Source organism: Cryptomeria japonica, chromosome 10 (genome assembly GCF_030272615.1).
Source record: "Cryptomeria japonica chromosome 10, Sugi_1.0, whole genome shotgun sequence".
In the NCBI taxonomy this organism is placed as follows: domain Eukaryota; kingdom Viridiplantae; phylum Streptophyta; class Pinopsida; order Cupressales; family Cupressaceae; genus Cryptomeria; species Cryptomeria japonica.
In genome coordinates, this window is record NC_081414.1 from 515598940 (window position 1) to 515743118 (window position 144179).

Sequence of the window (144179 nt, forward strand, 5' to 3'; positions counted from 1 at the left end):
CTTGGGCTGAAGTATAAACAGAAAACTACATACATCATAACAATGCACTAAATGAAATAAACCCTTGATTGATTTTATTTAAAAATTGATAGAATCATGCAATGGAGAGAAAAGAGTCGAAATTCTTTTTTATTTTAAACAAAGTGCTATCTGTCACAAGATGAAATTTACATAACTCCTTCAAGAACCTGAGAAAAACTTGACACTAAAACATTTCTTTATTTACTTTGTAAAAGACTTTATAGCTTGTTCGGTTCACCTAGACTCACTACTAGAAACAGACTAGGAAAAACCCAAGGAACAAGAAAAGTGAACCTACAAGACATTCCCAAAAAATTTGAACCCTTCTTCTAGCCATGATTTCCCTTTTTATAGAAGAAAGGGAGAAACAAACTTCTAGCCAGAAGACACATGTCAACAATAGACTCATTCTTGAAAATTAGGCCTAAAAGGCCATATGCAATTATATTACAAAAATATTTCCATATCCATATGTTGGCACTTGTGAATCATCGTTCTTAACTGAAAATTGGTAGGAGCAAAACTGTTTGAGTCATTCCATTATCACCCTGACACCTTCAGATGGAGTGTGAGATGTTGCGCTTCTTTCCTACAGAGAATTTCCCTTCTAGGAAAGGAAACGGGGTCCCGACAAGAAGAAAAGTTGCCTCTAAACTAGAGGAGGAGCTTCAACCTTCATGCCCAGGATTAGAGAAAGTGGGAGGAGGAGCTACAAAGGAAACATAATATGTTGGGGAGGGGTTGCAACTTCCATGCAGGGTTGCAACTTCCATGCAGCTACATGGATGAATTGATGCCACTCCCTACCCAAACATGTTCCTTTTTCATTCCTCTGTGGGCTCTCTCTCAGAACCTCCTGCCATCCAGTGACAGAGTAGAAGCAAAGATTGTGCCATGCGTGGCCTTTCTTCATAAGAAAAGGCTTTCACGCCCCCTTTGGCGATCCTCCCCACTTTCACATCCCCTCTGACAATAGAAATACTCACACATGAGAGAAAACATCCATCTAGTATCACAGAGCATATAGAAACTCCATTTACAACCTTTCTCAAACATCATTCTCCTTGTAGAAAAAAAAAATTGCACTTAGAAAATGAAAAGGCTTCATTTTCTCCTACTAGTTTAATCGTCACCTTGTTGTATTTATAGTTAAAAATACTTCATCTAGTAGTGCCTGTTTGTGAAAAATCATCACTCTGGTGCTCTTAATTCAACATGCCAGCTATAGACACTAGAAATCATGCATATCACATCCACTGTATTCTCTTGTCAAGGTTCATCTGATGCAAGTGATTTTATCCTTATTTTATTCTTCCATGGGTGTACATTCTTTTGCTTCAGGATTCCTTTCAACAGGCAAACCTCTGAACTCATCAGAGAACTCATGATCCATTACACCTGAACTGGAAGCTTATCCTAATCCTTTCACATCTCTGAGATATTGTCCTTGCCTTGTCGAATTAGTCCTTTGTTCAATTAAAAAATTGAAGATAATCCTCCTAGACTGAGCTGACATCTACATCTCCCAACTTGTCATTAATCATCTCGAGTCAACAAGTCTGTATCCTGTTCATCCTATCTCTCCCATGCAAGCTATGACCAATGTCTTCAAAGATCCCTCCTAATTTCACATTTGAAACTCAGTCGCATATCTTACCTAGCCTGGCAAATGAAATGATCATTATTTGTGGATGGGTCATTTGACCTTCCAATTGTATCCGCAGACCCACGAAGTCACGACTAATCAGCACCATATCAACATTCGACCAGACTCTGTCAGTGGCCCCACCATAAGTCTTTCACGGCCAGCTCAGGGCACGTGACATCATCTCGTGATGCCGCAGTCCGTAACTTCCTTGCAACGCCCATCGCGGGGATATGGGGGCTGTCAGATCTATTCACATTTTATTGCTCTGCACAGTGCCCATTAACTCTTTCAGAATTAAATATTGGGCACCTTTTACCTTAGGACATAACATCACCATTCATTTTGAACACATGCTAATTGATAGAACTGTTAGTAAATCGGCTTTTACCGCTTGAGAATCGATAACACAAGGCGTTGGCAAGCTACACCGCCAACTTGTCATTTTCCGCTGAAAACACGTGGCATCATCTTGTGATGCCGCGATCTTTATCATCCTTGCACTTTTCACCACGGGGAAGCGAGGACTGTCAGATCTGTTATGCTTTTATCAACCGGCCAAAATACTTGGAATTTTTGGACTTAGGAAAATTATGGGCGCGGGCACAAATATTAAATGGAGACCGACTATAGGAAGGAAATTTTATGCGCCTTAGGAAAATCACTTCAAAAACTAGTCTAACACAACTTATCACTTAAAGAATAAAATGGCCCTGCCCATGGTAAACAACCCTCGACTTTAAGTGGGAAAAAGTAATGATGAGATATATCATTGCTAGGGTTTTCTTCACAAGACAAGAGAAATTTTGATAAACCCTAAACCCTAGACCTTGGACCTTGATAGAGGATGCAAACAAAACCAAAAAAATCAATATTTAAGCTCAAAATTAAAAATTCTCATGTAATCAATTTTTAGAGCTATCAATGTGTTTGGGTTATGATTTTTGGAAAGAGTACCAAATATTGGTAAATAGAGAAGAATGATTTTAATTTTCATAAAAAAATTATTTTAAAGTGCTTTGGCCAAAGTCTTGTTCATTGAAATAGATGAATTATCCTAGAAAAATTTATTGATATGCTTCTCTACCATATCTTGATAATAGAGCATTGCATTATTAAGATTTAGATATCCATATAAATTTATCAAGTTGCACCAAAATTTCCATCATGTCATTGTTTCGAGGTAGCTAGGTGTTTCGAGCAAGATTGGGTGTTCTTCAAAGTAGGGAGAACTCTAGGGAAGCAAGGCTTCATGGTTTGGTGGAAAAGCACCCGATCCATGTTGTTGTCCTTCGTCTTACAAATGATCATGTGGATTGGAGGTGACCAAGGACTTTGCTTATGATCCTATATTTATCTTATTTTACTTATACTTCATAGTTATATTATTGATGTTTACATGGCTTGAGAGCCTATATTGTATCAATACAAATTAAATTTATATGTGCTATTACTTGGAATGAGCACTTGAACCATACCCTGAACTTATAACGAATCTAAACTGTAGACCTCTGCTTAGGGGATTGCTTATGCTCCACACTGTTGCTCCATGATCGCGCGTCAAGTACTTCCACTCAAAATTTCTAGCCTGCAAAATAAGTTTTTGTATTAGGTATTATGAACAACTGCATTTCCTTCATGAAAACAATCAGCTCTAATTCTTCAATCTATCTTACCTATGCGACACCCACATTAACAATATATGTCTGGCCTCCTTGATATAGAAATTCCACAGCCAGATAGTCGGGATAACGATTGCTCTCATCAACCTTTACAGACAAATTATGTCCATCATATTCGCAGAAGATCTTGTCCACCAAAACACCAAACAAAAAGGATTTTTCAAGTACCACTGAAATATAAATTCTTCAGGGTTGAAAGTAAACGGCCTACATTTGTCATTTAAAATCTCAAAGAATTTAAAGGGTTGTTCCTTTTTCAGAATTGCAAAATTCGTGAGATTCTGATTGGCGTTGCAAATACAACAAGTTTTTTCTCAAAATTTTTAAAATTTGTCAGCCCTAATAAAAACTTTACAGATGTAAGCATTAAAAATACCTTTTATATTCAATGTCGATAATCCCTTTTCTTTGGAGAGCGGGGTCCTTGTGTGGAAGTGCCATGGTTGCAAATGTTTGCATTGGAACCACAAAATCTGTTTGATTGTTTGTTGTGAGGTTTGTGACCACTATCTTTTGCCATGTCTTCCTACACGGATTAGGATCCAAACACCTTATCTTTTGCCATGTCTTCCTACACAGATGGGAAAATTATTACCCAAGCAGGAGATTCCCGCGGCAAATGGCATAGGTTTGTTGTGCATGGATTTGAAATTTGACGAGGCCACCCACAAAAAGGGGAGACGTTGATATTTTTTAATTTACAGTTAATCACTCGACAGATGTGGCATGCTAAATAAAAGGTGTGAAAATAGAAAATATAAAATGTGTCTTGTGGTGATGCATTCTTTTTATTGTAATATGTTAGATAGGCAACAATCTATTTTATTTGGACATTAGTTTGATTTGTTGGGATATTAAATGGTATTAAATGAGTAAATTAGGGATCAAGTTTTGGTATGTGCTCTCAAAATCATAAAGGATTAGGAAGAGATCATATTTTCGATGACTTTAGCAAAACAAAATAAATATCTCTTAGTCCTCCACTATTAGACAAAGAGGTTCTAGCCTAAAGCTCACAGTCTAGTAGCTAAAATGGCTTAAATCACACACACTAAGCTTACACTTCTAGGCTTAAAAGAGTTATATAGTCAAATTTGAGTGACATTTTTTAGGCTTAATATGTTGCTTAAGGTGTGTGGTAACACTAAGAATACACTTCTAGGCTTAAAAGTGTTAAACGCTTAGAGTTGACTAATATTCTCTAGGCTTAATATGTTGCTTATGTGTGTGTGGTTTAAGGTTGACCTAGCTAAACAATTATGTCAATTTCAAATAAAACCCTCTTAATAAAAAATATTTAATTTGCTTACATACAATGTTAAAATAATTATCAAAGTAACTAGGGGAGAGGGACTAGTAGTCGTGAGGGCTAACTTTCTCAACATGTAGTTGTCACATGGAATATCGTAAGATCTCCATTTTTTTAGAAATATAAACTGGAAACTTAACTATCTAAAACTAAGGTTTGAAGGCATGACTCATCATGCAACTCATCAAAATAACATGTCTAGTATGAAGTGTCCAAAAAATGACTTTTTAAAGATTCAACCAAAACTTAATTTAAAATTCCCTTGTAGTTGAATAAGAAAATATCATTTGTAATTAGTATAATATCATATTTTTATGTAAAATATAACTTATATGCAACTTAAATGGACCAAATTCCTATTAGTAATCATAAGGGTGTGTTATGTCTAACTTTTATATCCAACACCAAAGGAAAAATAGTTGAACACAAAAAGTTAGGTTGATATTGGCTCTCTTTGTTTGGTTGTTTGGGGCTAGGGTTTTGTTGTTGTTCTGTGATTTTGTTGTTTCATAGGTTTGGGGCCTTCTCCCTACTAACATAATAAAAAACATTTTATTATATACAATGCAACTTATATTGAACACAAAGGGACCAATTGTTGAACACTAAAACCTTTGGACAATCCCTCACGTTTCATGGGAAAAAACAAGATATTTATTGTGTTCACCTTTTATATTTGTGATAAGACAAATTATTAATATGAAATATACTCCAATGCATATACATTTCTACCCCAATAGTTGTACACATAAGAATAATCTTTTTTCACTAGATAAGAGTACTTGTTTAAGTGAGCATCTTTTATTTATAAATGACAAACTTATAGTGGATAGCCATGCTATTTTATTTGAAACAAAAAATTATTTATTTCACTTGTTAAGAATGTGTTTATGTTTTTTTTATATAACATTTATAGGTTCTATTGTGTTCAAGTACAAGTTCATTTTAAATAATATTTGGTAAAAAAATTATTTACATGTGGATTATTTACTTACAATATATAGTATAATATGTGGCAGGACTCGATAGACCTGTACAACTACTATCCCCTCTCCCCTATTAAAGTGAAAATTGTATTGAAACCCAAAAATCAATGCTTACTTTAAACATTGATATTACAAGATTATAAAATATTTTTATTGGCTTAGCTAGTTGGCAAAACAATAATTTGAGTTTATCTTATCTAGAAGTTGACAACATAGTGAAAATATTTCTTTGAACATCCATTGTTAGGAATGTATTGTAATTTGTGTATTTGAAAGAATAACATATTATGGTATAGTTAGCCTCATTATTAATATGTATGAACAAAAGATTAAGATATAATTAATCTTATTATTTAATTGGAAAAAATTGGCATAGGGACTTTTTTCTTACCACTCAAGGATTTGGCTGAGTTGAAGTGTTTCTTTGGTGAGATGTTTGAAAATCTTAGCAAATTGAAAATTGAAAATTTTAACCAAAAATATCTCCTCTCAATTCGAAGAATGGGGATCACTAGGCCCTCCATACAAAAACCATCACCTCATCTAAATAGAGTGCTATGAAAATATAGATTCTTTTTTTCTGTTAATTAATTTAACTTTTAATACAAAGAATCATTTTGAACTTTCAATATAAAAACCACTTTGAATGACTTCTACATAACTAGATGACCATTGGACTAAGAATAGAAAAAAATAACAAGATAATAACCACCAAAAGGAAAGATGCCATGCTTGTAAGCATACTAAAGCATTCCTATAAATAAAATTAGGAGCTTATTTTTAAGAATTTAGCATATGTTATGCAAGATGAAAATTCCTAGTGAAAAGAAAAATTAAATTTGTAGGAGTTGTCCTTTACCATGGAAGAAAGAAAACGTATCCTTATACTTCCATGACTTGGCCATAGTAAAATGAATATTGGTTTTGAATGAAAATGAAGGGTTGGATTTGTGAAAGTTTCCCACTGTATTACACACTTGAGAGATTATCAAATTTCAAAATTTCTAACATTCATAAATATTCATAAAGATTCACATGAGTGGTCTGTTGTGTGATTGGAGGAGCACAAGTGTTGTGTGGTTGACGTGATTGATTTCTATAGATGCAAGACAATGATTTGTTAGTAGGTGCACCTTCTACGGATATCGTAGGAAGACCTTACCTTAATTAATGTTGGGTGTGCACATTATCTAGTAACCAAGCCGCATCTTTCAAATCTTTGTGCTGACTATAACAATCTTTGCTTACTTTGCTGATAAATTACGTTCCGTGTGCACCATACAAGGAGAGATAGCCCTCTTTTTTTTGAACGAGTGTTATAAGCGTACATGCATAAATTAACTATACAAGGTACGGACTTGTGTTGGTTTATAAACAATATTTGTATTAAGCCAGTTTATCTAAATGGAGAAATTCGATACTGTTATTTAATTTGAAGGGTCTAATTTTCATATTTGGCAAATAAAAATATATTTGTTTTTAATTGAAAAACATTTATGCGATATTCTGAGTAGAATTTACAAAAATCTACAAAATGTAGGTGAAGCAACAACTAGATTGCCCAGGCGATTACAAGTACTACATGAAGAAATTATTTGAGAAATGAGAGAAGTCGGTGGTGGTGTAGAATGGGTATGGTCGCTCTATGATTCCTAAGCTCTTTCCTATTATGAGTTATTTTGTGTAAAATACTTTACCTAAGAAGGTCACTACACCTCTATGTATGTCTATCATTTCCCAATCTTGAACCACATTAGGCATGGCAATAGAATTTATCTGCCTTATTTTCTTTTCACTTGCTTTCTGCAAGTATTGCTAATGGTGCTAACTCACCTCTCCATCAAGGGCTTATCTATAACAAGTATAAGTATGCTTTTGATCATTCTCCCCATTGCAACCATTTTTTTACCCTCCTTGGGAATTCTAGGCATAGTAATGAGGCAGGATGCCCCTCTATCAAAATTGAGCTTATTGAGACCAAACCCCTACCTTCGAGTGAAAATACCCCTACTTCAAAATCTAAAGGCAAGAAGTCCTATGTCGAGTTAGAGTCAAAAACTCTAGAACTGGCTCTACTTAAATCCAACCCTGAAAAAAGAAAGTTGGAAACATAAAAAATAGCTCTATTAAGGCTAGAAAACTTGATAAAGACCCTAGTAAGAGGAACATCACCATTGACCTTGAATTACAAGATTATGAAAAAGAAGAGGCTAGCCCACATGATAAGGAGAAGAAGGAGGGTATCTCTGGGGAGAGAAGGTTGGCCCATCTCCTTGGTAAGGATAGGAAAGTCAAAATCAAACCCATTGATGCTTCCCCTAAAACAGTTGAGGAGTTCACCTCAGATGAAGATGATGAATCCTCTAATGAGGATACAAAGAATGAGGAATTTAAAGTGCAAGAGGAACAAGAGGAGAAATATAAGGAGTTGGATGAGGAGAGTGACTCTTTGAAGGTTAAGGAGGATTTTGAACTAATTTCCTTGCCTCAAAATTCTTTGGACAATATGGAAATGGTGGCTTTCTCGTAGGACTTCCCCACTGTTATGGAGAATCATAGTACCATAAAGTTGCATAACCAGATAATTGATATGTAGGTCAAGATAGTGAACCTTGAAGCCAAGGTTGAAGATTATAGGCACGGATACCAGCTAATGGGAAATTCATTAAGCTTTCTATGTGTTATTACCAATGGCTTAATGTGGAAAGCAGTAATGGAAGGGACAAATCAGGATGAAGAAGAAAACTAAAAAATTAGGGTAACTAGGAAAAGTGTAGGAGGAAGAGCAGAAAGAGGACACTTTGTACCTAGTTATATGGAATGAGCGGATGCAGTGACTGGAGTGGGACTAGAATCTTATCAAGGAGGACTAACTTGCTACTGTTTTGGTTTCCTTTTTGCTCTATGATGAGTTTAAATATAGTTAATCTTAGTTTTTTTAAAGACTCTCTTATGAATAGGCTTGTGTGCCATATGCCTGAGAATTCTATTAGAATTAAGTTCTCTGATAAGTTTATGGACTCTTTATACTTAACTGGTAGTTGTTACCTTATGGATAGGTTGTTGCAAGACAAGATTACTATATTTAGCTATTGATGATATGGTGGTTTTTTATTACTTCTGAGAGATTCTTGGGAACTTTCTGATTGTTTGGTTGTTTGATGCTAGAGACTATGTTGCTACTCTCTAATTTTGTTGTTTTGTGAGGGTTCAAGGGCCCCTCCCCGCAAATGTGATAAAAAACAATTGGATTACTAAAGCTCTAGTACTATGTGAGAACTAGGAATTACAAACAATTGAATAGAATTGAAATCTTGAAAAATATATTAGATTGATTAATTAGATTTAGGATGTACATGTATGTAGGAGTGTGCACTTCCACCTAGGATAGTAGTTGTTTTCTATAATTATGGTAGGAGATCATATGAATGACTGCACACCTAAGCAATCAATATCCTAACAAACTTATCTAGAGGATTATAATTATGGAAGAGATCACATGAATGATTGCACACCTATGCAATCAATATCCTCACAAACTTATCGAGAAGGATATGTTAGGAATAATATTCTACTCTAATCAGGTTCATCTTGTAGTGTATTAGTTAAGATGTGGCATTGTATATGGTTCCACCAAGGTTCAAAACTAGTTGGGCTACTATGAGCATAGGCTTGCGCCTTTGTTGTTCTACTAGGCTTGCAAATGTGAACCATTGTAGTGTTAATATATTAAAATGGATTTGTTGCAGGGATCTTAAACATGGTCGGTTGATGTTGATAATTTGGTTTCAACTTATGTCATTAAAGAGAACTTACTAATGGTGCAGATGAGTTTGACTTCCCATTTCACTTGTCGACTAAGAGTTCTCTACTCTCTCATTGACCAATTCAAATAGCCAATGGTTTTCTTCATAGTTGACGGTGTCGACTGCACACTCACCACTCCACGTGGTCCTTAAATCCAACCAATTTTCTTGGTTGCGAGCTAAGTTGGTTGCCATCTGGGTTAGTGCAGGATCAAGGGGGGCCAAAAAGTGGTGATGTGAAAAAAATAGCCTTCTTCACTCGCCTAAAAATGTGAAAACCCGTGTTGACTTTTTGCTTGGCCTGGGTGTTAGTACACCTTGGCCTAGTAATTACCTATGCAAATCGGATATCTGATTTTTATTTGTAATTTTAATTTAAAAAATATATTATATGTTACATATTATATAATATATAATCTATTATTATATTATATAATATATATTATATAATAATATATATAATATAATATAATATAATATAATATTATATTATATATAATACAATAATGTAATATTATATTATATATTATATAATATTATATTATATATAACATAATAATGTAATATTATATTATATTATATATATTATTATAATATTATACTATATTATAATATAATATAATATTATAATATTATACTATATTATAATATTATATAATATTATAATATAATATAATATTATAATATTATATTATATTATAATATAATATAATATTATAATATAATATAATATTATAATATTATATTATATTATAATATAATATAATATTATAATATAATATAATATAATATTATATTATATTATAATATTATATTATTATATTATAATATTATATAATATTATATTATATTATATATGTTATTTAAAAATAATTTAAGTATAAAAATTGGATATCCGATTTTCTGAGACTTTTATATTTTGATAGTGGCAGCCCGTGAGTCGTTTTTAACTCACAGGGCCGCTCGATTTCATCACAATCCGATATCCGCTCCATCCGATATCCGGTTTTTTGACCAAAAATTGCTAAAAGATAGATTCAGAGGTAAGAATTTTATCGTTTTGAATCATTTTCATTCAATTTTTGTATTTTTTTGTTAATGTTTATTTGATTTTTCATTGAAAATATGGTTTTTTTAATGGAAACTAGGTTTTTTTTAATCAAATACCTAATTGTTTAAGTTTGTTAACTAAATTTAATTGTTTACATTCAATTAGGTTAAAAATGGGGGATAACAATGAAAACACTGACGAACAACAATTGCAACAACCAAACCCTCATTTGCCAAACCCCCCCTCAATTCAAGATTTGATTGCACAAAATTTGAATGAATTGAGGGGGATTGCAGAAGTATATCGTAGTATCCCTCGTCTAAACCCAATGTTTGATCCTCTCACGTCGATCATAAAAAGTATGGAAACCATGACTGAGGAGCACGATGCCGCCCTTTTGTGGCGAGATTCTATGAGGGAAAAATATGCAGATGGCTTGTCGTATAAGGATATCAAGGATCTTGAGATATCCAAAGCTGAAATCACCTCATTGTTTGTCAATCCCTATACTGGTCAGCCCGTAGATCCCCAAAAAACAAAACTTTCTATTAAATGGTGCACAAATGATGGGATTGTGAAAAACTTTTGGGATTGTTGGTGGATGGTTTTCGACAAACCACCCAACAACAATCTTGATATCCCCTTCTATTTTATAAAAAAATTGTATGCTGAGTTTGTTTTACACAAACATGTGAACTACTTTGACATCCAACCTTTCCAGGGTGTAGGTTCAGGTATGCCCCAAAATAGACCTAGGGTAGTCAGAGTAGTCCAGGGCCCGTATGTCCCCCCTCCTCCTGTTGATCCCCCACCTATAGTGCAGCATCCTGATATCATTCATGAGGCGGCTTCACGGACCATATCGACTATTCACTCTTCAAGTAGCCTTTTGGTTTCTCAGGCCGCGTCAGTAGCTCAGCCTACTATTGATGCTAGCGGTACATCTGGTGGCATTGACATGTCATCCTCAGCTCCACACATATGTGTGCCCCATAGTTGTGTCATGCGTGGGCACGTATGCTTGGGTCCAGTAGGACAGCCCATCGATCATCTTGTGGACAATGCAGATTATGAGGTGCATGAGATGCATAATGCACCAGATGTTATTACATAGACTAGAGGATACCCTGGGGAGTCCTCACATGCTAGAGGCGAGGAGGCACCATCATCATACATTGATGATGTAGTGGTAAGATTTGTATTTTCACAGTTCATGTTATATTTTAATTAAATATTTATAAATTAGATAATATTAAGTACTAATTTTTATTTACATGGTCTATTTAATAGTTGATGACTGAGGATGAGTTGAGACAGATTTAGGAGGGCACCTTGTTGGCCATATCATTTGGCCTTGATAGCTTGATGGTACATATATTATTGCACCTAGTCGTTTGTATTTTATTGTACATACATGCTCATCATTTATATTGGTATTAATTAGATTATGTAGTAACTTGCATGTATATCTTATTTTACTCTTGTAGGGCACAAGCAGCATGAGTGCGGAGCAGTGTGATTTAAGATCTGGTAGTGCTGTTGGAGACAAGGGAAAGGTAATTGAATGCAAATATGATTGAATGAATAATTTAAATAACTTATAGTGATTATACATGTCTAGACATAGATTGATAGTTTCATATACTTGTTGTGTATATATATAGAGAATCCTTGGCTTCACATCCTTGATGACTACACCCAGTATACCTGAAGAAGAAGAAGAGATGCCTCGAGTAGATGTGTGTTTATTTTATTTTTTGATTAGTAGATATAATTTGTTATTATCAGTGATAATTATATGCTAACTTGTATCAATGTCATGTTTCTAAACATATGTAGGTTGTTTATGAAAATATTCAAAACATACCTCCTCTATTGAAGACATACATCAAGAGTCCTGCAAAGATGAAGAGAAAACGTGGAGATGAGGTAAACATGAATAGTTCAATTATAGTTCATTTTTATGTTAACTTTTCGAATGTGAATTATATAATATAACTAATATTAATCGTGGTTTATTTTTCTTGTGCAAGATCCTTCAGAGCTAAGAAGTGCGGCAAAAAGGATTGATTTTGATGATCCATCAGTAGCTTAGGATGTTATAGATAGTTTTGGGATGCTTACATGTCTAGTTGGCATGTATATTTTGTATATGGACATACATTCACGTATTTAGACATACATTTTGTTTCAGTTGGCATTTATGCCATATTTGTGTATGGACATACATTTGTAATCATTTGACATTTTTATATATACAGAAGTTGATATTCGATCATATAAATTGTTGCTCATCTGTGCGTGGTGTTATCATGGAAATCTTTAATCTTCATTCCAATAATTAACAATGGTTAATAATGGCTATTTAATGAACAATACAATTCATTTCATTTCATTTCATCGTAAGTGTTGTTTTTATAATGAACAATATAATTCATTTAATGAATAATATAATACAATTCATTTAATGAACAATACAATTTATGAACAATACAATTCATTTAATCAACAATACAATACAATTCATTCAATGAACAATACAGTTCATGAACAATACAATTCATTTAATGAACAATACAATACAATTCATTTAATGAACAATACAATACAATTCATTTAATGAACAATACTTGATACAATTTATTATTACCCTACGCATGGTCCTATTTTTCCCCCCACCTCGGTCGAATGCTTGGAGTTTTATTAGGGCAACAATTTTTTGGTTGGCGAAAAAATTGTCAGTCTCACTCAATGGAATGTTGTCGCGTGGCCAATTTCTCATTCTGCTTGTCACGATGATGAAACATCGGCTCCGACATGTCCAGTTAGGCATTATTACCCTACACATGCTCCTATTCCCCCCCCCCCCCACTCGATCGAATGCTCGGGGTCATACCCTACCGGCGTCGTCCCTTGAGCACCTTAAGTGCTCAAAATTGTCAAACTTTGACGGGCCCTAACTCAGAATTCATGGCACCTCAAATGATCCGTTTGAACCTACGGGGCCACGAGAGGGGTCCCTACGAAATCCTATCTCAGTTTTTCAAGTTGCCCTATAGTTTTATTAGGGCAGCAATTTTTTAGTTGGCGAAAAAATCGTCAGTCTCACTCAATGGAATGTTGTCGCGTGGCTGATTTCTCATTCTGCTCACCGCGATGACAAACCATCAGCTCTGACATGTCTAGTTAGGCATTATTACCCTACGCATGCTCCTATTTCCCCCCCCCACTTGATCAAACGCTCGGGGTCATACCCTACCGACGTCTTCCCTTGAGCGCCCTAAGTGCTCAAAATTGTCAAACTTTGACGGGCCCTAACTCGGAATCCGTGGCACCTGAAAATGATCCATTTGAACCTACAGGGCCATGAGAGGGGTCCCTATGAAAGCCTATCTCAGTTTTTCAAGTTTCCCTACGGTTTTATTAGGGCAGCAATTTTTTGCTTGGCGAAAAAATTGTTAGTCTCACTCAATGGAATGTTGTCGTGTGGCCGATTTCTCGTTCTGCTCATCGCGATGATGAACAGTCGGCTTCGACATGTCCATTTAGGCATTATTACCCTATGCATGCTCCTATTTTCCCCCCCCACTCGATCGAACACTCGGGGTCATACCCTACCGGCGTCGTCCCTTGAGCGCCCTAAGTGCTCAAAATTGTCAAACTTTGACGGGCCCTAGCTCAAAATCCATGGCACCTGCGAACATTTCATTTCAACCTACGGGGATATGAGAGGGGTCCCTACGAAATCCTATCTCAGTTTTTCAAGTTGCCCTACGGTTTTATTAGGGCAGCAATTTTTCGGTTGGCAAAAAAATCGTCAGTCTCACTTAATGGAATGTTGTCGTGTGGCCAATTTATCATTCTTCTTGTCGCGATGATGAACCGTCAGCTCCGACATGTCCAGTTAGGCATTATCACCCTACGCATGCTCCTGTTTTACCCCCCCACTCGATCGAATGCTCAGGGTCATACCCTACCGGCGTTGTCCCTTGAGCACCCTAAGTGCTCAAAATTGTCAAACTTTGACGGGCCCTAACTTGGAATCCGTGGCACCTGCGAACGATCTGTTTGAACCTATGGGGCCACGAGAGGGGTCCCTAAGAAAGCTTATCTCGGCTCTTCAAGTTTCCCTACGGTTTTATTAGGGCAGCAATTTTTCGGTTGGCAAAAAAATCGTCAGTCTCACTCAATGGAATGTTGTCGAGTGGCCGATTTCTCCTTCTGCTCATCATGATGATGAACCATCAGCTCCAACATGTCCAGTTAGGCATTATTACCCTACGCATGCTCCTATTTTTCCCGCCCACTCGATCGAACGCTCAGGGTCATACCCTACGCATGTGACATCCATGAAGGGATATGAAAGGATATTTTGTAAACAATCAGAAACCTTTAATGATAATCAAGTTGAAGCCTTGAGATTTATGCAATATGGTTCATTTCCAAAACTGTTCCCTGAAGCCACACACTCTTCCCTCTCCCAGCATACCGTAATGAGTCACAAGTTAACATAGAATTTGGAAGGATTTGATGAGAGCGTTTTGATTTTACTTACATCTTGTGTATTATAATATAGACCAATTTGCCAATGTGACATCTTTATATGAGAGAAAAGCTTCATTTTATCTCAATACAGTTGTACCTATTTCATTATTAGAAAAAATAAATAAGTTCTGCACTAAACTGCAATAAATAAATTAGTATCCTCTATATTATGGATTTGAATTGATGTTCTCAATTAGTTATTATTCCTACACCTCACACTCACAAGATTAATAATGAAATGACATTTATGATTCATCAAATGCTGACAAAGTCTAATCAAAGTTCAACTTCAAGATGTATACAACATATCATATTCAACTTCAAGATGCATACAACTTACCATATTCAAGCTCATGCCAACCATCACTTGGATATTGTTATATGTCGATTAAAGTATAATATATGTAATAAAACCATATAGTCTTACATAAAAGCCATCATAGACCATCTATGTTGATTAAAGTACAATTCATTTGTAACAGGGGCACACTCACAATGTGAAGTTGCAAAGCCCTGTGGGAAGCATCAAAATAGAAATTTACTAATCTAACTAATACAACTGTCAAAAGCATGAAAGATGCTACTGCTAGAGAACACCATGCTCCATTGTGGAGAGAATATTAGGTGCATCTGATGTCAGTGTCTGAAAATGAAAGAATGTTATTCAATTGCCAAAATCTAACTGACTTTATTTTATAAACCATTAATGAATAAAAATAGACAAGGTTACATGAGTGAAAGTTCGATGACCACCTTGACTAGTCAATGTCAAATGTTTGATTCAATAGATCATCTGTCATGACAATTTGATCCACTGTAGATGTGTCTTGGCCACATGCATTTGAATCATCTTCATGATAATAAACACAACAAGACCCACAATTTAATCTCATTAATACACAAAGGAATATGTACCATCACCAAGAGAGGGCCTTGTCAACGACGAATGAGCTAGCATGAACCTGTATTTTTAAGAATTGTTAGTCTACACATAAATTGCATGGATGAACATAAGTGGTGTTGCAAAAATACGTCCCTTCCAATTATATCGAGTGTACTCGCTATGTGCATGCAAAAACCATGTTTCCCAAAACAAACATTCATCAATAGACCTGCATTTTGAACACATCCTTAATATACACGTAACAAACTTGAACATTAAGGTTTAATGATCATTCTTTGAAATGAAATGCATGATAAAAAAATAAGGCACCATTAAAGACCTACTACTCAAGTGTGCCTGAAGGGTCATCTCTTTGTTTAAGAGTATCCAGTATTGCTTCATGATTAGCAGTAGTCACTGTCCATAGCTCTTTGGTCTTCGGTTTTGCTTGATGCTTCAACAACTTGACATTTGTAGCTATAATAAGGTGTGAATACATTATAATGGTTTTGTGTCTCTCATAGTCTTCAAATGCAGGTATGCCATTCTTTCTAATCATGTATGTTCGCAACCAAGTTACCACAACAACAACTGAACCTGTAGGATATGTGAACCCATCATCATCTATCACTGGTTGTGTTAGCTTTTGTTTTCCCTGTACACATTGTGCCAACCAATATTCTGATCTCTCTTCATTCCCTTGCGGTGCAACAATTACAGAAACATGCCCTGGTTGTACAAGATTTGATAAAGGAGTTAGATAGTGGGGAACCCACGTATCAACCCACTCACTTGACTCGCACTAATCCCAATCACACTGGAGAAAACTCTGACAAAAACAAGCCAATGCTTGTGTCCAAATGGTCCATGTACTTGCATCTGAGCTAAGAAATGAATGCATCTTTGAAGAATCTTTAATTGTTTGACAATCCAATCTATCTCCCATTGTTCCCTCCTCAACCAACCAAAAGAATCTGCTCACTGCTGAATCAAGAGTACCTCCATGTGACAATGCTGAACTACACCAATCAACAATAAAACATGCACCAGAGAAATTTGCACTTGAAATCCTCAATTGCTCCTTAACTAGAGCTCTCTTCAAACATGCACCTACTCCATCATGCTCTCCCTTCCCATGCCCTACCTCAAAAAAACACCAAATATGAGGTATATGCCTCTCCACATGCATTCTACTCAACCAATAAAACATACGGGCATTCTTGAATTGACCCATATAGTTATCTGACCATATTATATGTCGGTCAATTGCAATATCTTTCTCATACAAGAACTCAAAAAATTTCTTGAAAGAATGTTGCACATACTCGGAGGAGTGTGATCTATCATCACTCATATAAAAATGATACTCCCTGATTATCTTCCTGTCCTCTTCTGTACTATCAGGAGCATGTCTATATGTAATGTGAACAAAAATAGCAATCTGGACTGAATTGTAGTACTAAGATTGTACCTCATTCTGTGGTTGCAATGTATAGTTCTCTACAAAATCAACCACTGATACAATAGTGCCAATCGGGAAAGAGTTCTTACACATCCTGAACTATTGATCCAACCACTGAGACCTATGGGTGTGCCTTGCATACTTGTAGAAATTTTTTTCCTTAAAATCCAAAATAAAATCAGCAATACTCACTTCTCTTGAGACTAATTCGCACCTAGAACCTTCACCTCCACTCTTCAAATTATATTTCACTGTCTCGTATTTTTTTTTCTCAACATAATTATTTCCAAACTCGTGTTCGCTGACCTCATGAAAACATGAAATAAAATTTGACAACCCAATGCATTTTGAGCACTTCTCATTCAAACAATCATTTCTATAAAAATAGCAGCCATCATCTCTAGGGCATAAAAATAGATCTTGCAAGTCTCTTGATGATCTCGGAAATAGCATTGCACCACACTCCTGCAACATCTCATTAGTATGCATCGTAGAATGAATATGACATAAAAGTTCATGGTACATTGAAAACTCCACATGGTACTTGCAAAAATAGGTATTGTGAATCTTAAGAGGAACACAATAAAATGGTTTCAAAGATTCAAAGGCCCTTTGTGATATTTGCAAAGTTGGATGTAATTCACAAAAAAATTTGTACAACATTGTTTGGCTTGATTCCAAGAAATGTTTGGGATGCGGTGTGCGGTCTCGGTTGCCAATTCTTAATTTCAAAACGTCCTTTACATTGGGTGACACTCTAGAATCAGAGTGCCAAAATTGTTGAATCTCTCCCTTCACATTGTCAGTCATCTTTCTATCAACACGTGGAAGCCTCCCACCAAATGCCCATGTATCTTGTTGAAGTGGATCGTCAAGTCTTTGTCTTCGTGCAAATGCTCTATCCAAAGTTTTATGGTTTATGTTAAACCAACACAAGTTTGTCTCATTTGACGAGCCTTCCTCAATTTATATCTTACTAAGGAGGTTCTAATCACTCTTCAAGTGGCTCTCTTATCTCTTTCTTTGGTATTCTTTCCAATAGAATTGAGAGCGTCAAATAGATTTTTTGCAATAATAGAATTTCTCTCCATCTTCTTGTTCATACGAATCTTCAATTTGTTTAGCATTGGTCTCATCTTTATCATCTTTAGCAATTGAACAAAGAGTTGGCATTGCTCGGTCAATGTCTAATTGCTAAAATTTTGGTTGAAAATTTCTATAGCCCACAACCGAACGGTTCTTGTTGACCTCTTGCCTTCAAGATTCCCAATAATGTTCTCATCGATTTCAAATAACCATTTTGGGGTTCTTGAAGGTCTTGGATTTGGAATTTGTCTTTCATCCATGAGAGGGTCTTCATTTCTAAAGTAATTAGGTGTTACATATGGTTCACTTGGTGAGGCAATTCCACCTTCAATGTTAAAGTTCTCCACATTTTCACCTCCTATGTCAAAATTTTCCACATGTTGAGCATTTTCATTATCACTTTCAACATTTTCAAAATTTTCAATATTTTCACTGTCAAAATTTACAATATTTTCACTTTCAAAATTTACATTTTCATTTTCAATAACTTGTGGCACATTTTCAATTTCAATTTCCTCTTCAGTTGAAGTAACATTAGCAATATTTAACATACCTTGTCTTCTCCTCCTATGACATTCTCTATCTCTTTCTCTATACACTTCAACTTGGTCATTTGAAAGTTTTCTTTTGCGTTTAGAATTCTGACGACTACTACTCCCCATTTCCCTATGCTCCTTCATGATTGCCAATGTAAGTTTTCACTTTAAGAATCTCCCAAAAGCACAAATTTGTCTCTAGCTATCTAAAACCCCGTGATCCTCAACAGAAAACATAGGACCCAGACTGTCAGCCATTGGAATCTACAGAATGGCCCACAAACCCTTTTTTGTTGGTTTTTAGTACTAAAATCGAATATCGGATTTTATTCAATATTTGATTTTTGTACAAAAATATGTGGTCCCCCCAAAAAATTCCCATTGCCGCCATTTATGAACTAAACTGCCACATGGCAAAAATCCGATTTCTGATTAAATCAGATATCAGATTTTATTGGTCATATTTTAGAGAGAGAGAGGGATAGAAGGAGATGGAGAGAGAGAGAGAGAGAGAGAGAGATGAGGAGAGAGAGAGAGAGAGAGAGAAGGACACCATATGAGCCCTAATGACATGATTTGATGTCTTAAGGGGTTCGATGGTGTCGTTAGGGGTCATATGGTGTCCATAAGGGTCATATGGTGTCCCATGAACCCTTATGACCTCTTAGGACACCATATGACCCCTAATGACACCATATTGGGTCATTTTGGGTCATATTGTGTCCTAAGGGGTCATATTGTGTCTTAAGGGGTCCTATGGTGTCCCAAGACACCATATGACCCCTATGGACACCATATGACCCCTAACAACACCATAGGACCCCTTAAGACACCAAACCATAACATTAGGGGTCATATTGTGTCTTACGGGGTCGTAGGACACAATATGACCCCTAACAACATGATTTGGTGTCTTAAGGGGTCCTATGGTGTCGTTAGGGGTCATATGGTGTCCATAGGGGTCATATGGTGTCTCATGAACCCTTATGACCTCTTAGGACACCATATGACCCCTAATGACACCATATTGTTGTGTCTTAAGGGTTCATATTTTGTCTTAAGGGGTCCTATGGTGTAAATATGACCCCTAATGACATGATTTGGTGTCTTAAGGGGTCTTATGGTGTCACAAGACACCATACAACTCCTAACGACACCATAGGACCCCTTAAGACACCAAATCATGTCATTAGGGGTCATATTATGTCTTATGGGGTCGTAGGACAAAATATGACCCCTAACAACATGATTTGGTGTCTTAAGGGGTCCTATGGTGTCGTTAGGGGTCATATGGTGTCCATAGGGGTCATATGGTGTCCCATGAACCCTTATGACCTCTTAGGACACCATATGACCCCTAATGACACCATATTGCTATGTCCTAAGGGGTCATATTGTGTCTTAAGGGGTCCTATGGTGTAAATATGACCCCTAACGACATGATTTGGTGTCTTAAGGGGTCCTATGGTGTAAATATGACCCCTAATGACACCATAGGACCCCTTAAGACACCAAATCATGTCATTAGGGGTCATATTTACACCATAGGACCCCTTAAGACACAATATGACCCCTTAGGACACAATATGACCCAAAGCGACCCAAAATGGTGTCACTAGGGGCCATATGGTGTCCTAAGAGGTCATAAGGGTTCATTGGACACCATATGACACCATAGGACCCCTTAAGACACCAAGTCATGTCGGTAGGGGTCATATTGTGTCTTACGGGGTTGTAGGACACAATATGACCCATAACAACACATTTTGGTGTCTTAAGGGGTCTTATGGTGTCACAAGACACCATATGACCCCTAACGACACCAATCGACCCCTTAAGACACAAAACCCCTAACGACACCAATCAACCCCTTAAGACACAAAATCATAACATTAGGGGTCATATTGTGTCTTAAGGGGTTATAGGACACAATATGACCCCTAACGACATGATTTGGTGTCTTAAGGGGTCTGAATGGTGTCGTTAGGGGTCATATGGTGTCCATAGGGGTCATATGGTGCCCCATGAACCCTTATGACCTCTTAGGACACCATATGACCCCTAATGACACCATATTGGGTTGCTTTGGGTTATATGGTGTCCTAAGGGGTCATATTGTGTCCTAAGGGGTCCTATGGACACCATAGGACCCCTTAGGACACAATATGACCCCTACGGACACCATATGACCCCTAACGACACCATAGGACCCCTTAAGACACCAAATCATGTCGTTAGGGGTCATATGATGTCCTAAGGGGTCACAGACCACAATATTACCCCTTAGGACACAAGATGACCCAAAGCGACCCAATATGGTGTCATTAGGGGTCATATGGTGTCCTGAGAGGTCATAAGGGTTCTTGGGACACCATATCACATAACTATCATTAGGGGTCATTGTTATGGGTCGTAAGACACAATATGACTCCTAATGACATGATTTGGTGTCTTAAGGGGTCCTATGGTGTCTCAAGACACCATATGACCCCTAACGACACCATAGGACCCCTTAAGACACCAAATTGTGTCGTTACGGGTCATATGGTCTCTCTCTCTCTTTCTATCTCTCTCTCTCCTTCCTTCTCTCTCTCTCCCCCTCTCTCTCTCTCCTTCTCTCTCTCTCTCTCTCCCTCTCTCTCCCCCTCTCCTTCCTTCTCTCTCTCCCTCTCTCCCTCTCTCTCTCTCCCTCTCCTTCTCTCTCTCTCTCCCTCTCTCTCTCCCTCTCCTCCTCTCTCTCTCTCTCTTCTCTCTCTCTCTCTCTCTCTCTCTCCCTCTCTCTCTCTCCTCCTCCCTCTATCTGTCTGTCCGTCTATCTCTCTCTCTCTCTCTCTCTCTCTCTATCTCCCTCTCTCTCTCTCTTTCTCCCTCTCCTCCTCCTCTCTCTCTAAAATATGACCAATAAAATCCAATATCCGATTTAATCGGATATCGGATTTCTGCTATGTGGCAGTTTACTTCATAAATGGCGGCAAAGGGAAATTCTTTGGGGATCGCAAATTTTTGTACAAAAATCGGATATCGGATAAAATTTGATATCCGATTTTATCCGATATCTGATTTTTGTACTCAAATTTTCAAATTCAAATTTCGGCTCTGGAATGCTTTGGTATTAGACTTGGAAGTGACAAGCCTGGAAAGTCAACTAAAAAAACGTGTTTTTCAGTATTCCTTGATTTCCCAGACTTTACACTGGTGGTTGACGACTTTTTTTGTAGCCAAAATTGATAAAATGAAAAGGGTTTTTTAAGGACGTTCCCAGCTTTCCAACAATATAAGGCTTGTCTTATTTCAACTTTAGTAAATAATTATTATTTATTTTCTAATTGAATTCTGACAATAGTCCTGATTAATATACTGATTGAAAAACACTCATAACTTTCAAACGGTATAACATTTTTTGAAACCAAAACATGCATCACATCCTATGCTTCATCTACTATAGGGAAAAATTAAAAAAAATTAAATTTCATAAGGTTTTGACCAAGTTAAGGTGGTCAGACGTAGGAGTTTTTGAATTTCTGAAAAGCTGTAGTAAAAAATTCATAAATAATTATTTAATTCATAAAAAATTAAAAAAAAATATGTGTCACATCCGGACATGAGTCTAATACTTATATTATAAATATTATAAAAAAATAATAAGATTTGATTGTGATTAGGGTGGTCAAACATACGTCTACTTCTTATTTTTTTCTTGAAATTTTAGTACCACTGCATTGAAATTTGAAATTTTCATCAAATAGGATTTTTTTTTTCCCAAAAAATAACTAGTAGCTTAGAAACTACATTCAATTTTCTATATATTCTCTTCTTACATATTTTAAAAATAATGTTCACAACTTATTCAAATTTTCATGTCAAGTTGCATAACTCTGATTTTTCTAAAATTTCATTGCCACTTAAGGGCCTGTTTTGGCACACCATGATCCTGCACATACCCATCTATGATGTCAGTATATTCAAAGTACTTTGAATGGGTTCCTTATCCAAAAATTATTACGTGTCGTCTGTTCAATATTAAATATTGCATAGTTCACATGTGTCATTCTTTCATGTTTATCGGTGTTGGCAACTAGCTAAATGCGGTCCACATGTTCTTTTCATCTTTTCCAAGACTATTTTTATAGGTATGAAATAAGGTGACATTAATTTAAAAGGATTCTCGTACTACTCACATGCCACTTCACTGAAAATTTAGCTCAGATGACATGATTTTTGGGTGACATCAATCGCTCCGATCAACTCCTCCACATCTTCCATATCTGCTCATTATTGCCTTTAATGGATCCTATCCAAATTTTTTCTATAAATGAATTCATTCACTACAGTTTGTGTATTCATTATTGCCATCTCTGTCAACACTTCCAATTTAGGTGCAAATTCAAAATTGATACAAGTGTTCCTTTCTCAAGTTGTTCATTGGGTGCTTCGACTGCTCCGCTTCCTTTGGCATTTGGTCTGAGAAAGTGTTCTCCCAACACAGTATTCAAGCAATCTTTCATTTTCTGTGGCCGATACTTATTGACAGTTTGGGTTTATTTGAATTTTCTGTTTGAAAATGATTCTTTCTTTTTACTATTTCAAAATTATTTCTTAGTTGTTCTTGAAATGGAATACTATCAGATGAATTCGAGGGTTCCATTGCTCCTAGGATGAGATAACTACCGTTTGATGAACCTATGGATGATGGGGAATTAGGGAGGGTTTTTATAATCTCGTGCCAACAATGTCTTGATGCAATGAAAACAGTTATAGGGGAAGGGATTCCCAAGCCTCGAGCACCAAAACTTATTTTCCCTTCCCAATTGCTTTCAATTTTCATTTCCAATTGTCTTGATGGTCTGCAATCTTACAACCTTTTGAAAGTCATAGTGGATGACGTTGTTATTCTAGGGTTTCTTAAGCATGGTGAACTTTTTCAATGTGTGCAAAACTACAATTGGGGTAATGGTATTGCTTTTATTTTAGGGGTTTTTCCAAAAATGGATCTCATGCAGACAAAATCGGGTGTCATCTTTGATTCCTTCATCAATGTAGTCAAGTATGATAACCCTTGGAAACTCCTAGATTCTCTACGATCATGTCATCAATAAGTTCGTCCTGCAAGGGTATAGAGGTTGAAAGATATATTCTATGTAGTTTCTTTCTTGTTGAATAACCACACCCACCATGCTCCTCAGCCGGTCCAATTCCATGACAAGCAGTAGAATGTTGGAAACAAGAGGAAGACCAAAACCGAGTTCAATGTAGAAGCTTCTTCTTCTCGCAAGAAGAAGGTAATAGGTCCTTCTAATGATGCCTCCACTTCTTCCAATTGAGAGGCTCAGTATACATATCTGAAGATATTTTTGATATTTTGGAAACTTGCTGGTCGACTGTTATATGTCAATACTTTATTGCATACATGTTTTAATATATATATTTAAAATGTCATATAAACATGTTGTGTAAAAGAGCATTTTTGTAAAAAATCTCTTCTGTTAATGTTCTTCCAAATTCTAAATTACAGGTTGCAACAAATCTTAGTTGCATTTTGAGTGTATGCAACATAGTTTAGGTTCTGCCACTACTATAATTTCTGGCTTTTTGTCATACTCTTTATTATTTATATAACTATGCGGCTAATGCCTTTATATATATATATATATATATATATATATACATATACATATATATATATATACATATATATACATACATATATATATATATGTATATATATATATGTATATGTATATATATGTATATATATATATATATGTATATGTATATATATATGTATATGTATATATATATATATATGTATATATATATATATATACATATGTATGTATATGTATGTATGTATATGTATATGTATATATACATATATACATACATACATATACATACATATATATATATATATACATATATATGTATATATATATATATATATATATATGTATATACATATATATATGTATATGTATATATATGTATGTGTATATACATATACACATATACATATACACATATACATATATACATATACATATATATATATACACACACACAGACACATATATATGTGTGTGTGTACATATACATATATGTATATGTATATACACACATATATATATACACATATACATATACATATACACACACACATATGTATGTATATACATACATACATACATACATACATACATATATATATATATGTATGTATGTATGTATGTATGTATGTATACATACATATGTGTGTGTGTGTGTGTGTGTGTATACATATACATATATGTATATGTACACACACACACATATATATATATCAAAATGGATTAATAATTTTTCTTGCTAAAATGATCAAATTTTGACAAATTTGAAATAGATTCCAAGCTTAAATAGGTTCAATTTTTTTTTTTTGAGCTTTGTCATTCTTATGATATTATTATTAGAGCATTTGAAATAGTATTGTAATACATTAATTTTTAATGCTAGAATACCAAGATTTAACAAATTATGAATATTTTTTATGTATAGTTTGATTTTATGAATGCATGTAATTAAAATATACGAGTTAAACTATTGCAACAATTTTATTTTTTCACTAATATGCTTTAATGGTAACAAATTGATGACTTCATTTAAGATATTTTCCATAAATAATTTAATCAAGAAGAAATAATAAAGAAAGCAAATGAAAGTAATAAGTTAAAAATAATTGTACTTTCATTTTAACAAATAACTTGTAATTTTCCAAGTTCTTGTGCGTGACTTTCATTTTCTATTTTTATTGTTTTGACTTGATTGGCATATGAAGGGTGTGGACCCACTACATGCTATCTGTAATACCCTAAAATTGGTCATCTAAACCATGAACCCCTAATCTCGACAACATCACCAAGGTCCTAACCAAAGACAATTAAATCAACTTTGACCACACAATTAATCAATTCTTCAATCATTAAATGTCACATGGCAAGTGAATTATTCTATATTAATTAAATATTTATTTAATTAATTAAATCATTCCAAGAAAATCATTTTGATCTATTATCCTATTTAATTTATTAAATATCTTAGCATATTTAATTAATTAATAAATTTACCATTTAATCATAAAAAAGGAAGTAATTTATTACAAAAGAGGAATTAATCACAAAGCAAGAGTTAAATTGAAAATAAAATAAAAGAATTGATTTGAGAGAGAAATCAAACTTGAGATATTATTTCTTTCTTCTAAATTGAGAATTTGAAATCAGAAAAGCAATTAAAAGGAATTTAATCATTCTCTAAAATTGGAACTCAAAGCTTTTGAGAAAAGAAATTTAGTTGCATTGAAAAGACTCTTTTCTTGAATAAATCAAAGAATTACCTGTTTTTATCTCAAGTGCATGGAATTAATTGAACTATATCTCTAATGCAAGGTCAAACTTATAATCTAAATGCATTTCAATTCAACTATAATTAGAATTTATCTCAAGGTTAAGTGAATTTGATTTCTCAATTATTTCAATTATCCTAAATTGTGCTTTTTCTTGATCTCTCTTGTGATTCTCTATAAATTTAGCCTTCACCTCTCATTCAAAACACCCTGGAGATTTATTGTTATTATAGAGTTTTTGCTCTAGAGTCATTGAAGATATTGTGCTTGCTTTTTGAGATTATTGCATCTTACTTTAATTTTTTTTTGCATATTTAGTTCAATCATGATTGCTTGAATTCATATAGTTTACTATTCATCCATCTTGCATCCATTTAGCTTAATATCATGGTCATATATATTAAATCCTTCATCTTGGTGTAGTCTAGTCACTGGTATTGCTTATATAAATCTGAGAGCAATCTTATACTCACATCTTTTAGAAGGAAATTGGTCGATTTGTTATGGTTTTCATATTCATGCTTATATCTATCTAACCATACATGTAATGACTTAATTGAAGTGTTGTGTCTTGCAGCTTACAAACTTATTCCACTTTTTCACACACACATTTCTGGCGCCCACTGTGGGGCAAAAGACTACATCTTTCGACCTTAGAGACTAACTTTTTTCTTATTTTTCAGATTTTCGTTCGTACAGTTGCTGCGAATTATTGTATGAGTTTTCCCATAGAGTCGGATGACAAACTGCAAATATCATACAACTTGGTGAGAATTGTCGTACGGTACTCTGTATTTTTGGTTAAAAAGAAGACTTCATTCTTCAGCTTCTTTATTCAATTTTTATCATACTAACGCTGACACTGGCTTGTTGTTCATTTGTTTGAGAAATTTTCATAGCCTAATCAGTTTTTGCAGAGTGTTTGTTGAAGAATATGGTTGTCGCACAAAGATAATATGACTACTGATTCATTGTCTTTGCAGGTTGCCTGAGGAGATTGGAGTAAACATTGTGTATTCATTAAATTCATTTTGTTTAGGCACCTAACTTTCTATTTGGTTAAAGAAAAAATCTGTCTATCGTGTTTTAAGAAAATTCTGAGAGGTAGGAGAGTATGCTCTTGTCTGTATAGGCAATCAGAAATCTAGATCCTTGAGGCATTTTCCTAAGTTTGAGATTTGTATATCTTTAGTGGTCCTGCCCCCCCGAGGAGCTAATAACTCTAAGCCATTACGGCCGGTGAGAGGGGAACGATCCAAGTGGGAACAACTAAATGCCAAGTACTCCAACCCACTATAAAATAAACATGATTTGATGAAAATCAAGTCAACGACAGTGCTTGGGAATAGCTCTCCTCTATACCTTTGGGTATATTAAACCTTGGTTTTCAAGGCTAGGAGACCTCTTAATTGAGTTTATGCCTCGACGCACCGAACAGATCCCTTACTAGTTCCAATTAAAATTAGAAGCTACCTGATTCACCTCTGAAAGGGGGGATAATCTTTGTGCTAGAGATATAGTAACTCTCCCAAGATACTTGTCATTTCGTGCCCCCATTATCGTTTGGAGTTGACTAATATGACGTTGAGAATCCATTGCGTGAGACTCAGTGGCCGTATTCTAATTAGCTATTGGGTGTGTACCTAAGTCTACAAGCAAAGGTTTTCTTCTCTCACCAATTTCCATAGGGTTTGCATGCTGTGATTGAAGTCATTATACATATTGCATGTTTACTGTGTTTTCATCCTTGAACTAAAATTAAAATACCAAAATTGGAGAAAACAATAAAGAACTCAGTAGTTGAAACTTTGTCTGTGTCAAAACTAGTCTATCCTAGTTGAAACTATGTCCATGTCAAAGCTAGTCTATCTCAGTTTTCCAAAAAAAAAATTAGTCCATCTCAAAACTGGTCATCATCAGTCATTAAAAACTCGGTCTGTTAGAAATTTTGTCTCAGTCCAGTAAGTTGTCGTACGAGTCTTCTAATTTATCGTCCTATTACATATCTGTGTCGTACAAAATTTATTCCGGTCTAACATTTTGTCATCTGAGCCTCTATTTTGTGTCATACGAAACCTAATAATCTGTCGTCCTACTTAGGGAAGTGTCATTTGAACCTTGATTCTTTGTCATACGAAACATCATCACATTCATCAGTTTGTCATCTGAGGTATACCCATCTGTTGTGTGAACATAGGCAGCAACTCGTATGAAATTTTGTTTCTATCGTCCTGAAGCTATTAAACTATCGTCTGGTCCTATAAAACCTGTCGTAGGAATCTCTGATTTTGTCAGTCCAGAACAATCAAACTTTCCTAAAATAGTCTACGATAAGCATAAAAATGGTTATTATCATTCTGAGCATAAACAGATCAAAACAGTGTACCTCTGCCATTTGTGTTGCATGATTTTGTTGATCATCTTTTTAGCTAGTTCAATCAACCATTTATCAAATTTAAGTCACTTAGATAACATCTTACATAGGATAGATCATTTTTGAAACTAGACTGAGTCTTAGTCACTTCTCTTAAATCAAAGTAGCTAACTTAGATAAAAGTCTTACACAGGATAGATCTTTCCTGAAACCAGACTAAATCTTAGTTGCTTCTCTCAGTCAATACGTTAAATCAACAACTAGCTCCAAATTTGATCTTGACTTCTGCATCACAAACAACTTTAGGTCACATCAGTCAATAAAAATGCCTATTCAAACTAGAAGTTCTCGTAAGAAAGATGCCAAAGGCAAAGGACAATCCTTTTCATATCAAGATAATCCATTTTATATAGAGGATCCTCTCACTAATAAACCTTCATCATTAGATATGCCAGTTTATGATCAACCCTTGTCTCCCACCATATTTGGAACAAAACAAGAAAGATGAGCTTCTAAACATAAAACTTATGACAATTTCAGTATCCATGATACCGACAGTAATTCCTCATCAAGTGAATCTAAAGCCTCTGAACCTCCAGAAACTGACATTCATAAATGTCAAAAGGATAAAGATTTCCAAAAAATGATGAAGGTTATCATGGCTAGAGAAAAAGAAGACTATTTTCTAGAACTAGCAAAACAAGGCGCTAAACTTCCTATTGGTTATGATGTTGAGACTCTCGTCACTAAAGAGGAAGAGACACCATTAGCAATGGTAAACAAAAAATTACAAGCGTTACGAACTGAGATAACATAATTGAAAAACACGGATAAATCATCAAAACAATATTCTCTGGACACAATATGCCCATTTCCATTTGACAAAAACATTTACATGCCTCCACTTCCTTCATGAGTGGAGATCCCAAAATTTGACAAATATGATGGTAACTCAGATCCCCAAGATCATATCAGTTGTGCTTTATGTATGGAGTTCATGCACGACCAAACGTATCTCATGCGCCTTTTCTTGAGAAATTTAGGGGGGAAAGCTATGGAATGGTTCTCAAGCCTACCTATGGGAATAAAAACTTTTGAAGAATTAATCTAACTATTTCTACAACAATACTCCTATAACATTCATCACCCAGTCACTATGATAGAGCTTTACGATACCAAACAGAAAACAAGAGAGCCCTTTCTCACTTTTCTCCAACGATGGAGAAAGATGTTCTTTAGATATTCATGGCCTATTCCAGATTCTAAGAAGATGGATATCTTCATCAACAACTTACTCCCTGAATTGAAATATAGTATCCAAATGCAAGTGCACCCTTCATTCAACAAAATGATAGATAATTCCCTCAGGATGGAACATGTGCTTATAAAGAAGGGAGATATCTCACTTTGGAAAGAAACACAACTGGGATCTAGTTCCAAAGAAAAGAACAAATATTGGAAATATGACAAAGACAACAACAAAAACATTGTTAATGATGGAGTTGTAGACACTGTTAAAGCAAAATCAAATTCCATGATATTTAACTTGGCTAGTGGCACACAAGCACTCAAAGCAGCTAAAAACACAACAGAAAATCCTCTGAAGAAAGTAAAAGAGTAGTTTAAAGAGAAACCCCGGCTTTCGAAACCTAGATGCGAATTCATTCCTCTGGAAGAATCATACAAACCCATTTTCAAAAATTTATTGGCAAACGATCTGATAACCTTACCAGACAATTCTAGGCCATATGATCTGGAAGTTAAACCAAAATGGTGGAGAGAAAATGAATATTGCGACTACCATTGAAACAAAGGTCATAACACAAACAATTGCATGAAGCTCAAGCACAAGATTCAAGATCTCATTGATGCTGGCAAAATTATTGTTGGAAATCACACAACTAATGCTGATCACAAAGCTTTCAAAGATCCCTTACCTATTTATGAACAAGGTGATTCCTCAAAGTCAAAAGGAGGTGCCAAAGTTAATTACACCTATACCAGCAATGACAATGTGATCAACATGATTGAGTCTTCCCAACTTGAATATTGCAATGTGATTATAATAAAAGATAAACAAAATGAATCACAAAATGCAAATGTTGTGACCCACGCTCAAAAGAAAGTCACTCTCCAAGGAGCTAGTTCTTCAACTCTTGCTCAGACAATGTCAAACCTACCAACCTCGTCAAACAAATAAAAATATACAACATTTGATAAATTTAAATAGCTAACTTCATCATCATCCTCTGGCTATAGCATTGTCAAACAACTGAAAAGAATGAATGCTCAAATCTCCATCTTTGAATTTCTCAAAATCTCTTTTGCTCATAAAGAGATCCTGGATAAAGCATTGCTCACAAAGATTTATATATCGATCGATTTCAATCTATGGTGGGTCACCTGACTTCGCCTCATAGTCTTACTTTCTCTGAAGAAGATGACAACTCACTGAATCACCCACATAACCATCCATTGCACATTGAAGCTATGATCCATACACATCGATTTAAATGTGTTTTGATAGATGGAGGCTCTGAGTTGAATATTTGTACCTATAATCTGCTTACACAACTGGGATTTTCTAAAAATGTCATTGATCCGACCAAGAAAATAATAATTAAAGCTTATGATGAAGAAGAAAGAACCTCTAAAGGTCTGGTATTATTACCAATCAGAGTAGGACCTATAGAAAGGGATGTTATTTTCTAGGTGCTTGATCTTCCTCTATCATACAACATCTTACTGGGTAGACCATGGATTCATGAAATGAAGGTAGTTTCATCTACATATCATCAGTGCTTAAAATTTCCTTATAATGGGGTTGAAGTCAATATTCCTGTTGATACCAACTCCCCCTGTAATGCATTGACAAAGAGTGCTCATACCTTTGTGCCTCATAATAGAGAAGCTTCTACAGCTGAAAGTTCAAAAACCTTGATGAAGGACTTGGAAAATAAATTAAAAATCATAGATACTGGCATGGATGGTTACAAGATAGAACAAACACTTTCACTCATTTCTCTTCCTCCATCACCGAGACAGTCAGGAAAACCATTAGAGGTTATGAAACCTTAGACTTTCGCTCCAAATGTCATATATGACGGTCTCTTTGTACAATCCTCTACTTCCCTTGCAAATGAAATAGAAGAGGATGATGTTCTCAAATGGATTTTCAAAGAAGATAGTGAAAACAAAGAAGTAAGACATTGTGAGATTTCCCCGACACAATATGGTCCAGGATATAAAATTATCCAACGTATGGGATATTCAGGTACTAGTCCTCTGGACAAAAATCAAGAAGGTATTATTGAACCCATTTATCTACAAACAAACTTTGCAAATGACAAAGTTGGACTAGGATATAATCTAGGAAAGACATCAGACCAAAAATATGCTTCTAAGTCTAAGTGGAAGAAAAAGACACTGCCTTCACTATCACAAGAAGTAAACACTCAACAGACTCAAGAAGAGTATGAAAAAGAATAAAAATAATTATCAATCAAGAGAGAGGAAAAAGTTAGTACTCAAGTCCCAATGGTATCAGCTACAACATTACAAGGAGTAGAAATCCTAGAGGATATGAGAGAAGAGGTAGAAAGAATTAGGGAATTGTTTGCACCACTGAAAATTCTAGTTACATACACTGGTAGACAACAAGTGGATGATTCAAAAACTGACTCGAACGAGTATGAATAGGGTCCAGATCATCTCTTAGATACATCTAGTACAGAAACTCTAGAAAATTCCAATGATATCATAGATGAAACTCAAGAACTAATACGCTTAAAGATATAAACAGAGATAGAAGAAATTAGATTAAAAAGACAGGCAGACTATGAACGAAAGTTGAAAGAAGGAAGCACACAAGAAAATTCTTTACCTACTATGTCTCTCTCTAATAGGACAAAACAAATCAGGTATGGCACTACACAAGAAGAATTGGAAGCTATAGAAACAGAACCAGTCAGTAGTCTAGAAGAAGTTGAATGGAGTAGAAGACAAAAGTTCACAGAGACATCAAGGTTATGTCAACAGGTATGTCAGATACAAGTGATAAATGAACCAAATCATGAAGGAACTTGCAACATCAAAGATGTAGGTATTGACACTATACATACATTCACTCAATCACTTGAAGAAGAGTCAAAAACACCCTCTTATGACTCTGATGACTCCAACAATATTCCTATTGATGATAATACCTATTCAAAATCAAACTCTGACTCCTTTGTCATGGATGTCGAGAATCTGTCTAGTGATCTTGTTACTGCCAAACCATGCTATGTAGTCTAGTCTGACATAGAAAATGGTGCTACAAGTAGGTCTATTGGATTTGGTCAACTAAATATTAACGTACACTTCAATAATCATGTTGTAACTATTCCTGGTCTTGAGACATTTACGCAAGGTAGTCTTCCAGAACTCGACTTATCGATCCAAAGTTATTATGATAATACCATGAACTCTCTCGAACCTGTCCAAACTTTATCTTTGGTACATCCTGAACTAATTGACTGTACTCTCCAAAACCAACTTATGAATGTACCTATCTTTTCCAATGACTATAGGTTAGTCTACTACCTCAATGTAGTTGAACCAATGGACTCTTCCACCAACGAACAAAGTAAGAACATGACTGAAATAGATATCAAGTATTTTAGTCACAAAAAACAAAAAAAGAAAAATAAAAGATCTAATGGTGAAAACCACATTGTGGCGGTGTCAGAATCAAAAAGAGAAAAAATAAAGGACGTAACTAAGGGTGAAAACCTCTCTGAGGCACCTGAAGGTGAGATACTTGATATACTGTCAAGTCATTTCTAGGAAAGGTCTTCTCTATTGATTGAACCAACTCAGCCATTAAATATTGGGTGTCAAGAGACACCACATATCATCCACTTAGCTCAATCATTATCAATGGAAGAGTTAGAAGATTTCAACAATCTCTTCCTAGAAAAGAAAATCAACTTTGCATGGACATACTCTGATATGCCAGGTCTAGATATTGATCTCATCATGCACCATCTTTCTATTACACCAAGAGGTTAACCAGTCAAGCAAAAACTCTGTAAGATGCACCCTCACATGGCACTTCTAGCCAAGGCTGAGCTAGAAAAACTGCTAAAATTTGGATTTATCAGAGCTATAGACTATGCTGAATGGATTTCAAACATAGTACCCATATCAAAGGTAGACAAATCTATTAGGGTTTGCACAAACTTTAGGGATCTCAATAAAGCATGTCTAAAAGATGATTTTCCATTGCCTAACATTGATATGATAGTGGATATGACTGTAGGATATGAGATGCACTCACGAATTGATGGATTCTCCAATTATAATTAGATCAAAATAGCTCCTGGGGATCAAGAAAAGATAGCTTTCACCTATGCATGGGGAACCTTCTATTGGAACGTCATGCCATTTGGGTTAAAGAACGCAGGAGCAACTTCCAAAGAGCAGTAACTACTATCTTTCATGATATGATGCATAAGAATATGGAAGATTATGTTGATGACACTTTAGTGAAGACTATGAAGAGATCCACACATATTCAAGAGCTAGGCCTTCTACTAGATAGAATGGAAAAATTCAAGCTTCAGCTAAATCCTAAAAAGTGTACATTCGGAGTAACATCTAGTAAACTACTTGGTTACATCATTTCAAAGAAAGGAATTGAGGTTGATCCTGAGAAGGTCCAAGCTATAATGGAAATGCCACCTCCAAATAATATCAGTCAAATTTGAAGTCTACAAAGACGTCTCTAGTCAATCAGACGCTTTATTTCTCAACTGACAAACAAAGCTCAACCTTTCACAAAAGTATTAAGGAAAGGGGTTATCTACAACTGGGATCAAGAATGTGAAAAACACCTTCAACAAATCAAAGAATACCTATCCAATCCACCAATACTGATGCCACCAATTTAGGTTAAACCATTGATCTTATACATATCAGCTACTGTTTCATCATTGGGGGCACTTCTAGCGCAACAAGATGAAAATAAAAAAGAGAGAGCTATATATTACATCAGCAGAACATTGGTGTCTTGTGAAATGAACTATACTATAATATAAAAAGCATGCTTGGCATTAGTATTTGCATCACAAAAATTGAGACACTACATGTTAGTACATTCCATCAGGCTAGTAGCTAAGATTGATCTGCTCAAATATATTCTCAACAAAGCAACACTTACAGGAAGATTGGCTAAATGGGTCATGGTTCTTACAGAGTTTTATATTGAATATGTGGAACGCAAAGCCATCAAAGGATAGGTAATTGCAAATCAACTTGTTGATGCTCCACTTGAAGACACTCAACCTCTGCATATAGAATTTCCAAATGAATCAATAATGCACCTTACTCAATGATCATGGAAGATGTTCTTTGATGGGTCTTTCACACAACATGGTTTCGGTGCTCGAATAATTTTTATTACTCCTCAAAAGTATTCAATCTTGAAGGATTATAAGGATATTTTCCCTTGCACAAACAACATTGCAGAGTATGAAGCTTTGGTAAACGGGATCAAGCTGGCTATTGAATGTAAGGTTCTGGAATTACACATCTATGGAGATTCTCAGCTAATCATCAATCAAATCAATGATACATAATAGACTCAAGATGAGAAATTGATGCCTTATAAGAGAATGATGGATGATCTCAAGAAATATTTTACTTTTATATCATTCCAGCAGATTCTCAGAGCAGCAGATGCTATGGCCACCTTGGCATCCATACCAGAGTTATAAGAATCTAATTTTTGCTATGAATTCCTGGTGCAAGAGTTACATTACCCTACCTATGATTCTCCTGAGTCCCAAATAGTCTGTTCTATTATTGGACATGACTCATCTCGTTACAACCATATTTACTCTTATCTACAAGACCAAATTGTCCCTGAAAATCTTACCCGTAATGAGAAAAGGAACTTAATCCGAAATGCTTCACGGTACGTCATCATCGCTAATGACCTATTTAGCTGAGGTTTGGATAGTACTTTGCTTAGGTGTCTAGAAACTGAAGAGTCCCAACGTGAATTATCGAAATTCCATGAAGGTATTTGTGGATCTCATTTGAGTGGTCTTACTTTAGCTCAAAAACTACTAAAGGTTGGTGACTACTGACCAGACATGGAGAAAGATGGTATAAAGTTTTTTAAAACTTGTGAGAAGTGTCAACTACATGGGAATCTCATACATGCTCTAGCAAGGGATCTCATACCCTTCATTACACATTGGCCTTTTCAGCAATGGGCCTTTGATCTCATTGGTCAAATATATCTTGCATCATCCAATGGCCACAAGTTTATCATAATTGCCACTGAGTACTTCACCAAGTGGGTAGAAGTGGTTCCGCTCATCAAAGCAACTGGTAAACAAGTAGCTTTGTTCATCCTTAACTTTATCATCTATAGGTATGGGATACCTTTATCCATTGTGACTCACTAAGGAGGACAATTCAAGAATAAAGATCTAGATGAGCTCTGTGAGAAATTCAAAATCAAACAAGATTGGTCATCCATATATTACCCTCAAGGAAATGGATAATCTGAAGCATCTAATAAAAACTTGCTGACTATCTTACACAGAATAGTGAACAAATCTGGAAGGGATTGGCATCTGCAGCTCAATCATGCACTATGGGCTTATAGAACAAGTATTAGAACACCTGCTGGGGAAACACCTTTTTCTTTGGTGTATGGGTCTGAAGTAGTATTACTTATTGAAGTGGAAATACCATCTTTGAGAGTTTCTTTGCAAGGTCTTGTTACTTATGAAGACTACAGAATATCTAGATTGCAAGAACTCGAGTTGTTGGATGAACGTCGACAAGTGGTGTTTGATCATTTGAGAGTGTATCAAAAGAGAATGTCTAAAGGATATAACAATAAGGTTCGACAACAAGAATTTCAAGTTGGTGACCTTGTTCTGAGAGAAAATCCTAAAAATCAACAGTTTTGAGACAACAAAGGGAAGTTTGAACCCAACTGGCTAGGTCCCTACATTGTTACTGCAGTCTTTGGCTCTGGTGCCTATCATCTCTTAACATTAGAAGGAGAATAACTCAGTGAACCGATTAACACCATCCATTTGAAAAATTTCTTCACTTAGAATTCTCCGCTCCAGCAACCTGTAGAGCTAAAAAAGTGCTAAAAAAAAATCATAAAAATCATAAAAAGTCCTGAAAAAAATTCTAAAAATCATAAAAAGTTCTAAAAAAAAAAGGAAAAAAGAATCTTTGCGAAGCAGGTGAAAACTTGGCAAACGGGCGCCTCTTGTACTCAAGCGCTCCATCTATCAATGCAACATTGGCATTTCCCGCTTTCATGCATTTTTTATTTCGCTTGTACATATATTCTAGTCACTTTTGTGACATCGTGGTTCTTTTAGAACCCTCATGGCTTGAAACTGATCAATGTCCTAGTCTTAGGGTAATCGGCTGAGCATTTTATGTGTCCTAAGCAGTATCAACCATGTCATCATTCTGTCAGTGATACCGGGTCGTCCAATCTGAGTCAGTCACCTGTCTCCAAACTACTGAAGAGTTTTATCACTGAGTACAACAAGCAAAACAATATTACTGCAAACAATCACTTAACAGTTTGATATATGCATGAAATTTTCTTTGTGTGCTATCTTTTATATTGGTTTTTGATTATTCTATCTTGACTAAGAGGAGCAATGATTGGGGGAATAATATTTTCTTTTTTTTCTACTTGTAGGAATGATTCCAATGATTTGGGAACATCTAATCAGCTGGGTGTCTGTGATAAGAGCCTTCACATCAAGGTGAAATCACCACACATACCTCGACTCCGCTTATTTGTATGCTACAGGAAGGTTGGCATCATTTCTTTGTCTATTTTGAGGGAATTTCTTTAAATGTGTGATCCGAGTCCATGCATAATTTGTCTAACGGTATGAACGAAAAAGGGTCATTGCGGATAAGATAATTAATATTGCACATGAAAAGGAAGGAACTCTAATCTGCCTGCTATATTTGTAAATGCTCAGTGATGAATATTAAGCATTCCAAATCCTGTGACTAGTTTAAGTTGTACTCATTATGTATTTTCTGCATTCTGGGTGATTTCTACATGATAACAATGATCTCTTTATCTTTTGAATGAGAGTTTGAATTATTATCATTTCTAAGCTAAGTGGTTTCTTTTTCATCATTTCTCTGATCGATTACTTGTGTAGTGAGATGTTACCTGCATACATACGCATCTTATATAAATTCATACATTCATTGCATAGAAAAATTAAAAAAATTGCATTACTGGTTACTCATTTTCATCATTTATTAGCATATGAAAAGTAACAAAAATGAACATCCATATTCATTTGCTTTACATACATCCATAATGAACAAATATGCATACATATAGAATAAAGTATATAGAAAACATCTCATAAATCAATCGACACAAGTACAATGAAATCAATCAAGATCTCACATATATAATCATCAATATCTTGGAGTACAAGTGATATAACTATCATATACAATCTTCCATCGGAGAAAGAACTGTATGGGCTACAAAAAATGGGGTATCTAATAAAATCTAAGACCTACAAAATATCTAACTCTTGGCCTCTCCCTCATTGCTCAGTAGTGGAGGAGGTGGACCCTGCTGACCGACATCCTACCTTGGTGCCTGAGCTCCCTCAGATCAAGCCATATACTAGGAATAGGGAACAACCTATTGTGCTATAGGAATAGCTACGCTATAAGCCACAACCTAATAAGTCGCCCGACTAGTCTGGTGTAAGACCTCCTGCTAAAGAGCGTCTCGCTTTGCTCTCATCTTTGCTACTTAACGATCGCACTCTGCCCTGAGCTCCACTAACTAATGATCTCTCTCTGCTCTAAGGTCCGCTAGCTGTCGGTCTCGCTCTGCAATCTATTTCTAAGCCACTATCAACTATGACTACAGACCTACCAATCACGCTCTCATCGACCGCGCTGCATCAGCTACCCCCTGCTCCCTCACAAGCTCTCCGCCTCCATCTCCACCTCTAGCTCCACCCTACTCATCCCTCCTCTGCCGCACTTGTCTAGGAGCTACTCGCTCCTCCTCTCCTCCACCCTTCACTTTTCTAACACCACTCATCCTCACACCAACAGCCCCTAGGGATCTGCTCTCTCCTCTTTGATGTTGTCTCCCCCCAACTGGTACCCTGCTACTGCTAGCACTAGGATCACCACCTGCCCACCTTGGAGCCTCTACTCTCCATCCCTGCCTCTATCCCCATCCCTCTGCCTGCGCGGGGGCATGATCCTCAACTTCCTCTATTAGAGGTGTCTTCTCTGCTGGATCTGTGAATCTAGGGAATGGATGTTGCTGGAACCAATCCCTATACTGGGGCAATACCCCCACATTTGCAATATCCTCCAGATAATCCCACCTAAGCCATGACAACCCTGTTAACTTTTGTATACCCAAGGTGTATGATAACCTAGGCCCCCATCCTCACCTCTCCTCGTCTACATAATGAGCATATGCAGTAAACTCTTATGAGATCCACTGAGGCCTACCATACTGCCTTATCACCCAAGTAACAACAAAGCACTTGATGGCTATCACTAATCTGTTGATGAGAGGATGAGTCATGAATAGATCTCTGCACACAGCTCTCCAGTCGTCCCAATGCTCCAGACCCCTGTACGATCTCCATACAACAACTATCAAATCATCCAGCTGCTGTCTCCATTACTCTATTTTTCCTAGATGGGGTTGAGTAATGTATCCACAATATCTATAAAGAATCAGCTATTGTGGATCTCTAGCATCATCCACTATAGGTCTGCACACTACAATGTGCTCCGAGGCCCATACTTGCAAAATCAAAACCCCTACTACCATGCTCTTCCCCTCTTTATAGAAAATCTCATGCATCTCATGATACATGTGCACCAAAATACACGAACCCCATCCTAATCTCTCAGGGTGATTCACAAGCCTCTGCAATATCCTAGCCTAGCCGCATAAGAAACCCTGTTGTCCCTTGTCTGGCATAAGGAAACAACCGATAAATCCTTCTAAGACACAAGCTAGTGGAAAATTCTCACTGTACCTGGTCATCATGTCATCCTAGCTGATAGACTGTGTAAGGATGTCCTCATCATGAAAAATCTACCTCAGAGCTAGTAAGCCAGGACGATGTGCTGTATCATAATCCACCTTATCCCCAGTGAATGGAATCTTGAGAATCCTATATACATCCTCGGGAGTGATAGTCATCTCCCCAATTGGCAAATGGAATGTGTTATGCTCAGAATGGAATCTCTCAACCAGTGCAGTAAGCATCCCATGATTCACATGGATATCTGGCATCTGTAGATGGTGAGTAAATCCGCACAAATCAATATATGTTTTGTCTATATTGGATACCTCAAGAACTAGCCTCATAGTCGATAGATAGACACATCTAAAGAGAACATGTGGTAGTAAAACCTGCAAGAATCAAACAGTGAAGCATTAGAAAATCATCCAAATTATGCTATAAGACAACTTAAGCTTCACGCAAATCCAAATACATCAATTGCAAAATCAAAATTTCATGTTTGCACCTTTAAAAATGCTCACTATTTTTCAAAGTGTGGCTAGAAACTCATATGAGTCAAGAATAGGTATAGGATGACAAAAGACTCTGATACGATACAAAACAAGCACTCACACGACAAAATGGTCTCTTCATCAAACACTCGTACGATACAAGGGGAGGTATGAAATGAAAAATCTAATGGACTTAAACGATAAAACAATAAACAACAGCTTGTCATACGACACAAGATGTCGTATCGCATGACAAAACGACAACGACCGACTTCAACAAGACTAAAAATTCAAAAAATCAACAAAAAAATTCAAAATTAATGAAATAAAAAGGTATAAGATTAGTTACTCACCGCTGGCTTGTCATTCTGCGGTTGATTATGATGTCTCTGGTGCTCAAATTGGTGCTCCTGGATCGAAATGACCATTTTTCTTCGCAAAAGGCTTGTTGAATTTTTAAACTTGGAGAGGTTAAAATGAATTGAAAATGACACTTTGACCCCTTATATAGCCAAAACCCTAATTTTTCAACTTTCTCCGATGGACATGAAAATTGTACCCTTATCTAATATTCCTGTCCTGATTCTATTTTCGAGATCGAAATCGAAATCCGAGATCATTCTCCTAGTCAATTTTGCACAACCTAGACCACTTAGCACTTTCCTCACATTTTCATTGTTTTCTTCAATTTGCGCTCAATTTCTCATCAATCATCACTAATCATCAAATATTCTTTCGACTCAATTTTTGTGCTCAAGTTATTATCATCACCAACAATTGCCTAAAATCATGTACCCTCTCTATCTTTCGATTTCGCTCACGAGGGGGCATACTCATGACCTCATGACCTCACATCTTCAAACTCGAGAAAATTTTCAAATCTTCATCAAAAGTCGAGCAAAAATATTTTCAACTAAGGAAAATCAAACAAATTCTTATTGCTAAGGGGCATCTCAGCTTCATCGCTTCAGATCAAGTTGAGATTTCTCGATCATCTAAGTCAAATCAATCGCTAGGGGTATATCAGTTTTGTCACTTCAAATCAAGCTGATATTTGTCTTCATCTGAATTAGTCTCTTAACGTTAATTAGTTTCATCACTTTTCATCAAGATGATTATTCGTTTAAACTCAATCAAAAGTTTAAAAAGTATCTTTGATCACATGCTCAATCTAAGGAGGTGTTTAGTTTCATCGCTTCAAATCAAGCTAGAACGTTTATCTTTGCTCATCATGTCTTGATCCATCAAGTTCAAGATCGATTTTATCTTCGCTCACTGTGTCCAGTTCAATCAAGTTCTAGATCAGTAAGATCTGCTTCTTGATCAATCAAGTTCAAGTTCAGTATCTTTTCTCTTCATCGGTCCTAGTTCAATCAAGTTTGAGATCGGTTTCTCTTTAATCAAGTTTTCTCAAGTTCATCACTTCAAATCAAGCTAAACACCTTGCTCTTCATCTGGTTCATGATCAATCAAGTTCAGAACTGGTATTCCTACACATAAACTATTCATTGAACCAACGCACTGCTCGCACATTAATTCAAAGAGGGGAAAATGTAATACCCTAAAATTGCTCATCTAAACCATGGACCCCTAATCTCGACAACATCACCAAGGTCCTAACCAAAGACAATTAATTCAACTTTGACCACACAATTAATCAATTCTTCAATCATTAAATGTCACATGGCAAGTGAATTATTCTATATTAATTAAATATTTATTTAATTAATTAAATCATTCCAAGAAAATCATTTTGATCTATTATCCTATTTAATTTATTAAATATTTTAGCATATTTAATTAATTAATAAATTTACCATTTAATCATAAAAAGGAAGTAATTTATTACAAAAGAGGAATTAATCACAAAGCAAGAGTTAAATTGAAAATAAAATAAAAGAATTGATTTGAGAGAGAAATCAAACTTGAGATATTATTTCTTTCTTCTAAATTGAGAATTTGAAATCAGAAAAGCAATTAAAAGGAATTTAATCATTCTCTAAAATTGGAACTCAAAGCTTTTGAGAAAAGAAATTCAGTTGCATTGAAAAGACTCTTTTCTTGAATAAATCAAAGAATTACCTATTTTTATCTCAAGTGCATGGAATTAATTGAACTATATCTCTAATGCAAGGTCAAACTTATAATCTGAATGCATTTCAATTCAACTATAATTAGAATTTATCTCAAGGTTAAGTGAATCTGATTTCTCAATTATTTCAATTATCCTAAATTGTGCTTTTTCTTGATCTCTCTTGTGATTCTCTATAAATTCAGCCTTCACCTCTCATTCAAAACACCCTGGAGATTTATTGTTATTATAGAGTTTTTGCTCTAGAGTCATTGAAGATATTGTGCTTGCTTTTTGAGATTATTGGATCTTTAATTTCTTTTTGCATATTTAGTTCAATCATGATTGCTTGAATTCATATAGTTTACTATTCATCCATCTTGCATCCATTTAGCTTAATATCATGGTCATATATATTAAATCTTTCATCTTGGTGTAGTCTAGTCACTGGTATTGCTTATATCAATCTAAGAGCAATCTTATACTAGCATCTTTTAGAAGGCATTTGGTCTATTTGTTATGGTTTTCATATTCATGCTTATATCATTCTAACCATACATGTAATGACTTAATTGAAGTGTTGTGTCTTGCAGCTTATAGACTTAATCCACTTTTTCACACACACATTATCCATCGAATCAAAAAGTTTGAATCTCACAAGGAGTGAGAGTATGGAAAAAATAAAAAGTAGACACAGAGATTTCAAAGAAAAATAGAAAAGATTGGTAGAAGTCTAGCAAATAGATATATGTCATTGACGTACTTTAGGCCCTTAATGGCCTACAATTCTTTGGGTAGAAACTCAAAATATTCTTCAAAATGCACCTCCCTTTGATAAGTAGATGGACCAACCACATCATTGGGATGAGGGGGAGAACAAGGTTATCTACCAAGTCTTTGATCCTTTTGTTTCAATATCACAGAAACCCTCTATGAATAGCTCAACTTTCTTCTTTTGTCTTCCTTTTGTAGAACGTAGATGGTTGTAGTAGTGTTCTTGATAGAATCCCTTCAATAATCAATAAATTCTAGGATTTTCTTCATGAGGGTCCCGTAGTTCTCCTTCAGCTTAGAAACATCCTCTTCCAATTGTTTATTCCCCTTCAAACCAATGTCCTTCTTTAAATCTTGTGCCTTCTTCTCAACTATTCACTAGTTCTCAAAAATGTCTACCACATTTTTATAAGCTCTTATGTACCCTCTTGGATAGATTCTTCTAGATCTTCCACCTTCTTAAACACCAAGATCTCTAGGGCTTGAATTTTTTGTTTAATCACATGAATTTGGGCCAGCTAATATTTAAAATGCTTCATGTGTGTACAAAAGGATTTTGACAACTCCTAAGGATCATACATTGGGTTTGAGTAAGTTGAAATATTGGCACCACTTTTAGGTCGATGGAGGGACCTTTGAGAGGGGAATTGGGAGAGATATCCATGTGGGTGTAATAACCCACCATAATTAACTCAACAAAATTGACCATTCTTTTTTTTGTGTGTTTAATTTAATCAGTATGTTTGCTTCAATTACATACTCTGGGCATCCATCCATTTGGATTAGGCATTCATTCATCCGGGATGAGCATCTAACCATACGGGTTAGGCATTTGTCCATATGGGACATAAGATTTCATCTACCCAATATGGGATAGGCATCTACCCATGCGGGGTAGGCATCTACCCATACGGGGTAGGCATCGACCCATATGGGATAGGAGGTGCTCTGGCCAGAGACTTAGACTCATCGAGACCATTTGGGTCTCGAGCCACTCACTAAGTACTACACTCTTCTAATAGAAGTGCACTGAGGTCGTCGTCCTTAGGAGTAATTAAATAACATAATACAAGCTTGAATTCCACCTCAAAATTTGGATTAAAGCCTTAGGAAGTCAAGCAAATTCATACGGGATTCCTTCCGAGTATGCATTGAATTACTTTTTCCAATTTAATTATTTTTATCTTTCAAAATAGGATTCTTACTCAACCTTTCTATACCAAGCTTAGACCCCACCCACAAATGCTTGAGTATGAGGGACAACTCCGTCCCAAGACTACCTACATACCCGCTTCGACATGGGATCAAGGCATAAAGTATGTAGTTCTATTTTCTACTCTATGGTTTGATGTAAATTGATTAGTGGATACGCAACCCTTTCTAGGGTCAATGTCCGAGATAGTTTCTCTGCGGTTGCTACCCACGATGGTAGCACTTAAACAAGGGCTCAGGATGGCCTATTGTTTGTGGCCTAACAACTATATCCTAACACCTATCATGAGCGTCATCCTTGACCAAATTGTCAATCACCAATATCTCTTCAAGATAAAGAAATCAATTTCATAAAAGCATTTTACTTAACCAACCCTAAAGGGGTTTTACTATGGTTTATCTCAATGGATGTAAAATCATTTAAAAATTATCTTATTAGATTTTTGATCCATGAGGGATTACCCGCCCCTTGGATTTTAACTTCCAAGTGTCCCTTATTACTCCCTGATGATTTATAGGGACGATGTCACATATGTCATTGATGTAGCTTTATTAGGCGTTAAGTGCAGTAGTTTATTTAGTTTTCTAACTAAGAGCTATGAAAACATCATGCTTGAAAATAATCACAAAATGAAAGTGTAAAATTTAATTAATTGAAATAACTACTTGGAATATAACTTGCATAGTAATGACCATCATGAAACTTGCATAATAGTAATTACATGTGTACTTGCATGAAAACGTCATTAAATGTAATTAATCCATAAGTAATTTGCATGCTATGAAACGTCAATAAATGTAATTAATCTATGAGTAATTTGCATGCTATAAGAATAGTGCAACTTGCATGATTTAGCAAATCCAAAAATAGCGATTAAATTTAGGCGTTTGATTCAAATCATATTAATGTAAATTAATCGCTAAAGGCCAACTAAGTGCCCCAATGCATCTTAAATGGATTGAATAACTCAAATTAAGAGAATATTATCTACAATTATAAAATTTACTAAGGATAAATTAATTACAAACTTGCTACACAAGAATCCCCAAATTTTTCCTAAGTCGAAATTCAATATCTTAAAATTTATACTAAGGGAAGAATCAACATTTCCTAAATGCCATTATTAACAAAGCTTTAAATTTAAACTAAAATAATTAATAGCAATTAACTTAAATTTTTAACCCAAGTAATTACTAAAACTTCAAATTGCAAAATATATAAAAACTAACTATAAACTAAATAGGCGATTGTTTTTTTGAAATAGTTAATAGGGGTGCGGGGTGGGCACCATGGGTCCCATCACCACTGCGGTCCTACATGCGCAGGCCCACAGGGTTGAGGGGACACCGCGGGCCCCTCCATTCCCCCTGCGGCCACAGCTATGACAGTGACCACAGGGGTAGTGGAGGGTACCACTACCCCCCCGATGGTTACAATAACTGTCGTCCCTGCATGCCATCCGCTAACTGTTCAAAATATTTTTCGAATGCCGTGCCAGTTCACATTGCAATATTTAATAGATTTTAACGTTTGAAATAAATTATATATATATGTATATATATATATATATATATATATATATATATATATATATATATATATATATATATATATATATATATATATATATATATATATATATATATATATATATATATATATATATATATATATATATGTAAGAGGATTGCATTTCTAGATTATTAAATTACATAAAGAAGAGCAGATAATAGGTATGTGTATAAAAGAATATTAATGTAAGAGAGAATAACAAATTAAGTTCCAGGGACGAAAATATAATAGAGAAATAAAATAACTAGAGAAGGATTTATTTATTCATTCACAAAGAAATTTATTCCTTCACACAGAGAGATTTATTCATAGAGAAAGATTAATTTATTCATTCATAGAGAAATTTATTCCTTCACACAGAGAGATTCATTCATAGAGAAAGATTAATTTATTCATTCATAGACAAATTTATTCCTTCACACAGAGAGATTTATTCACAGAGAAAGATTAATTTATTCATTCATAGAGAGATTTAGTCCTTCACACAGAGAGATTTATTTATTTTTATATTCAATATCATCTAAGAGAAAACAGAAAAGCAAAAATCTGATTCTCTAACTTTTAAATAGATTAAATAACATATACAAGAGAATTATGCATTTGTATTTAAAAGAGAAGGGATTATAACACGATATTTGTTTAAAGGAAACAAAAATAGATTTTTCTTCTTATCTAGCCATTGAGAAATGATTTCTTCAGAAAACTATATGCAACCAAAGAATCTAGAAAATATATATTTTAATAAATACAAATTCCTCATAAGATAAAGGGAGAGAATCTGGTTTACTGAAGCTCGAAGTTGAATCCTCTAGCTATTCTTTGATCCTTTCTTGCAACTTTGAGAGAAACCCTTCAACAACAACTCAAAAATTCCTGCAACCAAAATGAGACTAACAAAGAGAATCCTATTTCTAAACTTGGGAAAATTTCTTCAAAACATAATCAACTCCCTTCTTTGAAACTTGCATATAATTTTATAAGAGAATTCCCTCTATTCCACTATTTGGAAAATTTAATTAAAAAGGAGATTCTTTCCCAATTTTGGACTTCATGCAAATTGATTAGACTTAGTGGGAGGAGTTACATGCAAGGTGGTGGAGAATCCTCTAGAAGCTTCTTATTCTTCCTACAACATGTGCCATAATTGGATGTGGGAAACTAAATAAATAAATAAGAAAAAAGTATATTTTCCATGTGTGTGTGTGTGTGTTTTATTTTTCATTCTTTTTATAACATTTATTCAATCATTTAAATAGCTTATCCAAAGATAAAAATAAAATTGTAATTTAAATCCAAAAGTGATAAAGGAGGGTTGTGACATCCTCCCCCCCTTAATTTGTGCATCATCCCGATCTACTTATTGAACGCATCCAAAAGAGTCTATAGTTAATGATTAAAACAAAAAAGGAAACAACTGCTGCATTTCCTTAGTATATTCCCACGTGGCATTCTTTTCATCATACTGGTCCCATTGCACTTTGCACTAATCAACCTCTCTGTTGCGCAACTGGCACTGGTGCCTCTCCAAGATTCTGAATGGCTCTATCATTATTCCTCCGATTTCCTGGACCTGTAAGGCATCCCAATTCAAAATGTGTTTCTCATCAGGTACATACTTCTTAAGAAGAGATACATGGAAGACATCATGGATTCGGCTCAATTGGGGAGGTAAGGCCAACCAGTATGCAACTGGATTAATCCTTCCCAATATTTCAAAGGGTCCAACATAACGAGGTGCAAGCTTAGTCCTTTTCCCAAATCTTATGGAACTCTTGTGTGGCCTAACCCTTAGGAAGACTTTCTCTCCCACCTCAAACTCCCTTGGTGTCCTGTTTTTGTCTGCATAACTTTTCTGCCTATCTGAGGCTTCCTTCAATCTTTGCCTAATTTCCTTAGTTTTCCTCTCCATCTCTTTCAACATATCCGGTCCAATAATCACTCTATCTTCAAGACTATCCCAACTCAAAGGTGTTCGACATGGTCTACCATATAAAGCTTCGAAAGGTGCCATTCCCAAAGATGTTTGATATGTATTATTGTAAGCAAATTCTACTAGAGGTAGGTATTCTTCCCATTTCCTCTATTGGTCCATGCAATACATGCGAAGTAGGTCTTCCATAATCTGATTTGTCCTTTCTGTCTGACTGTCGGTTTCAGGATGGTATGTGGTGCTAAAATTTAGTTGAGTTCCTAGAGCTGATTGAAGAGTGGTCCAAAACCTTGAAGTGAATCTAGCATCTCTATCTGATATGATTTTCTCTGGTATTCCATGCAACCTAAATATTTCCTTAACAAAGTGCCTAGCCAAGGTAGGTGCATCATCTGTTAGGTTCCCTGGTATAAAGTGTGCCAACCTTAGTGAGTTTGTCAATTACCACCATTATTGCATCATGCCTAGAAGGTGACATGGGTAACCCTTGTACAAAATCCATGCTAATAACTTGTCACTTGTGTTGAGGTACATCGTGCAATTGTAACAATCCAGTTGGATGTCTATGTTCTACCTTTACCCTTTGACACTCCAAATATTTAGCCACATACTTAACAACATCATTCTTTATCCCTTGCCAAAAGTATAACTTCTTTAGATCTACATAAAGTTTGTTAACTCCTGGGTGCCCTGAATAAGGGGCATTGTGAGTCTCCGACAAGACTACTTCCCTTAAGTTCCCTGAATTAGGAATATAGATTCTATTATTGTATCTGAGTAACTCATGTTCATCTACTTGCCTTTTGAAATAAGTTTTGAATGTTGTTATAGTCATCAAGTGTCTCCTCCTACTTAAGGCATCTGCCACCCTATTTTCCTTCCCTTTAATATATTCAATTTCAAAAGCATATTCACTTAGAAACTCTAACCACCTTCTTTGTCTGGCATTTAAGTGGGGTTGGGTAAAGATGTACTTTAGTCCTTGGTTATCTAACTTCAATTCAAAGGGCTTCCCTAGCAAGAAGTGTCTCCATTTTTGTAGGGCATGCACAATCGCTGCCAACTCTAAGTCACGGGGTGCATAATTGACTTCATGAGTCTTTAGCTTTCTAGATTCGTAAGCTACTACCCCTTCATCTTGGACAAGTACTCCTCCTAACCCTTCAATAGAAGCATTAGTTACAATTGTGAAGTGTCCATTCGGATCTAGTACCTTTAGAATGGGTACTGAAGTTAGTTTCCCTTTCAAAATTTGGAATGCCTTATCACTTTGTTCTGTCCACACAAACCTTTTACCCATCCTTTGTAATGAGGTGATGGGGTTTGCTATCTTAGAAAATCCTTCCACAAACCTCCTATAGTAACCTACTAGCGCCATAAAGCTTCTTACCTTTGAAACATTTTTAGGGATCGACCATTCTACTATTGCCTTTATTTTATCTGGATCAACTGCTATTCCTTCCTTTGATATTATATGCCCAAGGTAGTGAATCTTTTCCTCAAAGAAGGCACATTTTGACAATTTCCCATATAACTTATGTTCTCTCAACCTTTGCAAAACAATTTGTAGGTGTACTAAATGTTCCTCCTCATTCCTAGAGTAAATCAATATGTCATCCAGAAATACCAAAACAAATTTATCCAAGTAGTCATGGAGTACACTATTCATTAAGTTCATAAATGTAGTTGGGGCATTGGTTACACCAAAAGGAACTACTGTGAATTCATAATGCCCATATCTAGTCCTGAAAGCTATCTTCGGAATGTCTTCCTCCTTAATTCTGAGTTGATGGTACCCTAACCGGAGGTCTATCTTTGAGAAAATTGCTGCTCCTTTCATTTGGTCAAAAAGATCCTCTATGCGAGGTAAGGGATACCTATTCTTTATTGTGACCTTGTTCAACATCCTATAGTCGATGCATAGCCTTAAGGTTCCATCCTTCTTCTTAACAAACAAAACTGGTGCTCCCCATGGTGATACACTTGGCCATATTAATCCCTTAGCTAAGAGTTCCTCTAATTGCATTTTGAGCTCCTGTAATTCAGTCATGTTCATTCGGTAAGGTGCCCTTGATACTGGTTCAACTCTTGGTAGTACTTCAATAGAAAAGTCAAGCTTCCTTTTAGGGGGTAAACTGGGTAATCCTTCTGGAAAAACATCCTTGAATTCTTTTAAGAAAGGGGTATTTTCAAAGGTTGGTGTATTTTCCTCTTTTCCTTCATCACTTTCAACCATATAGATTTGGCCTCCTCTTCTTCTTTCCTTCTTTAATTGCATGGCTGAGATGGTTTCTATATTAATGGGTTTAAACTTCCCTTGGATTTTGACCTTCTTCCCCCCATCATCCAAACATTCAACAACTTTGTTATAGCAATCTACATTAACTTGATGGTCGGTTAACCAACTCATTCCAATAATTACATCATATAATCCTAGGGGTGCCACATAGAGATCTACCCTTTTGTTCAAACTCAGGAAATTGAACCCTTGCCCTCAGCAAACACTTAGTTACTTCCTTAGTTGCCTTATCCCCAAATTGAACCGTCCATGATGACTCCATTTGATTAAATTTTAATGCATATTTTCTTACTAATTCAGGGGAGATGAAACATTCAGATGATCCAGTATCAATTAGAATTGAAATTGGTTGTTCAAATAGTGTACCTATAGTTTCCACGGGGACATTTTGGTATCTTCCTCTTCAGTTCCTAACTGCTGCATGAATCCTTTGTTGGGGCCCTTGTTGGGGTTGGTTGGCCCTAATCTGTCCTTGCATCCTAGGACACTCTCTGGCAAAATGGTTTTCCCCACACATAAAGCATCCACCTGGAGGACCCCTCCTACCTTAATTCCTAGGGGGATCATTCCTTGTTTCATTGGCCCTGTGTGGATAAGTTAACCTGTTTGCTGGTCAATCCTATTATAGTTGCCTCTGTTATTATTGCCCCTATTATTATTATTATTTCCATTCCTCTAATATTGATTAGGAGGTGGCCTTCTCTCGGAAGAATTATTCCTTTGACCTTTGTTGAAATTAGTGTTCCCATTGAATTCCTGCTTCCTTTTATATGAGTGGTTCCCATTATAGTTCCGCCCTGCTAGTGTTTGAATCTTCCTCTCTTTCCTTAGGGATTTTTCAAGTACTTCATTCATGTTTTTGGGTCCATGCATGTCAACCTCTGCCCCTATGTTGTTATTTAGCCCCAAAATGAACTTCCTTGCTTGGCCCTCTTCATCTTTTTGGTACATAGGTACATATTTAAGCAACTTGGCAAACTTATCCCAATATTGTTGAACGGATAGGGGCCCTTGACATAGATTATGGAACTCCGTCACCTTCTCATCAAAGAAGAATTGAGGGAGCCACCTATCTTGGAAGTGGTGAACAAATTGATCCCATGTGACCGTATCCCTGCTATACCCATTTTGTTCCTTGGTGTTGGTCCACCAACTAGCTGCCTCCCCTGTGAGTTGATAGGAACCCCATAAAGCCTTGGTTGTTTCGCTAAAATCTCTTAGTTCAAAATAATTTTCCATTTCGTTTAACCAATTCTTGGCTCCTCCACCAATTTGCCTCCCATCAAACTTAGGAGGGGTGATTTTCTTTAAGTCCTTGGATAGTTCCAATATGTTATTTTCCTTTCTATTACCCATCATATTCCCTTGATTGCTACCAGGGTTTCCATTTTCGGTACCACTCCTATTTTCAAAGTCAATCTGCCTTTCCTTAAGGTCCTGCATCAATTGTTCCAGGAAGTTGATTTTATCTCTTTGTTCGGTTAGAAGGTCGATTATAGCTTGGACCCCATCTTCGTTATTTCCTGGGTTGTGTCGATCCTCTTCATGGTCTTCCTCATGGTTTTCTTCATGGTTTTCCTCTTGGTTTTCCTCATGGTTTTCTTCCCTTTGACTCCTAGTACATCTTCCATTACCTCTTCCTCTTCCTCTTCCTCTTCCTCTTCCTCTAGCCATTCTAGGTTTTTACCTAAAAGTTAAATTATGTAGTTAGTTCTTGGTTTAGGATTTTAAAATTTAATTTCTACCATTGCAAAACATTCTCTTAGTTGAATAAATTGAAGTGAGCCAAGGCCTAGATTTGAACCTTTTCTCTGATACCACATGTAATAACCCACCATAATTAACTCAACAAAATTGACCATTCTTTTTTTTTGTGTTTAATTTAATCATTATGTTTGATTCAATTGCATACTCTGGGCATCCATCCATTTGGATTAGGCATTCATCCATCCAGGATGAGCATCTAACCATACGGGTTAGGCATTTGTCCATACGGGACATAAGATTTCATCTACCCAATATAGGATAGGCATCTACCCATGCGAGGCAGGAATCTACCCATATGGGGTAGGCATCTACACATACGGGATAGGAGGTGCTCTGGCTAGAGACTTAGACTCATCGGGACCATTCGGGTCCTGAGCCACTCACTAAGTACTACACTCTTCTAAAAGAAGTGCACCGAGGTCACCGTCCTTAGGAGTAATTAAATAACATAATACAAGCTTGAATTCCACCTCAAAATTTGGCTTAAAGCCTCGGGAAGTCAAGCGAATCCATACGAGATTCCTTCCAAGTATGCATTGAATTACTTTTTCCAATTTAATTATTTTTATCTTTCAAAATAGGATTATTACTCAACCTTTCTATACCAAGCATAGACCCCACCCACGAATGCCTGAGTATGAGGGACAACTTTATCCCAAGACTACCTACATACCCGCTTCGGCACGGGATCAAGGCGTAAAGTATGTAGTTCTATTTTCTACTCTATGGTTTGATGTAAACTGATTAGTGGGTACGCAACCCTTTCTAGGGTCAATGTCCCAAACAGTTTCTCTGCGGTTGCTACCCATTATGGTAGCACTTAAACAAGGGCTCAGGATGGCCTATTGTTTGTGGCCTAACAATTACATCCTAACACCTATCATGAGTGTCACCCTTGACCAAATTGTCAATCACCAATATCTCTTCAAGATAAAGAAATCAATTTCATAAATGCATTTTACTTAACCAACCCTAAAGGGGTTTTACTATGGTTTATCTCAACAGATGTAAAATCATTTAAAAATTATCTTATGATATTTTCGATCCAAGAGGGATTACCCGCCCCTTGGATTTTAACTTCCAAGTGTCCCTTATTACTTCCCGATGATTTATAGGGATGATGCCACAGATGTCGTTGATGTAGCTTTATTAGGCGTTAAGTGTAGTAGTTCAACACGACGGTATTACCCATAAGCGTGACCCAGAGGCACCGTATATACCGAACGCTACTAGGTTTTGGTTTCCATCTTCGTTTATTTAGTTTTCTAACTAAGAGCTATGAAAACATCATCCTTGAAACTAATCATGAAATGAAAGCATAAAATTTAATTAATTGAAATAGCTACTTGGAATATAACTTGCATAATAATGACCATCATGAAACTTGCATAATAGTAATTACATGTGTACTTGCATGAAAACGTCATTAAATGTAATTAATCCATAAGTAATTTGCATGCTATGAAACGTCAATAAATGTAATTAATCTATGAGTAATTTGCATGGTATAAGAACACTGCAACTTGAATGGTTTAGCAAATCCAAAAATAGCGATTAAATTTAGGCATTTGATTCAAATCATATTAATGTAAATTAATCACTAAAGGCCAACTAAGTGCCCCAATGGATCTTAAATGGATTGAATAACTCAAATTAAGAGAATATAATCTACAATTATTAAATTTACTAAGGATAAATTAATTACGAACTTGCTACACAATAATCCCCAAATTTTTCCTAAGTCGAAATTCAATATCTTAAAATCTATACTAAGGGAAGAATCAACATTTCCTAAATGCCATTATTAACAAAACTTAAAATTTAAAGTAAAATAATTAATAGCAATTAACTTAAATTTTTAACCCAAGTAATTACTAAGACTTCAAATTGCAAAATATATAAAAACTAACTATAAACTAAATAGGTGAATTTTTTTTTGAAATAGTTAATAGGGGTGCGCGGTGGGGACCACGGGTCCCATCACCCCTGCGGTTCTGCATGCATTTTTATATGTAAGAGGATTGCATTTCCAGATTATTAAATTACATAAAGAAGAGCAGATAAAAGGTATGTGTATAAAAGAATATTAATGTAAGAGAGATTAACAAATTAAGTTCCAGGGACGAAAATATAATAGAGAAATAAAATAACCAGAGAAGGATTTATTTATTCATTCACAGAGAAATTTATTCCTTCACACAGAGAGATTTCCTCTAGCTATTCTTTGATCCTTTCTTGCAGCTTTGAGAGAAACCCTTCAACAACAACTCAAAAATTCCTGCAACCAAAATGAGACTAACAAAGAGAATCCTATTTCTAAACTTGGGAAAATTTCTTCAAAACATAATCAACTCCCTTCTTTGAAACTTAGTGGGAGGAGTTACATGCAAGGTGGTGGAGAATCCTCTAGAAGCTTGTTATTCTTCCTACAACATGTGCCATAATTGGATGTGGGAAACTAAATAAATAAATAAGAAAAAAGTATATTTTCCATGTGTGTGTGTTTTATTTTTCAATCTTTTTATAACATTTTTTCAATCATTTAAATAGCTTATCCAAAGATAAAAATAAAATTGTAATTTAAATCCAAAAGTGATAAAGGAGGGTTGTGATAGTGGGATTATAGATGAAGCAAGTCAGAATAGGAAGTGGAGTTAGTCTCAAAGCTAGATGAGGAATCTAGGGTTGGAATTAGGAACAAAGGAAACCTCAAATGGTTCCAAGGCTTCTTACCCTTGGATGATTAGGGTGAGATGTTGACCAAAATATTTTGAGTGTTAGGTGTGTAATTTGAAGCCAGAAGAGAGAATTGTAGGCCCATGTTGGAGTTAGGGGCCACAAGGGCTAATGAGGATGAAGCACTGGGTGTCAGAAGATTAGGGCTATCATTTTGCACAAATAGATATCGATTAATAATTTTGGACTAGTAGTTTAAAGCTTCTATTAAATCCTGATTGAATTGAAAGAGCTGGAAAATTAATCCCTAGTGGAGATGGAGTTTACTAGCACATGCCACTTTTTTGGCAAACTCTTCATGTTGATCTAAAACTAAAAAAGAATTAGACATTTGATGTTACTACATAATGAATGACTTAATATATATTTTTTATTTGATTTTATTTGCTATTCTAGTATGCATGTTTAAATGAAAATAATGAATAATTAATCTAGATACTATTATTTAATAAACTAAATTTATCCTAAAAATTGAAAAAATAAATAAATCTAAACCCACACCTCGGATAAATGTTCTTCGATAGTTAGAGCATATTGGAAACCCACAACTAATATTTATTCTAAGACTAAAACTAATCTATATAGATAGAATTATTTTAAATAAATGGAAATCAAATCCTTTTTTTTCATTTCAGATCAATAGTTTCCAATAGTTTCCAAGGCGTAAACCAATGTGGAGATATGCAATCATCCTTAGGGATATAGATAATTTTGTATCCTACACTCATTCAATTGCATGTGTTCTCTTCATTGGTGGAAGTGGAAGAGAAAACAACAAATGGGTTGATACACTAAATAAGATTTAAGAAGTTAATAAGATTTAAAAAGTTGATCTAAACTACAAACGCTTGGCTCCTTGAATTAATTGTGATAGCTTGAGAGTTACAAGTGAATAAAGCATTAAAATGAAAAGCTTCACTATAGTAAATAGTGAAAACTTTGAAGCTAATAGACCATTTTTTTTATGAAAATTTGCAAAAGTATTTTGGACCCTCTAAATTTGTGTATGTATGTAAATGTGTGATTTTTTCATTATTATATTATTTAAGAGCTATTTTATTTTAAAATTATTTTACTTTTATTATATGGAGAGATGTAACTATAATGACAATATGGAGTGGAGTGTAATTAAGTGAGCATGTTAACAAAACAAATGTCAAACAAAATAATTACATAGGCAACATATATTAAATAATGATTATAAGTTTGATAAGAAATATATAGCTAAAAAGGTAAATATTAATAATCAAAAGAGTGGAAGAGTAATTTTTTTAAATATATATTTTAAAACTAAAAGTAAATATAATTATTTTTAAATTTATTTTTAATCATAAGAACCTAAAATTTAAAATCATTTGTAATTAAAAAAGAGTGGAAGAAAGAATTTGTCAAATAATAATTATAGATTGGGAATGGAAAAAATTGGTTAGTAATAATTTTATATATTTGAATAAAATATTTTAAGTTTAAAAATAAATATAATGCATGAATAAAAATTAAATATTTCAAAGATAACATTTTTACATTATTTTTAAGGTTAAAAAATTAAAATATAAAATATAACTTATAATATTTTTTTATTTTGTTTTCTACATATATTATTATTTTAGAATGATTCGCATATATTCAATTTGTTGAAGAATTCATTAAATAGACTCATTTTTCTTATTAGAGGATTAATTTTATTTTTATATTGAAAAAATTAATTTAATCAAATAACATAGATATTTTAAATATATCTATTCTAAAAACAATTTAAGTATAAGTGCAACCACCTTAGAACCAAAATCTAATAATTAAAGATAAAAATTGCATAACAACTAATAAATTATATAGATGATTAGATGATAGAACAAGTCATTGTAGTAAGTGCAAAATTACGATAATATATATTTTAAAACTAAAATAAAATATAATATATTTTTAATCATAAGAAAGTAAAATTTAAAATCATTTGTAATTAAAAGAGAGTGGAAGAAAGAATTTGTAAAATAATAATTATAGATTGGGAATGAAAAAAAGTGGTTAGTAATTAAGTCATCATACTCCTCCGCTTGTTCATATAACATTACACTTAATTAAATTTAAAATTAAAATTGAAATAGATCTTTAAAATTGATCTTAATTATCTTATGATGGCTACTATTGTAGTATACACATACTGCCAAAATCTAATAATTAAACATAAAAATTGCATAACGACTAATAAATTATATAGAGTATTAAATAGAACATAAGTTTTTCTTTGCATACCTATTTAATTAATTTCAAAAGCACATATAAGATTGTTCAACTGAGTTTACTTAAACAATCTATTTATGCTCTACAACATAGATTTTCAAGAAAACTAATTGCTGAACAATATTAATTGATCCAAGATAATTTTTATGCATCACAAATTGGACTGAACAAACAACAACATGAACAGTTTAAGTATCAGAGCATGACAAGGTGAATGCACACAAAATATGATCAGAGAGAGACAAAAGACAACACATAACACAAAGAATTCTTGAGTGGAAAAACCCTCATGGAGTATAAAAAACCACTAGAATCAGCAAGATTTATTCCAACTGATTACAATGGTGGAGATCAACTCAACACCTCAAATCAATCTTATAACCAATAGGAAAGTCAGAGTTTGTAATCACCAATGATTTTACAACTGCATTTTGCTTGTAGTCCCAAAACCACAGTTGAATACGAAACAAATTTAGATTTTCAACAATATAAAATTCAATATCCAGTATGAATCAGTGTTACAATAAACTGACTTTAACTTCAAACCAAAGTTCTCTGTTATGAAAGCCGGAGATAAACAATCTTAAACAACTTTATGCAAATCTGAAATATAACAATAATAACCCTCAATGGTGCCCTGTTCAATGGATTAAAAATATGATTATATACAGCCACTGAGAAATGAAACCCATGAAATGAAACAAAACCCATGAAACGAAACAAACCCCCGGTTAGGATTTTTCACTGTCAACCAAGCTGAGAAAAAAAAATATAGTTGCCAAGAACATTTCCATTTTTCTTTGATTTTGAAAAATAATAACCGCAACTGTAATCTTTTTCACTTTTGTAAAAAATAAAATCTGCAAAATAAGAATTTCTTTTTCACCTTCAAATTACCAGTGACCAAACAAATTTTTTTTTTTTCTTTCTTTTCACTTTCAGATATTCTCATTTTACCTTAAAAAAAACCAAGCAAGAAACTGACTCTTTCATGCTCAAAAACCTATTACAAAATACCAACGGTGGCGCTAGGGTTTAATAGAATGCAAAAAATCAAATAACTGTTTTGGTTTGCCCTATCATTTCTTTTTCACTTGAAACCTCAAAGTAAATATATAATTTTTTAAGTCCACACTTCATAGTATATTTTGAAATCCGGTTCAACCAACACAATAACACTGTCCAACGTGTACATTGTTCATCATCAAATTCTGTCAAAACAGTTTTGTTTTCTCAATTGAAAATTCAAACCTTGAAAAATTTCAAATTTTTCAAACATTTATTTTTTTTTATTTTAATTGATTATTTGGAGAGTTTTGAATTTTGTGTAATGTTTAATTTTATTTTTAAAATATTTATACAAATTTTTATATTAAAAAAAGATAAATATCAAATAATATATACTGATACATGAATATTTCTTTTTATTATATTTGTTGATTGTTAAACTCATCAAATAATTTCATTATACGTTTTGATAGTTATAGTTTTACCTGTGTTTTTTATTAAAATATTACTAATATAATTTTATATTTTATATTTAAAATATTTATATAAATAATACAAAGGCACATATAAGTATATTATTTACTACATTTTAATGCAATTTTGTTTTGTAGTTTCATATATGTTTTGATTGAGGTGTTGCTAAAATGAATGTTCAATTTTATTTTTAATATAAATTTAAAAATGAAGATATAAGTATAATATTTACTATATTTTCAAAACTATATTTGTTTTATAGAAATAATGATACTAATTTTTCAAAATTGAAATTAAAATATAAAGATTAAATGATTGTTACTTTGTGCGTGGCTTATTTTATTTTCTTTGTTGTTTCATTAAGATTGAAAAATCCAAGTAACTAATGATAGCTATTCATGATATTACAATTTGCATGGTTGTATGATCGATTGTTTTAGTTTATGTATTCTAATAGACAAATAAATATACCATCTACATATATTTTTACGGTCATCTTTTTACTAAATTATATAATACTAGAAATTAAATTTTCTATAATTTCAAAGGTCTTTAAAAATCAATATTGAAAGAAACTTTATTATTTTTATTGATTTTTTGGAGATTTTTTAATTTTGTATGACCTAAAAATAAAATGTTAAAACCATCAAATAATATAGTTTCATTATGTTTTGATTAAAATATTGTTAGTATAATTTTTTAAAATTTTTTTTTTATACAAATAATAATATTAAGAAAAGAAAATTTTAAAATATTTTATATAGATAAAAAAAGAACATGTGTAATATTTATTACATTTTAATACTACTATTTTTTGTATAGTTTAACATATGTTTTGATAATATAATGTTTAATTTTACTCTTAATATAGATTTAAAAAGGAAGATATAGTATAATATTTACTAAATTTTTAAATCTATTTTTAATATAGAAATAATGAATAACAAAATTTATGTATAAAAATAAAATAAGTGTTACTTTGTCATAGATTATTTTAGTTTTAGTTTCTTTGTTATTCATGCAGTTAAAAAGGCATCCATATTTTCATAAAATAGAAGAATAGTTGTATATGTGTCATTAGAAATAGCCTTATTATACCTCCACAAAATATTGAGATTTCAAATATCACCATTCAAAATGGAGTGAAAGTGGATTTTTATTTACTTGGTATAAAAAATGGCCATTTACTTAAAGCTAAAACATTAAAATTGATTGTATGGCAAACAATAAAATGTTTTGATTGGTTTAAATAAAATTATTTAATCACTAATTAAGAGGAACTAATAATTAAAAGTAAAAATTGCATAATAACTAATAAATTATATAGATGACAAGATGATAGAACACGTCATTTTAGTAAGTGCAAAATTAAGATATGGGCATTCATGTGAACATGGCAGCTCTATCTTATAGTTTGGTTTAAAAAAAAAGGTGTGAAGAACGCTGAAATTCCAATAATTTTTTTAAATATATATTTTAAAACTAAAATTAAATATAATATGTTTAATCATAAGAAAGTAAAATTTAAAATCATTTGTAATTAAAAGAGAGTGGACTAAAGAAAAAAAAAGTGGTTAGTAATTAAGTCATCATACTCCTCCCTTTGTTCATATAACATCACACAATTTATTAAATTTAAAAATTAAAATTGAAATAGATCCTTAAAATTGACCTTAATTATCATATGATGGCTACTATTGCAGTATACACATACTGCCAAAATCTTATAATTAAACATAAAAATTGCATAACAACTAATAAACTATATAGATGACTAGATGATAGCTCTAGTCATTGTAGTAAGTGCAACACACACACACACACACACACACACACACACACACACACATATATACATACATATATATATATATATATATATATATATATATATATATATATATATATATATATATATATATATATATATATATATATATATATATATATAGATATATATATATATATATATATATATCCACAGATAAATTTTTTAATATTTGTCATGAGTATTAAATAGAACATAAGTTTTTTTTTGTAAAAGTATGCTGAACAAAAAAAAACAGTTAGAAAACATATTACCTAATTCAGATAGTCAAAACTTCTTATACACTAAATAGAAAATGATTAACAATATCCAATAATAACCCCACACAATATTAGTAACATTTACATTTAAATCAGTAGATATAGTCTTAGATGAGAAGACAAGGATACATGACTATATGGAACATTTTATTCCAGTTTCATACGCATATAAATAGTTAGATATAGATATAAATTGGCTACACCCGTTGATTCAGATCACATGAATTACTACAACCGTCCAGAGCAATTTGGTTGATCTGAAGTCTAGTGTCAAATAATCTTTTTTCAGCTGCTTTCCAGTGTGGAGGGAGCACATCTTTTTCGGACCACAACATATATCCGTCAAACCCTGAAGTTACAACGAATCTGAACTGTAGATCTCCACTTGGAGGGTTGCTTATGCTCCACACTGCTGATCCATCTTTGCGTGTCAAGTACTTCCACTCAAAATGCCCAACCTGCAAAATGAGTTTTTGTATTAGATATATTAGGAACAACTGCATTTTCCTTCATCAAAACAATTACTTCAATCTATCTTACCTGCGCAACATCTATGTTAACAATATCAGTCTGTCCTCCTTGATACAGAAATTCCACAGCCAGATAGTTGGGATAACGACTGCTCTCATCAACCTTTACAGTCAGATTATGTCCTTCATATACGCAGACGATCCTGTCCACCAAAACACCGAATAAAATGGATTTAAATTTAAATTCTTCAGGGTTGAAAGTAAACTGCCCATATTTTTCATTTCAAATCTCTTGGAATTTAAAGAACTATTCCTTTTTCAGGATAGCAAAGTTGGGTGAGATTCTGATAGACAAGGCAAATACAGCTAGGTTTTTCTTAAAATTTCTAAAATTTCTCAGCACTAAAAGTATTTAAAATTTTTAATAACAAAAATAATGAATTTGAAATTTATTGTTGTGATTCGAAAAGATTTTAATTTAAAATTTTTATTTTTATATTTAATAATAAAACAATCTTACGAATAATATAAAATCTTACTGATATGAAGATGAAAAAATACCTTTCATATTCGATGTCGACAATCCCTTTTCTTCGAAGAGCAGCGCCCTTGTGTGGGAGGGCCAAGGTTGCAAACGTATGCTTTGGAACCATAAAATCCGTTTGGTTGTTTGTCGTGATGTCTGTGACCACTATCTTTTGCCATGTCTTGCTACACAGATCCGGATCCAAACACCTTATCTGCAGTACAAATTCAATCCATTCCATAACATTATCACAAAATTGAGATGGTTTGATACATTTTTGAATGTTTATTTAATCATGAGAATAAAAAAAAGAAATAGGAAATGATAGATCAAGATAAGTAAAATAAGTAAAATAACAATACCTGATAGCATGCGCTACATCCGACGCCATCTCTATATAATTTGGGGGTTGCAGCTGCCACATTTGGGCCATTGAGTCTGGCAGCAAAGGAACCGTATGGGCATGCACCAGCTGTGGATGGATATATATATATATATATATATATATATATATATATATATATATATATACATATATATATATATATATATATATATATATATATATATATATATATATATATATATATATATATATATGATAAAACAGCAATAATCAGATTATGTAGATTACAAAATGCTTCTTATTAGGCAAAGTTAAGCATTAAATCTGTTTGAGCCTACCTTTAATAGCCCTTTTGCTGTGATGATAGGCCAGTTTAGAACGGTGGATGCAACTATTGCAACTCAAAACTGGAGTTGCAATAAATGAAGTGCAAGCTAATGCCAAATAAAAGAAGCTCAAAATCGCCATGGCTGGAAGAGTGAGAGACAGTGTAAGGAAGCGAGGATTAGATGGGGATGCTTTGCTTTATAGTGAAAGCTATCAAATGGTTGAGAGCGGTTTCAACGCGTAATTACAGTGGGAGCATGGGGTGGAGCATAATGCTGAGTCGTTTTAATTGTTAACTCCAAAAAAATAATTCAAAAAATATTAAATAGTCAATAAATAATATATAACAAAATAGTAAATTTTAATAATTAACAAAGATGTGTATATTTAATATGAATCCATAAATTGGGTTAAAAAAATTCAAACAAAAAATAAGGGAGAAAAAATTATAAGTCATTCTCTTTGTCTAAAAAGTAATACTCATACAACATTAAAAGACATCTATCTAAAATAAGAGGGATCACTTTTGAGACCTATATTTAAATTCCTATAATTAATTATTATCAATATTTATTTATTTTATCGGTTGCTGATTCCATCGGGGACTGAGGGGATTCAATCATCAAACAACCATATCAATAGGGTGTCAAAACCATCATTGCACTTTTGGGTGAACCTCAATTATTATCAATATTATATAATATTAAATATGTTATTTTTAATATTAAGTATATTAAATGATAACATGTATTATATATTTAATATATTTAATTTTTAATAGAGAGGGTTTGAAAAGGAGGTTTTTGGACACTTTTGGCAATTATATGAGTTAGGATGGGATCATTTCTCTCCCCCACAAATTGTGCCGGTCTAGATGTGTTTGTGGAGGGCATAATGCATATCGTGCAAAATATTTTGTAAATGTTGTTATTGATTAATATAGGCAATTATCATCTATGATAATAATTATCAATAAAAAAATTTAATATATTTACACTATTATTTAATAATTATTATAGTTTACATTATAGTTAATTGTATTTTATAGTAATAATAAGATATAAGATGTTTTATTTAATCTAAAGCTAAAAAATTGATACATACTTTTGATAAAAGCTATAAATTTAGGGGGGTCTCATCCAAATAAGGCCGTTTAATAATAACATCACAATAGAAGTTTGAACCTTTCTATCAAAAATCAAAACAACACAATATAATTATCATAATATGTCATTATCGATATTGAATGTATTATCATTAATATTAAATATATTGTACATTTAAAATATACCAATATATAATATATTATTTAATCTATGTTTAATATATTTTGACTATTATTTAATTATTGTTATCTTCAACATTACATCTAATTATTTAATTATAATGAGAAGTATTTTATAGTAATAATAAGATACAAGATATTCTATCTAATCCAATTTTAAAACTAGGCAAACAATTTTGATTGGAGCTATGACATGCAAAGACCTCAACCCCAATAAGAACACTTAACAATAATATTTCAATTAGGATTTGAATCAGTATGGTAGTAACTGTAGCATCCCAATTTAACTATCATAGTATGTAATTTCAATATTATATATATTATCATTATATTAAAATTATTAAATATATTATTATTAATATTAAATGTATTATAAATTTAAAATATCAGTAATCTATCACATTTAATTATTTAGTTATGTCGACAAGTATTTAATAATAATAATAAGCTATATGATTTACATCTTTGTTAGCAATAGACCATGTGCATATTTTTTTATCAACATTTTAGATCATGCTCTATGATCCATCATTAGCTACTAAACTTGAGAGAATTATATTCTACATAAAACATAATAAATATATATTTAAGAAGAAAACTAAAATGATAAAATAACTCTCAAGTGATTAAAATAACTATAAAACAACTCTTAGACAAACATATATAGTGAAATAACTCTTGGATATAATATATTATCTTTTACATTAAATTTAGTTATTTAATTATGCTGAGATGTATTTTATAGTAATATTAAGACAGTATTATATCCTAATGATGTATATAAAAACATAATAACACTTATGTATGTTATTTATGTACATATAAACATAGAGTTACTATGAATAGTTGAGGCCACATAGAAGGAACCTCACTCCCAATAGGAACACTAAAAAATAATCACAACATCATTATTTAACCTTTACAATATGAAATTATTAGTACTAAATGGATTACCATTAATATTAACATTTTTTTATTAAAAAAGTAAACAAGCTTTGAAGGGACCATAAACCCTATTTACAAAACGCTACCACAGATGAAAACATAACTAATCGATGAAAACCCAACATAGCATTTCGGGAGGTCGTGGCATTGCAGGGGAGGATGTAGAGGATTTGAATCAACTACAACATGAGCGGGAGAAAGTGAGGGAGCGGTGCTAGGGTTTCGGGAGGTCGTGGCGTTGCAAGGGAGGATGCAGAGGACGACGGTGAAGGTGAAGACGATGACGATGGGAGGAGGCTAACAGTCTCCTTTGCGAGGGGACTGTCGGGATTTTTTGTGCTCTGGCCTGTGTGGCCCCTTTTCTCCTTTCCATCCGCATTCACGACTGCCTGCTAGGTTTTTTGCAATGTTCATTATGCTTCTGGGGAGAGAGGCGACAATGATGGTTATGTGGACGGGGATGGCGGTGGAGTTTGTTCTGAGCCTCATGGCTCTGCCCTCCACTTGTTCCTCATTAGTGACGCGTTCAAAATTTGGTCTTTCTTTGTGGTTGTTGGTTCGGTGTGTGGCTTGGGAGGCTGGTGTTGTGGCAGGATTAGCATGCAGGTTTGGTGGGAGAGTAAGGTGGCTGATCTTGGCGCTTGGTCTAGGGTTTTCGTAGGTGATGGTGTGGATGTTGCGGTGGATCTTCTCTCTTTTGGAGTGTTGGTGGTTTCGTTGGGGTTTTGGCCTTTCGATCTGTTGGTGGGTGTGGACTGGATGCTTCTTGTGTCCTTCTCCCCATTCTTTTTCTTTTTTTGAAGGTCTCTACTTCATCCAATGCAAGGGATTTTGTTCTTTTCCCCTTTGGTTTGTGCTTTATTTCTTATTTCTTGAGGTACTATGAAGGGGTTTTTTCTTCTCATGGAGGCTCTGTCATTGTGCAGGATTTCCTTCTCACCTCCAACTTGTGGTTTTGTAAGTTTTATTTTTTGGTTGGCCCTCAAGTTGTTGCTTTGCATTTTTTTGACTTGCCTTATTGAGGTGGCTCTGTCATCTATGGAGGTGAGGATAGATTATGTTGGAGGTAACCTTTCTTCCATTGAGGTGGAGTTTGGTGTTGCGGTGGGGTGACTGTTTTGGATAAAACGTTGGGTGATTTTGTGAATGTTATCAAGTTTGTTGTTGACTTCCTGCAATTTCTCATCAATATATTTAAATTTATTAAAACAATCACTCTTTAACTGAGAAATTTTATTTATTATAACATTCATTGAATCATAGATCTCTTTTATCTCACTAGAAGGGAGATAATTCCTTGCAATTTCATCTATGTTGTTCACAATATTCATGTTTAGGGCTCTAACTCTAATGTTGATATAACTAATTTCATGAAGGAACTACTTAGAAATTTTGAATTGCCCAGCAATACCCTCACATAACAGGTCAGGAACATCACTAACTTCCTCCCTATTTGCAAGGAGAAAATAAGCAATAGGGGAGATATTATCATTGTCATACAAATCGTCCCACATTCAAATAATTAATCCAAGAAGAACAAGACCATGCCCTCTTCCTAGAATTGTTATATGACTTTTTCTCCAAGAGAAGATAAAGTTATGGAATAAACATTTTTTTAATTAAAAAGGGAGATAAAAATACAGGATATTATAATTCTTTGGTTTAAAGAAAGATTAATAAAGAATGTTAATGAATACTATCTTAAAGAGAGGAATAATTATATTTATGAAAGGGTAAATAAAGGTGACCTTTTCGAAAGGGTGTGATGGTTTGGAAACCACCACTTAAAAGGTTATATAAGTCATTATGTGAGTCTTGGAAGAGGGGGATGGAGATCACTCAAGGAAGAAGAAGAAGGTTTAATTCCGCTGCAAATAATTAATTAAGTCTTGAAGAAAAGTGCCATCACATTTTGTATCAGCGCCAAAGATTGGACTTTAAAGTTGTTAACTATTAAATGCCTCTTTTAATGTGTCCTAGTTAGGACTGGTAAGGCTATAAGGATAAATACATAAGATTTCTTTAAACATCATTCCATTAAATTTAAATTTAATTTGGCTTAGGTTGTACTTATAATCATTTATATCGAAAACTTCAGTATTCTATTTCACACATGCACTTCAAAAATAGAATTAACAATATAATTTTATTTTTTTATAATTAAAAAAAAGATATTCTTAATAGAACAATTTATATGATTAGGTTAGATATCCTTGGTTACTAGGACTCCAATATTTATAATTATTATATTGCTAATTATATTAAGAGAAAAATATATATATCCAATTAAAAAATATATATACATCTAATAAGAGTTCAATAACCATTATAGTCCCCAGCTTAAACATTAATGAATTTTGTTTAACAACATATCTAATTCAATGATGCATTCAACTTCGATTGGTAGGGAATTTAAGGCCATCACTTTTACACACAAATATTGATTGTTCTACTATCACCCACAAGCAAATATAAGAGTCTCGCATCGATCTCGAGCTGAGACAAGTGCCAAACCAAGATCCGAGGCTCAAATATTTAGCCTAACCTTGAGACATTTGCTGCGGAGGCATCCATGGCAATCTTTTGACAGTAATTTCCAACTCATCACATAATCTTTTTCAATTCAAATTTTATTACTACACTTGGTAACTAACTATGCTTACTTTGTTATTACTGGATATTTTAAACATATATAAATCATTCCGAATTCACTTGCTATTCATGTTCTTTATATATCATGTGACAATTAGTGTCTTGTTGTGAACTATTCAAAGATTGTATAAGAGTATATATATAGTATGGGATCTTCATTGAAAGAACATATTACTAACTCTTTGAATTTTTGGACTTATAGACCGCACAGTGCAAGAACTTTCACGTACACACAAAATGATGCATCTTTTGTTTTAAAGGATGTGACCTATTTCTTGTTTCCCTTCACTCTAGAGGAAGTCATCGAAGATATTTATAAATTAACACCAAACTCAAAATTAAACCGTAGATCATTCATAACAATTACTGACTTGAAATTCATACCTCAACTCATATTTCAAGATTAGAAGAATGAAGGATTAAGAAGAGAAGGATTCACGAATTGAGGGTTTCACGCTTCAACTTCCTGGTAGATGCTTGTATAAAATTTCTTTTAGGTTCATTGAGGCCAATTTACCTCTGAAACCCAACCAGTCATAAATAGCCTATCAATCAAACTCTAATGCAAATAAAAAAATGAGTTTGATACTCTATAGGATAGTTTAAATATGTAGTCTGAATTAAACAACAAAGGATCATAAATAATTATAGCTTAGTGTTGTTTAATATGTGAAATGAATGGGGATCAAATCATAGAAAATGAATTGTGAGACTCTTCATCTCCCTACAAAAGCATTAGTTGGAGCACATAGAGAATGACAAGATTAACTTGCAAACTGACCGGCTAGACCACAATCCACTAAGAATGACAACTTGTGTTGTCGCCAACTATCATCAACTACAACCCAAGTATCACATAATGAAGTTTTTTTGAAAAGGTTTTAGAATGATTGAAAATAACCTTCATTAGAGTCTTCCCTAATCGTGCCAAAATGCAAGCTTTGGAAACATGAAATTTCCATAAAATCGTGAAGGAAAGAAGATTTTTGTCAGGTGTTATAGCTGGAGGTGCCCTGTTAGACATATATACAAAAGTCCAAAGGTGACTATTAAGGAAGATATTTAGTGATGTGGATAAAATATGCGATGGGAATGGAAAAACGTATGCTGAAACAATGATTCTCATCTAAGAGTATAGAAATTTTTAATTGAACAAAGTTCTTAAATTTAGGAAGTCGCAATCGTATAGCAACCATGGTCGTTTCTCATATCAATCAATGGATCACTTTATGAGTGTTGTTGGTCTCCAAAATAATTGGATCTAGTCTATGAAGTTGTGTTTCAATTTTTTAATTTATATAACAAATTTTTTATTTATAAATCATCTTATAAAGAAATTAAATTAGGAAAATATAGTCAATTTTATTAAACTAACCATGACTTTGTGTCCTAAATAGAAAAAGAAGAATTCAAAAGGTAGGGAGGTGGAAGAAAGGTCACCTCTCAGGTTTGATTTGAAGTAGAAGAGCGTCATGGAGGAGGACACGACAACGAAAGATGATCAAAACACTTAGGATAGAAAGGTTAGCCTAGAGGTCAATCTTAATACCATGGATGCCAACAACTAGAGAGAGCATCAAGTGGACATAGGCCTTTGTATAAATAACGGGACGAAGAACTTTAAACAAGCGCTCAATTGGATTCAAAAGGAAATTGAGGGCATAAAAGTCAAGCAAGCCTATGAAGCTAGGAAAATCGAAACCTTACAGGCCCTAGGTTCCAGAAAATTCAATTCCCTCCTAGATTGTCTTAGTGAGATAACCAAGGCGATTGGAAATGCGAAGGAGATTATAAATGCCAACCTCAACAATTTTACTTGCCTAGAAAATAGAGCAGATGCTACTGATCACAGACTGGATGGTATTGAGAACACACTTAAAAAAATTGGGGAGCAAAGCCATGGGATCCTGAAGGCTACCTTGACGAGCATGAAAACCCTCGTCCACAAGCTAGAGAGCTAACAAGGGGATAAGTCTGTAGAGGGTATTATTGAGGTTCAAAGATGACACCCCTGAGGATAAGGAAACTGTGATCGGAAGAAGAACCAGAGCTAGTACTAAAAGGATGCAGAACCAGAGCAAAGAAATAGAGGACATCAAGCAGGCTATGGAAAATATGGATCAGTTGGAGCTGGAAGCGGTGGACATGCTTCAAAATTTGACCTAAGTTTGGGCTTCTGTCAGTCATTTTTGGTTTTTAGTCTGTTCTGATCTTTTGCTTGTTGGCGTTTTGTACGCCAACTGTCTTTTGTTTAGCTGTACTTTAATGCTTATCTTTTGATCTTCATTATTCACTGGGTTCCAAGGACCCATCAAAACCTATTTTCCCTTAATCAAAAACAAATCAAAAGTCCAATTTTGAAATTAAAATTAGGGTTTTAGTGAGATTAACCTCTAAATTTTCAAAATTTGTATGGAAATCAAACTTGTAAATAAAAATTTGAATTGTAAATTGCATAAACACTCAGATCTAAAAACAAAAATAAGAAGAAAGCATAGGACATGTTGGGTTCACCAAAATGTAAAGGGGAAAAATGATTTCCTTAGGGTTTCCACCCTATAGACGAAAACAACTAGGGATATTTTTCACTTTGGGCCTTCACAATTCAAAAGAGGATGGGAAATTCACTAGATCTAGTCATGAATCAGATCACGATTAAATGCTAAGTGAATTTGGATTGAAAGGGGTATCCTCTTTTATGAGTTGAAGTGTTGAAATTAGGTAAAATGCTGAAAAATGAAGATAAAAGCACGAAAAACGTGAGCTATAGTCGAAGGATTTTCACATGCACCTATAATTAAGCAATGTTAGTCAAATCGGACCTGCTCCCCAAAACTGCTAAAAAATTGTCGAGACCATGGTGCATCACAACGGTCCTCCAAACATTTTGCACAACAAAGGGAGATGATTCGTCACTATGAATGAAGCCTAATATGAGGACTACAACCCTGTACCTATTTCTTGCACACATAAAGAAATGGAAATGTGTTGGGAAAAGGGGGTTCACCTTAGGTCAAACCTTGGTTTTGGAATTAACCATGAAATTCAAATAAATGTAATTGAAATGACTGAAAGAAAAGGATCTCCTTTTGAGGGAGATGCTGAATTATGATACCTCATTGTGAAATTTTTCTTGCCTCCACATGGAATTAGGGTTTATGAAGTCTTCAGCAAAATAAGACGAATAATGTCTCCTTCAATGCTTGAAACTTGACTTTCTGCTACTCCTAAGCTGAAAGAAGACTAATTGCTGCTTAATTGCTCTTGAATTCTTGAATGCTTGATCTCATGTGTGCTTTCATGATTGTGGATGTCCAAATGAGAGAGGGAATCCTCTTTATATACTTGCCCATCGGTGAAATTGGCTAATTTTACGACATGAGCCGACACAGAGAGGGAAATTGTACTCAATTTTGAAATAGGACCAAGGGGTCAAATTGAGCCTAATTCAGGGAGGACCATGGCATGGTGCCATGGTCTTGCCCTATTTTAGGGTAGGGACAAGGTGCTAAGTGAGGTGTTAATTTGAGTTGGATGTCATTTGTGATGTGCAAGAGCATAATCAAGTCTTTAATCGGGCTAAGGGGCACAAACAATAAGGTGAAGACCCAAATGCGGTTGAAATTGCAAAGGGTGAAATTTTAGGACACTACAGAACTTTACGAGCATCCTCCATAGATATTTGAGAATTGGGATATCCTAGGCCTTCTTTAGTAAATTGTGTGTGGGGGTCTACATGGATCTTAATTCCTTGCTCTTGTTTTCCAAGTCCCTGTCCTCTATAATCTTGTTTTGAAATCATGTCATATCCCTCTTCATAAGATTTTCTTAAAATTGTGAAGGAGAAGGGCTTTTTATTATGCATTTATTCAAAATTTATAGTGTAAGAACACATAAAATGATCAAAGGGAGAACTAGACAAAGAAGGAATATCCTTTGTAGGGGGGAATTCTCCTTTCCATCATTGTTATTCATGTCCTCTTCGATGGGTTGGGAAGAAGGGTCATTATCGTCTAAGGTTTCATCTTTGCTTTATATTATGTGAGGAGAAAGATCATGAATAAAGTGCATAACATCATCTTCCCTACAAATATGTTGATGATCAAGATAAGCTCTAGGAGATTAAAGAAGATCTAAAGGGATTGATACACTAACATTTTAACCTTGCCCCCCTTGCACTAGAGTATGCACATGAGAAGAAGATCTAGTGTCATGTTGTTCTCCATTGGAGAGATCATTGATAGGAGTATTGACTCTTTCCTCAGTTTCATGAGATAGACCAGGAGAGGTACAAGTGGTAGCCTTTTCAATGTCATCTCTAGAATCATCTTTGTCCATAAAAGCTTTTATGTAATCTACATATGCAGTGCATTTTATTAAGAATATAATCATAAAACAACATACAACATGGATAAAAGCCTTGAGATATCATTTGCAAGTAGGAAATATTTTTGAAATTTTAATGATGGCATATGCAAGAGTACTATGAATGAAAATAAGTAATGTAAAGTGAAAGAATCCATTATCCAACACATGATTTTGGTTCATATAACTAATAAGCAATGTAATCATATACCAATCAAATTTAGTAAATTCTATTATGAATAATCCCCAAATCAGGTTTGAAGAAAAATTATGCAACCCGCAAGTCAAATTTAGAAGAATAAATTAGGCTTTTTTATGAATTTAACCTCTCAATTAATGTAATTCAATTGTAAGTGCATACAAATCAGATTTGAGACAATAATTCAGAAATAAGCATGAAGCAAGTCGGGTTCACCAAAATGTTCTGGTTGTAAAATTAGGGTCTCAATAATTAAGATAATAAAACCACTAATCTTACTAAGGGACCAACACATTAGAATAGTGAATCTAATGAATCTAGCAACAATTTAATTTGGGAAAGGATTAGAATTCTGGTTAGATTCAATGGTTCTGTTTGTCACCTCTTTTGAGTTGAAGAAGTCACCAATTAGGAGGGACCTCAACACTAATACATTTGGACTAGATTTTCGACTGAGGTTTCTGACGGAGAAGGTATATTGTGGCCAAATTTGATTTTTTTTTGAAAAAATGCCTGCATTCATCGTAATTCCGATGGCAATTACCCATTTGGTTTCAACGAAGAAGGCATTAGCAATGAGAATTTTCTTTTTTTCAAAAAAAGTGCTCGAGTTTGTCATAATTCCGACAATAGAAGCCATTACAAAATAAAAAAAGAGGTGGGGAATTCATTTGTGAATTGCAATCCCACGTAGGCGTCCATGGCGACTTCAACCCCCAAGAACATCAAGCCTGTGTCGAAGGCAATCCCATGCAGGAGGTAGATTCAAATTGCCCTAGTTTTTAATTTCATGTTGCAAAAAATATACATGTGGTGGTTAATTGTCCTAGTTTAATCTCGTAAAACCATAGAACTGTGATTGAGGAGTGAGTGTTCAATTTTGTATCAGCAATCCCTTCCTCCCGTATATGCGCATGTTGATTGTTCACATGAGATCACATCTCTTTGTGGCATCGTATCAAACAATTCACGAGCCTTGTCCATGTTTCCACATTTTGCATTCATGTCAAGCAGGGCATTTGCAAGTACAACACCTAACAAAATTCCTTTATCTGTTATGCTTTGATGGATGTCCATACCCTGTTCCAAAGCTCCCATTTTTGCACAGGCAGGGAGGATGTTGGCAAAGGTTGTGGAATTTGGCTTTATGCCTTCCAATTTCATTTGCTTGAAAGTGTCTAAAGCCTTTTCAACAAATCTATTTTGTGCATATCCAGCAATCGTTGCAGTCCACGAGACAACATTTCTTTCAGGCATTCTATCAAATAGTTCACGTTCCTTGTCTATGCTTCCACATTTTGCATACATGTCTACCAAGGCAGTTACAACTACAACATCTGACAAAATTTCTCTATCCTTTATGCTTCGATGAATGTTCATACCTTGTTCCAAATCTCCCATTTTGGCACAGGCAAGGAGGATAGTAGCAATGGTCATGAAATTTGGCTTTACACCTGCCAATTGCATTTTCTTGAAAGTTTCTAAAGCCTTCTCAACAAATCCATTTTGTGCAGTTGCAACTACATCTAACAAAATTTCTCTATCTTTTATGCTTTGATGGATGTCCATACCCTGTTCCAAAGCTCCCATTTTGGCATAGGTTGGGAGTAGGCTGGCAAACGTAACTAAAGAAATGTAATGATCAACTCCAAAGACATCAAACCACTACTAACAAAACTGAGAGTCTAAAATATGATAGGGTAATAGTGTGAGCTGTCCTGAAATAAAATATTTTATTTTCAATTTCAACTAAAACATAATTACTCAGCCATTTAATGTTATTAATAAGTGAGAGATAAATGGTTGTCCACAAGTACATGAGTTACTAAATGCACACAAATAAGTGAATTTGATATTCAAAACTATCTACAATGAATTCAATTCTTGTCCATTAGTCATTTATGTTTGCAATAAGCATCTTTCTTTGTTTTTCTTAATCTTTATTCATAGTTATGTACATATTTCACATTCTATAATTAGGATATCAATTGCTATGGCTGAACACTAGCATGATGTTTGTGTTGTGGTATAGATGGGTGGAAACATGATTATGGGATTGTTATATTATAGAGATCATAAATCTAGATATCGCATATTAGTTATAGCTCTTCTTGGATTGAGTCTAAAGTTGACATACAGTCATAAAGCCATTATTAGCAGATCTATCCATTTCTAGTAAAGACAATTGAGAAAGTCATTTTGATATTGAGAGTTTCTTATCTGTTTACCTATTGATCATTATTAAGCCATAATATTTAGGTCTATTTATCTCTCTTGCAAAACCTCTGTAAGTGTCCTAGATTGTCCCTACTACTCACTCTTCAATTCAGAAAAATGGAGTTCTAAAGATTTGTTGCACAAGATGGTGTTGAACGTATCAACAAGGCTAGCATGGAAGGCATGTTCAAGCTTCCACTTGTACAACTTACAACAAATGATTTGTTGATAGAAGAAATTCCTGAAATAGGGATACAATCGAAAGACAAGTAAGTACATACAAACCTCCTTAGTTGAAAGTAAAATCTATGTATAAAAAGAGTACATTGAATCCCAATCCATAAACACAATAGAGATACCGATGGAGACTTAACTGGATGTAGCATGTCGCACCAAAGTTGTTAGAGTATGCTAAGCTAGTACATAATGTTTCGTAAAGCCACATTAGTATTTTACCCAGATCATTATCTGCCAAAACTAACTATAGTAATCCTTTTGAGGATTAATTTCATGGTGCTAGATCTTCATATAGTTCCACTTCTTGTTGGAGAAAAGAACAGTTATTTCTTGAGGTAGATGAATATCCCATCAACAAAGGACAAGACCCTTTCTAGAATATAACAAATTCTACTCCAACAAAAGATCATGGGGGTTTCATTAGAGATATTGAATAAGAGATAGACTTCTACTGCTACATTAAAAGCATTGGCATGTTCTTCATTTATTGATGTAAACTCTCTGTGACGCCACCACAACCAACAAAGGTGTAAAAAGTTGTTTGCAATGCATGGATTTTTAGGATTGTCCTTTGAGAAAATAGAATTAAAGTATGGAAGCAAGATCTGCCAACTCCTGAGGGAAAGACCATGTTAGACAATAATTTCTATTTTCTTGCCTGTGAAGAAAGACCATGTCAAACAATATCAACGAACAACAAAATAAGGAGACAATTGCTAGATTGTGGTCTAACTTGAAAAGAAAAGGTGATGGAAAATGTTATTGTCCATGCAAAATTTGTAAGGGGTTAAAGACTATAAGACTTCTAATCAAAACAACGAAGAAACATTGTAGGCTGCATGGTCACATTGAAGGTGGACATGATTATCATCCATTGGTAAGTTTTTCATTATATCATTTTGAGAATTTATATACATAAGAAATCACGTGATGATGAGATCATGATCACGGTTTATTTATGTATATCAATTTTATATAGGTCGAGCACCCCGAAGCACATGGTATGGATCAACACAACCCTGAGAATATGGTTTTCGAAGTGGACGAACATGGAGGTGTGAATATCAAAGCTGAAGATAATGATCCCATGGAAGATGACGATCATGAGCCAGAAAACACAATTGAAGATGATGGTACAAATACATTGATCCATGACTCATTTAGTACTCGCGCAGCTGATCATGATGATGAAGATGACCTTGATGTTGTTCATGATGTCCCTCTACTTGAGAAGGCATCTGAGGCCCTTTATGAAGGCTCATAGGCAACTCTTCTCTCCGCTGTATTATTGTTGGTGAACTTGAAGGTTATGAATGGTTTATCCAACATAACATTGTCATGTATGTTAAGGCATGCCATATATGTCATAATAAACTGTGAAACATGTTTTACCATTAATATTCTTTATAATAAAAAATTATATTTTGTTGCTGTAGATTGATAGGTAAGTTTTTGTTACCACCATCAAATATTCTACCTCGCTCATATCGAGAATTATCTATCGTTATGAAAGATATTGGAATGGAGTATCAAGCAATAGATGCTTGTCCCAATGATCATATTATATATCACAAACAACATGAATTTTGAACTGAATGCCCTGAATATCATATTAGTAGATATCGAACAGATCAAATAACAAAAAGGGTTCCTCGCAAGGTTCTTCGCTATATTCCCATTATTCCACGTATGCAACGATTATTCAAGTGCACTAGCTTGGCACAATTTATGGATTACCATGCATGCAATAGAAGTCGAGACGACATTATTTGAATGCCTACAGATGGTTTAGCATTTATGGACATAGAGGAAAAGTGGCCACACTTTAAAGAAGAACCTCGTAATCTCAGGCTTTCATTGGCAGTGGACGATGTCAATCCATTTGGAGAGATGAGGTCTATTTACTTAGTGTGGCCTGTTTTTGTTATCAACAATAACATTCCTCCATGGATGTCAATAAAGAGGGAGCACATAGTGTTGGCAATGATTGTTCTAGGTATTTTATCATTTAAATATAGTCGTCTAAATTTAATTATAAATATTGCAATAAAATGGTCATAATAATTATGTAATGTTTTTGTTCATTTGATTAGGTAAGTACCAAGTTAAAGATATGAATGTATATATTGAGCCTCTTATCGATAAGTTGCTAGAGTTATGAAATGGTGTCACTATGTATGACGTCTCTAGACCAATAAGACAAAGACAATTTCAATTCCGTGCGATGCTTCTATGGACAATACACGATGCCCCGAGGCTAACACATTTGTGTGGTATGTTATAGTGTTTAAGTTGTGCATGAACATTATAATTCAAAAAATTATCATATTTAATCCAATTATACATTATCTTGTAGGTCTTCAAACAAAGGGAAAATTTGCATGTCCTATTTGTGGTCCAAAGATGAAATCTCATCATTCAAAAAGTTTAGGAAAGCAGGTGTTTGATGAGTATAGGCACTTTCTCCACAAAAATCATAAGTATCGAAATACTGAAAAACATCTTTTCAATGGGAAAGAAGAGAATACATCAAAGCCAGGAAGAATGACAGCTCACCTGTGGAAGTTGGAATATAATAGAATTAATCATCAAGGTAATGCCATTCCATCTATTGGTTTGTCATAAAACATCTTTTCTATTTTTTTTTGTTTACTGATGATGTGATTGATGATCATGACGGTCGTAAAGGCATAAATGACCACCTTCCTAAGGGAATAAAAAGTTATCCTTGACAATTTAGTAGGTTGCCCTACTACGAGTAGTTACAAATTGTTCATTTGTTTGATAGTATGCATATTGGAAAGAATATAACAGAGACATTATGGAAAATATTGGATGGAAGGTGTGACAAAGAAAAAATTGTCAAAATATGTAGTGACATTCAGGATTCCAATCATGCAATGATAAATGTCATTCAATCAAATAGCCATGGAGACCAGATTAATATAAGTGAGCTTCCTTGGTTATTAACGGACCAGCAAAGCAATGCTATAAAAGAAGTCATACGAAAAATTTGATTTCCCACAAGATTTGCTGCGAACATAAACAATCTCATATCAAAGAAAAGTGAATTTGGGCTAGGGATGAAAACGCATGATTGGCATACCTTCATTAAGCTAATTCATGTTCTTGTGTTTTTAGTATGTATTTAAGTATTGAGCGTACGTGTACTTTTCATTATGTTACAAAAAAATGAAAAGATAATTTTATAATTGTTGCAGTACATTCTACCTCTATCTCTCCCAGACGACTTTGACAATAATGTCAAGCAAGTCATATATGATCTTGGAAAATACATAAGGTAAGTAGTTATATTTGTTTAGTTTGTTGTATAGATATTATATTTGTGATTTGTTTTACTTCTTATGTAATATATTTTTTTGTGTCTTGAATACCTTGTAGGTGTTTGTCATGTAAAGAAATCCATAAAGACGATATAAAATATTGGAAGAGAAAAATTCCTCATTTAATGTGTGAAATGCAAAAGTGTCTACCTCCACACTAGTACATTCATGTCAAAATTTTGACGGCAAATCGTCGGAAGTCCAACGCATTTTTGTCGCACTACCGACAAAAAAAGTCGTCAAAAACTTTTTGTCGGAAGTTCCGACTATGCTTGTGGTTGTCGCAATTCCGACATCAGCCTCATCCTTTCTGACGACCGCCATTGATACTCATACCTAGAAAGAATATCATCTCAATCTCGGGCTACCATCGGAAATCCGACATCAAAGCGTAAAAATTCTGACAGAGGAGTGTTGTCAGATGCACAAAATCCTCGTCGGAACTCTCCTGGAGGCCGTTGTAATTTTAATCCTTTTGCGTCAGAATTATGATGGCCTCCAGGAGAGCTCCGACGAGGATGTTGTGCATCCGATGGCACTCCTCTGTTGGAATTTTTATGCTTTGATGTCGGAATTCCGACGGTAGGCTGATTTTTCAGAAAAAAAATTTATAGAAAAAGATTGGCATTGGTATCTCTATTCTATCTCTCTTCTCTATCCCTCTCTGCTATCTCTCTTCTCTCTCCCCTCTCTAGGTCTCTTTCTCCATCCCTCTCTTCTTCTCTCCCTCTCTACTTCTCTTTCTCTACCCTCTCTAGGTCATTATCTCTTCCTCTCACCCTCTCTCTCTCTCTCACCTCTAGTCTATGCATATGAGCCTTTCAAACCCACTCGAGGGTAAAATAGCCCTAAGTTGGCCTTATTTTGAGGAAAAATGCAAACGTTTAAAGGATAAAATCAATAATTTTCTACATTGCCAACCCCAATCTGTGCAAACCTTCTTGTTATTTGCGCCTAAATCTGTGCATGAGAGGAGTCCAAACCCACTCAGCAAGAGAAGAGCACCTTAAGTCAGCTAGAAGGAAGGTAAATTCATGAATTTAATAAACAATTATTGGGCTGGCTGACCTATGGAGGTGAAATGAAGGCAAAGGTAAAAAGGAAGCATATAAAACAAAGATCAAATGCTCATCAAATTCAATTTGCAACCAATTAAGAGGAGAGGAATTAGGGAGCAGGTCTGTGAATTAGGGTATAAAATTAGATTAAATTTATTTGTGATGCATTATTTGTTTTTCATTTCATTCACGATATGTTCTTTCTTGCTTTCAGGATGTCATGAGGACTTCATTACAAGGAAAAGAACACCTTACCCAGCATGTAGAGCATACCAACATCATGCTTCAATGCAAGGATGAAGACACTTGATGAAAGGAGGCTTCAAGGCATGAAAGAGGACATTGGCATCATGGAGGGTTTTCACATCAATATCAACACCAAGATTCACGAGTTTAGGATGGCAACATGAGGAGCTAAACCTATTCAAAGCTTTCAACAATGCAATACAAAGGAAGGAGCATCTCAAGGCGCAAGGACAATGTCAAATGATGATCAAGATATTATGAGGATTCAACAAGGAAGAAATAGAAGACTATCTTGCATTCCCTTCGAAAATCCAAGAATAGCAATCAGTAGAATAAGGAGAAATCAATAAGGATTGCTTTAAAATGAAGGGATCTACAACACGATAGGCCATATGTAAGACATCAATCACCAATGATCAAGGTATTCAAGTCAGAGTTATAAAGGTGATCAAGGTTGGATAGATCAAGAATAAGTGGGTTCTACATCAAGCCTAGGCATTACAAAGTCTATATCAAACATATTCACCAAGGTGAATTACCCCACAAAGAGGTAGATTTTTGAATCTCAAAGAGGATTTCATCAAAGCAAGCCATTCAAGTCAAGTATATGCACCATGAAGTTGAAGCAAGCATCATCGGTATGGACATGCAACAAAAGGAGGACCAAGCATCATCAAACATATACTTCATTAAGCACACGGTCACATAAAAGGATCAAGAACTATCAGGAAGATGGAAGGACACAAACATGATCAAGTAGATAGTTTTAGAAGAATTAATCAAAAGCTAAGGACTTGATCATCTAGATGATACAATTTGGGAATATGTCCCACCACCTTCATCATGTTGAGAAAACTAGATAACGTTGAGTATCAAGAGATATTGCTCAATCACATAAGCTTTGTGATGATTGACTTGGCAAGTTGAGTTGGCATCCAATCATCGTCAACCTAATCAAGTGAAGCCACATTGACATGTCCAAGTTCATCGTACTTGATTCATCTAATGAATGAGCTAGTGACACATTGCAATGCATCAAAGTTTGTTCAAGCATACCTAACCTATTTCCTCATTGGTTAGAATTCAAGGTGGACATGTGTCCTATTCAATGTAATTATTTAATTGGCTAGAATGGAGTTTGTTATAACAAGCCCTAATTAGGGTTTCACTATATTATCTCGACTGTTGATTTGATAGTCAATCTGGGTCATTCATTATAATGGGGGTCTATAAAAGGCCTAGCCTTTTCATTTGTAAAGGTTAATAGTTGCTAGTCAACAATTAATAGTTCATAGATAACAGTTAGATAGCAAGTATAATAGAGTAGGAGGAAATAAGGAATTGTTGCCAAGACTTGTTGATTTTAATACATGATCTTCATTGAAGCATGGTGGATTTCTACGTGTAATTTCTACATGTTGCATGGCTTCTTGTTACTTCTCAAGTTTAGATAAATTTCATATATTGCAATGGAGAAATGTGATGATTTCTTGATGGAATTCTTGTTCATACTATTTGTAATTTGCTGATTGTAAGTTGCAATGTACGGTTAGTCTGAACTTCATTAAGCATAAGTTCAATTGTGAATGTTCACTTAAATTGCGCTAGTTTTGGGTATTCGAATGAATGTTCATGATATGAAAACCCTTCGTTATTCCTTAGAAGATTGCATTAGTTTTGTGTACTTGTTTCTGCATGGCAAAGCAAAGCTTGATTATGGAATTCGTCTATCAAATCATCATCCTTTATTGTCACTGTTCTTAGGATTAAATTAGATCTCTAAACCCTTTGTCTCTTTTGTCTTTTATTTTCCAAGCAAGTTAGTGTAGAGTCCAAGTTTCGATAGAGTTCAAGAAAAATGTAAGCCCCCTTGCGATTCTAGCAAAATCACACCATATTCACTAAGTCTATCCCATGCAATTAAGTTGCATAGTTCATATTGTAAACCTTGGAGTTGCTTTGATTGATCACTTTGTTTAGCATTCAAATTTTCTTTGTTCAAGAGATGATAGAATACCTTGGTATTTTATTGTGTTCGCGGTGCATAAAAAAACATCAATAGGTGGTTCTAGACGAAAGGTAGTTGTGGGTTTGCATGCATGTTTAGCGCATGATTCAAGGAGGTTGTTTGAAACTTTCTCGTTGAGGAGATGTTGGTATGCAATCATTAGTCCCTCATCATCTCTACAATATTTTCTTGATGGATTCCTTGACTAGTGGAATTGTTTGGCAAATCGGATTTGGAGTTGATTTGGTGTAATTGTCTTGAGATCCATATGGTATTCTTTGTATCTCAGTTTGCAAGTTATTGATGTGATGATGAGTTTTACATGCGTCATTGTTTTAGATCTACAAGTTACGCAGTTGTATGGATTTAATCCACCCATTGGTGATGCAGAGCCCTTGTTATTGAGACAGGATCCTTCACTCAAGAACCCCAAACAAGGACCCTACAACTTCTACAAAGACATCAAGGGTTGGATTGGTTTCAATTTGATTGTTTTCATACCTCTCCCCATGCTAAGCCATCTGGACAATGCCAATCCCATAGTGTCTCACAAAAGTCTCTCAGGACTCAAAGGCCACTACACCCAACCAAAGGTGGACACACACTTCCTAAGGCAATGGGGACCTCCAATACCTTGATTTACTATCCTATAGGGTTAATAGACCTGTTCCAATCATCAAACATGATGTATTGAGAAAAATTAGTACTGCTGCTACAATTAGGCCTGTCACGCCTAGTAGCCCTACCAGTCTAAAAAACTTAAGGTTTCTTGTTAATTTCTCAAAAGAACTCTACAACTGAGAGTGGATTTTGTTTCATTCAAGTGAGTTCCAAAGGATTCAAAAAGGGTTTGGGCAGATCCAATGTCTAAGGGTTATAAACCCAACTTCACTCCTAGGCCTAATAGCCCTAATTAGGCCACCTTAACAAAGGAAGTATACTCAAAACCTACTACCTAGGAAAAGTAAGACCTGAGACATGTGGGGGACATGGATACAACATAAATTACCAAGTTATAGCCCTTGGTTCCATCTCTATCATCATTTGTGGGGTCAGATGCATACCCAGCCAAGGTGGTCACATAGAGATGCCCACCTCTAAAACTTCAAACCCTCGCCTTTACCTATCACTTCCCTATAAAAGGTCTTGGAAATATTAAATTAAATTTTCACCACTTTCTTCACCCCAAAGACCATACAAATCCCATGAGCCATCAACAAGAAAAACTCATATTTGCTGTCAAACCCTAAGTAGACTGTCAAATGCGGGGTACCTTCACAAAAAACCACTTTTCTCACAGCTCCAAAAGAGTTAGAGGCTCAAAATTGTTGTATTGGAAAGGTAAGACACGTTAATTTCATATTCAAGAGGTTTTATGCCCTGGAGAAAGCCGTACTGTACAAAATATGGGAAATAGCAGCAAAATGCAGGAAAAAGATAGATTTTTATTGGTTTCTTTGTTCACAAAACTTTCATTTTCCTTCAACAACCTTGCCAAAGGTTGGAATTCGACCTTTAATGACCCTTCCAATATTTATCAACTGATTTTGGAAAACAACATGGCGGTTTGGAGGAAGTTGCAATTTTGGGTTAAAAGTTGTCATAGTTGCTTGACAACTTTTGACAACTTTTGACATTTTGTCCTCTTAAACACACCTAGACACTAATTGACCCCTAAGACACTTAAAACTCTTCAAATGCACTAAAAATTCCTTCAAGGCATGAATAACCCCAATTTCCATATACCCAAGGTGGTTTATAACACACCTACCTAGGGCATAGGCTTACAAGGTGGGGTGACTTATTACATCAACATAAAAATAAACCAAAACTATCCTTAAGTGTTTCAAAACTTGAAAACCAATCAAGAGGAGTTTGATTCTTCAAGAATCCCATGATTTGAATTTGATGATGCCCTGCATCAATTGGCTATAGTGAGATGACTTGAATGTGGACTGTCTATATCCACAAATCTATGGTCATTTGTGCATTGGTATGTTGCACTGGGATGGGAGGAAGGAATATTAGAGTACCTAGATAGTTATATATTGCCACTCTTAGTGTGGGCCACTATTAAGGGATTCTTGAATGGTCATGGAAGGCATACAATTTAGTTTGCAGCAATGAAGTTCCCTCAGAGGGCATGATGCCAAGCTTTTTTGGGGGGAGTTACCTCCCCATTTGATGGGGAAGTTGTAGCTTTTTGGACAAGACTTGGCTTTGATTGTGAAAGTTATGCTTGCATGATTATGAAAGGATATAAGTTTTACATGTAGGATCTAGATGCTTTCTTTCCTTACGTATGCGGGGAGAGATTTTCCTTCAAATCATGCCTAGCCGAGGTAAACCTCTTTGGAATAATAATAACAAGCATTTCTTTAACAAAGTAAATTATATATAAGAGCGGTATATGCATGGATTTACAAAAGTGTCATGCAGAATTTAGATCTATACCTTGTTACTTAAAAACAGAAGTTCTTCTCCGTGTTCATTTTTCCATGATATAACTTGACCTCGAGCAACCTTTTGACTGTCAAGAAGTGATTGCCTCAGATGAAAGTAGTGATAAATGTCACTATCAACAAAAGAACAACCAATAAATGATAAATTTGCAGTGAGATCATAGTGCCTAAATCAGTCTAAAAGCTTATAAGGATCAGAACCAAGCCATATAAGCTTCAAGAACAATTTGAGAGCATCAAAGTCATCTACCAGACATTAGAAATTGTCAAATCAATGACACATTCATATCAAGCATCTTTACTTTTTTGAAAAGTAGACCACATTTCAGATCTAGATGACACCATAATGACTTTGATTTCCTCTTGCAAGATATTCCTCCATCATGTATTGCTTCATCAAAGTTCAAATTTTCTTCTTCAAGGGCTCTCAATGATTCTCTATATAGTATTCTTCGTGTCTATGAGATCCACTTCATTGGGAGGCCTACTTAAACATTTCACATCTGTTTGTGGACTCTCACCTTTCAAACATTTCACATCTTATAATTGAGCTTCGCTTTGTTTCGAGAATAGTTTAATATTCTCTACTTAACAGGGCCAACCACGTGAAGGTGGAAGCTCATTTGGCCCCTCCCCCCCCTAATATCACTCTAAATTCCCTATTAACATCTAACATTCATTCATTCTTTCATCCATTATTAAAATATAACATTCATTCATTATCACATAACGTTCATTAACACATAAAATTCATTAACTTTCATTAAAATGCAACATTCATCAATAATCATGAACACATATCATTCATGAACATTTATTAGCACATAATTACATTCATTACACATAAAAATAAGTCATTATCAAATAAGGTAGATTACAATCATTTCTTTCTTTGTTTTTTTTTTGAAGCTATGAAAAGACTAAGTGGAACATTGGTTTCTTCATCATTTCCCCCATCTATGGATGTTATGCCCTCTTCTTGTGCTCTTGATGTATGCCTAGTCCTATACAAAGGACGAGGATGCTGAACCAAAGGGGGGTCCTCTGCAATAACAAAGAATTGGGTTAAATTCAAAACATTTTTTTATTATTGTTACAATTATTTCATTAATTTAAAGAACACAACCATTACACTCTTTACCTGATGGGGCCACATCATCTTCCACATCATTTTGTCTAGCCTCAACCTCGACATGTCGAGCACCCTCTAGATCCTCTGGAGTTGAAATATGAAACGTTACATTAATCAATACACCAATTGCAATTAAATTTGTTTAAAGGAATAACAGTGGTCCTCTTTACCTGATTGGGGAACATCACGTTCCTGATGTTGTCTACCTGGATCATGATCCACTTGGTCACCACCGACTACATGCTCTAAAATATTAACAATAAAGGTTACATTAATTACTACACTAATTTTCAATTTAAGATGTTTAATTGTATTAATAATTACATAAAAAAATTTGAATAGAAAATGAATACCTCCACTACTAGGATGCACATCCGGACCTTCATGTACAGGTTCTGTTCCATGATTATCATGCTGCATTGCAATGTCATGCGCAGTGTTATCATTGCTTGCTTATTTTAAAAAAATATAGTCACTTTATGTTGAAACTTAACATCAAATATATTATTGGTTAAGTATTCAATTTGAAATAATTTTCATTTAGCTTAATTACCGTTGTGACAGATGCATCAGAATCTCGTGTTTACCCACTCAATTCTCGTAGCCATTCAACCATGACTATATAGCCTTTGTGGTAGCCAATTCTCTTGTCATCTTCCGTGGGCACTCTATTGAATTCAGAGCCCTACAGTTTTGCTTAGTATTGTGAATTTTGCTTGTATTGTTTGATAAAAAAAAAATTGTTTACAATTTATAAATATTTTGATGTGATACTTAATTTATTGATTCTTACAATTCGTGCGGCAAGTTTCATATAACCACCAAAGCCAAGTTTGTGTTGCCCATGCTTTTCTTGTCCTGCCTTGGTTGCCTTTGACGTGACACTCAATCTATGAAAAGTTTGAAATATGTTAGATTATATAAATATAATGAATAATTAGTACATATTCACATTCTTAATAGTATCACATACCTTCTTTTGGTGTCTGGTGGTGTATTTCCTTTTTTCCTTTCAATTCTCTCCTTTGCATCCAAAATCAGGTCCTTCCACTCCCTCTCTGGAATCATGGGGGGACGCTCATACTTTACGTTCTTCTCTAAATGTGTCCTGTATTGGTTCCTCACATACTTCAGATATGTGCCAGCTTTTTCCAGGAGTTTAGTCTTGTCGAATGTGTCATTTCCAAACAACCCTATCATATGGTTTGTGAGTTCATCTTTTAACTTTTTTTCTTGGTCATTCCACCTTTAAAGCAAAAACAAACCTGTTAGATTTAGAAAGAAATTGAAGCTACCTTTGATTTAGTTCAAGGAATGGATAAAAGGAAAACTATTCTAGCAATGATATGAAATCAAAATAGTGGATAAGGGTTAGTTCACGTATGATGTTCCACCTTTTACGTATGGTGGGCCCAAATATCTGTAATGAAATGTCATTAAGATTTTTATAAAAAATATCATTTCCTGCAAAAAAAAACATGGGATCATTAGTCCAAAATGAGTGATCAGTAAGTAAATTACAATTAGACTATATATAATAATATTTTTAAAGTACCTGGAACCTTATGTATCTTCAAGGGAATCAATTCTTCATCGCTCACCACCAATGTGGCCTGCAACATTCCCGTACTAGAAATACAGGAAGATCCAAGAAATGATGGTATGTTATCAGTAGTACTCGCCTCTGGTGCATCCTCATGTGCATCTCCTGCCACAGTAAATGAATCCACTATGAAATGCCTCCAAGAAAGAACACTTCAAGGGTAATAAACACATAATGAAAGAGAGAGAAAAAGAGGGATCTACCACCAGTGGGCGGGTCAACATGAGCCGGTGCAACAGATGATGTCTGCATGCTACGTGTTGCCGACATTGCAGTCGCCAATACAGTTGGGCTCGACCTCGGACCCATGTCAGCACCTGAAGAGTAATACATTAAATATGTAAAACATTAAAAAAGCAAGTTCACAAGTCCAAAGGAGTGGTTTTAATATATAGAACATGGTCATCACCTGAACTACTCGCAATACCCTGATCATCGCCACCAGGATGATGAGGCCCTATAAATTTCTGTAAAAATAACACATACATATTTTAGTTAATGACATAAAAGAGAAAAATATAAACCATTATTGAACTTTTGTTATGATTAAAGCTTTCATTACTGTTTACTTGCAAGTTTTCCATTGTCGTCAACAATAGTTGCACCCTCTTTGTTATCTCATCAGTTTGAGGACTTATGGTTGCCAAATCAAGAATCTCTTGCCTAATTTTTCTAATATTCTTATGTACAAATTGCATAGGGTTTGCGGTAAGTGCAATGTCATTAGCACATAACATTGTCGAGTGCCCCATATCCCTATGGAGGTGTTGAGGTACTGCAAGTTCCTTTCCCTTATCCTGAACATCTGTCTGTGACAAGAATATAATTAACACTATCAAAATTACTTCAAAACACTCAAGAAAAGATCATAATGTAACAGTTTGATTCTATCTAATTTGTACAATTACAATGAGGTTTACCTACTCTGTAGAAGTGTCAGGACCTACATGTTGGGAAAAATGGTGTCTCAACCTTGCATTTATGCGAGGTTACTATTTATAGTAAGTTTTTCATTTGAGCACGAAATGGTGCGAAACTCTCCCTGAAGCTTCTGGTTGGCTAGATAAGTATTCCGGTAAAGTTTCGTCGCAAGGTCACAGCTAGTTTTGAAGATATTAAAGTTTTCGTCTTGGAGGGGTGCAATAAAATATTTAAACTTAATTTTGGGGACTTTAGAGGCTCCGAAAAGCCCTGAAAAGTGGCCGTAACCGGCAAAGCAGGTTACGAGGTGATAGAGCACTTCACGAGCTTTCCGGCACTTCAAACGGTTCGTCAATCGGACACCCGGTTCTCAAGTTATGGCCTCCGGAAGTTTGTACTCCTGAAATAGGAAAAATAATTTGTATCGGATACATAAATGAGCTGTAAAAGGGAGCGACACATGTTGATGTGTGCTTTAACATGTCATAGAAGGGAGATAAGGTCGGCTACACCTTATTGGGTGGTTTTAGCCCATGGTTTTGTAATACCGTTTGACGGTTTCTTGTATTGTATCTCCTATTTATGAGGTGTGTGAGATAGAGGTTGTGTGTAAGAGTCTTATGGCTATTGAGTTGCCTCTGAATCTCTGTTTAGTGCTACTCCTGCGAAGAGCTTGCTCTGCAAGTATTTTGTAATCTGTTTTTGATTGCTGAATAAAATATTGAGCTGCTTTTGGAGGGTGGGGTTTTTCTCCCGAAAGGGTTTTCCCCACGTAAATCATTGTGTTGTGGTATGAATGCTATTATATCTATTTCTATTTTCTGTAACTGTTGTAACGATCTGAAAAAGTTTTGCATTACCCTCCTCTCAAGGTTAGTGTAGGAAGTTGTTTCCGCTACTTAACTTCCTTACAAGTGGTATCAGAGCCTGATCACCTTTGGTTTCAATTGTGGGCAGTTGGGTTTTTTGAACTAATCCAGATTTGAGTGGGAGCTTGTGCAGAAGACACTTTTTGATCTTGTTGCAGGAATATTCAGATGGCGAGTTTGTCAGGGAGAATAGAGGTGGAGAAATTTAATGGAAGTAATTTTGAGATGTGGAAGCTGAAGATGGAAGATCTGCTAATAGATCGAGATCTTTGGGATGCTGTTGATGCGAATGTCCAAAGGCCCTCAGATCCTACTGCGGCAGCTCAGTATGATGTTATGGACTGAAAAGCCAAGGGTCTAATCAGACTGTGCTTGGCAGACTCTGTTCTAATCAATGTCCATGAAGAAAACTCTGCAAAGAAGCTATGGACTAAGCTTGGTGAGATGTATCAAGTGAAATCTTTATTAAATCAAATTTTCTTAAGAAAGAAATTGTATTCCTTGAAGATGGAAGAGGGTGGACGAATTGCAGACCACCTAGAAGCATTCAATATGATTGTGGCTCAATTAGTATCCGTCGGTGTTAAGATGGATGAGGAGGAGAAATGTCAGATCTTCCTTTGTTCTTTGCCTGATTCGTGGGATTCTCTTGTTATGGCTATCGGTAGTACTTCTGTTGTTTTGAAATCTGAAGAAGTGGTGGGTGCCCTACTCGGTGAAGAGATGCGAAGGAAGGTATCCATCAGTTCAAAGGAAGCCCTAACCATTCGTGGAAGACCTAAAGAGAAAGGCAAGAAGAATGAGAAGCGTGGCAAGTCCAAATCCAAAGGGAGATCGAAATCTCCTGGAAAGTCCAAAGTCATTTGTTGGAATTGCGGTAAACCGGGTCACATCCGTAAGGACTGCAAAGAAGAAAAGAAGAAGAAAAAGAAAAAGTTTGATTCTGATTCTGAGTCTAACAAGGAAGATGGCGATGCCTTTATTGCGGCTTTGGCGACTCATGCAGGTAATGATGCTTGGCTAATTGACTCAGGTGCATCTTTTCATATGACTTCCAATAGAGATTGGTTTTTTGAATATGAAGGATTTAATGGAGGTAAGGTGTACTTGGGTGATGATTCACATCTAGACATTGTTGGTCGAGGTAAAGTTAGAATCAGGTTTTCTGATGGTAGAATAAAAAGGATTAATGGTGTGCTGCATATCCCTGGATTAAAATGAAACCTGTTATCTGTGAGCAAACTGATAGATGCAGGTGTGCAGGTAGTCTTTTCTGAAGCAGGATGTAAGATGATTAAGGGTGCTATGGTAGTTGCTAGAGGTGTCAGGTTTGGCACTTTGTATAAGCTTGAAGCATACACTATTGAGTGTAATAGCACTTCTGTAAAAAGTAAATCTGCGGATACTTCACTGGAAGATTTGAAGGTTTCACCTTCAGCAGATGGAAATGGTTTTTGGGTACCTAAGGGTGCTCTTTCATCTAAAGCAAAGTTACCTATAGAGAAGACTATGTTATGGCACCAGAGACTTGGCCACATTGGAGAAAAGGGTCTAAGGACCTTGAAAAATAAAAACCTTGTTGAAGGTTTGAATGACTGTAACCTTGACTTTGATTTCTGTGAGCATTGCATTTATGGAAAACAAAACTGCGTTCAGTTTTACTCGAGTTCTCATAAAACTTGTGGTGTTTTGGATCTTATCCATTCTGATGTGTTTGGTCCAGTAGATGTCTCTTCGATTGGAAAATCCACATATTATGTTTCATTTATTGATGATTTTAGTAGAAGGACATGGGTATATTTTCTAAAGAGTAAATCTGAAGTTTTTAGTCATTTTAAAGAATTTAAAGCAATGGTTGAGTTGCAGACTAGAAAGAAAATAAAATGTTTGAGAACTGATAATGGCGGTGAGTTTTGCTCTAATGATTTTGATAGATTCTGTAAAGACTGTGGAATTAACAGGCAGAAGACAACTCCGTATTCTCCACAGCAGAATGGAGTTGCAGAAAGAATGAACAGGACACTGATGGAGAAGGCTAGGAGTATGTTGAGTGGTGCTGGTCTTGAACAAAAGTTTTGGGCTGAAGCTGTTGCTACTGCTTGCTACCTGATTAACAGGTCTCCTACATCAGCTCTTGTTGATAAAACACCTATGGAAGCATGGTCAGGTCACAAGCCTTCATTGAGACATCTTAGAGTTTTTGGTTGCGAGGCATATGCACATGTGCCAAAGGAGAAGCGAACAAAGTTGGAGAACAAGGCTGTGAAATGTATCTTCATCGGGTACAGTTATGGTGTGAAAGGATACAAGCTTTGGGACCCTGTTGCACAAAAGGTAATTCACAGTAGAAGTGTTATTTTTAGAGAAATTAAGTCTCCTTCTGTTGCATTGCAGCCAGAACAGACTAAAAAAGAAGATGTGATTCAACTTCCTTCTACACCTGAAAGAGTTGAATCGAGACCCCTAGATAGGCAAGAATTTGAGGAGAGCTCGTCTAGCTCTGAATCTTCAGAAGAGGAGGAAGAACCTCTAACTCAGCTTGTTCGAAGGTCTACAAGACATAGACAACCACCTGAAAGGTATTCACCTGATGATTGGAGATGTATTTTTGCTCTAAATACTAGTGTGGATGAACCGAAATCTGTAGAAGAGGCATTAGGTATGAATGATGCAGAATCCTGGAAGATTGCTATGGAGGAAGAAATGGCAGCTTTGAAAAAGAATGATACATGGGATCTTGTACCATTGCCTGAAGGACGAAAACCTGTTGGTTGTAAATGGGTGTTCAAGAAAAAGATTGGTTCAGATGGAAGCATTGAGAAGTATAAAGCAAGGTTAGTTGCAAAAGGCTACTCTCAGGTTGAGGGTGTTGATTACGGTGAGATATTTTTTCCTGTTGCAAAAATGACGTCTATTAGATTTTTGCTTTCTATTGCTACTGCTTATGATTTAGAGGTTGAGCAAATGGATGTGAAAACTGCTTTCCTTCATGGTGATTTGGAGGAAGATATTTATATGACACAGCCAGAGCACTATGTGGTGAAAGGCAAAAGAAATTTGGTCTGTAAATTGAAGAAATCTTTGTATGGCCTCAAACAAAGTCCTAGGATGTGGTACCAAAAATTTGATACATATGTGTTGAGTTTGGGATTTGAACGTTCTAAATCAGATCACTGTGTTTATTATAAATCTTATGGTGATCATTTCTTATTCATTGCATTGTATGTTGATGATATGTTATTCATTGGTAAAGGGAAAGGTATGATTTCAGAACTGAAGTCTCAGCTCGCTGCTAAATTTGAAATGAAAGATCTTGGTGCAGCAAAGCACATTCTTGGGATGGAAATTAGAAGAGATAGGGTGAACAGAAAGCTATGGCTAGGCCAGAGTAAGTATGTGAATTCAGTGTTACAGAGGTTCAACATGCAGAATTGTAGACCATTGAGTGTTCCTTTTATAGTTGGAATGAAACTATCTGTTTCAGATTGTCCTACATCCCCATTGGAGATGGAAGACATGAGCAGAGTGCCTTACTAGAGTGAGGTTGGAAGCTTGATGTATGCTATGGTCTGTACTAGACCAGACATTGCCCAAGCAGTGGGAGTACTTTCTAGATATATGTCTAATCCTGGTAGAGTTCATTGGGATGCAGTCAAAAGAGTCTTCAGATATTTGAAGGGTACTTCAGAGTATTCTTTGTGTTATCATGGTAATTCAGTTGGAGACATGACTTCCCTTGATATCGATGGTTATGTGGATTCAGATTGGGCAGGTGATATTGATAGCAGAAGATCCACCAGTGCTTATGTATTTACTTTGTTTGGTGGTGCAATTAGTTGGATGAGTAAGCGACAGGCTGTGGTTGCTTTATCCACTACTGAAGCAGAGTATATGGTAGCTACTCATGCTTCTAAAGAGGCCATTTGGCTTAAGAGACTGTGTTCGGATATTGGAATAAAACAAGGTACAATGACAGTTTACTGTGATAGTCAGAGTGCAATTAGCCTAGCTAAGAACCCAACATTTCATGCCCGGACCAAACATATTGATGTTCAGTATCATTTTGTTAGAGATATGGTCGAAGATGGTAGGGTGAAGCTGGTTATGGTGGACACTTTGATAAATGTTGCAGATGCTTTAACTAAGGCTGTGAGCACAGAGAAGTTCAGATGATGTTCAGAGTCTATGGGCCTTATGGCTCCTAGCAATTGATTCATTGTGTTGACATTCCCTTCCGCTCATGCAAGGTGTTCGACAAGTGGGAGATTTGTTGGGAAAAATGGTGTCTCAACCTTGCATTTATGCGAGGTTACTATTTATAGTAAGTTTTTCATTTGAGCATGAAATGGTGCGAAACTCTCCCTGAAGCTTCTGGTTGGCTAGATAAGTATTCCGGTAAAGTTTCGTCGCAAGGTCACAACTAGTTTTGAAGATATTAAAGTTTTCGTCTTGGAGGGGTGCAATAAAATATTTAAACTTAATTTTGGGGACTTTAGAGGCTCCGAAACGCCCTGAAAAGTGGCCGTAACTGGCAAAGCAGGTTACGAGGTGATAGAGCACTTCGCGAGCTTTCCGGCGCTTCAAACGGTTCGTCAATCGGACACCCGGTTCTCAAGTTATGGCCTCCGGAAGTTTGTACTCCTGAAATAGAAAAAATAATTTGTATCGGATACATAAATGAGCTGTAAAAGGGAGCGACACGTGTTGATGTGTGCTTTAACATGTCATAGAAGGGAGATAAGGTCGGCTACACCTTATTGGGTGGTTTTAGCCCATGGTTTTGTAATACCGTTTGACGGTTTCTTGTATTGTATCTCCTATTTATGAGGTGTGTGAGATAGAGGTTGTGTGTAAGAGTCTTATGGCTATTGAGTTGCCTCTGAATCTCTGTTTAGTGCTACTCCTGCGAAGAGCTTGCTCTGCAAGTATTTTGTAATCTGTTTTTGATTGCTGAATAAAATATTGAGCTGCTTTTGGAGGGTGGGGTTTTTCTCCCGAAAGGGTTTTCCCCACGTAAATCATTGTGTTGTGGTATGAATGCTATTATATCTATTTCTATTTTCTGTAACTGTTGTAACGATCTAAAAAAGTTTTGCATTACCCTCCTCTCAAGGTTAGTGTAGGAAGTTGTTTCCGCTACTTAACTTCCTTACACTACACCCCTATTTGTGCTATATGGTGGATCCATGTGGCCCTATGACAAAGAAAAAATATAAAAATGTTAGCGAAATGAAACCAATAGACTTAGCAAAAAAAATTAATAATACAATGGTTTATTGGATTCATTAATTGGAAGTTGGCTTAAATTGTATATATATAGTACGTACCACCCCCATGATAGTAACTTTGTTTGTATCTATACAATTCAAATTGTAATCGATTAGCAGCTCTTCCCCTGCACTTATTGATTTTATCGCACATACAAACACACAATTTCCCTCACGTGCCTCAAATATGCAATTTTGTTGCTTATTAGTTGACCCAGGTCGTGTACTATTTATAAAACCTGCAATATTCCCTGTTGCTTTTGGCCTTCCATCAATGTATACAGCCACTCATTTACTTTGATCATTATCTTTTTGTTGTATATAATTGGCTGACAGTGCATACCTACGCATACTTTTTTTATGTTGAACAATCTGCATCCAATCATTATAATTGTAACAAGGTCCAACAAACTCCATCAATTCGGCAACTTTGTTGTAACAGACCTTTATGTTGTCCATGGAAAATAGGCCCAGACCATGTAATGATGAAGGTGCTATGCGATATATCCTCTCATTAACACAAAAATCAGTGTTTATTGGAGGAAGTTCCTTAGGTACACATTGTTTCAGTAGATGTTTGTACCTCAAGGGCACCTCAATGTTGCCTTTGGTCTCATCATCATAAGAACATGACCCCCCTTGAGCAAGAAAAAATTCCATGCGTTTATTGAATTTTCTTCTAATCTTTTGACCTCTAGTTGATCTCCCTATTTGAGATCTACTACATGTCTCACTTTCCTCTTCTATTCTTGCATTTCCCTCACTCGAGGAAGACATATCTGACAAATACCTATTTGGTGATACCTGTGCACCATCAAATGAGAGAGTTAGTTGGTAATGAGAGAGATATTTTGCAAATGAGGGTAATATTTATGAAGAAGTTGGCCATAAAGTTGATGTTGAGATTAAAATTTGAGTAAGTCCAACTGGGGCCTCAAGTGTTGATAACTGTATTAGATTTGCTGCTAATGTTGATGTTTGAAAAACTGAGGAAGTTTGTTTTTCTTGTAATTTTTTGAAAATATATTATTTCTATAAGGTGTATTGACTTATACCTGTCGATCCATGAGACTGTGCAGGATCCTCGTCAAAGGGGTTCAGGTTCCTGCACCAACAATTGAGCATCATAAGCATTACATTTGTAATTTGATAAACAATAAATACTGCAGTATCATAAGCATCATAAGCATCATAAGCATCACATATGTATCATCATATATGTAATTGAGCATCATAAGAATCACATATGTATCATCATAAACATGTAATCCATCACATACGTATCATAAATCACCATCCATCACATATGTATTTTAAATCACCATCTATCACATAGCTAGAGGTGCATCATGAATTAATTAAGTAATGGCATTCGAATTCAAAACATATGAATTATTTATGTAACCATATAAGTCAAATCAATTTCTATCAAGATATCAATATTAAATAGATAATATAATAATCGCATCTCATACATTTCATTCATGTCATTGATCTTCTTCTTCATCCAACTCATCATCATCATCATCATCATCATCATCATCATCATCATCATCATCATCATCATCATCATCGTCGTTGTCATCGTCATTGTCGTCGTCATCGTCATTGTGTTCGTCATCATCATCATCATCACCATCACCGACACCATCACCATCACCATCACCATCATTATCAGCAGCAACACCATCATCATCATCAACTTCTTCTTCATGTACATTTCCGTCAGGAACATCATTGAGTAACTGTCGATTGCGATCATCTATATCATCTTCTACTTCTTCGGTATCTTCTTCTTCCATCACATTATACATTATCGGCCTTCCTCTTGGATCATGTCTAACAACAAATGACCAACCCAGTTTATGTGGAACCTCCGAGTAAAATACCTGCTCACATTGACTTGGAAGAACATAGGGCTCATCCCCAACTCGTTCAAATGACCTTGTATTAACCATTGTAAATCCATTATCATGTTTGATAACAGTTCTATCAGGATCATTTATATTCAGTCGTAGCCTATACCATTTGACGATGAACAAAACTAATTTGAAGGAATTAAAGTCACACTCAAGTATATCATCCAAAATGCCATAGTATCGATTTTGAGACACTTGAGGATGTATGTCGTTTCTAGATGAAATATTGGTCACCTCAAAGACTATAGTTATCCCAGAATCACAAGTTTTCTTCGTGTCATCCAACTATTTGATGCTAAATTTATGACCATTGCAGCACATAGCCTTGTGGTGTTTGACCTGCAATATGTCTAACATATTAAAATTATTGCATCATGAGTTGATAAACATACGGGTGATTAATAAAATTATACGTGCCTGTTGAGCTCTTAAACCATATGCCAAATCAATTTCCCTTTGTGTAACATTGGAATCTCCATTACGATGAGCTTCTTTAACCAATGAAGCGACACCATCCCATGTTAATGTGCGACCAGAATGTTGACATCGTTTAATCCGCACCGTCATCCAATCAAGATTGTTTGCAATATACAAATGTAGCGCATCCCACTCCCGACCAACTGTATAAATAATTAATAGACCACTTACAATTGAGTGATCTACGTGGATTTTTGCTACAAACTTAGGAAGATATTCAATAATGTACACCATAGTTTGGTATACCATATATCCCTCCACCATAGAACCCTCAGGATGTGCTCTTTGTCAAACCAAAGCCTTCAAAAATTTCAAGTGCCTCTCAACTATCCACATTGACCTAGTTTGTACAGGTCCACACAATTCGATCTCCTCAACTTGGTGTATGAGGTAGTGTTCTTGTGCATTGAAAAAAGTTGAAGGTAGACACTTTTGCATTTCACACATTAGATGAGGGATTTTTCTCTTCCAATATTTTATATCTTCCTTGTGGATTTCTTTAGATGACAACCACCTAATTAAAGAGATTGAAGATGCAAAAATATATAAACGAGACTTTACAAAATAATATACAAATATATTGCATAACAAGTAAAACAAATGGCAAATATAATATCTATACAACAAATTGAACAAACATCACTACTTACCTCATGTATTTTCCAAGATCATATATGACTTTCTTGATATTATTGGCAAAGTGGTCTGGGAGAGATAGAGGTAGAACGTACTGCAACAATTATAAAATGATCTTTTCATTGTTTTCTAACATAATCCAATGAAAAGTACATGCGTAGTATACAAATATATAGTAAATACACAAGAACACAAATTACCTTAATGAAGGTATGCCAATCATGTGTTTTCATCCCTAGCCCAAATTCACTCTTCTTTGATATGAGATTGTTTATGTTCGCAGCAAATCCTGTGGGAAATCGAATTTTTCGTATTACTTCTTTTATAGAATTGCTTTGCTGCTTCGTTAATAACCAAGGTAGGGCACTTATATTAATCTGATCTCCATTGCTATTTGATTGAATGACATTTTTCATTGCATGATTGGATTCCACAATGTCACTACAAATTTTGACAATTTTTTCTTTGTCACGTCTTCCATCCAATATTTTCCATAATGTCTCTGTTATATTCTTTCCAATATGCATTGTATCAAACAAATGCACAATTTGTAGCTGCTCGTAGTAAGGCAACCTACTGAATTGTCTGGGATAACTTTTTAGTCCCTTTGGAAGGTGGCCATCCATGCCTTGACGACCTTTAGTATCATCAATTACATCATCAGTAAACAAAACACGATAGAAAAATTTAAATTCCAAACATAACCCATTAGATGGAATGACATTACCTTGACGATTAATTCTATTATATTCCAACTTCCATAAATGAGGAGTCATTCTTTGTGGCTTTGATGTAGTCTCTTCTTTCCCATTGAAAAGATGTTTTTCAGTATTCCGGTACTTATGATTTTTGTGAAGGAAGTGCCTATACTCATCAAACACCTGCTTTCCTAAACTTTTTGAATGACGGGATTTCATCTTTGGACCACAAACTGGACATGCAAATTATCCCTTTGTTTGAAGACCTACAAGATAATGTATAATTCTATTAAATCTGTTAATTTTTATAATTATAATTATCATGCGCAACTTGAACACTATAACGTACCACAAAAATGTGTTAGCCCTGGGGCATCATGTATTGTCCATACAAGCATTGCATGGAATTGAAATTGTCTTTGTCCTATTGGTCTAGAGATGTCATACATGGTCACACCATTCCATAACTCTAGCAACTCGTCGATAAGAGGCTCAATATATACATTCATATCTTTAACTTGGTACTTGCCTAGTGGAATGAACAAAAACATTACATAATTATTATGACCATTTTACTGCAATATTTATAATTAAACGTAGATGACTATTAAATGATAAAATACCTGGAACAATCATTGCCAACATTATGTGCTCCCTCTTTATTGACATCCATGGAGGAATATTATTGTTGATAACAAAAATAGGCCACACCAAGTAAACAGATCTCAACTCTCCAAATGGATTGACACCGTCCGCTGCCAATGAAAGCCTGAGATTATGAGGTTCTTCTTTAAAGTGTGGCCACTTTTCCTCTATGTCCATAAATGCTAAACCATCCACAGACATTCAAATAATGTCATCTTGACTTCTATTGTGTGCATGGTAATCCATAAATTGTGCCAAGCTAGTGCACTTGAATAATCATTGCATACATGGAATAATGAGAATATAACGAAGAACCTTGTGAGGCACCTTTTTTGTTATTTGATCTATTTGATATCTACTGATATGACATTCAGGGCATTCTGTTCTAAATTCATGTTGTTTATGATATATAATATGATCATTGGGACAAGCATCTATTGTTTGATACTCCATTCCAATATCTTTCATAATGGTAGATAATTCTCGGTATGAGCAAGGTAGAATATTTGATGGTGGTAAGAAAAACTCACCTATCAATCTACAGCAAAAAAAAAAGTTTGAGGTGTTAATATAAAGAATATTAATGGTACATGATTCACCATTACTGTAATGACATGTATGACACACCTTAACATATGAGAGATTGTTATGTTGGATAACCATTCATAACCTTCAAGTTCACCAACAACAATACAATAGAGAGAACAGTTGTTTGGGAGCCTTTGTAAAGGGGCTCATATGCCTTCTCAAGAAGAGGTAAATCATGAACATCAAGGTCATCCTGATCATCATGATCAGTTGTGCCAGTACTAAATGTGTCATGGATCAATGTATTTGTACCATCATCTTCAATTGTGTTTTTTGGTGCATGATCATCATCTTCCATGGGATCATTATCTTCAGCTTCAATATTCACACCTCCATGTTCCTCCACTTCCAAAACCATATTCTCAGGGTTTTGTTGATCCATGCCATGTGCTCTAGGGTGATCCACCTATATAAAATTGATATACATAAATAAACCGTGATCATGATCTCATTATCAAGTGATTTCTTATGTATATAAATTGTTCAAACGATATAATGAACAACTTACCAGTGGATGATAATCATGTCCCCCTTCAATGTGACCATGCTTCCTACAATGTTTCTTAGCTGTTTTGATTAGAAGTCTTCTAGTCTTTAAGCCCTTATAAATTTTGCAGGGACAATAACATTTCCCATCACCTTTTCTTTTCAAGTTAGACCATAATCTAGCAATTGTCTCCTTATTTTGTTCTTCACTGATATTATCTGACATGGTCTTTCTTCACAGGCAAAAAAATTAGGCTATGGAAACTTTAGTGCAAAAGCTTCACAAAAATTGCAAATCGAACCAAAACCTTTGAACTTAATAGAGAACGTATTTAATGTAGCTGATTGTGTGAATTTCTGAGCATTGTGTCTGCAAATTCTTACTAAAAGTTTGCCTATTGCAGACTTTCTGAGAGGCATTTTTGAGTATTCTAAGCAAAGCATTCATTTAAACATACACTTATTCATCCACATTGCAGGGATAACAATACAAGGCTCACATATTGGTCTAAGAGGATGCCATGGTCTCACAAAGTAACCAAGAACCATATGAAATGATGGTCTTCTTGAATCCACACACAACTAGGGAGGATCCATACGATTATGTATGACTTCCTCCTTGTTTGTTTAATGGGATTAGCCAGCTCCAAGACATAGCCGTCAATAATCACTAAGAATGTACAAGTGGATCGTAGCTACCCATACAACAAACACTTACCCCTATCCTCAAATTTTCCCAATGTTTGATTCCTTATATACACTCATCTAAGGTTATCTATGTTGATCTTGGTGAGGAATCACATCACAACAAAGAAGGCAACATTTAAAAATAGCAAGAGTTTCACTAAACTACCAAAGATCATAAATATTGAAAGAAAGAAAAAATAGTAACAATAATAAGTCAAATAAATGTGTTCAATTCCAATAGCAATTCAAACATAGCCACAATAACTACACAATGGAGAAAACTCACAATAGTGATTAAACTAATTCAAACAAGATAAAATAAAATTGTTGGCCAATGCAACAAAGATGAGAGATCATCAATAATTGAAGGAAACTTCACAATCCTTAAAAGTGCACATTACAGAACTATACGACTAGAAATTGTGGCTAAATAGAGTGAAGATTCATCATGACTCTAATAATAGTCCCTCATGTGTGCATTTGTGGCATGAACACAAAAACTCCCACATGGCATGGCCATGTACCTAATGGAGAAGACATGCCTAGGCTACATGCCCAAAAAACATGACTATAATAATAGTCCCTCATGCATGCATTTGTGGCCTGCACACTACAAATCCTAACATATCATGGCAATACACCTCATAGAGAAGACACACCTAGGGCCACATTGCACATAGCAACGTGCCTCACAAAGAAGACATGCATAGGGCACATGCCACATAGCCTATTTGCTAATCGAGGATACTTGTTGGAGTCAAACTAGCTAGAAGAACCACTAGAAGGTCACCTAGGAGCTCCACATGGATGAAAAAGAGAGGCCATGTGCAACCAAATAGGTCACAATGCTCCAGTGACCACGATCCATTTGACCAACTGATGAAGATACCTACAACCAAGAAGATTGATTTCTATGAGTCGAGAGACTCGTACTTGTCTAGTGTTCTTAATGAGCAGCCCTAGGAGTAGGAAGAAGATGAAGGAACTCTATCCATGGTACATGAGGCATTACATTGATGGTTGACAAATATCTGATGGTGAGCCACTTCTAGGGCAACTTTGTTGGTGTGTAGCTAGATCTATAATAACATTAGAACAAATTATTAATTGAGAAAAAAGTGAAATATTTTATTAAAAAATGAAATGAAAAACTTATAGTTTTATTTATCTATCCATATGTTGCGTAGACTCTAACTACACATAGCATGTGCAACAAGGGTCTTGGATGCTCAGATGAATTAACGCAACCCCACAGGTAAGCCTTAGACAAGACTACACTGGGCAAAGTGGACCAATTTAGGCTTTAGAAAAGTAAAGTAGATGGTGAGAAATTTATATTTCCAAATCGAGATAAATGACTATAAATGCCATCTTTTAAAGAAAATGATATTCAAGATGTGGCTTATAGTTACATAAATTTGTGTTTGGACCCCAACTTCCAATCTTTCCACCAAGGTTTAGAAGATTTAATTCTCGTTTTGTGAATCATATCAAGTAGAATATCCTCTATAACAATTTCAAAAGTCTCATGGTCATAATTAGAAAGGGAAAACTTAGCCTTTGTCTCAATTGATGACATGAGACTCAAAATTTCTAGAGAATAAATCCTTTGGGCATTGGATATATTTTTTGTGAAATTACATGGCCCTCACCCATTGCAAGTGAGCCAAAGGATGACCTTGATATTGTAAAAGAGGAAACACCAAATGTTCTACTACCTAAAGGAAATGACATCTCAAAAATTGAAACCAGTCAAGACAAGTGAAGGTTTAACAACCTCCCAAGTTCTCCATATACTTTTAGCCACAAAACCCCCATTGATGTGAATAAAATCCTTCATGGTGAGAAATGTTTAAAAACTAATCCTTCTAATATTGAGACAAAGAGATTTGGACATGAAGTGTTAGCTTTGTTTGCCAACTCATTGTTGTTGGCAATGTGGAAAAATATAGAAAATATTTTTTATTTGCAAGGTTCTACATTAATGTGGATGAGGAGAAGGTGCTTCCTTCTCCAATTACATTATCATGTAGGTTGGGAGTTTGGGTGTAATAGATCAAATATATGGTCTCTTTGGTTTTTGAAATTAATATTTCATGGTTGGCCATGCCTCTCATGGGTTTAGGGTTGGAAATCATCTTCATCCAAATAAGGAGGATGAGATTAGACACATTCTAAATATGTCATTCTTGGTTTCAATTTGTGAATGAGCTTAGTAAGTGGTTGTTGCCTAGAGGAGTATGCCTCAATAAGGCTAGGGAAACTCATTGGGGGAAATGATCTGTGGACTAAAACAAGGAAAATATGTAACTAATGTAATGAGAAGAGCTTTAAGGGTCCCCCTCTTCCCTTGGATTCATATCTTAGAATTGAAGAAAATCATATTTTGATTGAAGCTAAGGATATGGACGCTTGCAAGGTATAGAGTTCCTTGGTGAAGTTCAAGTCACTTTAAGTTGTGAGATTTGTAGATATTTTGGGAATTTTTCCTATATTTGTTTCTAGTGCCAGTAATAGAGTGATATTCAGTTTTTTTTGTTTTGTTTTGTTGTTGGCTCTATGTGAGCACTTCTATTACCTTTTGGCTTTTTGCTTGTCTCTTTCTATGCTATATACAAGGGTGAGGCCCTTTCAAAACTCCCTTTTCAAATTCATATAGCTGTATCCTAAAGCATTGAACTTAATAAAAAATATTTGCTGACAACACATACTTACATATACCATGCTCTTTTGCCACCCTAGTACTAGTGCTACACATTTTTAGTAGATTGATAAAAAGATATACAATCATTCAACAAAAAATGTTAAAATGTATCTTTCACAAGCTATACCTACAACCTCTAAAGTATTTTTTTAGTGGAAATTAAAGACTTACAAAATTAAATAAAATATAAGACAAATGGAAAAAAGCATAATCATGCCAATCTATCTGAATTTAACACCTTCATTAATTGTCCTCTTGGTATATATTTCTGATATAGATACAAAGTACTTGTTCTTTGAATAATATTTCCAATATGAATATTTGTTTTCTTAACTCAAATGTTTTACTTTCTACTCCAAATTAATTAAAATGTCCTAGTCCTTATTTAAGTCATATTTCCAAGAAAGGGACATAGGAGACAAATGTGTTGGATCTACACCCTTGTGGGATATGTGGACTATAAAATAATTAAAAAGGTATGTTGGTGGAAAGGCAAATCTAATGCAAATTATATCAAGCTAGATTATGGGTAGACTAATGGATCAAATTCGTCAAGGATACTGGATGTAGGTTCCAGACTTTGTACGGACATAAGTACACATGTGTTCAAGGGGATAGATAAAACATTAATAGATAGGGAATTCTACCGCAAAGAGAGAACCAATAAGAAATCATTCCATAGTGAATGAAGTGTGGATCAAGAAATTGACGAAATTGCAAGGTTTGTGTTTTTTTAGGAAGAAACAAACATCTAATGGATCGTTTAAGGAAAGTTTAAGTTAACACTTTTAAACATTTGTGTTAAGTTTGCAAAATGAATTTGTGCTAGATTCTTGAGGTTATTGCTTGGAGGCAGTATCATAATGAATTTGCATCTTGAGGCAACTTACAGTGAGGACCTATATAGATTGTTGACCATTGAGGCAATGGAGTGAGCATGAGAACATCCCTGAATTTGTTGAGCTTAATCTTAGTCTCAATGCAACGAGCATGTGAAAATCATTGAATTTGTACAATTGAATTTTCATCTTGAGGTAGCTTGCAGTGAGCTCTTGTGCAGATCATTGATCATTGAGGTAGTGTAGTGAGCTATGAGCAGATTAGTGAACTTGTGGAGTTGATGGTTAGGCAATTCATTAGTTAAAACTAAAATGAACCTATAGAATTTGATGTAGGAGCATTAGGGAGAATTTGGAAGATTTGTAAATCCTTATTGTGTCATAAAGAGGGCTATTAGAGAGTACGACATTCTATCTTAGTTCATTATTTGGTCTTGTTGTTTGGATAGTAGGTAGTGGTGGTATTAGGGAGTGTTCTTTGAGTTTATAGAGATTTGAGCTACCACAAAGATGTTTGGTGATGATAGGGTGAAAATTGTGTTATTTTACTTGATTAGGGAGTCAACAAGGAGTGTCGCATTCTGCTGCACTTGAGAGTTATGATTTTTAGTTTGGATGGAGAGTATGTCTACACACGTGTCATATTTCAGAGTTTTGGAGTTGAGCCTCATCAAGCAGAAATTTTGATGTGATAGAGTTGTGCAAACTCGCCGACTATTTGTTCCACATTGATGTAGCCAGAGGTTTGTAACATGTTCTCATCGAAGATAGTATGTGGGTGACCATTGGGACTAGATGTGTTTACATTAGGTAACACATATTGTGTTCTTTCCTTTGGAGTAACATGTGGGGTTTTGGGCTTGGCCTATTACATGTTTGGTGAACGTTTATACTTTTAGTCAACTCAATTTTTTTTTGAAGAATTGTGGATGATATATATGTGTGACTTGTGATTTTTCTAAGTACAGAGAAAAGGAGTGAGGAACTAGAAGTAAGAAAGCAGAATCAGAAGTCGGGAAAGAGCAATGATGTGTGGGAGATGAGAGAAGCAACTGAGTTAGCAAGTGAAGGATTGAGATATAGGCCTCCTTGTGGATATGCCATAGAGTTTACTTGATATTATTGTAACCTTGGGCTACAACCAAACTTGTATGAAGCTCTAGTGGCAAATATTATGAGTTTTTGTTATCTAATATAAGAAGGTGAATCTTGAGGATTTTTTTTTTTCCCTTTGAGGGTTTTCCCAAGATAATCCTTACGTCTTGAGGCTCCATTGTGTGGATTATTTTTTTGCATCTTTTTGTTGTTTTATGTTAGAATTATGTTCCCAATCATTGAGGTTGCAAGGTTGGACACTTTGTTCAAGTATCCAAAAATAAAGTATCCTCGATTAAAGATCAGAGCAAAACAAATGAGTGATCAAAATCTGATCAAATTCATTTGCTTGTACAAGTGAAGACAAGTAAAACTTGATCTTCCAAATCACCTTATGCAAATGGAACTTTAATCATCGATTTGGGAGTGAAGGTTTTGTTCACATAAGGATGAGATAATACAAATGGAGAACCTAAGACCAACTTGATGCAATGCGAATGAATGATGAGGGGCAGATTTGTTTATACAAATGAATAAGAAAAAGCATCAAGAACTTGTGATACCAATGAAAGGGAAATGATCGATTGAATTGAGGAATACCACAAAGTCAAAATCTAGATCCAATTGAAATTGCAAACACTAAGGGAACAAGCTCTGCTTTGCCTGTGATTCGAAAGCCGACTATAAATCCGTGTATCTGACTGTGGTTTGGAAGCCGACTGTGAGTGTAGTTGTTCCTAGGTGCCCCCCGGTTAACTAGGAGTAAGAAGAAGCTGCCTGGTTATATCTAGATATATAGATATAGAAATAGATAAGTAGATGAGGGAGGCTACGCATTTGTCATCAATGCCAATATTAGTGAAGGAAGAAAAAACAAGGAGGTCTGATTGTCTTAAACAAGTTCATAATAGTGAACTCATCAAACAAAGAAGATCAAAATACAGATTTGTTTACACAAAAGAACGAGGAAACACCGAATTGCTTGCACAAAAGAAACATTCAAAATCTGCCCAAGTGAAAAATTGCAAAGGAACCTAATATGGCCGATCATTTTAAGGATTGCAAAGAAAGTTTAAATGATCGATCAAATCAAATCTTGAAAAGGTCCTTCTAAATGCCGCCAAAAACCTTACCTTGCTTGCAGTGCAGAGATTGCTCCAGTGGGGGGGGGCAATGGCTTCGGTTTGCTTTACACAATGAAAATGCGTTGTGTTTTTTTTTTTTAATATAATGCTCGAGGTCGTCGGAATTCCGATGAACACGGGCATTTAAAAAAAAAAAATTCAAATTTTCACACAATGCTCCTTGTCCGTCGGAAACCTCCGTCAGAATTTGACCCCAAATGTATTAGTGCCAGCTTTTTTCAATGCACAAGATCACTACCTCATACACCAAGTTGAGGAGATTGAATTGTGTGGACCTGTACACACTAGGTCAATGTGGATGGTTGAGAGGCACTTGAAATTTTTGAAGGCTTTGGTTCGACAAAGAGAACATCCTGAGGGTTCTATGGTGGAGGGATATATGGTATACCAGACTATGGTGTACATTTTTGAATATCTTCCTAAGTTTGTAGCAAAGATCCACATGGATTGCATTTGGGATCCCAACACCATTAAGAAATTCGAAGGGGAGTACTTGACGGGGAAAGGTAGATTGAGGAAAGTGAGAGGTAATTATAAGATGTTATTGTAGTTAATTAATTCTTAATCTTCAAAATAAATCGATTATAAGACGTCTATTTATTTTATGTATAGTTGGTCGAGAGTGGGATGCACTACATTTGTATATTGCAAACAATCTTGATTGGATGATGGTATGGATTGAACGTTGTCAACATTCTAGATTCACGTTAACATGGGAAGGTGTGGCTTCATTGGTTAAAGAAGCACGTCATAATGGAGATTCCAATGTTATGCAAAGGGAAATTGATTTAGCATATGGTTTAAGAGATAAACAGGTACGTATAAATTTATTAATCACCCATATGTTTATCAACTCACAATGCAATAAATTTTACATGTTTGACATATCGTAGGTCAAACACCACAACGCTATGTGCTGCAATGGTCATAAATTTCGCATAAAAAAGTTGGATGACACGAAGAAAACTTGTGATTCTGGCATCACTGCAGTCTTTGAGGTGACAAATATTTCATTGAGAAATGACATTCATCCTCAATAGTCTCAAAATAGATACTATGACATTTTGGATGATATACTTGAGTGTGACTTTAATTCCTTCAAATTAGTTTTGTTCATCGTCAAATGGTACAGGCTACGATTGAATAAAAATGATCTCGATAGAATTGTTATTAAACATGATAATGGTTTTATAATGCTAAATACAAGGTCATTTGAACCAGTTGGGGATGAGCCCTATGTTCTTCCAAGCCAATGTGAGCAAGTATTTGTAGCGTCCTAAAATTGCGACACTTGCAATTTCGACTGCATTTGGGTCTTCACGATGGCGATGCAACACGGAACCTGAATGGAGACCCCGAAACTTGTTCATGACACCAAAAACTGCATTTTTCAGCACCCTGGCCTGATCCTCCTTGCACCCTGCTGCCCCTGGAGGTGGGACCATGACACCCAGTGCCTTGGTCCTTCAGGACTAGGGCACCCAGCACCCTGGTCCCCCAGGACCATGGCGCCCAGCGCCCTGGTCCCTGACCCTATTTTGGGCCCGGTCTCTTTTGGGCATCGGGTCTTTAAGTTTGCAAATTGGAAAATAATCTTTCCTGGTCGGCCTAAGGTCGGGAAAATCAGTCTATCAGCCCTAATTGACAAGTATATAAACTACATTTCCTCTCCCATTTTGAGAGATGGAAAAGACGCGGAAATGATATTCAAACATTCAAGCATTCAAGCATTCAAGCATTCCTTCAAGCAATTGATCATTCTAAGTCTCCATTCAAGGCTAAGTGTTGCATTCAAGACAAGGATTCAACCATTGAAGAGGAGATCACTTACAACACATTACATACTACATACATTACACCTTCGCATGTAAGAATACAAACATTCTTACAACAAGGTATCAATACTTGTTTACATTACAAACATTTACATTTACAGCATTCTCATTTCTTGGTTAATTCCAAAACCGGGGTTTGACCTAAAGGAAAACCCCTCATCCCTAACCCCCCAATCGTCCTCTCTTTTCTATGTGTAGGTTGTAGGTACGCGGCTGTAATTGAAGATCTGGAATCCTTGTGTAGAGACGAACAGATCCCCCTTCGTTTCGCGGATTTTTCGGAGGACCGTGTGCACGTCGGGCGCCATCGTCCCATCAACTTTTGCTCAAATTTGCAGAACAGCACCGTCTCGACATTTTACTGCTAATTCCAAGTTTGCAGCTTCATCCTGTATCCCTATCTCTGTTTATAAGCGAATCTTTCCTACTTTGCATGCATTCTTAGTCCAATCATCCTATCTACATTCTTTACAAAAGAGGGTACCCTTGATATCTTAACCCTTGAAACTCATTTAGAATCCAATCTTGCATTGCGTGGGATTGGATCTTATGGGTTTCAACCCCTCTTTTGAATGTAAAGTCTCTCCTAAGTGAAAACCATCAACCCTAGTGACTCTCCCTTCTCTCTCCTCGGAGTTGGGGAGGGGAGAACAACTAGGGTTTGATTTTTCCGCTTTACATTTTGGTGAACCCAACGTGAACATCCTCATTCTGATTATTCATGGTTAGATCTGAAAATTTTGCTTCCCTAATTACATTTCCATGTTTGATCTTTTGCAAATTTTAGAGGCTAATTGCATAAAAACCCTAAAAAAATTTTATTAGTAATTGAGCTTGTGAAATATTTAATTGTTAATGCTTGTTTCAGATCTACCCTTCTATTGCAAATTATCAATTCATATTTGTGCTTTAATTCTGAAAATTAAGTGGTTAAGTGTCAAAACCCTAATTTTTAAAACCTTCTTGATTCAACCTTTGACTGATAATTTGACTGATCAAAACACCTCCAAATCGGCTGTAACTTTGGATTCCACAATAAAATCACAATATCTTTCATCCCTGAAAATTTGGAAAAAAGTTGCGAGGACCATGTGCACCCCGAGCGCCATCGTCCCCGACATTTTTTTCCGAAATTTCGGGAGCTAGATCTTACTGTATTTTTCTGCTAAAATCCAGAAATTTGGCTGATTTTATCAAATTTAACACTTTCAAAATTAAGGTCAAAGTTGGTCTAGTGATTGCTTGGATTAAGGCTTCTAATCATTCAAAAATCATTGAAATTGAAATTCATATCAAAATTGTGTTTCTTGCTGTCCTAAATCTGAAAAGTGTGTTAGCATTCATTCAAAATTTCAGTGTTTTATTCAAATTCTTGCAATTTGTGACTTTTGAAATTAAGTGTTTAATTGTAGCAACTTTGATTTCCACTTTCAAAATTTGAATTTTGCATGAAATCGAGTCAACTTTTAAATTTCAAAACCTGCATTGCTTTCAGTATTCCTTCTAAAATCATAAAATTCAAAATTTTAGTTTCCCTCTCTTTTTCAAAATTCAAATTTTGCATTTTTCAACAATCTTGGTAGGGTTCAATTTTGAGATTGCAACTTTAATTTGGCCTATCTACAGATCGTAAAATCACTCAATTTTTTCAGATTAGCTTTAAAATCATCATAACTTTCATCCCTGAAAATTTCGAAAAAAGTTGCGAGGACCGTGTGCACTCCGTTCGCCACGGTCCCGGACATTTTTTCCGAAATTTCGGGAGATTGTCCTGATTGCATTTAACAGCTTAAATCTAGGAGATTGGCTGGTTTTATTGAAATTTGCTACCTCTAAAATTCAAAATCTTCTCTCTCTCTTTAGTGCATGAGTTTTACAACAATAAGCCCTACTTACACTATTCCCATTAGACGAAGCCTTAGAATTAAGTCCTTCCAAGGTGTAATTACCGAGGAGATGGAACCTAATTTGAATGGCCTTTTTAACGAGGACATGGGTAATTCCTCTAATCCTCTTAATGATGAAGAAGCTCTCCATGAGGTTTCTGTAGAACAACTTTCAAAATTGGATAACCAATTTGATGATTTTCGACAATGGATGTCTCAAGAATACCTCGATAGCGAAGCTCTTTCATTAATTGAGGGTCTAAAACGTATGGTTCAAAGTGATAAGAATGGAATTGATATTTTGCGTGGTATTGCACACATTGTGGATTCGAATGTGATGCCGATGAAAAGTTGTGCCAAAACCTTAGGTTATACACAACCTCCTACTCAAGTTAATCATTCTATTCCTTTGACAACTCCTATTGCTAGTATACCTACTTTTACATCAAACATAATGACTACTTCAACACAAGATATTCCCCCTATGATCACCAGTCATGGGGGCAATCCTTCTTCTTCAATCAACCCTCTTCCTTCATTCAATCCGACTTATTCATTCATTCCTTCAATAAGTGTTCCTATTATATCACCACAAATGAACATGACGCAAGGGGGCAATTCGTTTAATCATTCCATTCCTCCTTGTAGTGTTCCTCCTTTCCAATCATCTCCTATGACTAACTATCATAGTGTCCCACCACCTTACTCTCTACCTTCTTTCAATAACATAAAACCTCCATCACAATCTAACACGTCTAATATGAACTCTTCGATTGAAGCGACCATTAACAATCTTGCACAAACTGTCTCTTCTTTACAACAACAAATTGCCTCTATGAATCAATCTAAGTTTAGTGTGCCCACATTTGATGTTGCGAGCCCACTTTCTCTTGACATTGTTCGAGCTATCCCCCCTAAACATGTTGAAATTCCGCATTTGGAGCTTTATAATGGTAAGGGTGATCCTCTAACACATGTTAAGACCTTTCAAACAATATGTACCGATTTTGCTTATGACCAAAGGTTGCTTGCAAAACTGTTTACTAGAACATTAAGAGATAAAGCCCTACAATGGTATTTCTCATTGCCTTCCTATTCTATTACTTCTTTCGAACAACTTGCAAATGCTTTCATTCAACAATTTCAAAACAATATAAGTCCTAAAGTTACTTTGATTGATTTAATGCATTGTAAACAAGGTGTTAAAGAAAAAGTGACTGATTTCATTGGTAGATATAAGCATTTGTATGCTCAAATTTCTTTTCCAGTGCCTGACAATGATATTCAAAGAATGTTTATTTCTAATTTACAAAAAGATATTAGAGAAAAACTCCTGTTTTCTGAGTTTACTTCTTTCTAACAGTTGTGCGCAACTCTTCACAATTATCAACTGACTATGAGTCAAATGGAACAAGCAAATCCTATGGCTCCGAGTGATAAGGGTGATAGTAGTCAACAACCATTTGGGAAGTTTAAACCGAACAGAGAGTCCATTAAATTCAATGAAAACATCATCAACAACAATGTGAATGCGGCATCAGGTGTGCCTCCTATTTCTAAATTTTTCAAGAAAGAAAGAAAGTTTACTCCTTTGAATGAATCATTGCATAGTATTATGAATAAATTATTGGAACAAAATGTGCTTACTCTTCCTCCTATAAGGCAAATAGATCCTGCAAAGATTAATTCACCCTATTTTGATAACAAATCTTTTTGTCAATTTCATCATCATCCTGGGCATGATACTGAAAATTTTTTTTCTTTAAAGGGTAAAATTCAAGATTTGATTGATAATAATACTATCTCTGTTTCTGGTGTGAATGATAAAGGCAACACATCTGTAGCTCCTCCTAACCAAAATCTTAAGATTTTTACTGATCCATTGCCTTCTCATACCTCTAATGCGATTGATACTATTGATTCCTCTGTCTCACCTGATGATCTTGTGTCTATGACTCCGAATGTGATTAACTTTGTAGAGCAACAGAAAATCCCTAAAGAACCTTCCATCACCTTTGATTCTAGTGAAACTATCAGGGCCCCTGATGGTCCGTTATATATAGTTGCAAAAGTCAAGAATACACCTTGCCATGGAGTGCTTATCGATCCTTTTTGTATGGTTAATATCATTACTGAAGAATTTATTTTTACTTTGCAATTGAATCAAGTGATCTATGACGAAACAAATGTGGTTGTGAAATTATTTGATGCATTTTCTTCTCCTGCAATTGGTTCTATTACATTACCTATTGAGGTCCATAACAAATCCCTTGATGTGGACTTTGCTATTATTCCATCATCCGAACAATTTCGTGTGAAGCTAGGCTATCCTTGGCTATCTTCCATGAAAGCTATTGCTTCTCCTATTCACAAGTGCTTGAAATTTCCCCATAATGGTGAAGTTGTTACTGTCAATCATAGTCTCTTTAAACCAGCTGAAAGAACTTCTAGCGTTCCTATTGATTACTTTTGGCCTAAACAATTCCAATCTCTTCCACCGCGAAGTGATCATCTTTTCAAATCTTATCAAAAGTGGAAAAAAGATATGATCCTATCTCTAAGTGAACCTAGAACACCCAAACTAGATATTCCTATCATTCTTGAGAAGGAAGTTCTTCCTTTGAAAGATAAAACTAATGTCTTTCCTCAAGAAGATTCCCAACCCATCCCTATGGATGTGACTATGCCTATATCTAATAAACTTCCTAAAAGTAGACCTATACCTCCTCATCATGAAGAGCTTGGTCTCCTTCCTAAACCAAATATTCCTCCTTTATATGGAGCAGTTCCTCCTCCTCACTCTTCTCCACTTCCTACTAAGACTAGATGAAATCGTTCTGCATGTGAACGCCGATGAAAGCTTCATCTTAGAGCTCAGGCAGCTGCTTCTCAAATTTTGCAATCCCCAAAAACACCTTCAGCTAGTATTATTCCATTTTCTCCTTAGCCGACGATTGAGCCGAAATCTCCTAAACATAAGATTCATGATGGTCTTGATCCTGTGCGAGTTAAAGATCCTATTTTTATAAATCTTGATGATGATATGGATGAAAATGTTATTCATGATGAAAATGTTACTCCTGTTCATTCTAATAGTGAATATGAATATGTTGATGTTGATAACCATTTATCTAACGCATTTTCTAAAGCACTTATCCTAGCTCCTAGACAAGAACACCGTGGCTTGGGATATGAACATAGCCCTTGTTTGGATCTTGTGATAGCTCCATCTACTGTGTTGGATGTTCCTCCTCTAGCGTGTTTCCTACCTTCCCAAAATATTGATCAGCAAGATCGGGGGGTAGATGACGTGCTAGACTAGTTTCATTAGCACAGCAGATTCCCCCCTCCTCTCTTGATCTCTTTTGTTACTTCTTCTATGTGTTATTCTCATTCTTCTATTTGTTGTCCTTAGTGTTGTCTACTTGAGGACGATGCAAAGCATTGAGATCTCTTTTGGTCTCTCTCATGTTGACTCAAAAGACACATGTGTTCCCTTCTTCTAGGTGACCTTCCTTGATTGGGGAATGAAGAACAATTATGCATACATACATATGATATACATGAATTATCATACAGCATACTGACCCCGAGGAAAGCGAAGTCACCTTGTGCTTTGTGTTTTGTGTCTATTATCCTTGGGCTTATCTCACACTTGGGGGCTAAATCCTTGTGATAATGTGCTCCTTTCTCATTTCTTATATGTATCACTACCTTAAAGCAATCACCCCCGGTGAGGCGTGTGCGATCACTTTAATGTAGGGGGGCATACATCCCGTCTATATCTTTTCAAGATACTTGAAAATTTCTTGACAAATTTAGCTTTGCCTTGAAAATTTTTGATATCTTTCTTGCATGACTCATAGTGAGGGAACCTTACTACTGACAGTCATGGTTCTCCCTCGTGATCTTCCCTTTTACTTTGTCAATCAAATTCGTAAGATCCTTAGTCCACTGGGGGCTTGGTGTATCTTGCCTCCTTGACGTGGTGAAAGTTTTTCAATGTTGTTTCCTTGTACTTTACCGGAAGTATTGGCGTATGCTTATACTCCCGCTAAAGTGGGGGCTAAATGTAGCGTCCTAAAATTGTGACACTTGCAATTTCGACTGCATTTGGGTCTTCACGATGGCGATGCAACACGGAACCTGAATGGAGACCCCGAAACTTGTTCATGACACCAAAAACTGCATTTTTCAGCACCCTGGCCTGATACTCCTTGCACCCTGTTGCCCCTGGAGGTGGGACCATGGCGCCCAGCGCCCTGGTCCTTGGCCCTATTTTGGGCCCGGTCTCTTTTGGGCATCGGGTCTTTAAGTTTGCAAATTGGAAAATAATCTTTCCTGGTCGGCCTAAGGTCAGGAAAATCAATCTATCAGCCCTAATTGACAAGTATACAAACTACATTTCCTCTCCCATTTTGAGAGATGGAAAAGACGTGGAAACGATATTCAAACATTCAAGCATTCAAGCATTCCTTCAAGCAATTGATCATTCTAAATCTCCATTCAAGGCTAATTGTTGCATTCAAGACAAGGATTCAACCATTGAAGAGGAGATCACTTACAACACATTACATACTACATACATTACACCTTCGCATGTAAGAATACAAACATTCTTACAACAAGGTATCAGTACTTGTTTACATTACAAACATTTACATTTACAGCATTCTCATTTCTTGGTTAATTCCAAAACTGGGGTTTGACCTAAAGGCAAACCCCTCATCCCTAACCCCCCAATCGTCCTCTCTTTTCTATGTGTAGGTTGCAGGTACGCGGCTGTAATTGAAGATCTGGAATCCTTGTGCAGAGACGAACAGATCCCCCTTCGTTTCATGGATTTTTCGGAGGACCGTGTGCACATCGGGCGCCATCGTCCCGTCAACTTTCGCTCAAATTTGCAGAACAGCACCGTCTCGACATTTTATTGCTAATTCTAGATCCGCAGCTTCATCCTGTATCCCTATCTCTGTTTATAAGCAAATCTTTCCTACTTTGCATGCATTCTTAGTCCAATCATCCTATCTACATTCTTTACAAAAGAGGGTACCCTTGATATCTTAACCCTTGAAACTCATTTAGAATCCAATCTTGCATTGCGTGGGATTGGATCTTGTGGGTTTGAACCCCTCTTTTGAATGTAAAGTCTCTCCTAAGTGAAAACCATCAACCCTAGTGACTCTCCCTTCTCTCTCCTCGGAGTTGGGGAGGGGAGAACAACTAGGGTTCGATTTTTCCGCTTTACAGTATTTTACTCAGAGGTTCCACATAAATCGGGTTGGTCATTTGTTGTTAGACATGATCCAAGAGGAAGGCCGATAAAGTATAATGTGATGGAAGAATAAGATATCGAAGAAGTAGAAGATGAAGTGGATGATGATCATGATCGATAGTTTCACAATGGCGATGAAGAAGAACAAGAAGAAGTAGAAGAAGAAGAAGAAGATGATGATGATGATGATGATGATGATGATGATGGTGATGGTGATGATGGTGATGATGATGGCAAAAACGTTGATGATGATGATGATGATGATGATGATGATGATGATGATGATGATGATGATGATGATGATGACCTTGATGATCATGATGATGAGGAATGAAATGTATGAGGAATGTGATTAGTATATTATCTATTGAATATTGACTTCTTGATAGAATTTTTTTTACATAATTAATTCATTATGTTTTGAATTCTAATGCCATTACATAATTAATTCATGATGCACCTTTTAATATGGAGATGGAGACAAGGGGTGTAAATATTTATGTGATAATTTTTAAACTATGTTTATTTATGGAAATTGGATTGTTTATTAGCTATGTGACTATTTATGTGACCATTTAGTTGAGGATCCTGCATAGTCTACATAAATTAAAGGTAAGGAATTACAAAATTTACAATGATTTTGATGACAACATCTTTTTATTATTTAATACTCTTTTTGTCTAATAAAGTTCATGTTGTTCATGTTGTGTATGATGTAATTTCACTAACGTTTTTTATATTTTTTCTTTGTCACAGGCCGACATGGATCCATCACATATCGCAGACAGAGATGTACCTTGTGTCACCTCTACCGAGCAGGTAAACCTCATTAATTGTACAAATTAGGTAGAAGCAAACTATTACATTATTATGTTCTTTTTTTTAGTGATTTATACTAATTTTGTAATTGTTAATGATATTCTTGACATAGACGGATGTTCAGGGAAAGGGAAAGGAAGTTGCAGTACCTAAGCACCTTTCTATGGATGTGGAATCATTAGGGTTAAGCAATGATGACCCTGAAGATCCCACAGACCTTGTGAAATTCTTTAAAATGCCTCTTATAAAAATTAGAAAAGAGATTGTTGCTTTGGTAGCTGTGCATCCTACCACTGATGAGATACGACAAAGGGTGGAATTATTGTATAAGACAACAGAAAACTTGCAAGTAAGTAGTAATGAAAGCTTTAATTATAACAAAAGTTCAATAATGGTTTATATTTTATTCTCTTTTTATGTCATTAACTAAAATATGTACGTATTGTTTTTACAACAATTTATCCGCCCTCATGAAAGTCGTTCCTACGATCAGGGTGTTGCAGGATCAGGTGATGATGATTTTATTGTATTATCACTTGCTTGGCTTATCACTCTGAGTACCCAAAACACATCATACTTGATACTGTCAATTTTCAAAATAAAGGTTCATCCTTGTTTACAATTCTTGCACTTTTTATATATTTAATGTTTTATTCTTTAGGTGTTGTCAATGTTACTGTCCAAATGCCGACGCCGCCTCATCAGAGCTCACCCTCACCTATATTGCCAACTACAATGTAGTCGGCAACACGTAGCATGCAGACATCCTGTAGTGCACGTCATATTGGCCTGCCCACTGTTGGTAGATCCCTCTTTTGCTCTATCTTCTGTCATGTGTTTATTTCCCTTCAAGCGTTCTTTCTTGAATTCTAATGCCATTTCATAGTGGATTCATTTTTTAAAGGAGGAGATGCACGTGAGGATGTGCCAGAGGTGACTACTGCTGATAACATAGCATCGTTTCTTGGATCTTCTCGTATTGCTAGTACGGGAACATTACAGGCCACATTCATGGTGAGCGACGAAGAAATGCTTCCCTTAAAGATACAAAAGGTTCCAGGTACTTTAAAATTATTATTATATATACTCTAATTGTAATTTACTTTATGATCACTCATTTTGGACTAATATTGATCCCATGAATTTTTTCCAGGCAATGATATTTTCTATAAACATCTTAGTGAGATTGCATTGCAGATATTTGGGCCCACCATATGTAAAAGGTGGTACATCATATGTGAACTAACCCTTATCCACTTTTGATTTCATATCATTTCTAGAATAATTTTCCTTTGATCCATTTCTTGAAGTGTAATAAATGTAGCTTCAGTTCATTTTTGAATCTAACAGGTTTGTTTTTGCTTTAAAAGGTGGAATGACAAAGAAAAAAGGTTAAAAGATGAATTGACAAACCAAATGGTTGAGTGGTTTGGAAATGACACCTTTGACAAAGCCAAGATCCTTGAAAAAGCTGGCACATATCTAAAGTATGTGAGGGACCAATACAGGACCCATTTGGAGAGGAACCTAAAGTACGAGCGTCCCCCCATGATTCTAGAGCGGGAGTTGGAGGACCTGATTTTGGATGCCAAGGAGATAATTGAAAGGAAAAAAGGAAATACACCAGTAGACGCCAGAAGAAGGTATGGGATACTATTAAGAATGTAATTATGTACTAATTAATTACTCTTTATATTTATATAATCTAACATATTTCAAACTTTTTATAGACTGAGTGACACGTCAAAGGCAACCAAGGCAAGGCAAGAAAATCACGGGCAACACAAACTCGGCTTTGGTGGTTACATGAAACTTGCTGCATGAATTGTAAGTATCTCATGTAAACTCCCATTTGTCTCAAAATATTAATAGATTGCAAATGCTTTTTTTTTTATCAAACAATGCAAGCAAAATTCATGGTACCAAGCAAAAATGCAAGGCTCTGAATTCAATAGAGTGCCCATAGAAGATGACAAGAGAATTGCCTACCAGCAAGGCTATTCAGCCGTGGCTAATCAGCTACAAGAATTGAGTGGGCATACACAACATGCGAGTGCATCTGTCACACAGGTAAATATGGTAAATGGAAGTTGTTTCAAATTGAATACTTTACCAATAATCTAATTGACGTTGAGTTCCAACATAAAGTGACTATATTTGTTTTAAATAAGCAAGCAATGATAACAATGTGCATGTCATTGGAATGCAACCTGCTAATTGTGAAACACCACCTGCACATGAAGGTCCGGATGTGCATCCCAGTAGTGGAGGTATTCATTTGCTATTCAGATTTATTTATTTAGCTATTAATACAATTAAACATCTTAATTTGTAATTAGAGTAGTAATTAATGTAACCTTTTTTATTAATATTTTAGAGCATATAGTCGGTGGTAAGCAAGTGGAGCATGATCTGGGTAAACAACCTAAAGAATGTGATGTTCCCCACTCAGGTGAAGAGAACTATGGTGTTCAGCATGTTGAGGTTGAGGCTACACAAAATGATGTGGCCCCATCAAGTAAAGAGAACAATAATTATGTTCTCTAAATTAATGAAATACTTGTAACAATAATAATTTTTTCGTTTTGAATTTAACCCATTTCTTTGTTATTGCAGAGGACCCCCTTTCGCTTCAGTCTCCTCGTCCTTAGTATAGGACTAGGCATACATTGAGATCACAAGCAGTTGGCAGAACATCTGCAGAGGGGGGAAATGATGAAGACACCAATGTTCCACTTAGTCTTTTCATAGCTTCAAAGAAAAAACAAAGAAAGAAATGATTGTAATCTAACTTATTTGATAATGACTAATTTTTATGTGTTAGTGAATGTAATTATGTGCTAATTAGTGGTTATGGATGATATATGTTAATTAATATTGATGAATGTTGCATGTTAATTAATGTTAATCAATGTTATGTGTTAATGAATGTTATGTGATATAAATGAATGAATGCTATATTTTATTAATGGTAGAAAGAATTAATGAATGAATGTTATAAGATGTTAACGGGGAATTTAGAGTGATTTTAGGGGGGGGGCGAGGGGCCAAATGAGCTTCCACATTCACGTGGTTGGCCTTGTTAAGTAGAGAATATTAAACTATTCTCAAAACCAAGCGAAGCTCAACAAGGTAACACACTTTTCAATATTTCATTATGTTGCACAGTTAATCTTATTGAATAATGTATATTGAATCTTAATTGCAGGGTCCAACAGAGCCAACATGAACAACAACACCACGAGTTGTTGGGTATAATGAACTCCCATATTGTCTTGTCTGTACACGAACAATATGAGTTGCTTCTAGTGTTGATATCCAAGGTGGGACTGCAAAAGTTATGAATATGCCTCATCCTTGTAAGTTTTTTTATTACAACTCCTAATTCTTGAGACTAAACTTTTTGTTTTTCATGTTTTTCACTAGTTGTCATAACCTCTGACTTTGATGCTTGTGCCTTAATAGAACTAGATGTTTCTTGTATGCATACTTGGTCAAGGACTGCATTATGATGCTATAGGGCTACAAACTGTTGAAATGGGGTGACTGATCAGCAAAGTACTATACACTCAGCACGTATCCTCACCGACTTTGTTTGTTTCCCTAAAAAATGCATGTTATAAGCGGTTGGGATGCCTAAGGCATTGTAATGTTGTTGTACTATTTTTGCTGGATAATAAGAAAGATTGGATGACTGTGTATGGTGGACGTAACCCATTCTGGGTGAACCATGTTAAATCTCTGTGTTATCTGTGTCCTGTTTTATTTCTTTATCTTTTGTATTTAAATCTACATATAATTGTTAGTTCATATTTGCTTTGGATCTGCTTGAAACCCTAACAATTGGTATCAGAGCGAGGTTTTTTGTAAATTGGCAGGACTTTTAGATTTGAGTGGGAGCAATGGAGGATTCCAAATTCAAGGTCAAAAAGTTTAACAGCCAGAATTATCAGTTATGGAAAATGCAGATGGAGGATTACCTGTATCAAAAGGATTTGTGGCGGCCATTGGAAGGAAAGGCAAAGAAACCGACCACAATGTCAGATGAAGAGTGGGACATTTTAGATAGAAAGGCATTGGGATCCATTCGATTGTGCCTTGCACCGTCTGTAGCTTTCAATATAACAAAAGCAAAAACGGTTGTAGATTTGATGGCGACATTGGCTAAGCTGTATGAAAAACCCTCGGCTTCGAATAAGGTATTTCTTATGAAGCATTTGTTTAATTTGAAAATGAGTGAGGGAGGATCTATAGCGGAGCACTTAAATGAATTTAATACAATTACCAGCCAATTGTCTTTGGTAAAAATTACCTTTGTAGAAGAGGTTAGGGCTCTCTTGATTTTATGTTCTTTGCCAGAAAATTTGAATAGCTTAGTTATGGCTGTAAATAACTCTGTCTCTGGTAAAAATACTTTGGCATTTGATGATATTGTTGGTGTTATCCTAAGTGAGGAAATACGAAGGAAAAACACAGGTGAGACTCCAACATCATCGGGTAGTGTTTTGAATGTGGAGAATAGAGGAAGATCAAAGGAAAGAGGAAAAGGCCCTGGGAATGAGAAGTCACAAGGGAAGTCAAAGAAAGGACACTCTCAATCTAGAGGAAAGAAAGATTGCTGGTACTGTGGAAAGCCTGGTCATCTAAAGAAAGACTGTTGGTCTTGGAAAAACAAAGAAGGAGACAAAAATGAAAATGACAGTAAGGAAGCTAATATTGCAAGTAATACTTTACAAGATGCTTTAATCTTATGTTTGGATAATGTTAATGATTCCTGGGTAATAGATTTTGGGGCTTCATTTCATGCTACACCCCATAGAAAATATTTTCTAGATTATGTTCAAGGTGATTTTGGACAGGTATATTTGGGTGATGATGAGCCCTGTCAAATTATTGGAAAAGGAAAGATAAAGATCAAGTTGTAGAATGGTAATGACTGGTTTCTGCAGGAGGTAAGACATGTTCCTAATTTAAGAAGAAATTTAATTTCTACAGGGCAACTAGGTAGTGAAGGTTGCATAGTTACCTTCTCAGACAGTATGTGGAAGGTCACTAAAGGATGATTAGTAGTAGCTAAAGGTGCGAGGGTAGGCACATTATATCTATGTACTGGTAACACTTACTCTACCTTAGCTGCTATAGATAAAGTTACTGCAGGGACAACAACAATAAATGTTGCAAGAACAGATTCGATAATGTGGCACCATAGGATTGGGCACATGAGTGAGAAAGGGATGAAAATCCTTCACTCCAAAAATCTATTGCCAGGACTAAAGAAGATTGATTTAGAGTTCTATGAAAACTGTGTTTATGGTAAACAGAAAAGAGTCAGATTTATCAAGGTTGGGAAAGAGAAGAAGAGTGAGAAGTTAGAGCTTGTACATTCAGATGTATGGGGACCGGCTCAGGTATCATCTCTTGGTGGCTCTTGTTATTATGTTATTTTTTTTGATGACTCAACCAGAAAAACATGGGTATATTTCCTAAAACAAAAATCAGATGTTTTTGAAACTTTTAAGAAATGGAAAGCTTTGGTTGAGAATGAGACAGGAAAAAAGTTGAAGTGTCTCAGATCGAATAATGGAGGTGAGTATTGCAGCAAAGCATTTGAAGATTACTACTCCTTAAATGGGATTCGAAAGCAGAAGACAGTTCCAGGAACTCCATAGGAAAATGGTGTGTCAGAGAGAATGAATAGGACTATCATGGAACGCGCGGGGAGCATGAGATTGCATGCTGGATTGCCCTTACATTTTTGGGCAGATGCTATACATACTGCTATGTATTTGATAAATAGAGGACCTTCAACCCCTTTGGATGGTGGTATTCTAGAGGAGGCATGGACTAGTAAAAAGGTAAATTATTCTTTTCTAAAAACTTTTGGTTGTGAAGCTTTTGTCCATGTTGATAAAGAAAACAGAACCAAGCTTGATGCTAAATCTCAGAAATGTACCTTCATTGGATATGGGATAGATGAATATGGCTATCGGTTATGAGATTTTGAAAATAAGAAAATAATTAGAAGTAGAGATGTTATATTCAATGAGAAGGTTATGTATAAAGAATAGATGCAGGAAAAGAAGCATGAACATGACAAACAAGAATATGTGGTGTTGGATGAGAGTCTTTAAAATGAAATGCCATAGGTACCTGATGCTCTGCAACAACAGATTGTCCCACAAACTCCTACAAGTGTTAGACGTTCTACGAGGACAAGTAGACCCCCTGAAATATTTTCTCCTTCTTTGTATTCTATTTTATTAACGGATTCTGGTGAACTAGAAGAATATGAAGAAGCAATGCAGGTAGATGCCAAACAACAGTGGGAGCTAGGTATGAAAGAGGAGATGGACTCCTTGATGAAAAATAAGACTTGGGACTTAGTCCCTTTACCTACAGAAAAAAGAGCCTTGCCTACCAAATGGGTTTATCAGCTGAAGGAGGAGGAAGGAGGTCAGAAAAGATATAAGGCCAGACTTGTGGTAAAAGGTTTTGCACATAAAAAGGGTATAGATTATGATGAAATATTTTCTCTAGTTGTAAAAATGACTTCAATTAGAACTATACTTAGTCTTGTGGCTGCAGATGATTTACATCTTGAACAATTAGATGTCAAAACAACTTTTCTCCATGGAGATTTGGAGGAGGAAATTTACATGTTGCAACCATAGGGATATGAGGTCAAAGGTAAGGAGAACTTGGTGTGCAGGTTGAAGAAAAGTCTGTATGGCCTAAAGCAAGCACTTCGACAATGGTATTTAAAATTTGATAGCTTCATGGCTGAACACGGTTATCATAGATGTCATTCTGATCATTGTGTATATTTTAAGAGATTTGATAATGGTAGTTATATTATCTTGTTGCTTTATGTTGATGACATGCTTGTTGCTGGGTCTAACATGCAACATATAAATGATCTTAAACAGAAATTAGCCAGGTCATTTGCTATGAAGGATTTGGGTGCAGCTAAGCAAATTCTCGGTATGAGGATTACACAGGACAGGAAAAATAGAACCTTGAATTTGTCCCAAAGTGAGTATATAAAGAAGGTGTTGAAAAGATTTAACATGCAGGATGCAAAAGTAGTTAGTACACCTTTGGCTAGTCATTTCAAATTGACTAAGGAGATGTGCCCAAAGGCACAGGAAGAGGCTAATAAAATGTCTAACATCTCGTATTCATTAGCTGTTGGCAGTCTGATGTATGCAATGGTATGCACAAGGCTAGATATTACACATGCAGTGGGAGTTGTAAGCAGGTTTATGAGTAATCCGGGTATGGAACATTGGAATGCTATGAAATGGATTCTTTGGTATTTGAAAGGAACTACTACAAAGGCATTATGTTTCAAAGGATCTAATGCTACTCTAAGTGGATTTGTTGACTCTGATTTGGCGGGTGATATTGATTCACGAAGGAGTACCACAGGGTATGTTTTTACTATAGGGGGAACTGCAATCAGTTCGATTTCTAGGCTGCAAAAGGTTGTTGCACTTTCAACCACTGAAGCTGAGTATGTTGCTACTACAGAAGCCAGCAAGGAGATGATTTGGTTGCAATGTTTTTTGGAGGAATTGGGTCAGACACAAGAGGATAGCCCATTGTATACTGATAGCCAGAGTGTCAATCATCTTGCGAAGAACTCTTCTTTTCATTCAAGGACAAAGCACATTCAGCTCAGGTACCACTTCATCCGGACTGTTTTGGAGGAGGGTCAGTTATAGCTTGAGAAGATTCACACAAGTGAGAATCCTGCCGATATGTTCACGAAGGAAGCTCCACAAGAGAAGCTGATTTCTTCATTAGTTTTTGTTGGTCTTCTTGATTGATAATTGTGGAATTTATACCAGTCGAGTCCTAGTGTTTTATCTAGTGGATGTTGCATGTACAGTGGTGTCATGTAGTATCAGTCTCCAAGTGAGAGATTGTTCGGTGTGGAGCCTGATCAGTCTCTAAGTGGGAGATTGTTGAAATGTGCCGACTGATCAACAAAGTACTGTACACTCAACAAAGTACTGTACTGACATTGTAATAAAACCCTAAAAAAGGTTGACTTTGTTTGTTGCCCTAAAAAATGCATGTTATAAGTCGCTGGGATGCTTAAGGCATTGTAATGTTGATGTACCATTTTTGTTGGATAATAAGAAAGATTCGACGACTGTGTATGGTGGACGTAACCCATTCTGGGTGAACCATGTTAAATCTCCATGTTATCTGTGTCCTGTTTTATTTCTTTATCTTTTGTATTTAAATCTGCATATAATTGTTAGTTCATATTTGCTTCAGATCTGCTTGAAACCCTAACAATTGGTATCAGAGCGAGGTTTTCTATAAATTGGTAGGACTTTTAGATTTGAGTGGGAGCAATGGAGGATTCCAAATTCAAGGTCGAAAAGTTTAACAACCAGAATTATCAGTTATGGAAAATGCAGATGGAGGATTACCTGTATCAAAATGATTTGTGGTGGCCATTGGAAGGAAAGGCAAAGAAACCGACCATAATGTCAGATGAAGAGTGAGACATTTTAGATAGAAAGGCACTTGGATCCATTTGATTGTGCCTTGCACTGTCTATAGCTTTCAATATAATAGAAGCAAAAATAGCTATAGATTTGATGGCGACATTGGCTAAGCTGTATGAGAAACCCTCGGCTTTGAATAAGGTATTTCTTATGAAGCGTTTGTTTAATTTGAAAATGAGTGAGGGAGGATCTATAGCAAAGCACTTAAATGAATTTAATACAATTACCACTCTTTGCTTCTTAGGGGAATCCTAGATGTCAATGACATCTTCAATTTTCCTCTTCCCTTTTGAAGTGTGAGGCTCACCTATCACTGGCATTATCACAGTGTACTTTGACCTTTTGTGCATTACATAGTCACCACATGGGATATCTCTAGCAAAGGAAGGCTTAGCCAATACCATCTTAGCCTTATCAGGCTCATTTTGCATTATGGCCTCCCTCTTTTCTTTTAAGGTCTGCATGAGATCTTCAAAATAAAGAATCAGGAATTTTATTTTCTCCTCAAATGGATTGAAGCTAGAAAGGGGGTCATAGCCAATGTCAAATTTATGGATAAAATCAAAGGCTTTCTTATATTCCACCCACTTCTCCTTCCTCAGTTCTTGCTCATCTAAGCTGAATTCATTTCTAATCAGATCTTCTAGGAACTAAAATTGATGTGGCCTACCTCTGCACACTGCTCTTTTTTTGAACATGCCATTGAAAAAATCCTTGAGCTCTACACATCTTGACACTATAGTAGACAACCTATATGGCTTAAAGAATTCTTCAAAATATCTCCATCCACCCTTAGTGATCACAAAATGGTGAGCCATGGTAATAGTTGGGAAAATAGTCCCTTTACCTCTATTGGTTAGCTCTGCTTCTTGTACTCCCCCAATTTGTCTCAGGACTTCTGCAATCCCTATCCTCAATGGGACCTGATAGGATAGTAAAAAGGGGGTTCCTCTAAATCCAAACACTCTAAAAACAGTAGACACAGGGTACAAATATATGTCTCCCCAATTGTGAACAATCTTGATATCCTCTGCAAACTCCTCTTGTATGAGAAACTCCGAAAGAGCCTTAGGAATTCTAGGGTTTTCTCTGCATAGAAGAATCCTAATTTTAGATGCAAAGAATCTATCAAAATTTAAATAATGCATCTTCTCTATCCCAAGATAGAACAGTACTCCACAATTGCATTGGCATTTCCTCTTTATCCTTGACCCTAATCAGGTCCATCTCCTTTCCAAAATAATTAGCCCCTTTGAATAGAAACATATGCATTAACATGGAGTACCATCCAAATGGCCTATCCACCTTACCATTTTTTATTCCTACTAGCCCTTTATGAATTGCATCAGCAAGGTATGAGGCATAATCAAATGTTATTGCTAGGGAGGGGTTTAGAATTTGTGCAATCATTAACATATAATGGGTTGGCATATTCTTTTCAGCATCCTCTCCAAAAATCTGGCATAATGCCCAATACATACCCTTAGCTCTCAGAGTGAATAGGTTGAGAGAGAATGGTTCCATTGTCTTGGGGCCTACAACTGTTAAGCCCCCTATCTTTACAAAGAATTCTTTCAATGGGCCACTTCTAAGATGATCCCTTTGTGTGTTGTAAACCTGGGCTAATGACTCAAAATCAATAGGTTCTAACAAATTGGTGGAATCACTAAGTTTAAACACTTTCCTAAATTCATCTTCATTTATCTCAATCAAGACTGATCCCTTTATGTTCCTGATGCATCTTGCCACAACGTCATAATTCTGTGCAATCAGGGCTAATAGATCTACATCCATAAAAACACCTAGGACCATAAACTTTCCTACATCCTGCTCCCATATGCCATTCAAAGGAGCTAGGGAATTCCTCTGCCCAAAACTGACTTTGAAGATTCCTAAGCCTAACAATCCTATTTCAGGGTCCCTCAACCAATTACCCTTATCATAAAGGCCATCTCCAATTTTTAGATGAGGGCTCTTAGGTACTAGCTCTTTGGCCTTAGCCCCAGCATTGGTGGACATGGTTAATTGCTCTAAAAAATCATCACAGATATTTCGGTCCTCGTAATTCACTTTCCCTGTAAATTCTCTTCTGGGTGCCATTCTGGTCAAATAATTATACCACTAGAAGCTAGCATAGACCTCTAATGAAGTAATTCACACAGTAGTATTTGAGAACAAACCAAGAGTTATCAAGAAAAGCACAAGAAACCTGAGTATTCGCCTGAAGAAAATCGCTTTGCAACAATTCGCTTTGCAACAAACTTTGATGAAACAATACTTAGCAATCAAGTTGATGCGAACTGAAAAGGGAAAGTTGGCATTTACATTTTTAGAAATTAACTCTGCATGCTTTGGCTTTATTTTTAGAATTAAATTCACCAAATTGAATTCAAAACTAGCTCCAACGGGTCATAATTTCTCTAAGTCTTTCCTCTGTTTCTCTCTTTCACTACTTCACAAAACATAAAACCCATGCTCTTTTCTTTCGTGAAACAACGCTGGCCATTGGATCTCAAGAACTTACATCGCCTTTATCTCTGTTTAATCTCTTTGCTTTAGTGTCAGGCCCTACCTCCTTTTCGCCACTTCGTGGAGTTTAACAGTCATGCACTTTTCCTTCATGAGGCTGTGCCAAGCGGTAGCTCAAACTCAAATCACCCGGCCTTTAACTCCAACCGAGACCGTCAATTCTTTTAACTAACCATGCCTCATCTTGACGGCTAATGGTTTTCGCCATTTTGCTGAGGTTAAGCTACGGGCATCTTCGGGTCACGAAACAATGAGAAGCATTGGATCAATCTTGAGATGAATGCCTTTTAAGTGGGCCCTTTATCTGGGAATTACTTACCCCACTTGTTATCCAGTTAATAAATGCCACATGGCAGTTCGCCATTAGCCCTGGAAACTCATTTTGGTTCCACCCTTAATCCACCACGTGTTCCCTTTTACTATTCCCACACAATTACTGGTTATACCTAGGTGAGCCCTCAACCACTTTTTTAAACCACGTGTCACGTCACTCCTCCGTGTGATTTCCACCTGTCTTTCATGACTTCACAAACATTATTCTTCATTTTGCTTGCAGCCACGAAACCACGAGAACCGTTAGATCAAAATAGACCTGATCTGCTTTTAACTTCATGCCATGCCTGTCCCTTGGGCCCATCAACCTTTTTGCTACTTCACAATGACTAACTTGCTAGCATCTTATCTTTGCGAATTCACGTGAGTCGTTAGATCTCAAGAACTTGCTCGTTTTTTACTGTTTTTATGACAACCTTGCCCAGACCCACTGCATACCGCCAACTCAGTGCCTTGTCACTGCCATGTCATTGCCAACTAGGGTTACCACATTTACTACCACTCTTAGCGGGACCCTCCACCCTTTCGCTATTTCGTTGAAGGTATAGCTCGTGCATCTCTCGGCCACGAAACAACGAGAAGCCAATTATCTTTTTCCAACCCGATCATTCTTTAACCAAAGAAGACTGCTTATCTCTGGGACCCGCCAAACCCTTTCGCCACTTCACGAAGAGTAAAACACGTTCAGCTTGATCTCACAAAACCACGTTGTCCGTTCGATCAGATGAAACTTGATCGGTGTTTATCTTTGGTCCAAACCTATATGTGAGGTCCACCTTCGCCTTTAGCTACTTCGTGGAAACTAAGTTTCGAGCAGTTTTTGCTCGTGAATCAATGCGGACCGTCAGATCAACAGAAAATCGCATGATACTTATAAGGCCCGATGGACATTAGAAAAGGTAGATTAAAAGCAAGCAAGAATAAAATATTTAAAGGGACCGCCTAGGTAAATGACAAGGGGAGAACACTTTTATGATAAATGGACCCATCGCTTAAGTGAATATAGTAACGCCAAATTAGAAACCAAAAGGGCTTTTCTCAGGTATTGAAGCGACTTAAAACCTAAACCCTGAACCCCTTAGGATTTAAAACAAATTGAAAGAACTTCCTTCCTTCGATGGCTCTTTTATATTTATTTTTTTTATAAAAATGATCATCGTCGAAATTATGATGAATACCAAGCTTTCGACTGACGACTTCTTTGACCGTCGACAGAGTCCATTGGATTGTTGAATTTTCGATGGGCATGACATCGTCGACCAATCTGATGCCGAGTTTTTGACGGTGGATTTTGTCGACACTCCGACAAAAATTCATTGAAACTTTGACAAACGGCCGTCAGAAATCAGCTCCGAATGTACTAGTGCAAAGAGATCAATTTAGACCGGTCAACAAGATTAAACACAATGGAAACACACATATATGATGGAGGAAATGCAGAGAAGATTGAATTATAACATAAAAACTAATTAAAAACAACCAATAACAATCTAGGTTATAGAAAAACTAGCTCATAGGCCTGCTAAGACATGCTCAAAGTACATAATAGGTCACAACTGGGATCTCAAATCTTCAGATCTATCTTGTACGCTCGATCTAACTAACTTATTACATTCTAATTCATAATTACAATGATATATATGATCCAAGGGGATCTGATCGGCCCAAAAAGGGATCAAAACCCAAAGAACAAGACCTAATGTGTAAAACCAACAAGGTTGGCCTCCGCCAAGGGATTCCTTTGGAAAATCCAAAGGATGAAATTTAGATTGTGACAAAAGGTCAGCCACATGCCAAGGAACATCAAAATCAATGCTCAAGTCTCTCCAAGCTTCGGAAGGGGTTCCAACAGATCACCAAAATAGGTCCAAGCAACCGGTAACAAGCTACTATTGATCGGTAACATGAAACTATCAATGAAACCGATAATGATATCATGTTGAAAAATGATCCAAATGCGATGTGGTTTGGAAATAAGAATGATGATCAAGTCTTCAAGTAGAATCCAACTCAATAGGATCCAGTGAGACAAAACTGGTACACATAGAAATAAATGTTGAAACTACAAATAGAAAGAAAAACAAAAAGAAAATGTTTTTGGTTGATGCAATATTTCCATGAACCAGGGATGCTCCTGCATTAGACATCTGAGGTTATTGAAAAAGTGTTTCTCACTTTGCTGGGGTCAGAGAAAAACCAAGGCGGTCTTGATAGTTCTGATACTTAATATAAGTACAGATCCAATAGCCAACAAGATGAGAGGGGTGGGGGGGGTGAATCATATAAACTTGATCATCCATAAAAACATCAGATTCAACCTCGGTAACATATATATCAGTAATATAACCAAAACTATTAAACATGCAAACTCAAAAGCATATAAACATCATAAACCTCATAACACCAAATTTAACGTGGAAACCCAAATAGGGAAAAACCACTATGGGATTTCGGACCCACTAAGAAATTTACTCTTCTAGAGTATGCTCGGTTAAAAGAAAATCTTGTTAAAGATTACAAACACATTGCTAGATGTGACCCGGTTAAGGGATTTCCCTCAAATATGTTAGGATCTTCACCTTGTTAGAAGTGACCTTGCTAGAGGGTTTTACAAAGAAGACTGTTAAGTCCACTTGGTTATGAGATTTTCTATCACTTTCACAAAATAACAGTAATAAAATCTATCTGCAACTTCACATCTAAAATGCTAAAAGTAGATTCCTATTTGTTCAATACAATCTAGACATAGAACTAATCTTGTCTATCTATTGGACTTCTATACTTTGTTATTCAAACAGGTCTTCAAGCTTCTGTGCTCGGTAATCACTATGTAGCATCCTTGTGCATACATTTGCCCGCATACATTGTTTATCAACAGTTTCCTATTTATAAACAATTAGGTAACCACTTAATCTCCTTGACCACATTTCCCATGATCAATCATAGTCATCAGATTTTCAATCTTGTCTAGGTTTAATGCATCTTTCAATCTGAAAACATTTTACCCTGCCTTGGAACTTGCATACATTTCTTGGAACTTATGCCAGGGTATTGCGGTTCAATCTGCATTATAGATCTCCATGCCAACTTTCCATTGCCTTAGATTCATTAACAAACTTCATCCATGGCTCATCAATCATTTAATCAGTTCCAGCTCATCAGCTTCCTTCATTAAATAATGCATGCAAACATTTAATGCATTATGTTATAGCTCGGTTACAACTCGGTAGCAACTCGGTTATAACTTGGTGAATACTAAACTTCACTCGGTAGACATTCCGCCTTCAATAACCGATAGCAAAAACTTTAGGGTTTACCGACTAGGTTCCTTAGGGTTTACCGACTAGGTTCTTTGCTTGGTAACATAGTATAGTATTAACCTTTACAATTTACAACATATGTATGATGTTAAAACAATCTAAACATCATGATCTCATCATTGTCTGACTCGGTAATACTTGCCCATTTGAATACCTTATTCATCCCCTTATTCATCATATTCTTTCCTGTGTGTTTTACCGACATCTTTATATTCTTCATATCATACTTCTCAAGATATGGCAACATCATACTGAATTAGAAAATCAATTTCTTGATATCAATGACAAAATAATAATATCAAGACAGTAAACATCTTTAATCAGTTATATCCATAATCATCAACAACCTTCTCAATATCCTTATGAAATGCCAACAATCTTTCATTGTCTATTCTAATGCTATATTGCCAACAATCTCCCCCTTTGGCATTGATGGCAAAACCAATTGATTTGACCTTAAAAGATTCGGATTGCCGTGATTCTGAAATGCTGAAATGCTCTCCCCCATACATTAGACTTCTCCTCTTTTCTTCAGTCTTCTTTCCAATCTGTAGTCTTCTCAGTTTTCTTTTAGTCTTCTCCCCCGATATTAGTCTTCTCACCTTTTGACAAAAATGCCAAAAAGTAAAGAACTAAAACATAATTTCTTCCCGTATGAAGTTATTTCCTGCTGTTGTGTATCAACTAAGTCTCGGTCAGAGCATTTTGTCTTCAATTCTTGTTCCCTGTATAATTTCCTGTAATAATTCCTGTACACCTTTAGAAAACATCCTAAAGTGTGTAATGTAGCATCAACTCCTAAAAAGATATTCAATAGAGTCATCAGATTGATGCTTTCACCGAACTTGATTAATGAATAGAAGATAGGGGTAGGACTCGTAACTTACTTCTGAGATATTCAAAAGTGTCCCTTGGTAGTGGCTTGGTGAAGATATCTGCTATTTGTTCCTTTGTGCTAACATACTCCAACACCACTTTCTTCTCTTGAGCTTCTTCTCTACGATAATGATATTTGATAGAGATGTGCTTTGTCTTAGAGTGAATAACAAGATTTTTTGAAATATTAATGGCACTAGTATTGTCACAGAATATAGTTACTGGCTCAGTAACTTTCTCATTTATACCTTCCAACAGTTGTTTGATCCATGCAATGTTGGTACAATTCAATGCTGCAGCAACGTATTCAACTTCTGCTATTGAGTGTGAAACACATCCTTGTTTCTTGCTAAGCCAACCCACTAGTCTTTCTCCTAAAAAGAAAGCTCCTCCACTTGTGCTTTTTCTATCATCAATGTTGCCTGCCCAATAGCATCAGTATAAACTTTTAAATCAAAATCATTTCCTTTCTGATATACTAAGCGATAATCCTCAGTGCCTTTCAAGTATCTAAAAATTCATTTGATTGTTGTCATATGTGTTTCCTTAGGGTCTACAGAGAATCTTGCAACTATACCTACTGCATGTGCTATGTCTAGTCTGTTGTGAACAACATATTGTAGTTTTCCAATCATGGATTGGTAAAGTGTCTCATCAATAGATGCAGATTCATCATTCTTTGATAATTTACAGTTGGTAGTCATAGGAGTACTTACTAGTTTTGAATCCTCCATTCCAAATTTCTTCAAGATTTCCTTTATGTACTTGGATTGAGTAATGAAAATCTCATTTTTCATTTGCAGTATCTGTAAACCTATAAAATACTTTATCTCACCAATTAATGACATCTCAAATTCTTTGCTCATTTCATTTCCAAAGCTTTTGCATAAAGAGTCATTCCCACAAAATATAATATCATCAACAAATATGGCTGAGATCAGTATCCCATTTTCATCATTCTTCATGTACATGTTGTTGTTCTCACTTGTCCTTATAAAACCAATCTTAATCAAATAAGAGTGCAATCTTTCATACCATGCTCTAGGTGCTTGTTTCAAACCATATAAAGCTTTGTTCAATTTACATACCTGATCTTTATTATTGTCTTCAACAAATCCTTCAGGTTGTTCAATAAAAACTTCATCTTCTAATATTCCATTCAGAAATGCAGATTTGACATCCATTTGATATACCTTGAAGTATTTGAAAGCAGCATATGCCAACAATGTTCTTACTCCTTCAAGTCTAGCAACAGGTGCAAAAGTTTCACCATAATCAATTCCTTCTTCTTGAGCATAACCTTTGCAAACTAGTCTTGCTTTGTTTCGAATAACCTCTCCTTTTTCATTCAGCTTGTTTCTGAAAATCCACTTTGTACCAATTACATTTTTGTCCTTTGGTCTTGGGATTAGTGTCCATGTGTCATTCTTCTTGATTTGATCAATCTCTTCTATCATAGCATTTATCCAATCTTCACTATTAAATGCCTCTTTCACTATTCTCGGTTCAAATTCAGATATCAAACATGTGTTATGTCTCAGTTTGTTCCTTGTCATCACTGGATCATCCTTATCTCCTATAATCTGACTTGGTGCATGATGTCTTCTAACATACTTGGCTAATACAGGCTCAGTAGGCTCTGTATGATCTTCTTCATCACTTGGTAACTGGATATCCTCTTCATTTTCTTCAACAATCTTCTTGGTAAGACTTCTCGGTTGAACATAGACAAACTCATCATAGTCTTTTGGTTCCTCGGAATTTCCTTCATCATTTCTTTCTGCAAATTCTTCAATTTTCACATTTGCACTTTCTACTATTTTGTTAGATGATTTGATTAGACATTTAAATGCTTTGCTTCTAGAAGAATAACCTAGAAATGTTCCTTCTTCACTTTTCTGATCAAACTTGCCATTTCTATCATCTTTGTGAACATAGCATCTACTTCCAAAGATTTTAAAATAACTTACATTAGGTTTCTTATCATACCATATTTCATATGGTGTCTTCAAAGTACCTTTCTTCAATTGAACTCGGTTCAAGGTGTAAACTACTGTGCTTATTGCTTCTCTCCAAAATATTTGTGGCACCTTCTTTTCAATCATCAGTGTTCTAGCACAATCCACAATAGATCTATTTCTTCTCTCAGCTATTCCATTCTGCTGTAGAGTTCTCGATGCAGAGACTTGTCTTTTAATACCATGATCATTGCAAAATAAGTTGAACTCATGAGATGTGAACTCTCCTCCTCTATCTGATCTAAGACATTTCAGTTGTCTTCCTATTTCATTTTCAACTGTTGCCTTGTACCATTTAAACATTTGAAAAGCTTCTGATTTTTCTTTTAAAAACATTACTGACATCATCCTTGAATAGTCATCCACAAATAATATGAAATATTTATCACCATAATTACTTTGAACTTTCATAGGACCACAAAGGTCAATGTGCACTATATCTAAAATTCCCTTAGAAGTGTAAGACTTACTTGTAAAGCTTGATCTTGTAATCTTACCCATCTGGCATCCTCGACACATAGCATTCTCAGGTTTTTGAAGACTCGGTAGACCTCTTACTCGGTGCTTCTTGCTTATTTTGATCAGATTATCAAAATTGAAATGACAAAACCTTTTATGCCATAACCAGGTATCATCTATCTTTGCATACAAACACTTGTTACAAGTTGAGTCAAGGTGAAATGTGTTACCTTTTGTTTGTGCCCCGGTAGCAGCTAACTTTCCATTCTTGTCATGAACTTTGACAATTCCTTTCTGAAATTCTATTTGGTAACCTGTGTTGTTTAGTTGTGCTACACTCAACAAATTGTATTTCAAACCTTCAACCCAATAAACATCATTGCATCTTCTATTGTCAAGAAGTGTTATAGATCCTTTACCTTTCACCGGACATGGTGCATCATTACCAAAGCTAACATAGCCTCCATCATAATCTTCTAATATAACAAACTTGTGTTTATCTCCTGTCATATGATGTGAGCATCCACTATCTATAATCCAAGAATCATTAGTGTTTATGTGAGATATTAGGGCTTTTTCTTCATACATTTCTTCATCTAATCCATCTTTGATAGCCACATAAACTACTTCCTCTGTATCGGTTTCATTTGATTTATCATCATTGGATTCCTCATCAGCTAGTAAGCATGTCTTTCTATCTCTTCTTCTAAAGTCTCGGTGTCCTCTGTAGTGATTATCTTTCTGTCTGTCATCTTGGTAATCTCTCTTTTTAGTAAAATCTTTGTCAGGACAGTTAGAAGCCATATGTCCTATTTTATCACAATTAAAACATTTCAAAGGTAGTTTTCCTTTATACTTACCTTTGCCTCTCGGTAACCTTTTGGCTAGTAGTGCTTCAAACTCTTCTTGCTTTCTGATTTCCTCATACAGTTTGTGTACTTCTTCCATGTTTTTACGAAATCTTTCACTTGCTCCATTGTGATCTCCTTCAGAGTACTTATACTTTCTTTCATTGTAATCATTAGATTCATCAAGATGAAAAGAACTAAATGCAGATTCAACTTTATTTACCGAAGATCCACTGTTATCAAAATTACTTAACTCAAATGCATGTAGCTTACCAATAGTAGCATCCAAAGAAACTGACATATTAGGTACAGACCTCAATTCATTGATTGCAGAGACTCGGATTGCATAAGCTGGTAGAAGGGTTCTTAACAACTTACTTGTTATATCCTTTTCTTCAATAGTTCCACCTGCTTCTTTGATTTGATTGACAATCTCCTTTAGTCTTGTACTGTACTGAGTTATGTTCTCACCTTCATTCATCCTCATAGTTTCAAGTTGTCCTCTTAGACTATCTACTTTTTCTCTTTGAACATGTTCATCTCCTCCATATACTGATATGAGTTTATCCCACATTGCCTTTGCATCATTGTAGCCTTCTAGATCATTAAATTCTGAATCGGTCAATGCAGATGTTATTTCAATCATTGCTTGGATATGTTCTTGCTTTGCCTTTATCTCTTCCATAGTCAATGGATAGGTGCTTGATGTAACAAAATCATTCTCCAGATAGTATACAACATATTCTCCAACTCCTGATAGATGCAGCTTCATCCTTTTTTGGCATGTAGAGAAACTTGACTTGTTCAACTTCAGTGCATCCCTCTTATACATCTTTGGATCTTTAACTCAAGTTCCTTTAAACTTTTCTTCCGGAGTCCAAACCTCTGATACCAATTGATAGTTCTGATACTTAATATAAGTACAGATCCAATAACCAACAAGATGAGAGGGGGGGGGGTGAATCATACAAACTTGATCATCCATAAAAACATCAGATTCAACCTCGGTAACATATATATCAGTAATATAACCAAAATTGTTAAACATGCAAACTCAAAAGCATATAAACATCATAAGCCTCATAACACCAGATTTAATGTGGAAACCCAAATAGGGAAAAACCACTGTGGGATTTCACACCCACTAAGAAATATACTCTTCTAGAGTATGCTCGGTTAAAAGCAAATCTTGTTAAAGATTACAAACACATTGCTAGATGTGACTCGGTTAAGGGATTTCCCTCAGATCTGTTAGGATCTTCACCTTGTTAGAAGTGACCTTGTTAAAGGATTTCAAACACTCATTCAGAATGTCACCTTGCTAGAGGGTTTTACAAATAAGACTATTAAGTCCACTCGGTTAAGAGATTTTTTGTCACTTTCACAAAATAACAGTAATAAAATCTATCTGCAACTTCACATCTAAAATGCTAAAGCAGATTCCTATTTGTTTAATACAATCTAGACATAGAACTAATCTTGTCTATCTGCTAGGCTTCTATACTCTATTATTCAAACAGGTCTTCAAGCTTCTGTGCTCGGTAATCACTATGTAGCATCCCTATGCATACACTTGCCCGCATACATTGTTTATCAATAGTTTCCTATTTATAAAAAATTAGGTAACCGCTTAATCTCCTTGATCACATTTCCCATGATCAATCATAGCCATCATATTTTCAATCTTGTCTAGGTTCAATGCATCTTTCGATTTGAAAATGTTTTACCCTACCTTGGAACTTGCATACATTTCTTGGAACTTGTGCCAGGGTATTGCGGTTCAATCTGCACTGTAGATCTCCATGTCGACTTTCCATTGCCTTAGATTCATTAACAAACTTCATCCACAACTCACCAAACATTTAATCAATTCCAGCTCATCAGCTTCCTTCATTAAATAACGCATGCAAACATTTAATGCATTCTGTTATAGCTCAGTTACAACTCAGTAGCAACTCGGTTATAACTTAGTGAATACTAAACTTCACTCGGTAGACATTCCGCCTTCATTAACCGATAGCGATAACTTTAGGGTTTACCGACTAGGTTCCTTAGGGTTTACCGACTAGGTTCTTTGCTTGGTAACATAGTATAGTATTAACCTTTACAATTTACAACATATGTATGATGTTAAAACAATCTAAACATCATGATCTCATCATTGTCTGACTCGGTAATACTTGCCCATTTGAATACCTTATTCATCCCCTTATTCATCATATTCTTTCCTGTGTCTTTTACCATCATCTTTATATTCTTCATATCATACTTCTCAAGATATGGCAACATCATACTGAATTAGAAAATCAATTTCTTGACATCAATGACAAAATAATAATATCAAGACATTAAACATCTTTAATCAGTTATATCCATAATCATCAACAACCTTCTCAATATCCTTATGAAATGCCAACAATATTTCATTATCTATTCTAATGCTATATTGCCAACAGGTCTACCTCTGCCTGAGAAATGCAAGATGAATCTTCAGCTTGTCTATCCTTCCACTTCACAAGATACTCCTTATATTGACTGCTCCAAGTACTACGCCCAATCCTACTGTCCAAAATATCTTCAATTTGATCTGGTTCCTTCCGGGGCCATTGTTCCTCCAAGTCTACAATATTATCTTCACTAAATTATGGTTCATGATACAGATGAATATTTGGAATGCTAAACAAAAGTGAAATACTTAGACTATCCAGTAACTCCACTTCATATGCATTTCCAGAACTGAACTTCCTCAAAATTTTACAGGGTCCAAACTTTCTCATCTGCAACTTGTTATAAGTTCCAACTGAGAATCTCTCTTTTTTTAGATATACCATCACTTCAACACCAACTTCAAATTCCTTATGTCTCCTCTTCTCATCTGCCTTCTCCTTATACTTTTTTTTCATGTCTTCCAAATGTTGCTTAACCTGAATATGCAAGGTTTCCATGTGATCGGCAAATTATTCTGTTTTTGAACGTCTTCGGTCTTCACTGCTAATATCTCTTAATCTTGATATACCTCTAGGATGCACTCCTATCACAATCTCAAAAGGTGTTCTTCTGATACTCCTTTTAACTGAATTATTGTAGGCAAACTCTGCTTGTGCAAGGATCAAATCCCAACTTCCAGTTTTATCTCCCACTAAAAATCTCAATAAATTTCCCAAGCTCCAGTTAACTACCTTTGTCTGTCCATCATTCTGTGGATGAAAAGTAGAATTGAACTTCAAATTTGTCTTCATCTTCTTCCAAAGTGTTCTCCAAAAATAGCCAACAAACTTAGTGTCTCTATTTGTAACTGTAGCGTCGTAAATTGTACGCACTTGCTAGGGTGGTACAATTTCACACCTAGTTTAGCACTCGCCTTGGCGCAGTTTGCATTTTGCATTGCATTTCCCCTTTAGCACTTAATTAATCAAATTAATTGGGTCTAAAGGTTCTATTTCATCATCTTCCACATTATAAAGTCGGGCCCTTTCATTAAAGCATGCCCCTTTCATTTTATTCCTCCAATACATCACTTAATCAAAAACCCTAATTAGGCCCTATTCTGAGCTTGGGGGCTTGATTTCGGGGGTCAAAACATCTCAAAATCACCTGTAACTTCGGGATTCGCTCTAAAATCATCATATTCGATGGCCCTAAAAATTTGGTGAAAAGTTGTCAGGACCGTGGCGCCCGGAGTGCACACGCTCCCGGACATTTTTCCCGAAATTTTAGGAGCGCGATCCAATCATAAAATAAGGCTTAACCCCAAGAAATTGGTAGGAGATTCAATCTCTAGGTCGGCCAAAAGTTGGAATTAAGACCTAGGGTTTCATACATAAGAGCTCTCTTTCTTCATTTGAAAGGATCCGAATTTTGGTTTCAAGGACCTTCTATGCAGCGAAAGAGCAGATCTTTGAAGACTTCAACAACATTCAACATCCATCCATCAAGCATCCATCAATTTCATTCATCCATTTAGGGCTTTGAAGGCATTGAAGAACAATAAGGGATCACCGACTGAAGATTGGCTTGTACCCCTCCCTTGGGGTTGGGTATGATTTCATGTTGTTTTCATGTCTTTGCATAAGCTTCATTATATCATTTGTATTCATGCTTTATATCACTTTGCATCTTGATTTGGAGCATTTACATTATCATTTACAAGCAATTAGGGTTTACTTTCTAGGTTGCTCTAGTTTGCTTACTTGCATTTTAGGATCTTGCACACACACAAGGTCTACACACACTACTTTTACAATACAACTTGGCTATTTGTGGAGGTGGAAACCACCAAAGCGGGGGTTTGACTAAGGCAAAACCCTATATAGCTGCCCACCATACCTTTTCAGATATAAGTGCAGGTTTCAGGATTCGGACGACGCCGTAAGTTGCAGATCCGACGGAAGCAGACGAAGACTGAACTTCACACCAAATTCTAGCCCAGAAAGCTAGGACAGGGGCGTGGGGCGCCCTGGTCCTGCCAGGACAGGGGCGCTGGGCGCCCTGGTCCTTCTGTCAGACAGCGAGTTTCAGCATTTCTGACAGCTTTTCAGGTTGCAAAACAACAGTTTCAGGAGCAGAATTAGGATAGCGGCGCCCGCGTCCCCGTCCTGAACATTTTCACTCAGATTTTAACTCCGGGTACACATCTGCATTCTTATCTTGTCCTTGTGTTTACAGCTTTCCATTGTTTAATCTCAATTCTGCAATCTTGTTACTAGTTCATACTTGCACTTTGGGATTAGGAATTGAACTTGTATCATTTTATCTATCAATTACAACAAAGGAATAGAAATCCTAATAGGTAACCCGTGGCTCTCTCTTCCACAAAAAGAAGTAGCCAATTGTGTGATACCTCTAGGCTCTTTCGTATTCCACAATGTGTGTCAAAAGGTGGGATTAGGACATGTTAGCCTAGTCTCGCTTTTTCCCCTACACAGTAACTATGATCTTAGGTAATCCATGCAATCTCACTACTTCCTTGAAAAATAGTTCTGCTACATGTAATCCATCTGATGTTTTCTTACAAGGTGTGAAATGAGCCATCTTCAAGAATCCATCCACTATCACAAATATAGAATCATTCTCTCTTGGTGTTTTAGGCAATCCAAGTACAAAATCCATGCTTATATCTTCCCAAGGTCGTATCGGTACTATCAAAGGTTTATACAATTCTACATTTTGACTACTACCCTTTTCTACCTGACAAACTCTACAACTTTGCACATATTTCTTAACATCCTTATGAATCTGTGGCCAAAAGTACTGCTCACTCACCAATGCTACTATTTTGTCAATACCAAAGTGTCCAACCAATCCTCCACTATGTTTCTCCTTTATCAGATTCTCCCTCATAGAAATCTTAGGTATGCACAACTGAAATCCTCTAAATAACATCCCATCTTGAATGGAGTAATCCAACCACTTAGTCCTATCTACCATAACTAGTTCTTTACATGCTCTCCAAGGTTATATAAAATCCGGGTCATCATCATACAAGGTCTTCAATTGCTCAAATCCTGATACTGTCGCCCTCATATCTCTCAGCAAATTCCTCCTCCTACTCAATGCATCAACAACTTTGTTATATTTCCCACTTCTATGCTTCAAGACAAAGGTGTAACTTTGCAAAAATTCTATCCCTCATATGTCTCTAATTCAACTTACTCTGACTATTCAAATACTGCAAAGCTTGATGATCTATATACAACACAAACTCTTTAGGAAACAAGGAATGTCTCCACTTCTTCAAGGCTTGAACTATGGCATAAAACTCATGATCATTCACTGAATATCTCCTCTAGGCATCATTCAATTTCTCACTGAAATAGGCTATTGCTCTCCCTTCGTGACTCAAAATTGCTCCTATTGATATTCCACTTGCATCACAATCCACTTGAAATACTTTATTGAAATTCGGTAAAGCCAACATAGGCTTCTCAGTCACCTTCTGCTTCAATAATTCAAAACTTCTATTTTCTCTGGTGGTCCACTTGAATTCCTTCTTATCTCCTCTTATGGTCTCAATCATAGGGTTACAAACTGAACTAAAATTTCAAACGAGCTTCCAATAGAAGCTAGCCAATCCATGAAATGATCTTACCTCCTAATTCTTTGCGGTGTAGGCCATTCAACAATTGCTTTCACTTTCTCAGGGTCCATCTTCAAACCATCTTCAGATATGACAAATCTTGAATAGACTAACTCATCCTTCATGACAATATACTTCTTAATATTAATCAACAACTTTTCTTCTCTCAATCTCTGCAAAACTTGTCTCAAATGCAACAAAGGCTCCTCTTTTGTCTTACTGAAAATCAAAATGTCATCCAAGTACACAATAACAAACTTACCCAAGAATTTCTTCAATACCTCATTCATTAGCCTCATGAAAGTACTCAGTTCATTTATTTAACCCCAAAGGCATTTCCAACCATTCATAAACTCCTTCATTTGTCTTAAATGTTGTCTTCCACTCATCTCCCTCTTTGATCCCGATCTAATGATATCCACTCTTGAAATCTATCTTTGTAAAGTATTTTTCTCCACTCAAACAGTCCATTATGTCATCCATCCTAGGCAAAGGAAACCGGTATTTCAATGTGATCTTGTTTTTTGCTCTGGAATCGGTACACATTCTCCATTCTCCATTCTTCTTAGGTGCTAATACTGCTAGTATTGCACAACATCTCAAACTTTCTCTAATCAAACCTTTCTTCAACAACTCTTGCACTTGTCTATTCAGTTCTTCATTCTTTGTTGGTGTCATCCGGTGTGCAACTTTCTTAGGCAAAGTAGCTCCAGGAATCAGGTCCATGCAATGACTGATACTTCTCACAGGTGGCAATCCATCAAGCACATTATTTCAAATTATGTCCTCCTATTCCATTAGCAAATTTGTTATCTCTTCTGGTTCTTGTTTGTCAGTCTTCTTAGGAATTAAGGCAAAACACACATTCTCATGTTTCAATCCATCCATGAATTTCCTTCCATCCACCAAAGAGATTCTATAATTCATGCAGACTTCATTCTTCAAAGGTTCCTCTAAGGGCAACAAGGTTTGCTTCATCCCATTGGCCACAATAGTGTATCTATTCTTCATCCCATCATGTATTGCATGTCTATCAAACTGCCAAGGTCTACCCCAAAAAATATGATACATATCTATAGGCATAATATCACACAATACTTCATCATGATAGTTCCCAATTTTCAATTTCACCAAACATTTCTCTCTTACTAACAACTTATGTTCATCCCGAATCCATGCTATTTGATAAGGCTTAGTGTATTTCAATCTTTCCAAATTCAACTTATTCACCATCTCTTCTAAAATAAGATTATTTGAGCTACCACTATCAATAACAACTTTACAACACTTATCGGATACCTTAAATTTGGTCTTCAACAAATTCTTCCACTGCAAGGGCTCTTCATTTGTCCTAGTATGACACAAATCTCTCCTCACCATCAACAGTTCTCCTTCTTTCGATTTATTATCTGATCTGGTGGGGTTTTCTTCCACCACTTCTTCTCCTCTGGTATTCTCTATATTCTTACATTTGAAAGCACGATGTCCTTCTCCTCCACACTTATAGCAAGTTCCTCTAAATTCTCTCTTGTCTTGTCTTCTAAAATTCTCATTCTGGTAGCCATTCGGTTCTCTCCTCCGGTGGAAATTTTTATCATCTTTCCTTTATGAATTAGCTTCTTTGCTCACTTCTTTATCCTTGCTCTGATCTATACAAGTATCTCTTCCTTTGGTATATTCTCTTCCTCCTTGAAATCTACCTTTGGTAAAACTTCCACCTCTGCCTCTGCTCATGTCTTTTGTTTAGATTCTCTTCTGGCTTTAGGGCATACTGGTAAGTCTTTTCAACATTCTGCAATTTGATCAAACTAAGTTCATCTCATATAGACATCCGTAATCTGTTCAAATATCTAGCAACTTGTTCAACTTCATCATCAACATGTTCGGATCTGATATTCAACTTGTAAAATGCTTTGGTGTACTCATTCACACTAGATTCCTTTTGTCTCAAATTCTACAACTTCCAGAACAAATCCACTTGATAATTCACTGGCATAATTTTTTTTTTCAACTTAGCAACCATCTGATCCCATGTCTTAATATTCTCTTTGCCTCTTCTTTGTTTATCAACTTGCTAATGTTTGCACCAAAGAGATGCATGACCTTTCAACCGGCTACAAGCATATTTCACCTTCCTTTCTTCTACAATGTTTTCAAACTCAGAATACTTTTCCATCTCTAAAATCAAATCCATCAATTCATCCGAATCCAACTTTCCATCATACTTTGGTGGGGTAAAATATGGTTTAGTATTAGCCCTACTGAAAACCCTGAAAAACCTTTCCTCATTCGGATCAACCATTGGTGGGTTTACTTGTTCTATTGGGGCTTCTTCTCCCTTATCTTCACTTACATCTTCAATGTGTCGGCCTCTTCTCTGGGCTATCTCCATGGCTTTCAAATGGGCTGCTATACCTCACAACATTTCCATCACAACATGGTCTGCATTCCCACGCGCTCCACCATTCCTAGTTCCTCTTCGTGCCATCTTTTACACTAGTCCTTTGCAGCTACAGCTACAAGTCAGATCCTCAGTCCACCACCCTACAACAAAATTATTAGGACACAAAATCTATGGAACAAAGCTCGCTCTGATACCACTTAAAGAAGTCACCGGTTAGGAGGGACCTCAAAGAGATCAATCCGGACCGGTCAGCAAGAGTAAACACAATGGAAACACAAAGGTATGATGGAGGTAATGTAGAGCAGATTGAATTATAACATAAATATTAATTACAAACAATCGACAACAATCCGGGTTATAGAAAAATTGGCTCACAAGCCTGTTAAGACATGCTCAAAGTACATAATAGGTCACAACTAGGACCTAAAATCTCTAGATCTATCTTCTACGCTCAGTCTAACTACCTTATTACATTCTAATGCGCAATTATAATGATATATACAATCCAAGGGGATCCGATCGGCCTGAAAAGGGATCAAAACCCAAAGAACAAAACCTAACATGTAAAACAAACAAGATCGGCCTCCGTCAAGAGATTCCTCCAAAAAATCCAAAGGATGAAGTGTAGATCGCGGGAAAAGGTCAGCCACATGCCAAGGATCATCAGAATCAATGCTAAACGCTCCACAAGCTTTAGAAGGAGTTCATGTAGATCACCAAAATAGGTCCAGGCAACTGGTAACAAGAAACTGTCAACCAATAACAAAAAATTGTCAAGGAAACCGATAATGATATCATGCAAAAAAATGATCCAAATGTGATGTGGTCTAGAAATAAAAAAGATGATCAAGTCTTCAAGTAGAATCCAACTCCACAGGATCTCGTGAGCCAAAACTAGTACACATAGAAATAAATGTTGAAACTGCAAACAAAAAGCAAATAGAAAGAAAATGTTTTTGGTTGATGCATGATTGCCATGAACCGAGGATGCTTCTGCATCAAAATTATAGAGATTAGGATGAAGCATTGTATAATTGAGATGAAACAAAAATAGAAAATTGTCGTAGGTATCAAACAGAGTCACAAACAAGGATTTGAGAAGAAGAATATAATCAAGACCTATACTTGAAAGTTCAAGTTGATTTTTTCAAGATCTAGTAGGTAGGTTTCCCTAGTCATTTAAATCTAATGCAAGCAAGCAGGATATGTTCCAGATCTGGGAGATGCACTAGATTCATTATTAGAAGCTTGGGAAATCTTTTTGGGATCGAGTAGGTAGGTTGCCCTGATCCTCTGCTTTTCACTCCATCAAAATCTAAACCCATTCATCATAAACTTTATCAGAAACTTTGACTATAGCTACTGAGTCAACTCCCTACACACAAAAAGAGAGGAAAAAAGTTATGGATAAGGATTTTCCTTTGGTCAAACCCCAATTTAGGAATTAACCTTGAATTGAATAATGTAAATACTGAAGTAAATGCTATGAGATATACCTTATATTTGCAATGGTTGATAAGAATATTGATGCTACAATTCTCTTTAGATATGATCACAAATATTGAATGTAATAGTATGACAAACACATGAACATGAAAGACCTAATCAAGCACACATGCTTGCATGAATATTGATGTAACTTTTCTCCATAATGCTTGAAAGATGAAATTCTCTCTTTAATTCCTAAAAATGCTTGATGATGAATGCTTGAATGTGTTACTAATAGGGTGTAGAGTCTTAGATTGCTTCTAGGTCTAAAATAAATTGATGAGATTCCTTTATATAGGGTTTCCTATGTAAATTACCAATTACGTTGACCAAAGTACATTGGGGAGGAAGAGAGACCACCCGTATTCAAACTGGGTGTTGTTTAAGGGGGACTAGGGTGATGGGGCACCCTGGTTCAAATCAGGGTCCCACCATGCCCTGTTCCTCCAAAAATAGGACCAACAAATTAGAAAATAGAGGAAGACAACTCCAGAGTGGAGCCCACTCAGTAACATCAACAAGTGATATTAGCTTTAGAGTAAAAGGGGGCCAAAACTAGCCTAGGGGGAATGAAAATAAGACATGCTAAA

The 144179-nt window shown here is 35.5% G+C and overlaps 1 protein-coding gene across 1 annotated transcript; it reads right to left on the bottom strand.

Annotated features, from left to right (window-relative positions):
• Positions 1 to 1797: 1797 nt before the first annotated feature.
• Positions 1798 to 77740, bottom strand: LOC131054546 (expansin-like A1). The gene is made up of 9 exons (XM_059212569.1): positions 77664 to 77740; positions 61862 to 61937; positions 61535 to 61713; positions 61044 to 61176; positions 60739 to 60961; positions 45706 to 45854; positions 3358 to 3435; positions 3121 to 3254; positions 1798 to 1915 (listed from the first exon to the last, which is right to left on the bottom strand). Exons 1-9 carry the CDS (start codon positions 77738 to 77740, stop codon positions 1798 to 1800), a joined length of 1167 nt encoding a protein of 388 aa, XP_059068552.1.
• Between the last annotated feature and the right edge of the window lie 66439 nt (positions 77741 to 144179).

Bases quoted from the DNA above. Each gene is read 5' to 3' on its own strand.
- LOC131054546 (XM_059212569.1), bottom strand. From the start codon at position 77,740: ATGGCGGTCGTCAGAAAGGATGAGGCTGATGTCGGAATTGCGACAACC. The intron at 61,714-61,861 runs GTATTGTTATTT...TTTGTACTGCAG, and splicing joins GATGTAGCGCATGCTATCAG to ATAAGGTGTTTGGATCCGGA. The intron at 3,255-3,357 runs GTGGGTGTCGCA...CTTATTTTGCAG, and splicing joins GCCAGACATATATTGTTAAT to GCTAGAAATTTTGAGTGGAA.